This window comes from Lynx rufus, unplaced genomic scaffold (assembly GCF_022079265.1).
Source record: "Lynx rufus isolate CCGP_SWC_20201006 ecotype Redwood Valley unplaced genomic scaffold, mLynRuf1.p SCAF_2, whole genome shotgun sequence".
NCBI classification, from domain to species: domain Eukaryota; kingdom Metazoa; phylum Chordata; class Mammalia; order Carnivora; family Felidae; genus Lynx; species Lynx rufus.
In genome coordinates, this window is record NW_025814834.1 from 118093509 (window position 1) to 118197221 (window position 103713).

At 45.8% G+C, this 103713-nt stretch overlaps 7 protein-coding genes and 1 long non-coding RNA gene across 13 annotated transcripts; 6 read left to right on the forward strand and 2 right to left on the reverse strand.

Moving 5' to 3' along the window:
• The first annotated feature begins 9468 nt into the window (after positions 1–9468).
• TXNIP (thioredoxin interacting protein) lies at positions 9469–13647 on the forward strand. Its single transcript, XM_047083840.1, has 8 exons — positions 9469–9998; positions 10497–10569; positions 10691–10838; positions 11047–11149; positions 11292–11548; positions 11645–11801; positions 11914–12065; positions 12217–13647. The coding sequence occupies exons 1-8, from the start codon at positions 9749–9751 to the stop codon at positions 12250–12252; spliced, it is 1176 nt and encodes a 391-aa protein (XP_046939796.1). The 5' UTR covers positions 9469–9748; the 3' UTR covers positions 12253–13647.
• Positions 13648–24290: 10643 nt separating this feature from the next.
• Positions 24291–34995, reverse strand: POLR3GL (RNA polymerase III subunit GL). Of its 2 annotated transcripts, none has more exons than XM_047084692.1 (9): positions 34098–34995; positions 33074–33198; positions 27278–27445; positions 26827–26956; positions 26051–26119; positions 25651–25707; positions 25340–25413; positions 25095–25208; positions 24291–24787 (listed from the first exon to the last, which is right to left on the reverse strand). In XM_047084692.1, the coding sequence occupies exons 3-9, from the start codon at positions 27401–27403 to the stop codon at positions 24701–24703; spliced, it is 657 nt and encodes a 218-aa protein (XP_046940648.1). In that variant the 5' UTR covers positions 27404–27445; positions 33074–33198; positions 34098–34995; the 3' UTR covers positions 24291–24700. The 2 variants fall into 2 exon arrangements, with proteins under 2 accessions (XP_046940648.1, XP_046940649.1); XM_047084693.1 differs by having other exon boundaries at positions 33074–33419.
• Positions 34996–35931: 936 nt separating this feature from the next.
• ANKRD34A (ankyrin repeat domain 34A) lies at positions 35932–37609 on the forward strand. The gene has a single exon (XM_047084691.1). The coding sequence runs from the start codon at positions 36059–36061 to the stop codon at positions 37607–37609; it is 1551 nt and encodes a 516-aa protein (XP_046940647.1). The 5' UTR covers positions 35932–36058.
• Positions 37610–39930: 2321 nt separating this feature from the next.
• On the forward strand, positions 39931–60673 carry LIX1L (limb and CNS expressed 1 like). The gene is made up of 6 exons (XM_047084926.1): positions 39931–40299; positions 49938–50101; positions 52815–52955; positions 57052–57147; positions 57693–57770; positions 58104–60673. Exons 1-6 carry the CDS (start codon positions 40008–40010, stop codon positions 58344–58346), a joined length of 1014 nt encoding a protein of 337 aa, XP_046940882.1. The 5' UTR covers positions 39931–40007; the 3' UTR covers positions 58347–60673.
• Positions 60674–63201: 2528 nt separating this feature from the next.
• RBM8A (RNA binding motif protein 8A) lies at positions 63202–64918 on the forward strand. 2 transcript variants are annotated; one of them, XM_047083526.1, is made up of 6 exons: positions 63202–63314; positions 63591–63650; positions 63779–63853; positions 64038–64174; positions 64461–64597; positions 64699–64918. In XM_047083526.1, the coding sequence occupies exons 1-6, from the start codon at positions 63248–63250 to the stop codon at positions 64742–64744; spliced, it is 522 nt and encodes a 173-aa protein (XP_046939482.1). In that variant the 5' UTR covers positions 63202–63247; the 3' UTR covers positions 64745–64918. The 2 variants fall into 2 exon arrangements, with proteins under 2 accessions (XP_046939482.1, XP_046939481.1); XM_047083525.1 differs by having other exon boundaries at positions 63203–63314; positions 63776–63853.
• A 1160-nt stretch (positions 64919–66078) lies between these two features.
• On the reverse strand, positions 66079–70884 carry LOC124515035 (uncharacterized). Its single transcript, XR_006962722.1, has 2 exons — positions 70033–70884; positions 66079–66336 (listed from the first exon to the last, which is right to left on the reverse strand). It is a non-coding gene; the product is annotated as an uncharacterized LOC124515035 (long non-coding RNA).
• A 353-nt stretch (positions 70885–71237) lies between these two features.
• On the forward strand, positions 71238–76632 carry PEX11B (peroxisomal biogenesis factor 11 beta). Of its 2 annotated transcripts, XM_047083524.1 has the most exons (4): positions 71238–71304; positions 72105–72220; positions 72620–72821; positions 75397–76632. In XM_047083524.1, the coding sequence occupies exons 1-4, from the start codon at positions 71249–71251 to the stop codon at positions 75800–75802; spliced, it is 780 nt and encodes a 259-aa protein (XP_046939480.1). In that variant the 5' UTR covers positions 71238–71248; the 3' UTR covers positions 75803–76632. The 2 variants fall into 2 exon arrangements, with proteins under 2 accessions (XP_046939480.1, XP_046939479.1); XM_047083523.1 differs by lacking the exon at positions 71238–71304 and having other exon boundaries at positions 71312–72220.
• Positions 76633–77388: 756 nt separating this feature from the next.
• Positions 77389–92228, forward strand: ITGA10 (integrin subunit alpha 10). 3 transcript variants are annotated; one of them, XM_047084499.1, is made up of 30 exons: positions 77389–77518; positions 79140–79251; positions 79433–79542; positions 79750–79841; positions 80066–80180; positions 81403–81530; positions 81697–81845; positions 82517–82667; positions 82872–83037; positions 83170–83243; positions 83472–83616; positions 83801–83949; positions 84177–84320; positions 84449–84652; positions 84950–85080; positions 85627–85793; positions 85886–86028; positions 87279–87392; positions 87593–87678; positions 87834–87975; positions 88145–88237; positions 88397–88473; positions 88619–88708; positions 89127–89205; positions 89372–89485; positions 89744–89824; positions 89977–90090; positions 91378–91473; positions 91753–91866; positions 92163–92228. In XM_047084499.1, exons 1-30 carry the CDS (start codon positions 77389–77391, stop codon positions 92226–92228), a joined length of 3576 nt encoding a protein of 1191 aa, XP_046940455.1. The 3 variants fall into 3 exon arrangements, with proteins under 3 accessions (XP_046940455.1, XP_046940457.1, XP_046940456.1); XM_047084501.1 differs by lacking the exons at positions 79140–79251; positions 79433–79542; positions 79750–79841; positions 80066–80180 and having other exon boundaries at positions 77467–77518; XM_047084500.1 differs by lacking the exons at positions 77389–77518; positions 79433–79542; positions 79750–79841; positions 80066–80180 and having other exon boundaries at positions 79164–79251.
• Positions 92229–103713: the final 11485 nt, after the last annotated feature.

A 103713-nucleotide genomic window follows, 5' to 3' on the forward strand; every position in this document is an offset into this window, starting at 1 on the left:
CCAGGCACCCCAAGCTGTAGTTTTTTTTAAAAACAGGTAGCCCATCTTCCCCTTTTCCTTTGTTGGATCAGACAAAGGCTCAGAATGATCACAGTATCAAAAGAAAGATTAGAAAACAGAACAACAAAAAAGAAAACCTAAGGAAGATTAGAACAGACTTTTCTTCTTCTAGGAAAGGAAAAGAGGAGGATAATGGATCAAGGAAAAGAGAATATTTCATGATTTCATTCCTTCCTCAGATGAAGTCATTCTAAAGGTCAGCTACCTTTAGAAAAGGCCATTTTCTGGCTTAAAAACATCAGCCCTGCCCCTCAGAGTTCCATCTTTCTCTTCCAACAACAGTCAGCAGGTGGCGGTGGTGACTAGAAAGAATTACTCGGTGGGGCGGGGGCAAGTCTCCCTGAGAAAGAAAAATGGATTTCTTAGATTATTAGGTATGTTGGTCATTTGAGAAAAAATTCTAATAAACATTTGACAGAATAGGCATTTCAGGAATCTCAGGAATAAACTGAAGATAGGTACACAGTTAAACCAATAAATTGTTTAAATAAATGATTATAACTTTTCAACAAACAAAGGGTTGTTCAAGACATGAAACAATGAAAATATACTACCTGGGTCCACAGAGGATATGATTTACACAGAGGCAATAATGTAAACACTGGCTGTTGATACAGCCAAAACTGTGATATACATATTAGGAGGATGAGGTGAAAGGAAAGAGAAGGCAGGTATACAACATGATGTGAAAGCTGACATTTCAATTACTGTAACAAAAAAGTCAACGCTATGTCTACCATTTCTAAATTAAGAATGGAAAGAAGAAGCATATCACCTAGAAATATAAAGTAAATACTAGATAAACAGGCTACAAGAATTGGAAGAGACTCTACTGAACGCCTCAGTGAGGCATGAGGACTGATGTTTTTTGGTAAGCCCTCAATAAGATAATTTCTGTGGTCCAGTAATTACAGTTCTCAAAAATCAGTGCCAGGAAACTGTACCAGCACTAGGGAAAGGAAAGAAGGCAAAGCCACTAGAAAATAAAAGGCCTTCCTCAATTTTTCTGCCTACTCCCAAACCAAATTATTCATCATCCTTCCCAATAGGAAGAAATAAGTTCCATATGTTTCCTGAGATAAAACTTGTGAATGGAGGGTGGGCTTGGAGAAAGTGAAAGAGAAATCCGGCAAGATAACTGGACTCTGCCTTCGCTACAGGGCTAATGATTTTGGAATCATTGTCTGCTATTGGTTCAAAGAACCAATATTTTGTATTTACATATATACATACACATATATGCATACACACACGTATAGTTGACACACAATATTGTCTTAGTTTCAGGTGTACAACATAGTGGTTCAGCAAGTTAATAAGTAAGTGCTATGCTCACCACAAGGGTAGTCACCACCTGTCACCAAAGAACACTATTACAGTATCATCGACTATATTCCCTAAGCTGTACTTTCATCCCCGTGACTTATTCATTCTATAACTGGAAGCCTGGACCTCCCACTCCTTCACCCATTTTGTCCGTCCCCCACCCCCTCCCCTTTTATAACCATCTGTATTTATGGGTCTGTTTCTCCTTGTTTGTTCATTCATTAGTTTTGTTTTTAGATTCCACATATAAGTGGCATCATATGGTATTTGTCTTTCTCTGACTTACTTCACTTAGCATAATACTCTGTAGGTCCATCTATGTTGTCACTGATGGTAAAATCTCTCTTTTTTTAAGTTTTATTTATTTTTTGAGACAGACAGAGAGAGAGAGAGAGAGAGAGAGCTCACACAAGTGGGGAAGGAACAGAGAGAGAATCCCAAGCAGGCTCCGCACTAGCAGCATAGAGCCAGACATGGGGCCTGATCTCGTGAACCGCAAGATCATGACCTGAGCCTGAATCAAGAGTCAGATGCTTGACAGACTGGGCCACCCAGGCGCCCAAGATCTCATTTTTTTTATGGCTGAGTAATATTCCACTGTATTTATATTCCATATCTTCATGTAATCAGTCTTTGATATAGCACTTTTCTTTAACTCCTCCAAGAAATGAGTTGTCAGATTAAAAAAAAAAATCTATCAGCTATTTCATTCTGCCCTCCCACCCCACCTCACTCCAGCCAAGAACTGAAGGGCCCTTTGGTAAAACTACAGCATCTGAAACAGAAAATATTCTGCTATGGTGTTATTTTCTCTACATGGAGGATACAGCCCTGCACCCACCACAGCCAAGGCTACAGCTTCAGGGGAACACCATCAGTGTTAGAGAACAAATGAGAACCAGAAAGACAAGGAATGGGTTGGGCTATTTATAGTACACATTAGCTGATCAAGCTAAAATAATCCTATTGATTGATTTTTAACCTTCCTTAGAATTGTTGAAGCACCTAAATTGTGCAGCCCATAAGACAACCTTTGGGGAACTTGGTTTAGAGGGAAAGAAACAGACAAACAGATAATTATAAGATAAATGATCAATATTCATAATATACAGAATCTTATGTCCAACATACTGTAGGGATACAAAGAAGGTAGAAATTAAATCTGCTTGTAGAAATCATAGAAATCTTTACAAAGGAGATGAATTTTCCTTTTTTTAAGTTTATTTATTTTGAAAGAGAGCACACGCGAGTGTGCAAGAGCATGGAAGGGGCAGAGAGAGAGAGAGAGAGAGAGAGAGAATCCCAAGCAGTGTGGAGCCCAACATGGGCCTGATCCCACAAACCTTGAGATTATGACCTGAGCTGAAATCAAGAGCCAGGTGCCCAACCGACTGAGCCACCCAGGTACCTCCTGAATTTTCTTTTCTTTTCTTTTTTTTTTAAGGATCAGAGATGCACTACTTGAGAAATCTTTCAGCCATATGTCATATGAATTTTATCCTCGCTGTGTGACTCTAGGCAATCACTTGAGCTCTCTGAATCATAATATTCTCTTCTGCAAAATATCTTCCTGCTTATTTAATGAATCAAATGTTTATGCAATTGCTTAATAATGCACATGTGTAAATAGCTCTATGTACACTCTTAAAGGCTGTTAACAAAGTATTGTTAAATGTCGGTCTGGATAAAAAAAAAAAGAAAACTGGTTTAATATACAGTTTCTTCCTCTCAGTCACGAATATCATATTCCTTCCTCTGCTCATTCTTCTCACAATCAAAGAATCATCTTTGTTACTCAGGGTTTCAGGTCTCAGAAAAGCTTCCGTGCATTCGAGACAATCCTTGGACTAAAGATCTGGACGGTACATTAGTTCACCCACTGGGTGGCAGAGCTGAGCCAAATGGATTACCAAATTGTGCAAGAAAAAATTTCTTAGAAAAGAGGAAGTTCGGCTAAGCACACAATGTCCCATCTCTTTCATGCTTATAAATATCAACATAGCCCGGTTTTCTCCCCAGAAAAACAAACCATCGCCTCTCACTTCCTTACCACCCTTGCCCTGACACATGATTGGGCCATAGGCTTTGAGGAGGGACTGGTTATATAAGTTACAGTATAGCAGAGAGAACTGAAGTTTAAAGTCTAACACTGATAAGAAACAATACTAGGTTCTGATTAGTGGTATACTGTATTCTAGAGGTACACTCCAGTCTATCAATTCAAATTTGTATTCAATAATATACTAACTCTATGAAATGTACTCTGCTAGATGCTATGAAGGATTCAAAGATAAAAGAGGACAGAGTTCCTGCTCTCTAGGAATTCATTATCTAGGACAGAAAAGGAAATTTACATGTAGGTTTTGTATGAGAAATATAAATAACATTTGTGTCATGGAGCATTCAAAAGAGAGCGAAATTCTGTGTGGTTGTAAGGTGAAAGATGAAGTGATTGGGAATCAAGACAGGTTTCAGAGAGGAAAAGTCATTTGGCTGTCTGTGGAAGAGTGGATAGGACTTCAAAATTCAGAGGTGGGGGAGGAAGATCAGGTATTCCAGGTAGAGACAAAAGCATAAGCAAAGGCACAGAGGCAGAGAAGGATGTATCAGGGGAACACTGAGTATTCAGGTTTGGCGGAGGTAGAGGGTACATTCATGAGGAAGTAGTGAGAAATGGACTGGAAAGCTGGGATGAGGTCAATTTGTGAAGGCCAGGTTGAAGCATTTGGATTTGATTCAGTAATCAATGAATCTTGGAGCATCACAGAAACAGACAGGAATAAAATTCTGTTACATTAATCTAGTCGTGGTCTACAGATTACAGCAGAAAGATCATTACAAGGTATTCAAACAATCGAGGCAAAAGTAACAAGAACACGAACCAGACTGCCGGTCAGTGAAATAATAAATAAGAAGTAAATTCTAGAAACACGGGGAAGATGGCCTCTACCTAATTTGGCAATTGATTGGATGTGGGGACTGTTATAGAGGTAGGAATCAAAAGCAATTCCTTGATTTGAAACCTTGTTCATTGGGGAATGAGTATATAATGGTTCCATTAAAAGTATTAAAGGGAAGACCTGAATTTGAGCACAGCGGGGCAAGATGATGAATTCTACACTGGACAAGGTGAATTTGAGATGCCAGCTGCAACTCTGGAGACAAGCTAAAGGCATAGTATAAATTTGACACAAGTGATATACAGATGGGCAAATTGAAGAGCAAAATGTAAAGGAAGAAAAGGAGAGGGCCAAGGACAAGTCCTCAAGAAAAGCTTTCAGGGGGCAGAGAAAAAAGAAATTGCCAGAGGGACGCCTGGGTAGCTCAGTCAGTTAAGGGTCTGACTTCGGCTCAGGTCACCATCTTACGGTTTGTGGGTTTGAGCCCCGTGTCGGGCTCTGTGCTGGCAGCTCAGAGCCTGGAGCCTGCTTCACATTCTGTGTCTTCCTCTATCTCTCTCTGCCCCATCCTTGCTCACACTCTGTCTCTGTCTCTCTCAAAAATAAATGAGCATTAAAAAGAAATTAAAAAAAAAAGTTGCCAGAAAAGGAGAAAGTCTAAAAGTCAAGATGAACTCTTAAAGTTTTAAAAGATGGCAGTTTTCAAATTATATAGCAGTCAAGGACAATAAGGCCAAAAAAAACCACTCTGGAAACCTTGAAGAAAACGTTTTGTATTTATTTTATTTTATTTTATTATTTTATTTTATTTTATTTTATTTTATTTTATTTTATTTTATTTTATTTTATTTTATTATTTTATTTTAATTTTATTGTGAGAGAGAAGGAGACAGCAAGCATGAACAAGGGACGGGCAGAGTGAGAGGGAGAGAGAGAGAATCCCAAGCAGGTTCCATACTGTCAGTGCCCAGCCCAGTATGGGGCTTGATCCCATGAACCATGAGATTATGACCTAAACCAAAATCAAGAGTTGGATGCTAGGGGTGCCTGGGTGGCGCAGTCGGTTAAGCGTCCGACTTCAGCCGGGTCACGATTTCGCGGTCTGTGAGTTCGAGCCCCGCGTCGGGCTCTGGGCTGATGGCTCAGAGCCTGGAGCCTGTTTCCGATTCTGTGTCTCCCTCTCTCTCTGCCCCTCCCCCGTTCATGCTCTGTCTCTCTGTCCCAAAAGTAAATAAACGTTGAAAAAAAAAATCTTAAAAAAAAAAAAAAAAAGAGTTGGATGCTTAACCGACTGGGCCACCCAGGTGCCCCCAGATCAGGGATTTTTAATAATTAAATCTAAACTAAAAAAAAACAAGAACCCTCACCAAGCGTCGTAGAGACAAGAGCTCTACGTTAAGTGTTTAGAATCCAGGGTTTGGAGAATGGCTGCACCAGTTATTAGCTTTATGTCCTCGGTCTTGTTTTTTGTTTTGTCACTGTTGTTTGTTTTTTAAAGACTGCTAGAGTCCCCTTTGACTCTAAAACGTTATGAGTCTTGCCCTGAATCCTTTACAGTAGGATTAAACAAGATACAAGATACAATGGGTTAAAGCACTGGGGAACTTGGGTGACTCAGTACCAAGCTTCTGACTCTTGGTTTCAGCTAGGGTCATGATCTCATGGCTCTTGAGTTTGAGCCCCGCACTGGGCTCTGCGCTGGCAGTGTGGAGCCTGCTTGGGATTCTCTCTCTCCCGCTCTCTCTGCCCCTCCTGCCCGCCCCCCCCCCCCGCTCTCTCTGTCTCTCAAAATAAATAAGCTTAAAAAACCAAAAGAAACTACAACCAATGTGTTAAGGTACTGAGAGGCAGGAAAACTGAAAGAGTTCAATACTTTAGACCAGACAAACTTGGGTTCAAGATGTGGCTCTATTTACAAAATTTGTGACCTCAAGGCAAGTTACTTAACCCTCTGAGCCTGACTTAATCAACCCTGAGTCACAGAGTTATTGTGAGAATTCAAAGAAATAATCTAACCTTAAGTCCTTTCTGGAACAAGATGACAGATGCACTTACAAATAAAATGTCATTGAAATAACTATGTTAAGGACTTGGTCCATGACAGGTGCTTGATAAATGACAAAAAAAAAGGCACTCTGAACTCAAGACGCTGTACAATTATTAATATATTCTTATTCCTGACCCAGAGGCATGCTCCACAGTTGAGCAGTCTGGAATCCCACACTTCCTTTGGGCCTTTATTTGCCTCTAAACTAACATTGCCGAGGGAGAAAAGTAGGAAAGCCTGATGGACACAGGTAAAGGCAAGTTCACAGAGTGGAGGTGACAAAGAAAGGGATTTGTCCTCCATTAGGAACTTTAGTGTTCTAAGTGTTTATCAGGCCAGAAGTTAAGGAAGAGAGCAATGCAGCCAGCACTTTGACCCTGGCTGGAACAGAGTAGGAAGGGCACTTGCCTCCCTGAGAGCTCTGGCTTTACTCAACTAACGCCAGTAAAACAAACAACAATCACCATTGGGCTTTTTATTGGCACAGAGATTAAGAGGGTGGGGAAGGTGCAGGTAAAGATGATCTAACTTGCAAAACTCCTGGACTTAGCCCTACTTTGCTGTTCCTCCTAGACTTGCCCTCCCCTCCCCCACTGCGCCACCGCACCCCACGACTGTATGTCCCCTGCTTTTGGGACAGGAACTTACAAGATTTTTCTTTCTTTGATGCAGGAACTGAGAAAGAAGACTCAGGGAGCAGATTTTAATCAGAATACCGGGTTATAAGGTGAAAGGTCGTAAACAACTCTGTCCAAGAGGGCTTCGTTTCAGAACACGCCTTGGCCAGGGGCCTGGCCAGCAGCTGCTTACTGCCAAGGCTAAATAGTTTTCTGGCCCGGAAGGGAACCCAAGCACAGCACAGCGCAAACAAGTGGTCTGTACTGAGTTCTGCAAACTGGGAAAGAAAGAAAAAAAACTGAGCCCAAGAGAGAAACTTAGAGCAAGAGAGAATTGCTTGAAGATTTTTAAAAGCTCAAAAAATTCAGCCCTTCATAGATGTGCCCAAATAAATACCAGCATTCCCTTTTCTCTAACACGCCCTGAATCAACAACATCCTGGTCTATTTCTACCCACCTCTCCTCCTTGCCCCTAAGAATTTATGTAGCTACATACCACGCACTTGGCTCATGTGTTTCTTCCTAAATATTTTGATGTTTCATATCTATGTACACTTTCATACCCATCAAACTAAAAGTTCTCCCAGAAGACACAGTTTTGAATTTTTAAAATTATTTTGGTGAGAGTCCTACCCTGCCTACTCCTGATAATTCAATCAATATTGTTGACAGCCTGGAAAACAAGTCGCTTGTTGATTAACTTTCTAAACCAGGGTGCCGCCTCAAACCCACACACCCCAAGGATCAACATGTTCCCTTTTTTGTTCCTGAGGGTTGATGGGGTGTGTGTGATTTCCAACAGAGTTTTGATGCCTGAGTGTTGAGCTTGCTTAATAGTGGTGCTGAGTTGTAACTTGTTAGCCTTAGGGTGTCAACCCAGTTATGGTGTATGAGGAAGGAAAGAAGGATCCTTAACAGCGATGAATAGCCTTCTTTTTGCTGACAATAGGATTTCTGTATATCCTAATGTTTCTCATTTACTTCCCCATCTCAGTCTTGGAAGCACTATCTTCCTCTTTCTAGCATTAAAAAAAAAAAAAAAAAAATGCGGTCATAATCTCCTGATACTTCAACACAGACATGAGGGAGGCCCAGGAATCGAAGCAAAGGTGTGGGGGGAAATCCCTGTATTGCTGCAAGTCTTTCTGATTGCATTTTCGAGTACTTTCTCAGGAGTCAGCTCCTAAGTCATCTCATGGCCCAGTGGTGGGGTGGGGGGAAACCTACGTGGCAGCCAAAGGACGACACAGAGTGAGGAGTCAGGGTCTCTTTTATCTTGAACATATAGTGTCCCGGTGACCCTTTTGTCTTGTTTCCTTACTGGGATTTCTGAAGGGCTTCGAAGAACATTTTTGAAAGATAGGAACACTCTGCCTTCAAGCAGGAAAATAGCCATCTCTCCACTGACGCTTTGGTTACAAACAAGAGAACTTTTAACTAGAAGGCTGTGAACAGTGTGAGCAACAGATCTAGGAACGTACCTTTGATTTAGTGAGTTTCAGAGGGGATGCAGACAAGAAGGAGCGCAAGGAATTCAGGAAGGCGAAGCAAGTGAAACGTCTTTTTTTTTCCCCCTTTCCTTTCCTGAGAAGTAGGGAGTGAGAGAGAATCAGAGCCCAGAGAGCACACCTTACTAAGGACTAATAGGTAACCGGGGGGAACATAAACAAAATGTTCCTCAACTTTGCAGGCAGAAACTGAAGAGACGAGGGGATAAAGCCAACAGGATGTGAACACGCCCTGTTTCTACGCTCCAGAGAACACAGAGAACAGAATAGAGGGTACAGGGAGTGAGAACAGCTCAGGCACGCAGTTCCGGGGCTCCGAGGGGCTAGAGAGGGAGGAAGAAGGCCGAGCATACCCTTTGTCCACTGAGGACTGAAAGGGGGGTTACAACTTGTGGCAAGTTCTCCTTTTCTTTCACAGTCTGTTGGGTGCTGACAGAGCCGCGGGGCAAGAGAAGGACAAAGGGTCTCTTCCTGAACTGTAACACCAGCGCTCCCTGGCCTCCGCCCCAAATCTGAAGTATTCTTGGAGTGAAGGGATTGTTTTTCACAGGACTTGCGACTTGTGAGCCGGGAATAAACAGTCGCCCCTAAATTAATTGCGCTGGCTAAGGCTAGGCATGAAATTCCCACCTAAGCACATTTTCCTTTTGCCGCAAACGCCGCTCCCAGCCCAGAAGCATTTGCACCCACCCTCCGATGGCCACCAGCCCGCGATAAATTCTAAGGTCAGACAGGCCCCGCTTCCTCTGGGCCGCAGGGCAGCCGCTCGCAGCCCCTCCGCCCCCTCCTCCCGGCGAGGCGGCGGCGCACAACAACCATTTTCCCCGCCAGGCGCACACCGTGTCCACGCGCCGCTGCGACCTCGCCGATTGGTTGGGCTCCCGGTAAACAAGGACCGGGCAGCCAATGGGAGGGCTGTGCACGAGGGCAGCACGAGCCTCCGGGCCAGCGCTCGCGTGGCCCTGCTGTGCCTGACTACTATATAAAACAGTTTCCGGCTCACGCTAGCAACTGTACACTGCTCTCTTTGGTCCAGGTTCGTGAGTGGCTTCGCCGAGCTCCGGAGCACTCCTCCAGCTGTTGGAGGAAAGGGGGGCAAAAAGCTGATTTTTCTCTGGAAATTCCTTGGCATAACCCGCAGCTTACGTTTTCCTGACATCTCCATCAGATTTTAGTGGAGAGTTGGAGAGTGAGATAACCTTAATTTTCTGTAATTTTTGGATTTGGGACTTTTGCTGTTGTTCTTTCTCTCCCCCGTTTTTTAACTGTTAAGCCAACCCAGTCCAATCATGGTGATGTTCAAGAAGATCAAATCTTTTGAGGTGGTCTTTAACGACCCTGAAAAGGTGTACGGCAGTGGGGAGAAGGTGGCTGGCCGGGTGGTAGTGGAGGTTTGTGAAGTCACTCGAGTCAAAGCTGTCAGGATCCTGGCTTGCGGAGTGGCGAAGGTCCTGTGGATGCAGGGATCCCAGCAGTGCAAACAAACCTCCGAGTACTTGCGCTACGAAGACACGCTTCTCTTGGAAGACGAGCCCACAGGTGAGTGGCCCCATTGTCTGCCGGGAGGGTGGAAGCTGATTCGGGAAGAGTTGAAACGGACAGTTGGAGCTTTTGCTAAATATTCCAAGTTGCTCGGGTTGAGCGGCTTGAATTTCGTGTTGCTTCCTTTTTTTTTTTTTTAAGTTTTGACTTGCAGACTCCTTAAAAAATGGTGATTTGTACAGTTTCCTACAGTGTTGTGATCTGAAGGTGATCCTGAGGGGTGTTGCCTTAGCTATTTAAGGATTTTTTTTTTTTTATGCATAAGTTGCTTATTCTTTGCTTGGTTCCTGTTTGAGATGATAATAGCCTGTCATCACTGCAGGGCTTTGTAACTTTTTGCCCAACAAAATGCGTCAGAATCTCATTTAAGAATATACCGGATAAAAGTGGGGGAACTACAGTAGGCTTGCTTGCTGCCCAGGAACTCCTTATCGCACAACTGCATTTTAAGTGTAACAAGAAACTTATGGGCTACTCGCTTTTCCTTCTTTTCAGGTGAGAATGAGATGGTGATCATGAGACCTGGAAACAAATACGAGTACAAGTTTGGCTTTGAGCTTCCTCAGGGGTAGGTGTCTGCTGAATGCATCTTTGGACTTTTTAATCTCTCACACTCTTCCCAGCCTTTGGTCACTTCCTGTTCTTGGAGAGCGTTTGTAGATTAACTGCTTCTTTTTTCCCCCCGACAGGCCTTTGGGAACATCCTTCAAAGGAAAGTATGGGTGTGTAGACTACTGGGTGAAGGCTTTTCTTGATCGCCCCAGCCAGCCCACTCAAGAGACCAAGAAAATTTTCGAAGTGATGGATCTAGTGGATGTCAATACTCCTGATTTAATGGTGAGGTTCATTTTAAAATCCTATTCTCTTGGGTTTCGGGGATGCTAAATTAAGTGTCTTAGGCATTAGATTGAAGCACTTCAGGGAATTCAGCCCTAAATTACCAAGGTGGGAAGGAAAGTTGCCTGTTCTAGGTAAGGAAGTGGAAAGGAAAAAAAAAGGATCTCTAGAAATTCTCAAAACCTCTTTTTACTCCTATTCAACATAGGCCCCTGTGTCTGCTAAAAAGGAGAAGAAAGTTTCCTGCATGTTCATTCCTGATGGGCGAGTGTCTGTCTCTGCCCGAATTGACAGAAAAGGATTCTGTGAAGGTAAAAACCTAGTACTTAAAATGGTAGACTGATAAAACAGGGACTGTGGTTTTGGGAGTGAGGGCAGGGGCTAGGGATAGGAGAAAAGTCACTAATTGCACCAAGCATCAGCTAATAAGTTTTCACCTTTCTCATTCTTTAGGTGATGAGATTTCTATCCATGCTGACTTTGAGAATACATGTTCCCGCATCGTGGTCCCCAAAGCTGCCATAGTAGCCCGCCACACTTACCTTGCCAATGGCCAAACCAAAGTGTTGACGCAGAAGCTGTCATCGGTCAGAGGCAATCATATCATCTCAGGAACCTGTGCATCGTGGCGTGGCAAGAGCCTTCGGGTGCAGAAGATTAGGCCTTCTATCCTGGGCTGCAACATCCTTCGAGTTGAATACTCCTTACTGGTGAGTGGGTGGAGTCAGAGAGAGATTATTCTTCTGTCAAAATAGCAGTGGTTTCTCCAGACCTGTAATCTAACAAACTGTCCTTTTCCTTTCTAGATCTATGTCAGCGTCCCCGGCTCCAAGAAAGTCATCCTTGATCTGCCCCTCGTAATTGGTAGCCGGTCAGGTCTGAGCAGCCGGACATCCAGCATGGCCAGCCGAACCAGCTCTGAGATGAGTTGGGTAGATCTAAACATCCCCGATACCCCAGAAGGTGAGTCAGACCTAATAATGTCCATCTTTCCTCTTTGGCCTGCTTGGGTTTGTGAAATTGTGATGGTCAGGTGTTTCACAGCCAGACTTCTTATGCCTATATTTTTTTCTAGCTCCTCCTTGCTACATGGATATCATTCCTGAAGATCACCGATTGGAGAGCCCCACCACTCCTCTGCTAGATGACACAGACAGTCCTCAAGACAGCCCTATTTTTATGTACGCTCCCGAATTCCAGTTCATGCCACCACCTACCTACACAGAGGTGAGAATTATCATTTTAGCACTACGTTTTGTCTTAAACCTTCCATAGGAAGTTGAGTTGGAGGTATTGCTAAACTGGGTGGTTCTGTCAGTTCTGACCCAAACTAAAATGGTCTTTTCTTTCTCTCCCTTCTTGCCTCCCCCACCCCCAGGTGGATCCCTGCATTCTCAACAACAATGTGCAGTGAACACGTGGAAGAAAAGAAGCAGCTGTACTTACTTGTTTCTTTCTGCCTCTCTTCCTGGACTCTTACTTTTTCAGAGACTCAACAGTCTCTCCATTGGGGTATGGGTCCACCCCAGCCTCTGACTCCCAGTGTAGGAGGTGATCAGCAGGCGACCTCCTGGGCCTTAAAATGGTGCACGCTCGTCCTCAGCCAGGGAGAGGTTGTGATAGGGAGTGTTTGCTGGATGGGTTTAAAAATACACTACAAAAATTCGGGCCCATCCTGTTTTCTCAGATCTTGAAAATTAAGGCATTTTTAGTAAGTTTGAATAAGGGGTAGAAATGGCCTCCTGACATGGTCTTCCCCAGGGTTTTTGAAGGGGATTCTGTATCTTGAACTCTTGTGCCATGTGGAGCAAAGCCACTTTAGCAAATTAGGAAAAGGAAAAAAAAAATCATGGCCAAAATTTTGGGACAAGAAGGTTCTTAAAATCAGTGTTGCCCTTTGTTTTACACTTACAGCAGAAAGAAAAGAAAAACCTTCCAGAACTTGATGTGGTTTGAACTTCTGGAGACGAGCTTCCCATGTGAATTAAAAAGAAGCTCTAAGGTTGTCTTTGCTTCGAATGTACTTTAATCTGGCTTAAAGCAGTTGTAACCATGCCCCACCAAAGGTCTTAAAAGCCATTTTTTGAGCCTATTGCACTGTATTCTCCTGTTGCAAACGTTTTCATATGGGAGAATGTGTTTTTCTTTTCATGTGACTCCTTGGACTTGCTTCTGAGGTGATAATTCTTGGCACTTTAGTTCCTTTCGAAAAAAATTTTTTTCCCTATCTCAAATGTAAGCTAAAACTGGTCTACTACGTCTCTAGGGCTAAGCACAATGGCAAAAAAAAAAAAGTGTTATTCCTCACTTTTGAGGCTTTGTCCCAGTGTACAGAATTCTGTAATTCTAACACTCTTAATTATGTGAAAAGGGTTGCTGCTATCAGCATCGCCCACTGTGACTTCTCCACACCCTCTGAGGAACTGTAGATCAAGATGCCGCCAACACTGTGATCAGAGCTTCCAGACATTGCCATGAGAACTGAGCAGGCCGCCTTCGCCACAGCCCCCAGGGGCTCCCTGCAGTGTTAGGAGACCCGGCATGTTGACAGTCCTCTCTAACTGCAGCCCTTGAGCACTTGGTCGGACCCCTCAGCCTTAGCACTTTGTTCACTGTCCTGTGTCAGAGCACTGAGCTCCACCTTCTGAGAAAGTAATATGGGCTGAAAGCGGTTTCATTTTTTTGTTTTGTAAATGTTTATCTTTTTGTATGATAAAAACTATATTTTGTACTTAACCAGATATATTTTCACCCCAAGTGGGGGATATTCTTTGTAAAAAATAAAAATAAAGTTTTTTAATGGCAAAAATGGTTTTCTTGTCTGTGAGGTGGTGTTTGAAGTTACTGGAAAGTGTGCCTGAGGGAGCTTTACCCCTACTTAGTGATTCCCATTTTTGGAAATCCTGTGGAGAAAAGCTTCCCTATTGACCCTAATGATTGTAGTCCAGGGGTGGGGTTTGGGGTGCAAAAGGAAGGAATTTTAGCTACATTTAGTCTTATTTCCAGTTAACTAAAAACTGTAGTGGGATATTCTGGTGGTCTAGGCTAGTTTTCTGCACCCGTAGATAACTCAGAATGAAATTCCTTGGATTTTGGAGTGCATGCACTTTTTTTTTTTTTAATGAGCTCTTCAGGGGCACCTGGGTGGCTCAGTTGGTGGAGGGTGATCTGGGATCATGAGCTCATGTCCCACGTTGGGACTTACTTGAAGATAAAGATTTTTTAAAAATGTTTTTTAATGAGCTTTTGGGGCACCTGGCTGGTTCAATTGGCAGAGTATGAGGCTCAGGGTTGTGAGTTTGAGTCCCACATTGGGTGTAGAAATTAACATCTTTTAAAAAATAAAATTAGCTCTCAAAATACACAGAAATAAGATCGGTGAGAGACCTGAAAGGAAAGGGTTATGGTTCCCTATTTTATAATTTGGTCTCATGCTGAAGTTTCTTCTCAGCTAAACCTGGTTCATATACAGTAAGTTATAAGATGATAATCATTCAGGACTTAAGGATCTAGACTTCTGAGTATTGGTTGAAGGCAGCTACCATCTTTTGTCTCTGCTGCTCCTAGCACAGTTCCTATAGAAGAAACACATAATCATAACTCAGATGTTTGCTGAGTATTTAACCCCTCCCTCATCCCTTAGGATATGCTTCTGCAGTTCCTACTTCTTACAGTAGATACCAGAAGTCCGCCTCTAATTGAAATGATTTTTATTCTTAAAGGGGTGACGGGTATGAGAACCCTGAAACCTCAGAAGTCAATGTACTTGCCTGGTTTCTGGCTTAAACCTTTGCAGACAGATCTGGTCCTTATCTAGGAATTTGGGGGGTGACTTTTCTGCGGACTTCCACATGCTAATTACAGACCTCAGACTCCTGGAAGTTAATGAAATCAGTGTGAATTGAAAAAGACTGAAAAGATTCCTTCCCACTTCAATCTTCCCTCATCAGTCTTTTATTTTCAGGAGCTCTTCTCTCTTCTGGCTGTTTCTCTTTCCCAAGGTGTCAGCCTCTGGCTCCCTGTTGCCATGGTGACTCTCTCCTTCACTCTTACCTGGGCTGCCTCCTTTTCTCACCTGTTCAAGAGTTTGGCGTCTCCTCCCTTATTCCATGAATTTGACCAGGAAACTAGGTCAAAGTTGATGGAAGTTTTTCGTGCAGCTTGTTTTCCAGGGACTGGTGGGGTGGAGCAAGGACAAGAGCCGGCCAGAGGGCAGGAGGGAGAGATGGAGAGAAAGCCTGGCTGTTTGTGTAAACAGCCTGGCTAATGGGACAAGAAATGAGAAGGGGAGAACCGGGAGAGGGTAGATAACTGACACCTGAGGTCTGTTAGAGATCTGATTCTCAAACAACCAGAACCTATGCATCTTCTCCTAATGCCTCAAATTCAAACTGCCCAATAGAACTTTTCTGTGATGATGGAAATGTTCTATATGCCCACTAAAATGGTAACCATTAGTCACGTATGGCAACTGAGCTCTGAAATGTGGTGGTGTGACTGATGAGCTGAATTTTTATTTTTGTTTAATTAATTTAAATGTAATTAGCTCCGTGTGACTAGTGACAACCGTATGGAACAGCGCAGCAAAAGATGAGGAAGGAAGGCAGCTAGCTGTTCACTCACAGGAAACTCATCCTTCCCTTAGAGCACAAAAGGCTGCACTCCGACTTTCTTTTGCCTTTTACACACATTTTCTACCTTACCTCAGGACATTTTCTGCATGTAGGCTCCTTTAAGTACACTTCCTTGGGTACTGGCTCAGCTGCTTCTCCACTTAACTGGGTAGATTTGGGGTCTTCCTTGCCCGTGCTCTTGTCATGTGCCTTTTAATTACACGTGCAGTCATTAGAGGAGATCCAGTTCTTAGTATCATTTCTTCATTAGGTCCAATCTGGTATATGAAGGTCTGAGAGAAGACAGCAAGAAAACGATCTAGAGGGAGAAAAGAGCTAGAAAAAGTAAAATTAACAAGGAAGGGGCAAGTATTCCATAACCATGGTCCTTGGCTAGCTTGATACCTCTCAACAGACCAGAAACACAAGGTTGTAACTTGGGTTGAGCCACTGGGAGGGAGAAGTTTAGACAGATCAGTCCGAGCACCTGGTCAACAATCACATAGGAACTGGAGGGTATGGAGTGGGGTGAAGGAGTGAGTGTCTTTTGCCCAGTTCTTTCAACAGCCTACAGACTCCTTGCATTCTTTCCTTGGACTATCTCTAGGCGATGGAATACAAAAGGTAGATAAGGAAAATCTTTTACTGACCCTCCAATGGTCACAACCCCTGTCCCAAGCACCCAGATCTCAACAGTCCTGGACTAGAAGAGCAGAAATTTGTGTCTCATTCTTTGTTCTTACCCTTCATCTACCACCATTTCCTGAGTTGAAAAACACTCTGCAGAGAGGCTGCAACTCCAGGGCTACAGGTCCTGGCCTAATATGCGAGTCTGGGGCCTAGAAAAAGTTCGGGGATCAGCCTTCCTGGAGAAATAATATAGAGTGGAGTTGAACTATCTCAATTCCAATCTTAATTCCACCATTTAACAAGCTGTACAAGATTGGGCAACTTGGTTGAGCTTTCTGAGCTACAGTTTGTTTACCTGTGAAGTGGGAAATAATAATACCTACCTCGGAAGATTATGGTGAGGATTTTAAAAATATACATGAAGTGGGGTGCCTGGGTGGCTCGGTCAGCTGAGCGGCTGCCTTCAGCCCAGATCACGATCTCGTGGTTTGTGAGTTCGAGCCCCGTGTCGGGCTCTATGCTGACAGCTTGGAGCCTGGAACCTGCTTCTGATTCTGTGTCTCCCTCTCTCTCTGCCCCTCCCCCGCTCACACTCTTGTCTCTCAAAGATGAATAAATGCTAAAAAAAAAATTTTTTTTTAAATATGTGAAGTGTTAGAACAGGCAAACAAGTGCTTGTTATCTAAAATAAAAGAGGAGCCACGTCCACCACAATTGATTAGTCTTTATTAGTTCACTCCCAGGCATGTCTCCAAAATCGTTCTTCCTCTGTGACCTAGCAGAAATAAGGCCCGTTCTCTCTTTGCTCCCCTTGATTCCTCCTTCCTGTATTAAGGGAACAAAACAGTCTGAGAAGTCTCTGTATAGAAGCTGACTCAGCCTAGAGTTAATTGTGGTAGGGGAGAGGTTGGGACTCCCACCTCCAGGCCAGACCAGGTCCTCTGCACACCCTGCATCTCATATAGCTCAGGGAGCACTAGAGTTTTCTCTCTCATACACCCAGAGTGCTTCACAGTCCTCTGGATTAACTCTGTCACCTTCTGGAAATTGAGCTTTCTTAACTTTTCACTACAAAACTTCAGGGGAAATCTTCCCACCGTTGAGAGACAGAAACCGAGGAACATACAATGGGCATAATGTGCGACACTGCAGAGAACTCTCAGACGCCTTATTCAAAGGTAATGCATCTCATTTGATTTTTTTTTTTCCCTGAGGTGGACCAGACCAAGTGGCACAAAGGCTAGTGGAGGTGAGCCCTCTGTTGAGGCCCAATTTAGCCTATTTGGGCTATTTCTGTCCTGTCTTGAGGTTTCCCTTGGCTTGACCCTGCTGTATTCTTTCCTGGGTCCATTCTGTAAGGAGAAAAGAAGGAACAGACTCTGAAGGCTGGGATTTTTCTGACGCCCAGTTGACTGGCCATCTCCAGGCAATGGGAGTGATGATGGGAGAAGAGACCAGACTGAGTATAGGTGCAGGATTGTGGGTCTCACATGCCTCGAGCGTTTGCATGCCAAGCAAGATCTATTCTCATTGTTGGGGCAATGGAGCTGCTACCTCTCCAAATCAATCAAATCGTCGGTAAACAGGTTCTCGGAAATGTCCTGGCTGGGCTGGGTGCCTAGCTTGGATATTTTTAACTTTCTGGACAGATAGACAGAGGAAGGATTTCAGTTGCTGGGAAGGGAGGTGGGGGGTTCAGGGGCGTGAGAACTGTGCTTCCCTTATATGATTCTGTGGCTGAAGACCCTCTCCACTTCACCTGTCTAAATTCTGACTTCCTCCTTCACCTGTCCACCTTTGTCTCCTCTTCTCCCATTTCACTCTACTCCTGCTTTTTCACCCTTCTCTTACCTTCCAACTCTGAGGAAACTTGGCTTTCTGTTCACGACCCCAAGATGTTTTTAGCTCCATATCCCTGTAGATCAAGGAAAGGATGCTCAGGCTGGGGCCAATGGTTCCTTTGCTTTTCTTAGAGAAAGGAGTAGCCTGCCAGGGACACCCAGAGGCTTCTCTTCAGTCCTACGTCTTCAAGCTCTCTTGCGGGACAGCTGCAAACTCCCTGCAGCCTCATACACCTCACTGCCCTGAACTCTTGGGAACAGAATCTGAGATCCTGGAAGCCCAGATGAGCCTTGTATATCTTTGGAAATTAGAAGAAATATTGGTTGAGGCCAGGAGCAGCAAACCAGGGGGCCTCTGGTGGAATCAGCCTGCAGCCATTTAGAAACCTATACAGTTTCATCCTAAAAATTTGAATTGGTGGTAAACAATTAATAACCAGATTTTACCAAAATCTGTTCTGGCTTCTCTTAAAAAGCATTATAAATGGATAAAGAAGATGTGGTATATATAGACAATGGAGTATTACTCGGCAATCAAAAAGAGTGAAATCTTGGGGCACCTGGGTGGCTCAATTGGTTGGGCATCCGACTTCAGCTCAGGTCATGATCTCACTGCTCGTGACTTCGAGCGCCGTGTTGGGCTCTGTGCTGACAGCTCGGAACCTGGAGCCTGCTTTGGATTCTGCCTCCATCTCTCTGCCCCTCTCCTGCTCATGCACTCTCTCTCAAATATAAAAAATAAAACATAAAAAAGAATGAAATTTTTCCATTTGCAACAACGTGGATGGAACTGGAGGGTATGCTAAACGAAATTAGTCAGAGAAAGACAAATATCATATGACTTCACTCATATAAGGACTTTAAGAGACAAAACAGATGAACATAAGGGAAGGGAAGCAAAAATAATGTAAGAGCAGGGAGGGGGACAAAGCATAAGAGACTCTTAAATATGGAGAACAAACAGAGGGTTCCTGGAGGGGTTTTGGGAGGGGGGATGGGCTGAATGGGTAGGGGGCATTAAGGAATCTACTCCTGAAATCACTGTGGCACTATATGCTAAGTAACTTGGATATAAATTAAAAAAATAAATTAAAAAAAAAAGCAATTATATTTGGTAACAACCAGTCCACATTCCTTCATGGTATCAACCTGTTAGAACTGAAGGGACCAGGCAGGCTCTCGTTTGCAGTTAGCATCACGCTCTATCTATTACACTCACCTGCTTCACTCCTTTGTCCCTGTCTGACTCCGGACTGGTGTTGGGGCTTAAAGTTGTTACCTCTACGTAGAGCTTCTCAAATATTTCCTCTGAGGGACCGCTAAAATTAGGGAGAATGAACCCTTTTCCCCAGGGCTTCTAGAACTCTCTAAAGGAGCCTGTCGGAAGCCAAAAATGTTGTTGGCCAAAAAAAGTACCTATTTTATGTTGAAAAAGTGCAAATTTTGATTTATAGTGCCCCATATATTTGTGTAGTTTTAGCATAACAATAATTTTACCTTCCTCTACCAAATCTTAAAAGTAATATGGACCCTCTGGAAGACGTACCGTGTGTATTCTGCAATTCCAATATTCCTCACTACATCACCCAGAAGTAACCCAAGTTGGTCATCACAATGCTAAAGACATGAGGCAAAGACAGACATGGAGAGAAGTCAACAAGAGGAAAAGAATATCAAAGACAATGAGTCTGAGTGATAAGCTCTTTCTGGCCCCAAGTCACACCTCCTGACCTGGCCCAGTCCAGCTCCTGGGAAGTTTGTAGACATCCCTGATATCTCTGGACAGGTGTTAGAGTGGTGGCTCAGGGTGAAGAGCAAGTCTCAAAACAGGAGCCAGGCCAAGTAAGGGAGAGGTGAGAGGCCAGGAGCAGCCAACTATGGTCAGACAGGAAAGACTGCAGGAAAGACTGTCTAGGGGTCAGGATTGATGCTTGGGGCCAGGAAGCGGAGGGCTAAGAAAAGGGCTGGTCAGCATTTGCCCTTTCTTCCACTGAGCCCATCTTTGTTTCACTTCCTCTTACCACTCATGCCTCAGAAAAATGAAGTAAAAGAGTTACCTTGACCTCTTTAGATGAAGGAATCTCCTTTCCAGAATAGCTGCATCTGCTGCCATAGCTGAGCAGAAGGAGGATGAGTACCAGGGCGTCTTTCAAACCCATCCAAATGGGATTCCATCTGTTCTCTCCCCATGATGGGAAATACCCCAGATCTGTGTCCCTGACTTAGGTGAGTTTGTTCCCCCCATCATTTTTTTAAAACCTTTTTTAATTTTTTAAACGTTTATTTAAAAAAAATTTTTTTAATGTTTATTTATTTTTGAGACAGAGAGAGACAGAGCATGAGCAGGGAAGGGGCAGAGAGAGAGGGAGACACAGAACGTGAAGCAGGCTCCAGGCTCTGAGCTGTCAGCACAGAGCCCGACGCGGGGCTCGAACTCACAGACTGTGAGATCATGACCTGAGCCGAAGTCGGACACTTAACCGACTGAGCCACCCAGGCGCCCCTAAGCATTTATTTATTTTTGAGAAAGAGAGTGTGAACAGGGGAGGGGCAGAGAGAGAGAGAGGCACCCACAGAATCTGAAGCAGGCTCCAGGCTCTGAGCTGTCAGCACAGAGCCTGAGGCGGGGCTCAAACTCACAAAGTGCGACATCATGACCTGAGTTGAAGTCGGATGCTCAACCAACTGAGCCACCCAGGCGGCCCTGTCCCGCCCCCATCTGTTTTAGCAAGGCAAAGACAGGTCTAACTAATCTCCCTCCTATTCTAGTACTGTCGATGCTGCCCTGAATGTAACAAAGAATGGCAAAGACAGAATTTGGATATTTTTCTATTGACCATTATACACCAAGGGAAATGGAGTCACAGGTTGGGGAAGATTCAGAGACAGGTAGGGTCCCAGTTTGGGGAAGCCCAGCTTAGAGCTGGGGATCCAGGGAGGAGGAGGTGTTTGAGAATGGAGAATAGTACCAGACTCAGAGGTCTTGGAGGCATAGTATCTCCCCGTGTTGGTCAGGCCTGGGTCTGAGGAATCCTTGGACCTTCAAAAGGTCTTAAAAGCCTTGGGCCTTACTTGGCCTTTCAGGTCCTGCAGTTAAAACTGGAGCTTTGTCTTTCCACTGAGTCCCATTATGGTGACCGGGGAAACATCCCTTCTCGTTAGGATACAAAATACCAAATTAAGTTCTGTTGGGGGTAAAGCAAAGATCTTTCTGAGGTGATACCAGGAAACTAGAACTTCTTATTTTTTGGCTTTCTGGTCCCAAATGACCTTGAGGAAATAGGCTCTGTAGGAGAAAGTTCAATGGAGAGGGGGTCACCACTGGTCTGGCCAGATTAGCTAACTGAGCTATTCCTGCCTAGCTCATTCCTCCTCTCTTTCCTCCAGCCAGACATAATGATATGATGGGAGATGAAGACCTGCTCAACCAGCCCCTTCCTTTGTCAGAAACTTCTCGGTTGAACAGCTTCATTTGAGTCCTGGCTTGCAGATTGTGACCTTGAACTCTGCTGTAGGGGTTGTCACCTCCCTCGATAGTTGATAGAATTGCTGATGCTTCTACCGCTGGGGCTGAGGCAGTTTCTTGGAAAGGACTGGCTGGATGCCTGAGGTATCTTTAGCTTGCCCAGGCTGAAAATAGGTGGGGGAATTCTGAGGATGGAATGAGTTCAGCAACAGCTGGACACGCCCTGACCTTTGTTCTCAAAACCATTTGGATTCGTGCAGGTGGGTCAACACCAGCTTGAAAGATTCCTGGCGGCTCTCTAATCCGAATTCTGTCTCATGCATGAGGAACCTGAGGTTTGCAGGCTTGTCATGACTTTCCCAAGGGCACAAGGCTGTGGAGTGGTGAAATTCCATAAACTGTAACTCCATAAACACATGACCATAACCAGTGCTTTGCTCAGTTGAGTCGGCAGCCTATCCCCTGGACTTAGTTCTCAGCCAGCCTACGCCTGCAGGCCACCCTTCCCTCCTTTCAAAGTCCAAACGGCAATAAAAATGAATTGAGGGAAGTCATTGTCTTTTCCTCGCCAAACCATGGGTGCCCTGTCCCCCTGACATCTGATCTTCCAATTCCCTTGGGTCTCCACCCCCATCTTCTAAACTACACATTGCATCCAGGTTTCCCAACCAGCCCTCCCTCAAACCACCTGAGTCCCTGTGAAGTTTGGAGACTCAACTCTTAAGCTTCCAGCCTAAGGTGGGAGGGGACCAGAAGCTAGGGATGGAACATAGGGTAGGGGAGGATAGGATTCTTGCCGGAGAACCCACTCTGCCTGGGGCCAGCACAGGCCTGGCTGTGTGGGGGGGAGCCATGTGTTCAACATAAGCAGGCCCTGGCAGGCAGGTAGCACAGCGCTGAGCAAGCACTGTGTGGGCCCTCTCTAAATGTTTGCAATCAGAGCCTCAATCTCTAGCTTCTCAGGTGGTCCTGCAGAGAAAGAGCAGTCCTGACTGGTGACTAGACCTCAGGCTTCAGCCTCAGCCTGCCCGTATGGAAAGTAGGGGAGAGGTCAATGGAAACAGTCAAATTCTGCCTGGAACGGCTCTGGAATCTGGGGAAGCTGCTAGATCCCGTGTCTCTGGCTTTGTTCATTTGTTCAGCAAGGTCACCTGCCAGGAGTGGCAGGATGCCAGCTAGGAAAGAATCCAAGAATGGTCTGATCTTTCTGACTTTGTTTGTGAGGCAGTACAACTGAGCCCAAGTGGTCACTCCAACCTTTGTCCTCCTTTCTCCCGGGAAATGGGAAAAAAATGTATTGTACATAGAGGTGGGGGCAGGAGTGCGCTCCAATCCTCCTCTACTGTCTTTTGTCTAGACTCTTTCAGGGTCCTAAGCTGGCATTAGGTGGGATTTGAGGGCATGGCTGTGCCCCCAACATAGACACAGATATAGCTGATCAGGTAGGACTGGTATATGTGGTGGGGCGGCTGCAGGGGCGGGAGAGTAAAGGAGATTTTTCAGTGTCTTTTATGTTTGTTTGTTGCTGATTTCTCCCCACCAACAATCACAGGCTAAAGTGTGACTATGGGAAACCCCAGTGACAGGTCCCCTGGCCCCTCCCCCCCACATTCCACTCACCCAGCACCTTGGAGAGCTAGAAAAAGAAACACAACAATCACCACAAATTGCTCAATAACTGTGGAATGTTCTCTTTCAATTCCTGTTTCCTTTTCTGTTCTCTTGGCTGCCTCTACCTTAACACCTATTACGGCACCCCAGCCTGACTTTCAAGGTGCTTTCCCTCAATAGATTCACAGTTCCTGCTTAGTTTTTACAATGGGGGTAAGAAATGCCTTACATGAGATTGCCAGTCTCTATCACTTGATGCTGTATGGAATTCAGTTGGCCTGATGGGATATGGTTGGACAATTTCTTGAAGGCTTTCCCACATCCCCTCTTTATGACTTTCAAATGTTTAGTAGGGTCGCTATGACAGCACCCCAGCTATCTGTGCCTGCCTCCTTATTCAGTTCCTATTCTGGACACGCAGCTCGCCCGTGACTGTTGCATGGACCAACTGGCTGGAACCAATCAGCTCACTGAGGGCTTCCTAAGAAGCCAATCAGAGCCTAGGGAAGTGACCTCACCCCAGGGAGAGCCGAGTGGGTGAGGAAGCATCTCTCAGAGCTGAGCTGTGAGTGTCCCTAAGTCACTCCCCTCCACCCCACCCTCCTTACTTCCTGTAAAGCAATACCGCCTACCCCCTCCACCCCAAGAAGGGAGTGAGAAAGACTAACTACCTTCCACAAAGGAAGAACCAAAAGAGATACTGCAACTCAGCCACAAAGCAGCTTCAGGAAGTGGAGAATAGTGGCTCCGTCTGCACAGACACATCTTTCAAAGTGGGATCCCTCCGGTCTGGAAGAAGGTGTGTGCTGGGGAGGAATCAGCACCTCCTCCCCACTCCCTCCCTGCACCTGGCTTTCTCCACTCTCTCTCACAAAAATAGCTGTAATCTTTCCTTGTAAACAAGGACGAGATCAAGGTCAAGTGTGGGAAAGAGAGGGCCTGTGTCCCTGTTGAACACACGTGACAAGAGACGATCATGTCCTGTGGCCTGAGGACCAGAGGTTCAGAAGCCGGCTGGTCTTACAGGGCGTGGGCCGTTCTTCTCTACTACTCACTCCGCACAGCCTCATAGATGAGTTCTTGAATGTTCCTTGGCAGGGCTAGATTGGGAGTATGTGTCCCGCCACAGGAGTGGGACGGAAGGGGTAAAGGACAGGAAGGCTGCAATGCCAGTGTGTCACACTGGACTCTGACAGGCAAGGGAAAAATGCCCCAACTAGGCCATTCCCTTCTTTTCGCCAGGCTTCTCCCATCAGGCCTCACCCTGGACAGACAGACAGACAGACAGACAGACAGCTAAAAACATTTTATTTAAAAATATAAAACTGGCCTTACTCCTCCTAACTGCATACACCCCCAATTATCTTCCACTACAAAAAAGTGCGGGGAGTGGCACGTGTACAGCTGTCTCAGCTCTAAAAGCCCAGTTCTTCTTTGACCCTTCCTTCTTTCGTACAATTAAGACATTGGTCCTTTGCCCTCTCCCCCCAAGCTATCAGAGGTGACACAAGGGTAGAAGGAGGGGAAGGGTGGAAAAGAGAACTATCTGTCATCATTCTCCATTCCTATCTCCAGGGCCAGTTTATCTGGACTCTAAGCAAATGATTCGCTTGTCCACAAAACCAAGTAATAGCGACAGTTACTTCTGTATCTTCAATCAAGAGCGATGTGAAGGTCTGAGATATTGTTCAGGGTCCTTCTTCAGTATATAGCCTCATCCATATTGTCATCACTGTCACCCCCAAAGTCCTCTCCATTGTCAAAATATGACATGATGTAATCAGTTTCCTGAAACAGAACAAAAAGAAATCAAAGTAGGCACGTTTTCAGCATTCTCCTTCCTCCCAGTGTATCAGCAGCCGCCCCCCCACCTCCCACCCTTAAACCATTCCATGCCTGGGAAGTCCCTTGGGGCTGCCACTTGCTCTTGAGAAGAGCCTGGGGGCACAGGAAGTGGAGGGCGCTCTCCTCCGGGGGGACATCTCCTTTGGCTCTCCAACCCTCTGGAGGAGAACAACCCTGGTGGATGGAATTGAGACTCCCAGAGCTTATGAGAAAGAGAGGGGAACTGAGGGTGGAAGGAGAGCCCTCTCACCTCTTCATGTTCTTCTTCGTCGTACTCCTCTTCTTCTTCCTCTTCCTTCTCTTCTTCTTCTTCTTTCTCTTCATCTTCCTCTGAAGTCACTTCCTCCTCCTTCTTCTCCAGGGTCTGATGTAAAGATGAACAGAAGGAGAAACTCGGACTCAGCTCAGAGAAGGGAAAGAATGAGGCACAGATGGGCCAAAGGACAGGGAATGGGGCTGGGACCCAGGTGGTCTCTATGCACATTTCCTCCTCACCTCCAGTTTCTGTATTGTTTCTTCCTTATCTTCTGTGTTCTTGGGGGGCCTCTTGGGGATTAGGATGGTGGTCCCTGGTCAGGGAATCAAAAGGTGAATCATCTGAGAGCAAACTTCCTTGTTAGCGGTCCACCCCACCCTCTTGCAGAGACCATGTCACTCTGCTGCCCTCATGTGGCCACATGGCACCCAGCTACCATACTGGGTGGAATGGGCAGGAACTGGGACGGCAGGCAAGACCACCAACAGCCTTGGCCCTCCAGCTGATGAAGGAAATCTCTCTTCTGCCTCCTTTCCCCAGATATACTCACGTTCCTTTTGTAGCTTCCGCACTCGGATCTTTAACTCACGGGGTAAACGTCGCCAATCTGGGAACAGTGGGAACATAAAAGCCAGTAAGACCCTGCCTGGGGTCTCCTGTGAATAACCAGTTTTAAAGGAGAAGTAAGAGTCAGGATAATGGTGAGGAAGGAAGGGATTGGGTCAAAGTTACTTGGGACAAAACTGTGGCTTGGGTGCCTCCAGGGAAACGGGGGCTATTTGATAGGTTTTCAGGTACAGTCTGAGAGTGTTTGGGAGGACATCTAGGGCTCCAGTGTGTAAATACTGTATAGAGGGGAGGAGGGGACACAGAAAGGTGGATGGGCTGGTGGCTTGTGGCATCTCAAGGATTTTAAGAAAGGGCAGGCAACGAAAGGGCCCATCACCTACCAGGGTTCCAATCGATGGCATTGTCAATCGGCCCTGACATCTGATATTTGTCTGAGTAACGCTCCACATCTGAGGGGTCAGAGGCCAAGGGTCAAAGTTTTATCCTTTCAGAGCCCTAGAACAGGGTTGTTTCTGAGGACCCAGCCCTCTCAATACTCAGGCACTGTCTGTTCCCCAAGCTCAGAGCCCAGGGGATCAGCTTTAACAAGGACCTTCAACACTCATCCATGTTGTCCCTTTGCCACCCCAAATTACAATGTTTTGTTATCTCCCTTAACCCAAAGACATGGCTATATTGAGAGGTAGTGTGATACGGTGGAAGTACACTAGAGAGCAAGGGACTAGGGTTTCAGTCTTCCCTTTACTCCTTGTTAATGGGGCTACCAGGCAGGCCTTTCATGCCTCTGAGCTTCAGCTCCTAAGGCTTTAATCAAAAAGCACTGTTTGTCAATATACTCCAACACTGCACTTCCACACCTGTTGGTAAATATCCACTATCCCAAGCCTCCCAGTGACTCCCCTTCTCCAGTCCCTCCTGGTCTCCCTGACCTCTTTGTAATCCTGTTAAGCTTAGGAGGGCTTCTCAGAGACCCGTGTGTGAGACTCAGAACAAACCATGGATAATGCATTTCAAATGCAGGGGTAATTGTTATGATCTCCCCAGTTAGACAGCGAGCTTCCTGTGCTGCTTCTGGCCTCTCTGGCCCGCAGAGTGCTGTGTACAGGGCACTGCTCATGAAAGGCACTCAGAACACGATGCTAGCATTCCAACTGACCTCTCTTGGGGACAGCTGGCCGGATGAAGTAGGGGAGCTGCCTCATGGCCCCTCGTAGCTCCTGCTTCAGTGCCAGAACGTATTCCCCTTCCTCTCCTGAGGGCAGAGGCACTGGACGGAACTCCAAGGGCTAAGGAAGCAGGGGCAGTGGTCAGTTCAGGGAAAAAACACTAGAGAACATATCTAGAAGGGTCTCTCTCCCCCCCCAGTTCAATCCAATGCTCCCACTGAACAGAGGGCCAAGAAAAATGTGGGGAACAATACAGTATTTTGAAAGCTGGGGAGCTGAGAGTATGAGAAACTACCTTGCCTGGGAAACATCCCATGTGAGTTGGAAGCATAGAGACAGAAAGGGGCAAGATGAGTTTTATGATGGCCCACAAGGAATCCTGGATCATATATAGTCAGCCAGGGGCACACGGGAGTCTCAGGAAGGGGGGCAGATACTCACAGGGAAGAGTGGAGAAGGCTGCAGGGTGGGTGGGGGAAGAGCATCCCCCTTCCCAATGCCCACAGCCTCCATGTTGAAGGTCAGTTGGCCCCGGCCACGACCCCGGCCCCCACCCCGACTGGCCATGGTGGAGGGGGCCTGGGTATTCAGAGATCCAGTGAGAAAAACCTGATAAAGACAAAAACAAAGAGAAAAGTATGGTAGAATGATAGGAAGCCAGGGAGGTGCAAGACACTCAGTCTTTTCCCCTAGGGCCCCCCAAAACCAGTGTAATTCAACAAATGTTGATAGGAAAGGCATTGTACCAGGCAGCGTGTTTCTGGAAATACAGACACGGATGAGACATAGTCCCAACAGGACAGATAACTGCAAAGTAGTGTAACTCCAGCACAAAAGGGAAAGTGATTAGACCTCTGGATAAAACTTCCCTCCATCCCTAAGGTAATTTGATATTTGTCACTGTCTGCATATCGCCATCTAATCTTTGAATTCTTTCTCTCCCTGGCTTTCCACACCCAACCAGGCCCCAATTCAATCCAATGCAGTGAATTTCAGCAAAACATGTATTAAGCATCTACTGTGGGGGATAAGGATAAGTCATCAGTCTCACGGTCAGTGGTGGGAGGTGGTGGTGGGGAGAGCCATTACAATCAATTTATTTTTTTGTAATACCACTTAGGAGCACTTAGAATCTTAGAGTTGGAAGGACCAGTAGAGGTATCTAGTCCAAAAGCCCTCCCAACCCAGTACTCCACTTTGTAAGTTGTTAATCATTTCACTTCCAGTGGCATTTTCTTTCTTTCTTTTTTTTTAATGTTTATTTATTTTTGAGAGCAAGACACAGAGTGCAAGTGGGGGAGGGACAGAGAGAGAGGGAGACACAGAATCTGAAGCAGGCTCCAGGTTCTGAGCCTGATGCAGGGCTCAAACTCACAAACCGGGAGATCATGACACCCGAACCGAAGTCAGATGCTTAACTGACTGAGCCACCCAGGCACCCACAGTGGCATTTTCTTAAAGAGAGGGTATCTGTTCTCCCCCAAGGCAGCCCACCCCACAGTGATAAACTCTGATGAATCGAAAGTTCCTTCTGTTACTAGAAGTAGCAGAACTCTGCCTGTTGTCATCAATCTTAAGAGACCAGTCAGAGGCAGGTAGGATGGGGGGTAAAGTTACCAAATGAAAATGAAACTTGTAAGAAATGATATCCCAGTGACAAAGAGCACACCTAGCACCCAGATCTTGGTTTCTAAGACCATTTTCCAACAAAAAAAGACCCAGGGCTTCTTGGAGAAATGGCTGATTCTAAGGGCTGGGGCAGGAAATACCCAAGGCGAGCCTGAAGCATCTTCTAGTGCCAGAAAGTAAAGAAGCACTCAAAACAACAGCATACAGACATTGGCAGGCTATGTCAAAGGGGCATAAGAGTCTACTGGAAGAGATCCCAATGGCCAAAGAAGAATTTGAGCAATAAAGTAGTATTAAGTTATAACCCCAAAGTATAAAATAAATATCATGAGTCCACACTGATAGAAATGATTAAATAAGTTAATACATGGGGGAGAAAAGACAAACCTCTTGTGTAGAATTCCAAATAAATTATGTAGATTCCACCCTGAAGAGGGGGAGTAGAACTTCCCACTCCTTAAGGGTGGACTATATATAGGGGATTTTGTCCAATTCAGCTTTGGAAAGGTGGGGAGCGGTATAACTCTACAGTGGAGAAAGTGGACAAACACTACTTCAGTCAGGTGACCAAGTTCAACATCAACAATATTGAATTACACTGCTAGTATGTGCCCTTAATATGATGGGATAGGGGAGAAATCTAGGGGGACTGGGATAATGAGGGGAGGCTTGATGAATCACAAGATCTCAAGTTAGGAAGAGCCCTCAGAAATCACGTATTCATTCATTCAACAAATTTTTATTGAGCATTTACTATATGCCAGACACAATGCTGGACAATGGGGATCATAGTGAATCTTCTACTCTAGACATGTATCCTTCCTCAGATAAACCATATTTAGTAAATTGTTATCTAGTTTCTATTTAAACATCTTTAGTAAGAGGAATCCCTGGCTCACTTTGCAAGTCTTCAATTAATAATATTTGTTCTTCAATTAATATCCAAAAAACACTCTAAACAAGAAATATATAGTTCAACAAAATGCACTCAACAAAAGATTAGCTGGTGAAAAAAAGATTTAGAAATGTGTATAAAGAAATCTATTTTGTCAAACACACATATACATACTTCATGTATGATAAAAAAGTTGTTTTTGAAGGTTATACACTGAAAATTAATATTGGTTAATTTGAGGTGATGGGTGTTTGCTTTTTGAGGGGTTATGTGTATTTTAACGTTTGTTTTCTATACTGAAAGGTATTTCTTTTGTAATAAGAGAAAAATAATCATTAAAAAAATTTTAAATATACCAACAGAGTAATAGGTGAGATTAACAATATGTAGCAGGAAGGAGAGGGTGAAAAAATGTGTGTATGAGGAATTTGGAAAGTTTTAGGTCCAACAAAAAAATGTGAGGAAAAAATAAGAAGTTAGCTAATAGGTTAAATTGTGATCTGATTGAAAGGACTTATTAGGAGAGAAAGGATGTCTCATGGACACTAGAGAAGAAGTCAGAATTTGTAAGCATGTCTTCAGGCCCTTTCAGGGGAAAGGACACTAACCAGCTGGTTTAGGTATAATTCCACTTGACAGACCCAGTTCTGGCAGTGGGGACAAGAGCTGTTTTGATTGCAAAGCAGTAAGGAGTCAAGAAAAAGCTGTGAGCTTTGAGGTTAGACACATTGAATTCCATTTCCACATATAACCAAGTGGTCTCCAAGGATGTGGGGTTAAAAAAAAAAAGGGAGAGAGAGAGGAAAAAAAGAAAAAAACCTTATTTAATTGAGGCAATAAACTGGTGGTTGGCTGGGAAACTGAACCATCCATCTCAGCCCCCTCAGGTCAGGAATCTACCATGAGTTTCTATTCTTTAAGATTGTGATTGAATCTAAATTCTTGAGGATATTTAGGGTCTTCCATAATCTGGTCCCAAATTGCTTTTTCTTATCGTCAACCCTCCCTAGAGTTCACCTGTGCACTCTCCTTCCCCCAAACAACAACATCTCATATACATGACACTCATTCCCATTTATGCCTAACTGTATTGTGGTAGAAGTTAACTAAGAAGCAGATTTCAACAAAATACAGAAAAACCATGACATCAAATTTAAGAAAGGCAGTACGTGTAGTGGTTAAGAACATGGATTTGAATTCTAGTTCTGCCATTTCCTAGTTATACAACCTACAGCAATTTATTTAATATCTCTAAACCTGTTTCCTCATCTGTAAAATGGGAATAATAATAATAATAATAATAATACCATCTTAATTCATTCAAAAAATATCTACTGAGTGCTTGTTATATGCCAAGCACTGTTCCAAGTGCTAGGGACATAGCAGTGAGCAAAACAAACAAAAACTGCTATACCAATGGAGTTTAAATTGGTGGAGTTGTCAGTATACAAATATTTCAAGCCATGAGACTGGGTGGGATCCCTAAAGGAGTGGATGTGAACAGAGAAAAGAAGAGATCCAGAGATTGAGGACTAGAGCACTCTAATATTTAGGGTTTCCCATATTTCTGATAAATAAAACAAGGAGTTAATACTCTTATTATATAAGAACTCATGGACATGCAAATGAAAAGAATCATACCAATAGAATAAATGTGCAAAGGACATGAATAGGCAATTGATAAAATAGTGATCGACAAAATCATTCTTCACCTACCAAATTGACAAACACTTAAAGAATAATCAGGTTGCCACAGTTTTTTTGAGATGGGACACTCTCATACCTCATTGGAAGGATTGTCTTTATACACAGTATTTCAGGGGAGCAACAGCCTTTTAAATGTTCATATCCTTAATCCAGTAATCCTACTTTAAAAAATGTATCCTTAAAGATGTCATCATATATATAGTCAGACATGTAAACATGTCTGGTCATCAAAGAGCTATCCATGGTAGCAAAACTTCTGAAATAACCTAAATGGCTCAACAAAAAAATGAATGGTTAAAAAAAAAATCAAATATCCATTTTAGGCTATCATGTAGAAAGAAAAATGACTTCAAATAATACTTAAAGGCAAAAAAAAAATGTTCACTATGTACAGTGGAGGGAAACGGGATAAAAATTATATTTGTGGTATAGCCTGATTTATGTAACACACACATGTATACGTGCAGAAAAGAAATTGATAATAATAATAATAATATAATAATAACGGTTATCCCTAGATCATGGTCATGAAATAATAGACATTTTTATCTACACCTTTATGTGTTTCCAATTTTTTTAGAATAAATGTATATTACTTTTTAAATCAGAAACCAAAGGGAAGGTACCTGGGTGGCTCAGTCAGTTAAGGGACTGACTTTGGCTCAGGTCATGATCTCACAGTCGGTCAGGCTCTGTGCTGACAGGTCAGAGCCTGGAGCCAGCTTCAGATTCTGTGTCTCCTGCTCTCTCTGTCCCTCTCTGCTCATACTCTGTCTTTCTCTCTGTCTCTCTCAAAAATAAATAAACATTAAAAAAAAGAAAGAAAGAAACCAAAGGGGATGGTTTTTCTTTATTTTTAAGAATGCTACCACCAGGACAGTGCTCCTTCTTTTACAATGGAGGTGAGGAAGGCATTTTTTTTGAGCTACATATTTGTTTAGAATATTTGTTGGATATTAACTGAAGAACAAATATCCAAAAATGGGATGACCTGCAAAGTGAGCTAGGGAGTCTTCTTACGAGTGATGTTTAAGTAGAAGATGGGTAACAATTTACTAAATATGGTTTATCAGAGGAAGGACGCATGTCTAAAGTAGAGGATTCACTATGATCCCCATTGTCTAGCATTGTGTCTGGCATATAGTAGATGCTCAATAAATATTTTTTGAATGAATGAATGAATGGATAGATGGATGAATACATGATTTCTGAGGGCTCTTCCAAACTTGAGACCTGGTGATTCATCAAGCCTCCCTTCACCATCCCAGTCCTCCTAGCTTTCTCCTTTCTCTGGACTGTGGGAGCAATTGCATTACAAACCACTAATTTAAGAGATCTTAATTAGATACTGTATTGTATTTTATTTCATCTTTTATTAATTGTTCCCTAATTATGCTAGGAGTTTAAAGTCGGCCTTCGCAATCAATTCCATTCAAGTAACCTTTATTGGGCACTTTGTATTGAGTACAAGAACCTGCCTACAAAACAATATATTCTCAGAAGAACAGAGAAATATTAGAGACCACACACCAAGTGCTCTAATAGAGGTACGCATAAAACGTTACCTTCAGACTGGGGAACAATTAATTACGAAGGAAAAAAAAAAAGGAAGAAGAGGTGGTCCAAGAAAGCTACAGGTAGGAGACAATATTTCAGCTGATTCTTAATAACAGGAGTTTGTCAGACTCTTAGACAAGGGAATAATGATAAAATATTCGGGGGAAGCTGATGCCGTAACAAAAAGTCAGAGATACAAGAGTGAATCTTTCTCACTTTGTGCTTTAATCTGTCTCCCCTATCCACGAAAGAAAACTGCAGTTCTCTGTATAATCGGTACAGCAATGGGAGCCCTGAAGAGAAAGGGAAAGAAGAGTAGGAAACCAGAGGGGGCTGATCCAACAGGCTGCCGGAATGCGTTGTCTATCTATCTCGCAGCGTGGCCCTGGCGAACTAGTTCGGGAGGTGTGGGACAGAACCAGGTCAGCGCTACCGGGACGGAGCCTTACCTGCTGCCCCTCCCCCACGCGGAGCCCACGTCGCAGCCAACTTGAAATTTGCAGGTCTTCCTTTAGCTTCTGGCGTCCTAGCTCCGCCTCCCAGGGCTTCCCATTGGTCAATTCTCCCGGCCAATCTAGGAGAAGACCAGGAGGGAGATCCGCCCACTTGAAGCCGAGGAGAAGGAAGGAGGGGGAGAGTCAGCCAGAACCCAGGCTTGGGAAGCCCGCCGTGGCGCGGAGAGAGGGTTGCAGAATCAACCAGGGCTTGATTATTTCCGACCTCATCTCAGATGGCGGAGCTCCTGGCTAGCGAGAGTTCACGCTTAGAACTCACCGAGGGACACTGTTGAGAAAGCTCCCACAGAGAAATGAAAGGGTTGTTCCTTAGGGATCGCTCTTTTTGTGACTGGGGCTTCACAGCTCGGCCTCCCCTCCATCACTCTTGCCTTCCCTCCAGTCCTACAGGGCTTCCCTCCAGCACCACAACTGAATATTTATTTTCTATTATTTTTTCCCCCTGTGGGTTGCTGCCATGTCTGTGAGAAGATGAGCGGAAAGTTTGGGGAAGGAAGGATTAGGAATTAGAGAACCAGAGTTGGGGAGGCAGGGAAGGAGCCCAGTGTTTCCTACATTTTCTATTGCCTTCCAGCTCCTCCTAGCCCTTGCTGAAGAGGGGCATGGTTGGTGGGAGGGAGGCGGAGAGGAGCCCTATTTTCATTCACACACACACACACACACACACACACACACACAGGGAAGGAATTCAGAGTGGACATAAAATCTAGGAGTTAGTCAAGAAGACTATCCCAGATGTCAGAGAAAATGGGCCTGGGAGTGAAGCCTCTTGACTTGGGAGGCTGTAGATCCAGTGGGAAGTGCCCCGTCTTTGGAATAGGACAGAAACAGAGCTGTGAGGTTTTGAAGAACTTGCTTAACTTAGGTATCAGTTTCTTCACCTATAACAAGGAGATAAAAAGGAGATTCCTACCTTATAGCATTGTTGTGAAGATTGGAAATAATATATGTGAAGTACCTGGCACATAGTTGGCGTCCCGTAAATGGTGGCTAATAAAAATGGGTAGCTTCCCAGCAATATTTCTCTTCCTCCTTCTCCAGGAACATTATTTTTAGTATCTTGTGTCTGGTGGCCGCCAGTATGAATGATCCCAGGTGAGTTTTCCAAATCCTTGGGATTTTTTTTTCCCTCATCTTCCACTTCCCTGATGCCTTCCAGCTGGACACAAACTCATTCCTAAAATATGCAGATGGAAGCTATGGTAACCATGGAGACAGGGCAGGTGGCAAGGAGAGGCAGAGACAGACAGCAGAGAGAGACGGGTTACAATTGTGACAGATAGGCAGAGAGAAGACATCAGGAGCCATCGGACAGAGACCTTCAGGCAAGATGGGAAAATAATGACAGTCTAAGAAAGATTGATTATAAAGAGATGCAGTGAGAAAGGATGTGTTACAAGGGTCGCTCTTCTCTCTTCCCCTTTTCTCTTTCCCTCTCCCTCTCCAAGAATGTGGGGAGGAAGGCATCTGGGAATGCCCCCTGGTGTACCTAAAAATGACCCCGTATATCCATCCACTCTCCTCACACTTATCTGAGGTCTGTACCAGGGAACTGAGGTTCAAGTTTATCTGTGCTGTGTGTTCCGTTTAGGAGGAGGTGGAGTGAGGATGTACCTCTGTCTGGCTCCAGCTCCCCCTCACATGTAAACTACAAGGAGGCAACCAGATCTCTTGCTTCTCTCTGTGCAGTATGGACTCCGGCTGTGGATTCCAATCGCCTCTCTCCACCTCTCTGCACAATGTGCCATGTGCTGTGGGTAGCAGGTCAGATCGGGCGTACAGGCGCGCATAAACACATCAAACGCGGAAAATGGGGCTCTGCTCAAGGAAGAATTGGGATGGTCCCAGTCTGGATCGCGGAGGAGTCTCCTGAGGAACATTTAGGTTTGTTGGGGCTGAGGGGAGGTCGGCTCAGCAAGAGAAGTCAGGATTGGAGCCTCTAGGTTTTGAGGATTTTTGTGTGCATGGGTGGGGGAACGGTTTGGTGCCCGACGCCCCCACCCGCAGAGACCAGGCTATAAATAGCAAGGCAGAGCTCCGCCCCCCCCCCCCCAGCTTCTCTCCTCCCGAGCCGGCGCCGTGCCCGGGGCGCACCGGGAGGAGGGACCAGGATCCGGTGCCGGGGCGCAGATACTGACACCAGGGAATCCAGGTGCCCCTCCCCACGCCATGTGGGCCCCCGGGAACCCGGTTCCGCCACCCCGGCTGCCCCAGGGCCCTGGCCTCAGTCCTGGCCTCTTGGAGATCCTGCGGACATTCAGGTATCTATTTGGGCGCACAGCCTGGGAGGGAAAGAGCAAGGAGTGATGGGGAACATAGCAGGGGCAAAAGAAACCCCCAATTCTCCCCCCACCCGTTTTAGGTCCCAAATGCAAGCTGCTTCCCTCCCCCCACTCAATTTTTGGGGCTGTGGCAACCTAAAAGAGGTTAGGAATGGGAATTATGTGTGTGAATGTATGGGTGCATGTGTGTGGGTGGGCGGCGTTCAGCATCCTAGGAAGGGGTATTCCAAGTGCGGATAAGAAAAGGGGGATGCTGGAAAGGTCTGATAAGCCGTGGGGTGAGGGTGGGGGTGCGGTATCCCTGCGCGTGCACGTACGCATTTGCACGCGCGCTCGTCCTTCAATGCGGGTGCACCCTTCCCACCTCCTCAGGCATGCGCTGGGGGGAGGGGGCGGCTCAAAGGCATGAGTTAGAGGAAGGACTGTGTGCCGTGCCGTAGAGATCTCCCCACGCCGTATCTTTCCACCGGTGCCTCAGTTTCCCTGCCTGAATCCGTCAATAAGATCTCTCTTTCTCGCAGGGATTGGCTTCGCCACTGAGCCCTCAGGCTTCCGCCAGCCACCACCCCCACGCCCCTAGACACCCTCGGCGGGCCCCCGTCCCGGCTTCATTGGTGCTTTCGCCCCAGCCGCAGCTATGCTGCACACCGAGGGCCACGCTCTTCTTCGGGCCGTGGGTCAGGGTAAGCTACGCTTGGCCCGTTTGCTTCTGGAGGGAGGCGCCTACGTGAATGAGGGTGATGCCCAGGGTGAGACTGCGCTAATGGCGGCCTGTCGGGCCCGTTACGACGACCCCCAGAACAAGGCACGCATGGTACGCTACCTCCTGGAGCAAGGCGCTGACCCCAACATCGCAGACCGCCTGGGGCGCACCGCGCTCATGCACGCTTGCGCCGGGGGTGGGGGCGCCGCCGTGGCTTCGCTGCTCCTTGCCCACGGTGCAGACCCCTCAGTGCGAGATCACGCGGGCGCCTCGGCGCTTGTTCACGCCCTGGACCGCGGGGACCGTGAGACCCTTGCCACGCTGCTGGACGCCTGTAAGGCCAAGGGCACGGAGGTCATCATCATCACCACCGACACCTCTCCCTCGGGAACCAAGAAGACACGGCAGTATCTCAATTCCCCACCGTCCCCGGGGGTGGAGGACCCGGCTCCCGCTCCTCCTAGCCCGGGGGTCTGCACTTCGCCTTCGGAAATCCAACTGCAGGCTGCAGGAGGAGGAGGAGGAGGAGGAGGAGGTGGAGGAGGAGGAGGAGGAGGAGGAGGAGGAGGAGGAGGAGGAGGACGGGGGTTGCTGTCCCCTCGCGCTCAGGAAGAAGAGGAGAAGCGGGACGTATTCGAATTCCCTCTTCCTAAACCCCCCGATGACCCCTCCCCTTCTGAGCCGCTCCCCAAACCACCCCGTCACCCTCCAAAACCACTCAAAAGGCTCAACTCCGAGCCCTGGGGCCTAGTGGCCCCTCCTCAACCTGTCCCGCCCGCGGAAGGGAGGCCGGGGATCGAGCGCCTGACCGCCGAATTCAACGGCCTGACCCTGACCGGTCGACCCCGTCTTTCCAGACGTCACAGCACTGAAGGCCCGGAGGACCCGCCTCCGTGGGCGGAGAAAGTGACGGGTGGGGGTCCTCTCTCTCGCCGAAACACTGCGCCAGAAGCTCAGGAGTCCGGTCCCCCTGCGGGGCTGAGGCAGAAACTGAGCCGCATGGAGCCGGTGGAGCTCGATACTCCCGGGAATATTTGCCCCGACTCGCCGGAGTGCAGCCGCTTGTCCCTGGAGCGCCGCCGATACAGCGCCTCCCCGCTGACCCTCCCTCCAGCCGGCTCGGCGCCCTCGCCGCGCCAGTCCCAGGAGAGTCTGCCTGGGGCCGTCTCTCCCCTGAGCGGACGGAGGCGGAGTCCCGGGCTGCTGGAGCGGAGGGGCTCGGGGACGTTGCTCCTGGACCACATCGCGCAAACGCGGCCTGGTTTCCTGCCTCCGCTCAACGTCAGCCCCCACCCTCCCATCCCCGACATTCGCCCCCAACCCGGAGGTCGGGCGCCTTCGCTGCCCGCCCCTCCCCAGGCGGGGGCGCCAGGCTCTCCTAGGACCAAGCGCAAGTTGGTGAGGCGCCACTCGATGCAGACTGAGCAGATCCGCCTGCTAGGGGGCTTCCAGAGTCTAGGCGGGCCAGGGGAGCCAGGGCGCTGAGACGAGTGAGAGGAGTCAAGGAGGGTGGGGATCAGGACCTTGATGGGACAGGTGGGAGAACCAGCTCACACACACACCACGGACATGGGGGTCTCTTGCATGTGCTCACGGGCACGGTGCACGCACACATGGGTAAGAAAGTTTCCACAAGCACAGTACTCTTATTCACAGAGAAGGGTAAGTACTCTATTTACTGGGCATATAGACACATGCATTCATGTGCTGGTCACTTCACATGCATATGGGAATTACTTGTGTACCCATCCATAGGAATGGCACACACAGGGCCACTTGTGCTAGGGCCCCAAGTGGGTCCCAAACTCACCTGCATTTGTTCAGAAGCAGTAGGGAACCCCTACTTATGGGTAGTATCCAATCTGTTTGCCCTCCTGCAGAAGCAGTCCCCTGCTTTCCATGTATGCCCTGCAACACAGCTTGTTCATGACTTTGCACACTCTGCCCTCTTCCTGAATATCCCACTCCCTTGTGTAGGTCTTGCTTCTCTCTCCAGGCCTGGCTCCTTTCACACCCTGCTTCCAGCCCTAACCACTTTTCAGGATATCTTCTTCACTTTCCTTAGGGGTTTCCTGCAGCAATCCCCAGCCTCAGTTCTGCTGCTGCCCTTCTTGCTCTCAGCTTTACTTCTCAACTTCCTGCCTTTTATTCCCATCTAGCTCCCCTAACCAATCAACAGGTTGTCTCATTTTCCCAGGGAGTGGGCCATGGGCTCTACGATGCAATCTGTCCGTCTGAGCTTATGAACACCCCCACAGGTAGAAGTGGGGAGTAGCCCTAAATCACTCCTCTCTCCACTTGACATATCAAATAAATGTGTTCAGAAGTCTCTGTTTTGTCACTTCTGCCTGAGGGTGTGGGATGTGGGGAATGAAGAACAGGGATGGAGGGTGATGCTAAGCATATCTATAATGATCTAGGGGATACTTAGAGGTTACAGCCACCTTCTTTGCAGGAGACCAACAGACCAACTGTGGTTGCAGAAGAAATAGTGTCCCATGTCCTGAAGGTTTTAAGGCGTTTGGCAGACTTTCACTTGCCCAGTCTCCCCTATGTCCATCTTCAAATTCTTTAACTTAAGATTTCTGAAAAAGTATATCCTACAAAAAGTACTTCCCTCCACCATCAACACATACATCCCAGTAGATTAACTGCCCCTCTTTCAAGCTTCTTATTTTGTGACTATTCCCAGTTATTCCTTGGGGGTCTAATTTTCATCTCACTGGTGCATTTCATCCATTTTTTTTTCTACTTCTGACTTTCATTTCCCCATCCTGAGCCACTGCAGGGGGGTGGATGGAGATAAGTATAGCTTCACCTAGGTAAAAATGGCATGATGGTCTACTGACAAAGGATGTGTAGTGTGTGTGTGTGTGTGTGTGTGTGTGTGTGTGTGTGTGTGTGTAAGAGTAATCAGAGGAACCCAGCCTGACAGGTCATGAACAAGGGTAATTGTCTTAATCTGTCCCCTTAGACTTCTCGGTTTTCTGATTTCTGCATATCTTCCAGTTCTTCCTCGCTCTAATGGAAGGTTAAGGGAGCGGCCCATTCCACTCTTCCTTACTGTTTCTCCCAACTTAGAATAGGTGAAGTCAGAAAATTACCTAACAATGTGTGGTATAACTAAAAGATCAAAGTATTGGGAATCAGAAGACCGATGTTTGAATCCCTCTTTGCCATCTCCTAGCTTTAATTTTGGGCAATGTATCTAACCTTTCTGAGTGTCCGTTGCCTTATCTGTAAAATAATAAACTCTAGTTAGTCATTGTGATTAAGTAAGACACTGCACTTAAAGTACATTGCATGGTGTCTGACGTAGAGTAAGTGTATGCTCATTAAATGTCCTTCCTTGTTTTAGCTCCCCAACCCGTTGCATGTGATCTTGGAAAGGTAGAAGTGGGGAGTAACTCCTGAGTCTTGTTTCCTCATCTACATCTATGAAATGAAATCGTTGGACAAATGATCCCTAAGAATCCTCTCACTCTGTCTACATACAATTCTCCTCAGCCTGGCATCCGGGCCTTCCCCGCACCCAAGCCTCGCCCCCGGGGTCTGATTTGCTTTCCAGGACTCCCCACAGGACTCCCAACGAAGCGCCCAGGATAAGCTTCTCCCTTAAAAAGAGTATCGCTTTGTCTCTTTGCAATTGGTTGCTCAGAACCTCCGCCCTCCTCCCTAATTTGCCTATGGCGGAGTGGAGCCCTCCAGCTCCCGCCCAGTCTCTGCTGATTCGTAGAGGACCTGGCTCGTCCCCGCCCCCGCTTGACTGACGGCGAGGCTGCGGCACCGCCTCAGTCCCTGGGCTCTCGCTGGCGGGGGGTGGCTGGGACCTTCAGCTCGCCAGGCTGGCAGGGTCGGGGCCGCTGCTCCACCGGCGGACGGGATGGAGACGATGCGAGCACAGCGGCTGCAGCCCGGAGTGGGCACCAGCGGGAGGGGCACTCTGCGAGCGCTTCGGCCCGGAGTGACTGGGGCCGCGGCTGCCACCGCCACACCCCCGGCAGGCCCCCCGCCCGCACCGCCGCCCCCCGCGCCGCCCCCGCCGCCCCTGCTCCTGTCCGGGACCCCGGGGCTGCCGCTGCCCCCGGGCTCCGCCGGCAGCCCCGCGGTGCTGCGGGAGGCCGTGGAGGCCGTGGTGAGGAGCTTCGCCAAGCACACGCAGGGCTATGGCCGAGGTGAGTCTGCGGCTCTGGCCTCCTGCGGGACACCCTCTGTAGAGGAGCCTTGCTCCCATAGTCCTCTGGATCGCTTTTCCTGGCGCAGAGCCCTCACATGCATTTCCTTTTGGGGAGTTTCCTTCTGGGCTACACACACACACACACACACACACACTCTCTCTCTCTCTCTCTCTCTCTCTCTCTCTCTCTCTCTCTCTCACTTATACACACCTCTCCCCGCCTCCTCTTTATTGAGGTACTACTATATTCTCCAGGAACCCCTTTTTACAAATAACAACCCTCTTTTCTTCCCAACCTTTTCTCCTTCAGAAATGGAATTCTTCCTGTAGCTTAATACCTTAACATCTTTTTGCCTTTGAGGACCCGTCCCCATTGTGTAGGATCCTATCTTTTATCTCAGATCCAAGGCATTTCTCACCCTCTCAACCTTTCTTCTGTGATCTCAGCAATTCCTGCCCCCCCCTATTAATTTATCCCACCTACTTAATCTTTCTTTTTAAAGATTTTTATTTTTTAAGTCATCTCTATACCCAGCATGGAGCTGGAACTCACAACCCCCAGATCAAGAGTCACATGCTCCAATGACTGAACCAGCCAGGTGCCCCTCCATCTATCTCCTTAACCTTGACTTTTGAATTCTTTTCTTACTTACCCCTCACCCTGAAATTTCCAGTGCAGCTTCAGAATTGCTGGGGGAATTAGGTAGTGCCTTCACAAGTCACTTAAAATTGTGCTTTTAAATCTGGAACCATACCATTGAGCCCATACCAGCGTCCTGTGACTTAGTACCTCACTTTGGTGTCTTTTTAAGTATGGAGCCTCACAACTCTGGCCTCTCTGTCTGTCTGGCTCTGTTTTCCTGGCCCTTTCCCAGAAACTGAGGATAAATCCCAGGCTTTGGCTCTCTCAATGTTAAATTCTGTGGAAATGAGCCAGGCAGAAACCCTATTTCCATTAGAAATCTTCATCTTACAGATGCCTAATTTCTAGGGTTTCTGAGAAAGGGACTGTGAGGATTTTCTTTGTTGTTTTTGTTTAATCAGTGCAGAATTTCCTGAGTTTGAGCTCCAGATTTATAGTGTAACAAGTAACACAATATAGTGAAGGGTGTGGGATACAGAATTTAGGTCTGGAGTTTCTGAGACATCACTTTTTTCTGCTTGGTTAAATCCTGCCTCAGCTGAAAGTGACTATATCTCTAACCTTCTAGTTGAACAATAATGCAAAGAAAGGTTGCAGGGCTTTCTTTGTAGACTGTAATGCATTTTTTCCACTTCCCTATGAAAGTGTAGTGAAAAGAGCTTACGCGGGTTTCAGAGGCAGACAAGTGTGGGTTAAATCCCAAACTAAATCTCTGTTACTTGCCAGTTATGTTTGGGGGGAAGTGACTTAACCTCACCAAGCTGCAGTTTCCTCAAGGGTTATTAGGGGGTTAAATGAGATATTGCACCTGACACATGATGGGTACCTTAAAATGATGAGTATTACCTCAAATTTATTGGTTCATATATCCTTGAAAGAACATGTCTCATTTTCTCCCATTCTTAGATTCTGTCAGTGTAGATCCAAAGATTCCTATGAAATCAGATTTTTAGATCCATTTTGCTCTATGTGCCTAGTGATACGTTTACCATCAGTTTCCTTTGGTTCTTCAACATTTTGAACTCCTACCCTGGGGCTGGCACTCTGCTAGGTGCTGGGAATATAAATGCATGTGCTTCTGAAATTCATCATGATGGGATATAGTTGTTTGTCTAGTTTAATTCCGAGATTTAACAGGGCCTTGTGATGGAACTGCCATCAGCTATTGTCCTGCTGCTGCTTCCAGTCTATTTGAGACCAAGGGAAGGTCTTTGCCTCTGGGCATAGGGGCAATCACCCTAAAATGAACCCTTCCTCTTGGAAACCTACAGGCATTTATTAGAATTGTAGAGGAGTGTGCCCTCTTTCTTGTTGGTGTTACCTGGAAAGCCTCTGGTTTGGCATCTAAACTGAGAGTACTGTAAAAACTTTTTCATTTCCTTAGACAGGATGAAGAAGCAAGGGGATTTTACTGACAAAGAGCAATCAGTCAGGCTTCAGACTCCTTCTTCCAACCTCCCTACCTCCCACCACACTCCTCATTATTCCCGAGTTTCTCATTTCCAGTCTGGGTGTCCAGCCAGTACTTTGGGAGAGTTTGGCAGATAATTCAGCTTCAGGCAAGCCAACTCTCTGCCGATTTGGCTCAGAAGTCCTTCACCACATGGAATCACTTATTCTGCTTCGATTAATAGGCAAAAAAAAAAAAAAAAATAGGGTATGTACCCACATACCCTTGTGACTGATGGCCCGGTATTTTGGGTTGGCCCTATTCCCCTGAATATAATTCACCTTGATCTTTGCCCAGGCCATTATCTGATCCAGGAATGCTTTACTGTATCATCTTCAATTCATATCCTTCACCTTCTTCTTGACTGCTCCCAGATCACCTTTTCTAGTCACAGTCTTTAGATTTACCAGCATGCGTGTGGGACCTCAGCATTTGTTTTAAAAACACAAAAACCAAAACAAAACTCTTCTGTTATTTCACCCATCTGTCCTATACCTCTCCCCCCGCCTCCACCCTCAATCTCCACCCAAGATACACACATAACTCAGTATGCTGTAGGATTTTAATCAGCTTGTGGTGCACAGGGTTTGGAATCAGAGAACCTGGCCCTGTCAAACAGTGGCTGTGTGATCTTGGATAAATTGCTTAATCTCTCTAGGCCTCATCTGTTCCATTCATTGGACAAATATTTATTGACCACCAGATGCTGTGGTGAACAGCACAGATACTGAGTCCCTATCTTCATGGAGCTCACAGTCCACTTCACAGAGTATGTGTGAAGGTTAATGGTACAATAAGGCAGGATAGTGCACCAGAAAGAGGGTTAGCTGTGAGGCAAACATTGGTTCTAAATCCTGGTTCTGCCACTGTGGCCTGTTCCTTAACGTGTTCACTTTTTTTTTTTTTTAATGTTTTTCTTTTATCAAAGTTTATTTATTTTGAGAGAGAGCACAAGCGGGGGAGGGGCAGAGAGAGAGAGAGAGAGAGAGAGAGAATCCCAAGCAGGCTTCCCACTGTCAGTGCAGAGCTGGAAGGATGCGGGACACAAACCCACTAACTGAGAGAGCAGATCGTGACCTGAGCCAAAATCAAGCGTCAGACGTTCAACAGACTGAGCCACCCAGGCGCTCCTCAAGATCTGATTTTTTAAATAAACTCTACACCCAATGTGGGGCTCAAACTAACAACCCCAAGATCAAGAATTGCTTGCCCTTCTGACTGAGCCAGCCAGGTGCCCCAGCTTGTTCACTGTTTGAAAAATGGGTATTATAACACTTACCTTGATAGTTTTGTGCGTATTAAATGAGGTAATGAGCATAAACCACACAGCACGCAGTTAGGATTCAATGGTGGTTGCTATTATTATGCATTTGGAAACCCTTTGAAAACTGCAGATGATGGGTATTGGTAGCATTACCATTGCCTTTGCCCCTTTTTATGCATGGCATGTACTCCCCTTCTGATGTGGACAGCTGGCAGTCTCTAAAACTGGCATGATTGACTGAATGACGAAGTCACTTTCCTTGCTCTGTAACTTCTGGATTGCCCTCTTCAAACCTGTATCTTTGAAATTGTTGTTCTTCCTTGATATCACAGTATGGTTACGTGATTGGATGTTCTGTCCAGCTACTTACTCCACTACGTTGAACGAATGAATCTTGTGTGGTATTTTCTGTTTGGTCGTCATTCCTTTTCCTCAGAACCACAGCTTCTTCGCTGATAAGTGACTATGGAGTTAAAAGCCTGGATATTTCCAATTTGGGGGATGTTGGATTAGACCTGTGTTGATTTCCTGTAGCTGTTCTAACAAATTATTTCACATCTGGGGGATTAACACAACAGGAATGTATTCTCTCACAGTTCTGGAGGTGAGAAGTCCAAAATCGGTGTCAGTGGACCAAAATCAAGGTGTCAGCAGGTCTGTGCTCCCCTACCCCCACCAAAGGCTCTAGGGAAGAAACTGTGACCTTGCCTCTTCCAGCTTCCGGGGGCTGCCAGCATCCTTGGCTTGTGACAGCATCACTCTGATGTCTGCCTCTGTGTTCACACTGCCCTCTCTTCTTCTGTGCTTCATCAGTTCTCCTTCCCGAAGGACCCTTGTCATTGCATTTAGGGTCCACCCAGATAATCTGGGTTAATCATCCCATCTCAAGATCCTTAATCACATCTATAAAGTTTTTGCCACCTGAGGTGACATTCACAGGTTCTAAGGATCACAGCACGGACATCTTAGCAGGGGGCATTTTTCAGCCTACCATAGCCCTCTCCTAAAGTCACTGTCATCTTGCAATCCCTTCCTTCCAAGGAGTTTATGCACTATCAGCTATTCAGGGGCATGTTCTACAAGTTGAAAATAGGAAGCATCAGATGGGATATTGTTAACCAGCTTCCCTATCTTCAAAATAATGTGAATTAAGCTGGGCCAGCCTATTCTCGCCATCCTGTATGATCAGGGAGAATCTTCTCATTCATCTCTCAATTGTACTAGCTATTTAAAAAATGTTTATTTATTTTTGAGAGAGAGAGAGAGAGAGACAGAGAGAGAGAGAGAGAATGTGTCCATGCACATGCAGGAGGGGCAAAAAGAGAGGGAGACAGATGATCCAAAGTGGGCTTGGCACCGACAGCAGAGAGCCGGATGTGGGCTCAAACTCACTAACCTTGAGATCATGACTGAGCCGAAGTTGATCGCTTAACCAAATGAGCCACCCAGGCACCCCTGCATTAGCTATTTATTCGTGCTCTCTCACCACAACATTGTATTTATTTTTATGATATAAATTTTTTTAATGTAATTTCATGTGTTGTTTTAATGGTTTCACTCTGGTTTAATGATTTCACTGTATGACAGTTGTACAATCTGTACCTCTCATCCCATTTCAACATTAATATTTTATCTCCTAAGGACCAAAACCAAAATTATTCTTTTTGTTATTGTTCAACATCATGGTACAAACACTTAAATATACCTCACTATTGGGGTGCCTGGGTGGCTCAGTCGGTTGAGCGTCCGACTTCAGCTCAGGTCATGATCTCATGGGTTTGTGAGTTCGAGCCCCATGTCACGCTCTGTGCTGACAGCTCAGAGCCTGGAGCCTGCTTCGGATTCTGTATCTCCCTCTCTCTGCCCCTCCCCCACTCATGCTCGCTCGCTCTCTCTCTCTCTCTCTCTGTCTCAAAAAATGAATAAATATTAAAAAAAATTTTTTTTAATGTACCTATCTTGGTCTTTCTTGTCTCTTTTAGTCCAGCATCCTCCAGTGACTCCTAAAAAGCAATTGTAGGTGTCAGATGTGTACGTCTTGGTCATTGCTAACCCTCGCACATCACAGTTCTTTAAGCATCCTCATGTAAACCATTAGATGCATGGTTCCTCACTGGAAATCTGATAAAACCTATGGGTGCCCTCTCCCCCACCACATACTCTACACACACACAGGTGACTTCATTGTGGGTTTTAGGGGGCTTGTGAATTCCCATGAGCCTAAACCATGGACCGGGTCTTGGACCAAATTGGCATCAGGATGTCTTACACATTCAGTCTCTAGCTCTGTCACAGCTGTGTGACCTCCAGCAGGTCATTTCCCCTTCTGTGGCCTGAATTGGACTAGATGATCTCTGAAGTCCCTGTCAGCTCTAAAAATCAAAGAGCCTGTGAGGTGTTTCAAATGCAGATCACAGTTCATTGCTTTTCTCCCGACCATTTAATTCTGCCCAATTTCCCATTTCATCCATTTCTGACATAAGACTCCCTATCTCCTTTGGCTTTGAATAATCGTTAAAAACTAGTCCTGCACTGTGTACCAAGAGAGATTTAACTGGATATCAGAATGGACATATGCTTTTTCATAGGATCTTCCCATTTATAATGGTTTCCTCCCCTTTCTCTTTATTTAAATATTCTCCCTGTTGTTTGCATGTCAGGAGAGCTGTCACCCAACGCATTGTGCTAAATTGTCTCAAAGAGGGAACTGGGGCTGAAAAGATCTCAATGGAAAGAACAAAGATGGCTAAGCTTTCTGGGCAGCAGTGACCTCTGAAGAGCCCCTGCCAAAACTAAGGGTGGGAAAGACAGAGTTTCCTTTTAATGCTGCCTTTTAATGGAAGAATGAACATTCTAAAAAGTCAGTTAAATATAGGGTGTTAGGAAAGAGCTTGCGCGGCTTTCAAGCTCTGGCTGGTGCAGGGAGTGCTTGCTTCAGTTGCAGAGCAGGGAAATACCAGTTATTACTGGCCACTAGGTTTGGGACACCTCGCTGGCTGGGGATTTGTATTATTCACCTTTGCATCCCTAATGCTTAGAATAGAGAGCTATGTACATATTAAGTGCTCACACTTTCTGCCTAATGTGTGTGTGGCAGCCATGAAAATGTGCTATTCATATCTCCTGCTGCAGGGGCATAACTGACTGGCAGCCTTAAGCTGCTGTCCCCTCTGTGTCCATCACCCCATGTGCACCGAGGCCACACATCCTGCAGGCTGCCCTCAGTCAGCGACCGAGCCCAGCAGGGGCACTAACTCAGGCACATGTTGGTACAATGTGGGATTTCTCTGGCTTGGGGACTTCCCACTGGCCTGGCCAAACCTTTCTTGGAAATGCACTGCCAGCTGCGACTCTCATATCCAGACCTTCTTTCCCACCCCCCTTCCATAGGTGTCAGACCTTCAATCTGGGTCTGAAGCCTCTCCCTTCTCCTACTTCCTTTCCAATAAATCTCTTGCATGTTTATCCCATCTTGGTGTCTTCTCCTTGGCAGACCTAAACTAACACAATATAAAAGAATGAATGAGTTGTTGTAACTGAGAGTAGAGAGTGGTCATGTTGGAAGATATTGAAGAAGGCATTTGATCATTTATTATTATGAGGCTTTTGTTAAAGCCACTTGAAATGTCTGGAACCCTGAAGTCAAAGTGATTCTTTCCAAAGGAAAACTGATCTCATCCTTCCTTCTGTCTTAAGCCCTTCAGTGGCTTCCCACTGCTGTTAAGATAAAGCCGTTACTCTAGTGTGGCCTGCAAGGTCCACTTTGGTCTGGTTCCTGCTTCCTTTTGCAATCTTATCTTGCACGAACCTTTCCCTTGCTCTCACTTTTTGAGCCACACTGGTCCCTTTATTTGCTGTCTTCTCTGCTGCTACAGACCCTTTGTGTGTGTTATTCCTTCTGTTCAGAACTCTTTCTCTTACCTTTTTGCCTAGTGAATTCATACTCATATCTGCACTTAAATATCACCTTGGCTGGGTAGCTTTCTTTGGCCTTCTCCATGAGGTCAGAAGTCCCTATGACCTTTCCCATCTACCAGACTCCTTTATAGCACTGATCACAGTTGCGATTTTTCATTTGCTTGAGATATCTGGTTAATCTCTTTCTCTCCCTCTTTTTTTTTTTTAACGTTTATTTATTATTGAGACACAGAGAGAGACAGAGCATGAGCATGGGAGGGGCAGAGAGAGGAGGAGACACGGAATACGAAGCAGGCTCCAGGCCTCTGAGCTGTCAGCACAGAACCCGACACGGGGCTTGAACTCACAAACCACGAGATCATGACCTGAGCCGAAGTCAGACACTTAACTGACTGAGCCACCCAGGCACCCCTCTCCCTCTTTGTTTTATTATTATTTTTAATGGACGGGGTTTTTAATTTTTTTTAAGTTTACTTATTTATTTTAAGAGAGAGAGCATGCGCATGTGCAAGCGAGCACACAAGCAGGGGAGGTAGGGAGGGGCAGAGAGAGGATCCCAGTCAGGCTCCACACTGTCAGGAGCCTGATGTGGGGCTGGATCCCATGAATCATGAGACCGTGACCTGAGCCGAAATCAAGAGTTGGATGCTTAACTGACTGAGCGACCCAGGCACCCCTCTCACTTCTTCTTTAGGTTGTAAACTGCATAAGGAAGAGGAACAGGTATGGTTTTGTTCACTGTTGTAGCCTAGCATCCAGCACATAGTCTAACACAGAGTAGGTACTCCATACATATTTGTGCAATGATTTTGCCCAATTATGGGGGGATGAGGGGAACTATCCTGGAACACAGTCTTGAGTCTGGGGTTTGATTTTACCCTAATACATTAGCTGGCTACTGTTTGCTAGAAGTGGCAGAAGTCAAGAGACTTCTGGGTCAGAGACAAAGGACTTTATTGCTCATAATACAACAGGTAGCATAAGCATCAGATTTGTTTGCATCAGTTCCCCTTGCCTCCCAAGTCTGACGTGAAGGGCTCAGGTGGATGCTTGCACAGGCCATAGGTCACATTACAGAAGAAGAATGCTGAGCTGCGGGAACCTGCCATGTCATTGTAGGCAGTAAGCAGGCTTGTTCTTTGTCCCAGAGGGAGACGTTACCTCATCCCTTGGGTTTCTTGCTGCAAACACAATCCTGAGAAATGGACCAAGTAAAGAGCAGCCAAGTCCTTGAAATCTTGGCATACCCAGCAAGCTGGAAAGGACCACAAGAGACCTGTGAAGGAGAGTCTCCCAATATACAGTTCCTCCAAAAACCACTTAAACCTAGGGAAATCCTCAGAAGAGAAATTCATGCTCAAACACACACACACACACGTGTGTGTGTGTGTGTGTGTGTGTGTGTGTGTATATATATATAACATATAAAATTCCAAGATGGGGGGCGCCTGGGTGGCGCAGTCGGTTAAGCGTCCGACTTCAGCCAGGTCACGATCTCGCGGTCCGTGAGTTCGAGCCCCGCGTCAGGCTCTGGGCTGATGGCTCGGAGCCTGGAGCCTGTTTCCGATTCTGTGTCTCCCTCTCTCTCTGCCCCTCCCCCGTTCATGCTCTGTCTCTCTCTGTCCCAAAAATAAATAAACGTTGGAAAAAAAAAAAAAATTCCAAGATGGAAAAGGAATCTGGGTATGGGTTTGCTCACCAGAAGCACAGGTTTGAGAATGGCTAGAAGGACCACATTTCCTTGAGTGGCAGTATCACATGAGGTTTAGGAACATTGACTCTGGAACCAAGACAGCATGGGTTTGAATTCTTGCTCTGCTACTTTCTCGCTATTATACCCTTGGGCAAGTCATTTAACTTCTCTATGTCTCATTTCACTCATCTGTAAAATGGGGATAATAAAAGTACCTGCCTCATAAGGTTTTTGTGATTAAATAGGTAAAGCACTTAAGGCAGTGCATGACACACAGGAAGCGTTCAGTGAACGCACTTCTCGTGCTGGTGTTTATTACTCTAGGCCACCTGACCAATTGTGGAATGATTACTTGCACTTCATCAGGTGGGGATAATGGTCTGCTGACCTGGAAACTCTGCCTCCAATATTTAAGTTATTCTGCTTTGGTGTTAGGACTAACCAAAATGTGAATTAGAGAGGTGGTGTAGGAGGCCAGGCATCCTCTGGTCTTCCTGTGCAAATGCCTTAATCAGAGTCTAGGTTTATAAGTTTAAATGCTTTTAAGCGGTAAGGAGCTAGGGCAGGTCAGACCCTTCATGTCAGTATAGGATACAGATACTGTATGGAAGCACAGAACTACTTTCGAGGTGTTCTCATTGCTGAACTTAACTGCTTCTCTTTTGCAGTGAATGTGGTGGAGGCACTTCAGGAATTCTGGCAGATGAAGCAGTCCCGTGGGGCAGACTTGAAGAACGGGGCTCTGGTGGTTTATGAAATGGTTCCCTCCAACAGCCCTCCTTATGTCTGCTACGTCACTCTGCCCGGGGGAAGTTGCTTTGGGAGCTTCCAGGTAAGAGTTCCAAGGTGGCAGTAGCAAGGAGAAATGCTTAGGTGCTAGCGGTGGTTTTCTCCATCACTTTGGCCATTAAATCTCTGTCAGAAATCACATATTTGAGGACCTGAAACCAATTCTGGGCAGATCAGTCTGGTCAGCATCTGAGGCTCATTTAACCACAAAAGAACCTCAGTGGCTTTTCTTTCAGCCTATGAAAACTCACACCCACTTTGAATTTGAGCAGTTATGAATACGCCCTTAGTATATCCAGACTACCAGCACCTGCCCCATGTTCTAATCTGTCCAACTTCCTGCCATCTCTTTTTGAGAACACAGAGTAATATTCCTTATCCCCAGTACTTTTTCATAGGCAAATTACTCAAGAAAGCAATGTTTGTGTTCTTTAAGAGGCCAAAGTGGAGGGATTATGTATGGTGGAAATAGTATTCATCTAAGAATTAGAAGATCCAAATTCTCATCCCCCCTGCCCGCCACCCCCCCCTTCCCGCCGCCAGCAGGGCAAGTCAGGTAAATTCTCTGGGCCTCAGTTTCCCCATCTATAAGATGAAGGAAATAGGTTAGATTATTTCTAAAGTCTTTCTAGTGCTAGCATTCTACAATTATATGAAAGAGCTGTGATATATGATGATGGAGACTGGTTGTTATTATAGGGTAAGAAGAAATTTGACTAGTGTGAATGTTATCATCAAAGATGGATTTTTTACATCGACCATAGGAAGGTAGCCTTCTGAGATGTCAATATAGAGTCTGAATAGGAATTTAGAGAATAGACATTTTGTTCTGTTCATAACCCTTAGACAAAGCTATAACCCCTGCTATGTGCCACCTTGAACTTCCCTTATCATGTTACTTATCATGACATATCATAATTATTTCACCTAGTGGATTATGCTCCATGGAGGTAGAGATTATGTCTGTCTTCTTTCTCAGTTTTAGATCTTTACCACCCACTCAGCACACAGCAAAGAGTAGACATTTAATAAATCTGTGGCATGAAACAGGGCCATTGCAGTTCAGTTCCTGCCTCAAACAGAAAAGTCCTGAAGAGGCTTCATTTCAAATAAGGTGACTAATTTTTTTCCCCTCAGAACCCCAACAATTTCAGAGAAATAAATATATGCTCAGGACGACTAATGTTTCTTCTTTCTCTCCTAGAGAATAAGATCTCCCCTTCCTTCTCTCACCTCATCTTATTGTTGAATAAAGATTTGATAATTTTATGGTGATGCCCATAATTGGATCATTACAGTCATTTGATTTCTGTTATTTCCCCCCAAAGAACAGTACTATCTATCTTGGCCTGTTTTAGCTTGTGTCTTCTATACCCACTTTGGCAGGTGAAATTTCTCCTGGTGGTTTTCTTCATGGATGGATGATCTTTCAGGAACAATACCATACTATAGAATGAGCAGCAGCCTAGTGAACAGAGAAGTAGGAATGGAGAAATTGCAGAAGACAACTTAGGGTTAATGTACCAAGCTCCATATTCTGTCTCAGAGACACCTGTCAGCTAAAGAAAATCGGGAGTTATTGATATTAAGGTGGTTAAGTAGTGAACATATCCTGGTCTACTTTTAAAAGCCATAACAGGGGCGCCTGGGTGGCGCAGTCGGTTAAGCCTCCGACTTCAGCCAGGTCACGATCTCACGGTCCGTGGGTTTGAGCCCCGCGTTGGGCTCTGGGCTGATGGCTCAGAGCCAGGAGCCTGTTTCCGATTCTGTGTCTCCCTCTCTCTCTGCCCCTCCCCCGTTCATGCTCTGTCTCTCTCTGTCCCAAAAATAAATAAAAAAAATAAATAAATAAAAAAAATAAAAAAAGCCATAACATTACTTTCTTCCTTTCCTCTGACCCTAATCATAAATGACAGGAGACACAGGCCTTTGAGGCAGCCAGTGATGATGAATTATATAAACAAATACTATGGGGATTTGAGGTTGAGTGATTTAAGACTTCTGAAAATCAGCCGTGGGCTATGATACCTATGTTGGAGACAATGTAAAAAACATGAATTAACTTTTAATATTTTCTTGCTTTGTTCAGGTCAGCTTTTCTTCTCCTTGCTACCCCTCTCCTCCTTGCTTCCCCTGGGGGGAAAAAGACTACATATTCCTTCTTCAGACCTTGGGCTCTGCTCAGGGATAGCTCATTGACTCACTGCGTTAGTGGGGGAACTGCCTGCTCACAGCCAAAAGTGAAGTCCAAGAATCCTGGATGGGCGCTTCTGGTAGAGACTAGAGGCCTCCTGTGCAGAAGCAACCTAGAGAAGACCTATTCTATGCCTAGCTTATCTAGAGGGATGAAAAGAAATCTTGCCTGTGCATGGAACAGGAGAGCAAGATACAAATTTCTAACAGGCTGGCCAGATTCTGGCTTTTGAGTAATTAATTCTGTTGACAGTTGAAACGGGCGTATTTTTTATATCCAGTGGTTATATGCTGACTTCAGCAGCCTTCCTCATTCTGCATTCAATTTGGTATGAGCTATAGCCGTCTCCAGTTCCTTAATGACTTCAGGATGTTGAATCAAAATTATGTTTCCAAATGCCTCAACCATTTTACAAAACAAACTTTGGAGGGTGTACTGCACAAACTGATTTTTCCAAAGACTACCCAAGTGTCTTCTATCCTAATGTTTCCCTCCCACTGTTCCTTCCTTTCTCTCTCAGACACACATATATACATATTTTCTCTCTCTCTGTCCTGCCTAGTTTTGCCCCACAAAAGCTGAGGCCCGGCGGAGTGCTGCAAAGATTGCACTGATGAATTCTGTGTTTAATGAACACCCTTCCCGAAGAATCACTGATGAGTTCATTGAGAAGAGTGTCTCTGAGGCCCTGGCATCTTTCAATGTAAGTTACAGGGAGTTCAAAGAAAAGAAAGTGGGGGATGGGAGAACTGGCTGGCTGGGAAGTCTTGTAAATCACTGGGAATCAGAGCGGGATTTCTTTTCTTTCCTGTATAGACAGGAATTTATTTTCTGTCGATCTTGCATATTACATGCTCCCTATGTCTCAATCACTGATTCTATGTGTATGTTTATGTTTTTGTTGGTATTTTGCCTCTTTCATTGTATCTCTTTGGTATCTAGAAACCTTTAATTCAAGATTTGTGGAATTTTAGAGATATTTCAAAATAAAACCTGAGCTTCAATTTTGCTTTTCCCAATTTTGGTTTAAGACCTTACTCCCTTCTTACTTCACTGTTCTTTTTTTTTTTTTTTTTAATTTTTATGACTTTTCTTATTGCCATTCATCTCCGTGACCTCTCCTATTAATAAAGAACACTTTATAATACAGTGTCTTAGTTTTTATTTTTTTCCTTTCCACGAATGGGGTGGGTAATTTTTTTACTCTCTTTCAAAAGTATGTTCCTTCAAATGATGATGATGATGATGATGATGATGATGATAATAACAGCTAATCCTGATTGAGTATTTACTTTGTGTCAGGGACTGTTCCAGGGGATTTATGTGTATTTTATGTCATTTGATCATCACCATAATGCTCTGAGATATAAGAACTATTAGTACCCCTGTTTTACAGATAAGGAGACTAAAAACATAGAAGTGAAATTTTGCCTGAAGGGATGTAGATAGAAAGTGGTAGAGCCAAGACTGGAACCCAAGTTGACTCAGAATTTTCTAGCTTAGGGGTGCATCCTGGAAATGAACACTGCCTTCTCTCTTCCTTCCCGCAAGTTCACTGATAGGGTGATAGGGTGAAAGTCTGACCAATTTTCTGTTTCTGTTCTCTTTGAAGTTAAGATGTAATTACATATACTAAACCACTTCAGTTATCTGTTTGTGTATTTATTAGTGTTGAACACTTTAGATAATAAGTTGGCTTCCCTCTGTTACCCATCTGATTTCCTCCCATTTCTCTTTGCCCTGGTCAGAAGTATCTACAAGGAATAAAAACAATTTTTTATATTGATCAAAGCCAATTAAATTAAGAAAGTACATTTATCACTCTTAAGTCACCTAATATATTATAAAGTGAAACACTGGTTTGGATTATAGAAAGCAATGCTTATAAGCATGGACTCTGAATTCATCATTTTGAAATTATGGTTCTACTAGCTATGTGGCTTTGAGCAAGTTACTTAATCGAAGTCTCAATTTCCTCATCTGTAACAATTATACCTGTAGGATTACTGGATAGAAGAGAATATATTTAAGCACTTAGCACGTGTTATCTGTTTTGATGCCTTTGGATGCAAGTAATAGAAAAATCTTACTTCAAACTGACTTAAGGGAATACACCAAGAAAGGAAATTTACTCTCTAACATGACAGGAAGTCCAGAAGTAGAGAAGATTTCAAGGCTGGTTGATTCCATGGATCAAGAATGTCATCATCTACTAGCCAAATTCTTTCCATCTCTCCATTCAGCCATCCTCTAGATACTGTCTTTGTCCTTGAGCTGGCTCCCTTCAGATGCAAGGGTGCAAGATGACTACAGAATTTCAGATATTAAATACAGATGTAACCATATTCAAAGACAGAAAGACACCATCTTTCTTTCTCTCTTTCTTTCTTAAGTAGGTAGGCTCCACACCCAATGTGGGGCTTGAACTCAAGACCCTGAGATTGAGTTGCATGCTCTACCAACTGAGCCAGTCAGGTGCCCTGAGACCTTCTTTTAGTACCTCTTTAGTAGTAAGGAATCTTCTCCCAGAAACGCGCCAGTAGACCTCCCTTCTACTTCCTAATGGCCAGAATTCCCACCTTAAAACCAATTACAAGCAAAATGGGTTAGGATTTACCCACTGAAATTAGAGGATAAAATCACTCTTCCCTGAGGGAGACACATGGGAGATGGTAGGTAGTAGAACAAGATTAAGGTTCTATAGTTAAGGAAGAAGGAAACAGATGTCGGCTAAGTCACCAGCAGTGTCTACCGCAAAGTGTTTAGGAAACAAATTGTTTTTATTCTCTGCCAATATTTCTATTTGCCTAACCCCTCAAAACTGAGAATTTAATAGATTGCTCATTAATTTCCCAGTGGAATCGCCATACTCCAAATCACATTGATTTCAGGGCACCTGGGTGGCTCAGTCAGTTGGGGGTCTGACTTTGGTTCAGGTCATGATCTCATGGCTTGTGAGTTCGAGCCCCGCCTCGGGCTCTGTGCTGACAGTTCAGAGCCTGGAGCCTGCTTCAGATTCTGTGTCTCCCTCTCTTTCTCTGCCCCTCCGCTGCTCATGCTCTGTCCAAGAGCAAGGCCTGGGATAGATGGGCTCCTCTGCCCGCAGCTTCTTCTGTATACCCCAGTTGGCTGTACAGAGATAATCATTACTTTCTATGTACTATATCATGGAAAACTCTGGAGGTACTGAATAAGGTACCATATTGAATGATTATAGGCAACCATGAAACAGGTTAATTGCTTCAGGGCCCTAAATGCTAATAGTGAAGGTTACCTTTTTCCTTCCTCTCTGTAGCTTTTCTTTTTTAAATCCAAATTTTGTGTTCTTTGCTTCACCATGAAGATTAACTACTGGTTGGCATGTTGCTTCTCATAAGCCACAAAATAATATGGGTTGATCTTGTGTGACTTCTTGTTGATTCTAGCAGAGTGAAAACAAATAAGCCAGCACATATGGTATACTTACTAAGCACATGGAATTATTATAATACATATACAGTACAGCCCCATGGAGAAGTGCCCCATAATAAACTGAATTTGGATATAACTTGATTGGCTCCTCACTTCTACCTAGTCCCCTTTCTCAAAGAGAGCAGAATCTTGGGAGGCGTGGAGCAGGGACGGTGGTGCAGAATGGGCTAGAAAGATCAGGCAACTTGTCAGGAAGTAGAAGGAGAAAGTTGGGTCCCTGTGTTCCCAGAAGTCTCCTGGTTTTATTTTCCTAGATCAGGCTGACAAAAAGGTCACCAAAAAAAAATAGCAGCTGCCCTTATTTTGGAAGTCCCAGCCAGCCCCAGGGTCTGGAATTATCCCCAGTAATACTAAACCACCATCAAGTACCACTAAACCAAAGCCAGTACCAGAATGGATTTGGATTGTGTAACTGGATACCAAGTCTAGTATAATAATATACCACATTTTATATAATTGGAGTTTTAAAACCACATTTATCCCTTTTTAAATAATTTCTTATTTAATTCTCAAAACAATCTTAGGAGATAGATCTGTGATTATTCCCATTTTACAGATGAGGAAACAGGAACAGAGAGGTTAAATGACTTCCCCAAGGCCTCAAGATTAGTAGGAGATCCAGTCTATACCGTATTGTTTGTTTGCACAGGCAATGAATCTTAGTTCTATCCCCACAGGGTCATGTAACCACTAGAACACACAAGCCAAATGTCTAAGAGGCCAAACTGCTACCCAGAATTTACTATGCTTTATGGCTCCTACTGTTTCCCTTGAAAATGCATTTGCCCAATTATCCTCTAGGCTAGTCCAATCCTGTGTGTTGGACTCACTCTGTTATTTTGGCTAAATCGGGGTTCTTCTCTATGTTTCAATGTTCCCTCTTTGTAAGATAGGGAAAATCAGATTAACCTCTGTCACTTGAGTTAATATGTGTGATGACTTTGGAGTCTTCTAGGTCTATGCTGACCAGCAGAATAGCCACCAGCCACATGTAGCTGTTAAACACCTGATATGTGGCTAGTATGAATCGAGATGTGCTGTAAATGTGGAAGAGACTTCAGATTTTGAAACCCTGGTATAAGAAAAAGAATGTAAAAATTTCATGAAAAATTTTTATGCTAAGTATAGCTAAATTATATTTTTAATATATTAGCTTAAATAAAACATGCTATTTACATTAATTTTACCTGTTTATTTTTACTTTAACGTGGCAACTAGAAAATGTTACATTAGATTGGGGGCTTGCGTTATATTTCTACAGGACAGTGCTGCTTGAGGTGATAATCCTGATTGAAAATCTATTTGTCTTTTCCTTTCCTCTGTTACAGGGCAACAGGGAGGAAGCTGACAACCCAAATACAGGGATTGGTGCCTTCCGATTCATGCTGGAATCCAACAAGGGCAAGTCAATGTTGGAGTTCCAGGTACTATGGCTCTCATAACATGGATCAACCTGCATTTATATTATATTATATTATATTATATTATATTATATTATATTAATTATATTTCCTTCTAATCCCTAACTCATTGATCATCAGTTGGAAGGGAAGGGAGAGAAGATTAGAATATTTTTCAATATATAAATACCTTCCTTCCCTGAAGGGCACATCAGAGTTGGTATAAGAGATGCTTATAGGGGCGCCTGGGTGGCGCAGTCGGTTAAGCGTCCGACTTCAGCCAGGTCACGATCTCGCGGTCTGTGAGTTCGAGCCCCGCGTCGGGCTCTGGGCTGATGGCTCAGAGCCTGGAGCCTGTTTCCGATTCTGTGTCTCCTTCTCTCTCTGCCCCTCCCCCGTTCATGCTCTGTCTCTCTCTGTCCCAAAAATAAACATTGAAAAAAAAAATTAAAAAAAAAAAAAAAAGAGATGCTTACGTAAATACATTCTGTAAAAGGTCCCCCATGTAATTGTGATGCAAACCCTCAATATAAATCACTGTTCTGGCACTTCATGTCTTCTTCCTCCAGGAACTAATGACAGTTTTTCAGCTGCTGCACTGGAATGGCAGCCTTAAGGCCATGAGGGAGAGACAGTGCTCTCGGCAGGTAAGAGACCCTGTCTGTGAGAGGAGTCTTGCAGGACTATTTCGAGGTGGCTGTTATGTTAGACATAAGCAGGCCTATAGTTACCAGGTTGTGAATCCTGAAAGCCTCAAAGTACCCTCTTCATTCCTAACATCTTTCCTATTTAGATCTTAACTGTAGCTCTTTTGCCTGCCTTGCTTCCCCCACGGGGAAGTTTCCCTTAAGAATCTCCTTAAAGGACTTACGTGCTGACTTCAGTTAGGACTCCAAGGCTAAGAGTTCCTCATCCCATTGGGTCCATTTGGTATGAACCTTGACTTTGTCAGTAACCTTCATTTTCCTTTCCCCTTGCAGGAAGTGTTGGCTCATTATTCACACCGGGCCCTGGATGATGATATTCGCCATCAAATGGCATTGGACTGGGTGAGCCGGGAGCAGAGTGTGCCAGGGGCACTGTCTAGAGAGCTGGCCTCTACTGAGCGGGAGCTGGACGAAGCTCGGCTGGCAGGCAAGGAGCTGCGCTTCCACAAGGAGAAGAAAGATATTCTCCTGCTGGCCGCTGGGCAGTTGGGCAATATGCATTCCTCCAACTGCTAGGCGTCCATGCACATACTCCCCATCCTCTCCAGGCTCTTTTTGATAATGTCTTTTCTAAGACTTAGTATGATTTCTGTACATACTTTCTCAATTTTATACTTTAAAATATAGATATATATATGTATATGTATAAATTCTACACTCAGATCCCAATTTGCTGAGAGATCCCTTTTCTTCTAGTTTTTGGATGTAGTTTCCTTTGAAACATCCTCATTCCACTTTGTAAAAAGAGCAGGCTGTCTTCAGAGCTTTGTTGGTGCTTATACTCCTAGCTCTGTGTAGTCATTTCAATAGCACAAAATGATTGACAAAGTGTTCTTATAATCTAACAGGGAGTTTGAATAAGGTCTGTGTGCCCCACCCTCACCCTCAACCTCATTCCTGCTTTCTCTTGGACTCCAAACAGGGTACGAGTATGAAGGCTTTGGCTTAAGTTTATCTTGAGTTGGGCCTACTTAGTACTGAGCTGTTCCTCCAGTGACTAGACATTTCCTTGCCTAGACTCCCCACCAACCGCTTCCCGCCACTCCCTTACTCCTCCTCTGCCTCCAAGCGGTACTTCATTTTGAGACTTCCTTTATTAATTTGGAAGGAAGTAGACAGCTGCTTGTTCAAATTATTCCTGAGAAACTTCCCAGGAAGAAGAGAGGAATTATAAACACAAAACTAGGTGTTTATCACCTAAGTTGCTTCTGGGGCATAGATACCATACCAGCTTCCCGGGTGTGTTCTTGCTCCAGAAGGGATCAGCATTGAAGCCTCTTCCAATATTCCCTCTTCACTCCTCTCTGCTCACCCAGCTTCACTGAGCCCTGTGTTTAAACCTTCCTGTCTGCAGAAATGGGTAGGAGGTAAACATATTTCCCAACTCTGTCTCTTCCCTTCATGTTGCTCTTTGGAAACATTATTTGTCCTCTTTGGTGAGGGCCGTGTTCCTCTCTCTCTCACAAAGTTGCTGCTGTTTGCTACCTTTGATGTCCATAGATTCACAGTTGTTTTCTCTCTTTTCTTTCCTCTTCTTCCACGTTGGTTATTAGAGCAGGAGTTGATCAAGAAAATTAGTTGCGACTGGCATTATGGCACTTCCTAACTGGAACCCTGGGGAGACTGCAGGAGGGAAAAGAGACTACATGATCAACTGTGTTTTTAAGACTCTCCGCCTCCCACCCCCAATCTCTCTCCTGGGTGAAATAGGGGAGAAATATCTGGAGTACAGCTAAAGCATTCCTCTTTGGGAGAATTTTTTATAGGTCTCTCAAAGATGTGTTTTCCCTTTGTTTCTATAAACTCCTTTATACTATATTATAGTTCGGTGCACTTTCTAAAATGTGCTTGGGACGTTTCCTGTTTCTGCAAAATTGGACTTTCCATTCTATGATTAAACACTTTGTTTTTAGAAATAGGTTAGGAAATAGGCCACAATTTGCTCTTTTGGATCAGACAGGGATAAGATGAAAATCAGCTTTTTTGCTTTTGAAATCATCTTGGTGATCAGTACATATGGGATCAGTGGTAAGGAATCTAGCAACTGTTTTAGTGCTTGAAAGGGACCTCCTGGAATTCTCCAAGTCCCATCTCTGTATACCACGAAGCACATGTAGGGTAGGAGTAGAGGCTCCTATGTTAAATAACAGGTATGTCTACCCAGTTTTTATTGATATTTATAATCCAGACATCATAAACCCTCATTTCCCCTATGCTCCTTTCTCTGAGAAGTGTGAAGGGGTGTGAGTTGTGGGAAGAACTTCTCCTTTGCACCTCCTGGATTATTTTTCTCAAGTAACAACCAGTTAAGATCCCAAAGCACTGGAGAAAAATTGTTCCCTGATCTGTCCACTTTCATTGTTAAAGATTTTGCTTATCTTTTTACTACTTTCTATGTATTTTATATGTATAATTTTATACAATTAAAAATAGATTTTTGTCTAGTGAGCCAGATTGACTCTTTCTTAAGACATATGTATCAGAGGAACTCTAAAACGACCCTTTCTTTTATAAACAGACTAAAAGATAATTTTGATTAGTATTTTTTGGGTGGCAGAAATAAGATTGTACTGTTGGGGGAAGGCATTCTGCTTCCCCTTCAGACATTTGAGGAACCTGGATTTTGTCACTGACCCTTTCTTTTCAAGCTCTACCCATTTCCACTAGCGAACTCACTCACCATGGTGACTTCAACTCTATCTTATACACCATTCTCAATCTCTTTCACCCTTTTGAGCTTTTACATCTATATTTCCATGACATCACCAACTGAATTTATCTTATTTTTAAAAATTTTTAAATGTTTATTTATTTTTGAAAGAGAGAGAGAGAGCAAGCAGGGGAGGGGCAGAGAGGGAGGGAGACACAGAATCCGAAGCAGGTTCCAGGCTCTGAGCTGTCAGCACAGAGCTGCATGTGGAGCTTGAACTCACAAGCAGTGAGATCATGACCTGAGCTGAAGTTGGTCGCTCAACCGACTGAGCCACCGAGGTGCCCCTCACCACCTGAATTTATGACACAAGCTCTCTGAAGTCACATATTCAAAATAAAAGCCATTTCATACATGCTCTTCTTTGACTCCCCAAATCTGTTATTAGGATTATTATCTACCCAGTTACTTAAATTAGAACCTTAGGTCCATTCCTTACCATGATCTAATCAGTCACTTGCTGTTGAGTTTACCTCCTATATAAACTTCCTAATCTGTCTTGTCCATATCCACTGCCTTAGTTCAGTCCTTTATCATCTCTGGGCTGGACCACTGTAATAGCTTCCTTACCAGCCTCTGCCTTCATTCTTAACATCCTCTCAACTACTGTCAGATTTCTTTCTAAAATACTTAGGAGTGCACCACTACCTTGCTTAAACCATCACTTAGCTATCCTTGTCCTTAACAGCATTCCCCGAAGTTTTATATGGGAACCCTTGGTATTACCTGAGATGATTTTAGGTGGTAGAGGGGCAAACATTTTTCATTTTTACTTATTTTATATTTTAATCGGAAACTGTAGTAGAAAAAAATACAGATTTTACATTTATGGCAGTGATATTTAAATTTAGTGAAAATTTGTTTAATTAAAAAGTCAGTCTACATAAGGAGAAACACTAATCAAGAAACAGCATGGGGACTATTTACAGTTGTGAAAAATCATAAATACTTGAAGTACAGAAATTCTTGCCTACGGGATAAAATTTCAATATCCTTAGCATGGCATACATTTTGGCCCTAACCTGTACTTCTAGCTTTATTTCCTAGCCACACAGCATCAGGCAAACAATTTCTTGCCATTCTGATATTTGTTCATTCAATAAGCATGTATCAAATGTCTACTGTGAGCTAGACACTGGTCTAAACTTTGGGGATATTGTTGTAATTAAGGGTCTCTGCCATAAGGATTACACTCTAATGGGAATTCAGACAATAAACGAGTCAGAAAGTAAACAAGGTAGTAAGCTAGTTCTGTGAAGGACATAAACAAGAGTGAAGGACAGGAAAGTAGAGAAAGTAGTATTTTAGGGAGACCTAAAGGATGAAGTTGAATGAGCCATGTGAAGAGCTGGAATAAGAGCATCAGGAACAGAAAGTTGCAAAAGTCCTGAGGTGGGAAAGAGACAGCACAGTTGAGGGAAAATGTAGGGAGAGCTTAATAAGAAGGCAGAATGGTAATGGAGGTCGTTGTAAATAGGCAGAGTAGGCAGTTCAAATTTTATGAAAAAGTGAAAAAGTCAAGGAAGGGTTTTGTTAGGGATATGACCAGCTGATTTTTTTTCAAGGATCACACTACTTACTGTGGAGAATGGATTAGTGTCTCCTATTCTCAGTACAGCTGCGTGGCCTGGAAAACTACCCAGCCTTAAAGGCCCAGTTCAAATGGAAGCCCTTCTTACTCCCAGTCCTATTAGAAACTTTCTTTGTACTGCCATTACACTTTGTCGTAGCAATTATCACTTTCATAATGTAGTTATAAAGTGATTGTTGATAATGAGATTATTTTGCCTTGTATTGCCCACACTTTCTCTAATATTAAAGTCACATAACGGCTTGATTAAAAAATTAATAAATAAATGAATCTGCAGTCCACTATTGTTAAAGGTTTACTTACATCAGGATTCCAGAATTTGGGGGCAATATGGGTTTTGCCTCAACTCCTAGGTTTGTTTGTTTTTTCAACGCCTAGGTTTTTAAACATGAAATACACGCACCATTCCCAAAGAGGTTAAAGCCCCCATTTTGTTCAAAGCCATGATTTTGTTTTGTTTTTTAATCCCCAGAGGTGGTGGGAAGAGTTTGAGAGTTTATCTTAAAAAAATTATAACAACAAAAAAAATTTTAAGAAGTTGACACCCGTGTCACCAATGCTAGTTCCCGGACAACCAGGTCTGTTAGTGTTAAGAGATATTCGGTGCTGCAGTACGAGCCAGAAACAGCTTCAGTACCCAGCATTACGGACTGAACTATTTTTAAAATGTTTCCATCACAGATCCAGCTGCTCTTCAGAGCAGGATACAGGTCTAGAAGTTTTGAGAGAAAAAACGTTCTTCAAACTTCCATTTGGTACGGAGTCCAAGGAGACGGTACACAATCCTCTAATAAAGAAATTCGGCTGTGCTCCGCTGGCAGTAGTATTTCTCCTCGGCTGCCCTACTTAATAGGGCACTGCCTGCAGCCACCCGTTACCTTGTCCCTAACAGTGCCACTCTGTTCAGCTGACCACTTGCTCAAGATGGCTACAGGAACACTTCCGGCATCTTCCCGAACAAGGCCCGCCTCCATTGCGTATTTTCGCTGCGCCGGGGGCGGGACTTAGACTTAGCTTTTGATTGGTCAACTTGACTAGCGACCTTTCCCCTCCGCGACAGTTTCCCGAGGTGCCTAGTGCCTGAGCGGCACGGACGAGAGTAAGAAGGGAGGCAAGATGGCGGACGTGCTGGATCTTCATGAGGCCGGGGGCGAGGATTTTGCCATGGATGAGGATGGGGACGGTGAGGACAGTGGAGGCTGCTGCGGGAAGCGGGGAAGGTGCGAGAGAAGGATGTAATAGGAAAACAATTCCTGCCCGGCAGGGAGGATGGGAGTCGGGGAACCAGGTTTCGGTTGGATTAGAGACTGCGCCCCCTTCGGGAGGAATGGGGGAGGGACCGGGAAGGGAATGGGACTGGAGGTGGTGGGACTGCCTTCAGATGATGTTTTCGGAGACAGACTATTGTTATAAGTAACTGTTATCTTTGTTATTCGTTCTTTCACTTCTGGGGCTCCAGAGAGCATCCACAAACTGAAAGAAAAGGCGAAGAAACGGAAGGGCCGCGGCTTTGGCTCCGGTGAGTGTTGTGCCGGGAAAATGGGTTTAGAGTGGCGACAGCTACGAGTTTCGGGGTCCCCATTCGGGCTCATGGGGAACAGTGGGAGAAGAGATTTCCGGTGATCTCCTGTATGTTCTTTATAGAAGAAGGGTCTCGAGCGCGGATGCGTGAGGATTATGACAGCGTGGAGCAGGATGGTGATGAACCCGGACCACAGCGCTGTAAGTGAAATGTAGCCAGTAGGGCTCTGTGTTTGTAGTGAATTATGGACCAGTGAAATAAAACCAAGTAGGAATGGAGTCAGAGATAGCTTAACCAATCTCTGAAACCCGCACTCACTCCACTGTTGTGATCTTGCTTGAAGTTTTTCTCTGGTGTGCTCATTCTCCCTCCCTTCCCCAACAGCTGTTGAAGGCTGGATTCTGTTTGTCACTGGAGTACACGAGGAAGCCACTGAAGAAGACATCCATGACAAATTTGCAGAGTATGGGGAAATAAAAAACATCCACCTCAACTTGGACCGGCGTACAGGATACCTGAAGGTATCCCAAATAACAATCTGTTGTTCTCTTCCCCCATAACCTTTGACAGCATTGGTAGTTGTCCATTGTGATTGGCCAAGAAATAAAATGAGGTTGGCAATTGATTTTGTTAGACACAGAAAAGAGACAGAAACAGACATTTTGTACAGTACAGGTATATGGTGTACATTCATTGTTTAAAGTTTACATATTTTTCTATTTGAGTATGAGCCTAGATTTGAGGAATAAAATAGTGGTATTTGGTGGAATATGAAGGTTTTGATCTCTGTTTTTTCACTTGTCCTAGGGGTATACTCTAGTTGAGTATGAAACATACAAGGAGGCCCAGGCTGCTATGGAGGGACTCAATGGCCAGGATCTGATGGGACAGCCGATCAGTGTGGACTGGTGTTTTGTTCGGGGTCCACCCAAGGGCAAGAGGAGGTAAAGTGGAGAGGGCAAACTATCTTGGTGAAGGGAACATGAGCAAAACAGAATAAGGACATAGAATTATGTTCCTCTGATGGACTCTTCCTTTTCCCTAGAGGTGGCCGAAGACGCAGCAGGAGTCCAGACCGGAGGCGGCGCTGACTGGTCCTCTCTTGTCCAGATGTTCTCTCCAGAGATTCCTTGTGACCATACAGCCTTGGAGAAGTAGGGTTGGGGTGGAACTCCCCGTGTTTATATTTAACTCTCACTCTACTTGCTTAGTGGGTTGTGGGTTTTTTTTTGAGTTATGAATAAATATCCCATTTTTGTTTTGTACATTTAAAATTACTTTTCTGTTCTAACATTGCAAGCTCTGAAGAACTATTTACGGTAAGGCAGTATGGGTCACTGTGGAGATACTTCTAGGGACTCGATTCTGTGTGATTTTTTACATTAGATATAGTCTTCAAGTTTCATCTAGGGTCAAAGTAGAGAACAGTGCTTGGTATTTCTTTTTCTTGGAAGCTACGAGAGCACGGGCAGAAGTGAGGTGTTCCTGTGATATTAAAGAATAATTGTTCTGTTTCTGTATACTCTGTCCTGGGCAGATGGATGTTACAGGAATGTCTCTTTTGTTTCTTCTGTCCTTGCTGCCGCATTTGTTTGTACTTCCAGCTGTCTAAGGGCTTGAATCTCCTGTTGGGGCATTCTCTCAGAGCCTTTTTCCCTGGAGGAGTCTCTACTGTGTTCTTGGTGCCTTCAGCAGCCAAGGGTAAAGGCTCCATAGAGGAGAGGATCCAGAGGAACACTGAAGAGGCCAAAAAGGAAAAGGATGTGGCTGAGGCTGGGAGGGACTTCAGTTAGCATGATGGGGAGAACCAGTACCACAGTTCTAGCAGGTAATAAGGTGTCCCAACAGAGGACAAACATCAGCAAGACAACTAGGGCCAGTCCCAGGGCCCGCAGACGAACATGGGAACAATTGTCTAAGGAGCAGCAGAGGGCAAATTCACCGGCAGGGGTTGGGAATTTAGAAAATATATGCAATTTCAGAACCCCTCAGCTTCTGAGTTGAGTGTAGTGTGAATGGATGAGTGGCAGAGATCGTGAGCTGGAGCTCTCCCAATACAAGGAAGAAAATATGGCAAATAGGTAATGCTGTAAACCCTCTTCCCTTCCCAAACTGGGACTATATGCTTCCCTCCTGTCCCCCCACCCCAAGGATTATGACAGACATGCTGGAGAAAAGGTTTTGACTGAGGTGCTGTGTTACATGAAGCTACTAAGTCTTCTTGAAGACTTGATGGTATCCAAGACTAAGGGAGAATACTGATCATCTTTCTCCTTACTCCGTACCCAGCTAACTCAACCCCAGAGGATAGCTAGAAGGTTGTTAGAGTTGAAGGCATTTGGCAAATACTTGCAGCATCAGGTGCTAGAGATATGGTTATGAAGTTTTGGTGGTCACAGCTATCAGATCAGTAAGTAAGGCTAGAGGCCATAGTTTTAAGGTATGGATTAGGGCCCGGGGATTGGAGTCTCACCGTAGTCCCCCTTCCTCATCGGGAACTGGACCCACTGAAGACGGTGCAGGTATAGCAGACGTTCATGGCAGTCCATGGCAGCAGAAAGAGGCAACAGAAGGTGAAGAGGTTATTGGTGGTCTCTTGCCATCGAGCCTTGAAACTGCCTTTGGTGACACACTGGATGAAGGAGACTGGGCCAGCTTGGTGGACGGTGTGGAACAGGAACAGCTGGAGTGGAGTTTGAGGACTATTAGAACTGGTCCTCCTTCCCCCTTCCCACCACCAGTCACACTGTCTTCCCAGCATCCTTCGTTCTATGCAGAGCTGTGCAGTGCTGAGTACTGGTTCATCCGTAGTGCCATATTTAAAAGGTTTGAATCTTGAAAATATCATTCCTTTCAGCTGTGGAGCTCATCAGTCAGTTCGTTAAATCCTGGGACTTAAAGAATCTTGCCTTCTCGAGTACTATCCTAATGTTGCACTTTGTAAAAGGGTATTTCTACCACATCAACATTTTTAGCTGAAATGATTTTTCTGATGTGTCTAATCAATTCTGTGGAAAAAGAAATTTTGTATAAAATGGGTGCTGCTAAAATTTCAGGCCATTTTGCAGCCACTAGGTGAAATGACCTTCAGTAATAGTGTTATGTACAATAACTATTAACAGTGAAACAATGCTAAGTAATAAAATGTAACATTCTTCCAAATGCTATTGGCTGCCCTTCCCCCTTTTTGATAAATTGCTGAGGTTTTTATTTTAATCCATAAAGAGTATTTTTCAGTTTAGAGCTTCAGGATTAGTACCTTGGTTCAGGTAAGGCAGATTGAGTCACTGTTTGATAAAGCAAGCTCAGTGGGTGTCAGATTCCTGGGTCTAAGGCATTTGGGAAAGTGATTTCAGCAGGCATGAGGGACTTTTAGGAAAGATGAATAGTATCAGCCATAGACAATTTTATGAATGGCTTTGGGTTTTGATCAGCTCCTCCGAGCTAGTTAGGGGAGTGGTCTTTCCTCTTTCCCTGTCTTGAGTCCATATATTTCTGGGGTTTTTTTGTTTGCTTGGTTTGTTTTGTACCATGCCTAGCAAATTGTGAAAAGGGGTTTAAAAATAGGCAAGCCTCATGTACGAAGTTTGGTCCATAGTCCTAGGTCTGTTTTTCCTTTCCCGTATTTTATTTTTATTTATTTTTTTTTTTTCTCAACGTTTTTATTTATTTTTGGGACAGAGAGAGAGCATGAACGGGGAGGGGCAGAGAGAGAGGGAGACACAGAATCGGAAACAGGCTCCAGGCTCCGAGCCATCAGCCCAGAGCCTGACGCGGGGCTCGAACTCACGGACTGCGAGATCGTGACCTGGCTGAAGTCGGACGCTTAACCGACTGCGCCACCCAGGCGCCCCTCCTTTCCCGTATTTTATATGCAATTTACCACCTACTATAGAAACCTTCCTTTCAACTTGTGGAAACTTGAGCCTACAAAGATAATTTCTAACTACTCCAGTACTCCCTTGACCCACTTTTTTTTTTTTTTTTTTTTTACAGACATATTAGTCCTTGAAGGCAGGACTGATATTTTAAATACAACATATGGGGGGGGGGCACCTCGGTGGCTCAGTCGGTTGAGCGTCCGATTTCGGCTCAGGTCATGATCTCACGGTTCGTGGGTTTGAGCCCCATGTTAGGCTCCATCCTGACAGCTCAGAGCCTGGAGCCTGCTTCAGATTCTGTTTTTCTGCTCTCTGCCCCTCCCCCACTCATACTCTGTCTCTTTCTCTCTCAAAACTAAATAAACATTAAAAAAAAACCCTACTTTTAAATAAATACATAAATAAATACAACATGTGGGCAATGCAGAATTTATACAAGAGGATACTAACTTGGAACCAAAAATACCACCTTTTGCACATGTATCATAATGTTAATCAGTTTGCCGTTGAACCAAATGGGGACTGCCAAATGGGGACTGTGGTTGTCAGGATGTCTGTTACAAAGGATGAAACTCCTATTTAATATCTTGTGGCCCATTGGTTTCAAGTGACTTAGACAAAGTGATATAGCTAGTAGTAGAGCCTAGACTCAGAAGAAACAAAACAATGCAATTAAAAAAAAAAAAAACAGGCTTCTAACTCCCAGTCCACATCTAAAATTTGTTTCATATAAAAAACTAACAACTTTTACACTGAGGCAACAATGCTGCTTTTTAAAGCTCTGGGTAGCAGAGGTCCTGTTGCAACATATTGTTGGAAGCAATATTTTTTATCTTAGAACTATAGTCAGACTAACTTTTGGTAGTTACATTTCTAATATTTGAGGATTTAGGGATCAGATTTTAAATCTGATTCTATAATACATTATCATTCCACAGCCCTTCCACATATAATCCTAATCCTGGTCTCCGAAATGCTGCTCTACTCCTTCCCCTCAGAGGGGGGTCTTAAAGGTTTTGGTCTTAAAGGAATTGCTTCATATTTCATTTTTTTCCCCTAGATTTCTAGTTCATTGTCAATATTTGAGATTTGATAACTGTATCCAAGTTCACATGCTCTGTTTTCTTTCTAGCGTTCTTTGCAGTTTTCACAATAAAGCTAGAATAAAAAATATAAATCTGATTATTTCACTCTCCACATTTTACCTTAGTGCCTCTCCACTCAGGATAAAGTACAAGCTTAGTATTTGTAATCGAGCTTTCCTTCCCATCCAGGCTCATTACTCACCCATTTTCTAGCCCTCAACTTTAGCAGCAACCACTTTGAATTCCTTTGTCTTCCACCTCCCCACCATTCCCTGCTTTATTTAACTTGTTTAACATCTCTCTTAACAAGTCAAAAACAATCAGTTTTAATGTCTTTGAGAAGCTTTCCCTGACTGTCCAAAAGTGGTTTCGGACACCCTCATTGTTCTTTAGCTTCTCCGTATGCTTACCTTTAGCATGATGCTTGACTGCATACTGTACTACAATTGCATACTAATTTGTTTTCTGCACTAGTCTAAGTTTCTTGAAGGCAGGACTCTGCTGCTCAATCCTTGATAGAGCATTTGAGTGTACCTAGGAGTAATGCACATAATTTTTTAAATGGATGAGTAAATGTACTACAGAGTTTTACCCAAAGCCCCTGGCTTCACTGTCTTCTTTTTTTAATTTTTTTTTTGTTAATGTTTGTTTATTTTTGAGAGAGAGAGTGAGAGAGTACAAACGGGTAATGGCGGAGAGAGAGTGAGACCCAGAATCTGAAACAGGCTCCAGGCTCTGAGCTGTCAGCACAGAACCCAATGTAGGGCTCTATCCCATGGACTGAGAGAGCATGACCTAAGCCATAGTCGGATGCCCAACCAACTGAGCCACCCAGGCGCCCCCACTGTCTTCTTTATAGATCCCCATATGTGTTTCAATCCCTAGAGTTTTCTGCAATTATCTCCTGAAGAAGGTGAAGCTGGAGAGATGCAAAAAGGTGGGAGCCAAGCATAGCAAAACAAAGCTGAAGAAGGAGTCATAGATACAGGTACTGCTTTTAAGAAGTAGGCTCTTAACAGAGATACAGATTAGCATGCAATGATCGGGTTTTTTTAAATGTTCATTTATTTTTGAGAAAGAGTTGAGCAGGGGAGAGACAGAGAGACGGAGACACAGAGTCCAAAGCAGGCTCCAGTCTCTGAGCTGTCAGCACAGAGCCTGATGCTGGGCTTGAATTCATGAACCACAAGATCATGACCTGAGCCAAACCGCAAGATCGTGACCTGAGCCAAAGTTGGGCACTTAACCGAGTGAGCCACCCAGGCTCATGCAATTATCTTAATTGGCAAAACAGCAGACTCCACTCTAAGGATTATTGGGTGACCACTGGCCAAGCACACCTCTTGACTCCAAAGGTTTATGTTGCATACCCAAATTCTTGTTCAGTCTAGCCTTGAGTCCCAAGTCACTCACCTGGGGCAAGGCAAGCAGGAAGCTAAGTCCTCAGGCTGTCTCCAGAAGTTTCCTTCCAGCTGAGCGGGGTCCATGCGAGTGGAGTACTGCTTCCTGGCGGTGGAGTCCAGTGACCACAGGCAGGAAGGCTGCAGCATACATGGCCATTAGTTTCAGGAACATGAGTGTCCGACACGCAATGTCCCTCGCCAGCCATTGAACAGTGATATTCCAAGTGGCATCTAGGGGCCACAAAGGTGACAAGTCAGCAGCTGCTAATTGGGCAAAGAGTTGCACAGGGGAAGGATGGAGTTGGCTGGGTCGTGGCCGAGTCACTGACCACAGCATGGTCAGGTTCCCTCCAGCCAAAGAAACAGTACAATGGTCAGTCCCACTCAGACCTTGGCTGCAGCTGAGAAGGTGAGGAGCTCTGATCCCACCACCTCTACTGATCCCGCCCAGACCTCCTCCTCCGCAGCTAACCCCCGACGGGTGCCTTGCCTATAGACATGGTGATCTGGAAGGGAAAGGGGTGAGGGGATGGAGGGTGAGTATGAAGAGGTTAGCTTCGTCCACTGAGTCTTCGCCCTTCTTATTAGGAAGGGTTAGCTGGTTAGTGCGAATTTCGTCCACTAAAGCCTCTGTCCCTGGAGACTCTCCATCTGTATTCTGGAGGTCACCGGCCAACCGTCAGGGTCCTGCGGGGAGCAGGGATCTGGTGCTAGCTTCTACTCCCATAGACTTCTTCAGCCTCTAGAGCCCTGGATTTGGCCGCAGCGTGTGTGTGTGTGTGTGTGTGTGTGTGTGTGTGTGTGTGTGTGTGTGCGCGCGCGCGTGTGTGCTGGGGGTGTTTTGGAAGCATCCCCGGGGAGGGGCAACCCTATCCCAGCCGCCGAGGCGACCTGGCATCTGCGCCTTCTCGCCCCCCCCCTACTCCTGCAAGCCCCGCCCCCAGTCCAGATTATTTAAAGAAGAATGTGCCGCCTGAGACGTGCTTAGGAAACAGAGGCCATCTGGTAAAAGTACGCTCTGACGGAGACACACACAAAAACACGGCAGGTGTTGGCCCAGGACAAACGCTTCCCGTTCTGAAATTCCGCTTCCGAGGCCGGCCCCACTCACTTTCTTTTCGGAGGATGTTTGTCCCTCGCGAGCGACCGTTGGCTCGTCCAGGAGGCGTGACTAGGGGCGGGAAGTGGGGCGGGCGCGGGGCTGCGGAGCCGGGACTGCCGCTGTCATGGACGCCTGGGTTCGCTTCAGTGCTCAGAGCCAGGCCCGGGAACGGCTGTGTAGGTGCGGCCCGAATAGGAATGGGGGTGGGGGCAGAAGAAGATCCTCGTGAGGCGAGGTCCGTTCACACTACGGGGGTCACAAAAGGTCAGCTCGGGCTACGGGGGCCCGGACGGACAGCCAGGAGCAGATCTGAGCGGGCCGTGAGATGATTCGTTTCTGCTCACCGGAAGGATGGGGAAACTGAGGCACGAGTGGGCCAGCGGGGAGGCCGCGAAGGGTTGCCATGTCCACATAAGACCAACACTTTACTCACTGGGCGGTGGTGGCGTGAGGAGCATTCGCCCCGCGACGGAGAGCCAGACTCTGCCCCCAGAGCTGAGTGGCTCTCGTTCCCTTGTCCCCTCACCCTGCTGTTATCCGGGAACTCCTCTGCCTCCGCCCTGTCTTCCGGTCTCGATTCAGCTAGAGGGCCTTGAAATCTACCAGTTCACCTATTCTGAAGAATAATCTGCTCTCCGTCTGCCCCCCACTCCCTTACGTATCACATACATTCTCACACGGATGTGCTTGTGGTGGATCCCCTGCTGCCTTCAGAGTCCCTTTCAGACTTCATCATGGTCAAACCTCTTATTTTCTCAACTCCAAGTGGTGTCCCTCAGCCCTTTCTAGTCTCCTTTTTATCCTTAAGCTTTTCCCTTCCCCTGCCCTGGAGGAGAAATGGTAAGATACGGGCGTATACAGGAGGACAGGGAATGGTCTCAAACTGGGAGTAGGGAAGTCATTACTTGCCTCTTGGAAGACTTTTTGAGGGGTAGGTTAGGGAGGTCTCTCTACCTTACGTTGCCTGGCCTCTCCTCCAGGGCGGCTCAGTATGCCTGCTCCCTTCTTGGCCATGCACTACAAAAACATGGGGCCAGTCCTGAGTTACAGAAACAAATTCGAGAACTGGAGAGTCATCTGAGCCTAGGAAGAAAGCGTAAGTAACTGTGCTTTTGCTTTTATTACTCCAACACTCTCTCCATCCCCAGCTATTCTCCCTCAGTCCCTCTTTCCTGTTTTTGACCTCCTCTGCCCATTCTTGCCCCTCCTTTGGCTCTGCAGTTATCCTCTGCAGGCCTCCTGATTGAGATCAGAGAACAGGGGTAAGAGGCTAATGAAGGATTGGAGAGAATGGGGCAGGTCTGAGAACACCAAACTGGGACACGAGTTGATGAAAATTTGAAGAAAAAAGTTTTTTGAACTGATTTTCCTCTTTAAAAAAAAAAAATGTTCCTATCACTTCCTCCATTTTCACCTTCTTTTCTCTTTCTCTGTGCCTCACTCTCTCTTTGCCTCTACTTCCAAATCCTTGCTTTTCCTTGCTAATCCCCACAAGTTCTACGACTGGGTAACTCAGCAGATGCCCTTGAGTCAGCCAAACGAGCTGTGCACTTATCAGATGTTGTCCTGAGATTCTGCATCACTGTTAGTCACCTCAATCGAGCTTTGTACTTCGCCTGTGACAATGTCCTGTGGGCTGGAAAATCTGGACTAGCTCCCCGTGTGGATCAGGAGAAGTGGGCCCAGCGTTCATTCAGGTTTGATATCCTTTTATCCTACAAGACCTTTTGTATTCCCTGTACTGCCTGCCTTGCCTTTTGTGAAAGATCTTTCAGGGCCTTCCTAGAATATACACGTCTTAATCACTTGGCATCCGGTCTTCATTTAGATTTTAAACTATCAGAGGATAGTGAATGGAGGCAGATGGAAGGCAGATTTTTCCTCCATGATGATGCCTAAGATACTATATTGATTTCATTGTGCTTCTGTCTATACCACAGATTATGTCTTTCAGTGCCTGCTCATTCATTCATTCTAAAAATATTTAGGAGGTGCTTCCTATGGGCTAAGGAATAAAGCAAAGAGGCGAATACATATGGTTCCCACTCTCTTTATGCTCCTAGTCTAGTGGGGGGAGCCATATTAAGACAAATACCAAACCCAATATTTGTGGAAGTGTACAGAGTGTTATGAGATATATAACAAGGGGGGCCGATTTCAATTGAAAGGCTAAGGAAGAACTCTTTGAGAAAGTAATGTTTTAGTTTAGACTTGAAGTCTGAGTACAAGTTAGACAAAGCCAACAGTGGCAGAGAAGACCTTCTCAAACAGAAAATAGCACATTCTAAGGCCTTAAACCAGGGCATATTTTGTGGAATTAGAGAAATAGAAAGGAAGCCAGCATGATGAACAGTATCGAGTGACGGGCATACGTTTCAGCTGGAGATGTATGCAGGGGCCAGATCATTCGTGCAAGGCCTCTTAGGCAAGGGTAGGATTCTTTGGTTTCGTTTTGTTTAAATTTTATCCCAAGTACGATGGGTTCCGAACAGGGATGTGACATGATTCAAATTGTGTTTAAAGAAGATCTGTCTTGCTGCAGTGTGGAAGGTGGATTGCGGTAGGGCAGAAGAGATGTCCTAATATGGCCAAGAGATGATGTTGGCTTGGACTAAGGAGCTGGCGGGTAATGAAGGTGGAGAGAAATATGATTTGGGATTAAAATTATCTGTATACACATCATTTGTATTTGTTTTTATTTTTGTTTCCTGTGATTCTGTTTGTTGTGTTATATAATGTTAGCATCTTTCCATCTCCATTTACGTCTTGCTTTTCTCCTCATGTGTATCAGTGATTTACAGCTATTACATGGCTTATAGTGTATGAAGGATGGGAGTGAAGGCATGGCTGGACTGTTATGGAAAAGCAACTCCCTAGAAGAGTTTATATGCCATGTTTATGCATTTCATTCAACAAATATTTATGGAGCTCTTACTGTGTGCCAGGCACTAGTCTAGACAAGGGTACAAGGGTAAAGATAAAAGGAGTCCCTGCTCCAGTGGAGCTTACATGGTAATGGGAGGAGACAAACATAAAGAGACAGTAAATAAAAATATGAGTAGCTAAGTGCTGTGCAGGAAATTAAATTATGGTCGTGTGATAGAGAGTAAAAGGCTCGCTACCTTAGAATGAGGAACTCTTTGAAAAGGTGCCATTTAAGCTCAGGCCTGAAGAGCAAGGAAGCACTAGCCATGTGAAGATTTTGGAGGGAGAGTATTCCGGGTGGATGGATGAGGCAGTATAAGGGTCCTAAAACAGGAACAAGCTTGATGAGATCAAAAGATAGAAAGAAACTAATATGGTTGGAGCATAGTGATTGAGGGCAAGAAACATTCAAGATGTTGTTCAAGAGGCAGGGTCAGACGTTGAGTTCTGAAAGCTTGCCTAAGGTGTCTAGAGTTCATCTTAAATGGGGCAGGAAGGAAACCATGGAAAGTTTTAAGAAGGGGAGTGATGAAATTAGATTGTTGGGGGCAGGGGGCAAGAGTGGCCATGGAGAGACCAGTTAAATGAGTAAAGTAGTAGTTCAAGCAAGAGGTGCCGATGGTTGAGACTGTGCTGGTGGCGTGTAAGGGAGAAAGATGGGGTTGGATTCAGGATGTGTTTTAGAGGTAGGGCAATTATATTGAGCATAGACCAGTGTTGTCATAGTGGATTAAAAATCAAAAACAGACTGTTCGGTGTTTGTTTTCTAAGTAATCTCTATGCCCAACATAGGGCTGAAACTCACGACCCCAAGATCAAGAGTTGTATGCTCTACTGACTGAGCCAGCCAGGTGCCCCAGACATAGACTGTTCTTAAGGAATTGATAATCTAACACATTTAGCAAGTTGCTGAACACCTCTGGGCCTCCGTTTTTGTTTTTGTTTTGTTTGTTTTTTTAACAAAAGGATGGGATTTAAAAGATCTATAATGTGTCTGAGTTTCTGAAACAACTGAAGCTCATTCTCTCAAAACGTTTGCATTATTATAGTTCATGTCAAATGTGTGTGTGCTAATGGCTTGCCAAGTGGACAAGTGAGATTTGAGGTTGAACTTGGATGGTTTGATGATGCTCATGATGTTAAGCCAGGATCTTAAGGTACGCATAAACGCTGATTAGTTACAGAAAGCTGGGAAGACATTCTTAATAGTGGCTAATAGCACTTACTGCTGGTGTCCCAATGTATATCCCTTTGCATTACGGGGGAAAAAAATGTTTACGTGTTCTATTTGTTGGGCTTAGTGGCTACTGTCTGCCCTTACTGACTCTTCTTGCCTGTGTATCCCAGGTACTATCTGTTTTCCCTCATCATGAACTTGAGCCGTGATGCCTATGAGATTCGCCTACTGATGGAACAAGAGTCTTCAGCTTGTAGCCGGCGACTGAAGGGGTCTGGAGGAGGAGCCCCAGGAGGAATTGAAAATGCAGGACCTGGGGGTCCAGGGACTCCAGGAGGAGTCTTGCCTCATCTGGCTCTCAAGCTCCAGCTCCGAGTCCTACTCTTGGCTCGGATCCTTCGAGGTCATCCCCCACTTCTGCTGGATGTGGTCAGAAATGCCTGTGATCTCTTCATTCCACTGGACAAACTAGGCCTCTGGCGCTGTGGCCCTGGGATTGTGGGGCTTTGTGGCCTTGTGTCCTCCATTTTGTCTATTCTTACCCTAATCTGCCCTTGGCTAAGACTCAAGCCCTGATATTCTGGTACAAGATAAGGAGGGGATCTGAATTGGTAAGATGCAATCTTAGATCATCCCCAGTATACCAGTCTCATTCTAATTCTCCTCCTCGGTTAAAGTGAAAATCCCAGGATTCAGGGGTAAGAGAGAGGAGCTTTGGGAAAGGTGAGGTGAGGAGAGGTGACTTATGAAGTCAACGGGGTGATTCTGATGTTCAGATCTTCTGGAGTTTTTGTTTTTTCCTCCTCTGGTGCAATGTCTGTGTCTCTCTTGACCCCTTTTACTTTGTCTCTTCTGAGTCTATTTAAGATTCCGTCTCTACATCTTTTTCTTTTCTTTTCTTTTTTTTTTTTTTTACCTTCTCCGTTTGCTGTCCTGGGCATTTTAAGCAGCAGCAGAATTACTCTTTTTTGGTAAGGGGAGGTAGAAGGTGTGGTCTGTGAGGTTCTAACTGCCTTCATCTTTTTCCTCACAAAAGTGACTTGTAGCAGATTTTATCCCTTTCAAATGCCACCAGATCATAATTTTAAAGACTTTTGTCCCAGTGGACTCTCTCCTTACGCACCAGAGATGGTGCAATGGTTCTTCCTTCATGTCTACCTCACCGGCCTCCCTCATGACTTGGCCCTTCCCTCTGCTCACACCTGCAGATTTCCACTTACACTTTTATTTCAGGGCTTTGTTCTCTAGCCTGTTCCCACCCCTTCTTTGCCTATCCAGAATGATGCTGTGTCTGGCATCTTGCTGTAAATACTGTACAGTGATTCTGTGTAAATAGCTGTGGCCTGTGCCCACAATGGAGAGCAGGCCTTTCAGGTCAGCACATTAAAGATCAGTTTGCTCATCGATGTTTGGTCTGGTCCTGTGTGTTCTGTCGTCTGAGGCCTCTAATTCCTGTTCCTGTGGTTTGGGTTTTCCGTGGGATTAGCCACTGGCATCCTCACCTAGACTTTCACTGAACACCTACACGATGCGGGGCATAATACTAAGGGATAGAGCTCCAAAAAGCTCGGAAACTTCACGGTCCCAGCTTTAGAAGTTTATAGCCTCGTTGAGAAGAGGGGGTCTAATATTAAAGTAATTGTGCCAGTTCCACAAAGCACACCCCGTACCGGTTCATAGTTCCTGGTCCCTCCAAAAGCTGTGATGCCACAAGGCAACATAGGCTGAGTCACAAACAGTGAGACTGGCAAGGTTTGGTTTGTGGGCTGGCTGTGTTCACATGTTGGGACTGCTGGGTGGGAGGGGAAACGATATCGCTGTTACCAGTTCTCTCATTTTCCATTTCCCGGGGTGAGATAAATAAGGTTAAGAAGTAAAAAGTATCTGCCTCCCATGCCTACTGTCTATTCCAAACCTGAGGGAAGCATTACTGCCTGGCAACCACAAAGGATAGAAGAGAAAGGAAGAAAAATAAAGGGCAGAAAGTCCAGAATTGTGTTCTTTGGATAGTGACACGATGCCTCCAGGGGGCAGCACCAGGGCAGAAAAATAGGCTGAGATGGCTCGGTCCTTTCCTTGGTCTGGGGCTCCCCGGAGTTCCCCACCATCACTCCTCCCATTCCTTCCAATTTTATTTTTAGCTGCCAGTGGGAGGGGGCAGGATGGGAGGGAAAGTAAAGAAAACAGAAAAGGAGAGGGACAGAGGCACAGAGGACTTCTCACACGGAGAACAACCAGGCATGGGACTCCCCGACATCCTTCACCTGCTCTTGCCCGTGATGTTCCTGACAGGTGAGGGAGGTTAACTTCTTGGTTTCCGGTGGAAGTGGAAGGTGTATGGGTTGTTTGGCATTGGGACCTTTGGAGCTGACATCTTTGGGGGTTAGGGTGAGAGGTTAACACATTCTGCATTTCGTGTGTGTATGTGTATGTGGTGGCAGGGGGCGGGGGCATTCCTTCTTAGGCCCACACATTATGAGTGCTTCGGTATTGAGACTGGCAGGGCCTTGTGTCAGCTCTGGGTCCAGTTGGCTAAAATATTTAAGCCCTGCAAGAGTAAGTGGTCCCAAAAGAAATATGATGTGACCTTCCACGTGGCTAATCTGATTCCTATTATCCTCCTGCCAACCTCCTTCTACCCGTGGTGGTCTCTGGAGCCTGAGGCATAAATGTGTGGTCAGAACTCTTGGTTTATCTAACCAGTGAGTTAGTTGCTGGTCATATGGCTCTGCCAGTTTCCTGGATGCAAAAAAACAAAACAACAACAACAAAAAAAACCTCACATAGAAAACACCTTTCTGAAAAGGAGCATGGTTTGAGACAGAGCTTACAGCCATGGGTGGTGGGGGTGATAGGGGTGGCCAGAGGGGGTTGCTTGAAAGGAAAGAGCAAGACCTAGTCAGGGAAGGACCATGGGAGGGACTGTAGGCCTGGAATTTTTCCTCACCAGTGCCCTGTAATCTTTGTTTCCTAAAATACCACCTCTGATTTCTTTAAATTTATTTTATTTTATTTTTAAGTAAACTCTGAGCCCAATGGGAGGCTTGAACTCACGACCCTGGGATCAAGAGTAGCATGCTCTACTGACTGAGCCAGTCAGGCACCCCATTCTAGCTCTGATTTTAAAGGGATTGGGGTTGCAGGGAAGAATCAGCCAGGATATGAGTCAGGGGAGGGTCTTTAGAGTGGGCTGAAATTTAAGAAATACAGGTATGCAGGGGGCAGTTGGGGGGGGTGAGTTAGAAAAGAAGCGGGTTGTGGGAAACTTTGGGGTGACGGGTCTCTTGGTGAGGATGGATGGCAAACCATACGTGTGGGCAGTCGAGTAGCCCCACCCAGTTAATTACCACTGAGGTTTTCAGAACTGGAATCAAGCAGAGACCTAGACGCTGGAGAAAGAGAGTGAAAGTGTGGCAACGACACTGGGAGTCAGAAAGAGAAAGAGGAGAGACCTAGCCATGCAGTACTCCCTAGCCTCCTCTTGTCCTCCCTGAAGTCCTGGGTTTGGGGAGAATCTGGAAGGCGTAGTTGTTCTGGGCTTCAGAAAGGCCCTCTCCCTCTTTGACTCTTACAGCTTGTGGGGGAGGATGTGTAGGGGGAATGATGTGGAAAAGAGGAACTTGACCCTTCCAGACATGTCTGTGAATGAGATTTCAGAGGTGGGAATGGAAATACAGCTGTGCACCAGCATGGCAGAGGGCCACAGGTTAGACATCTGGACCCAAATACTGGAAGGAGACCATCCTTGCTTGGAGTTCTGAGTACATGATGTTGACAGAGGCCAGGACAACTTCTGAGTAAGAAACAGGGATATAGACTGAGATATAAGTATTCCCTTTGCACTTCTTTCTGGTTGTGCCTCTCTGGGCATTCATTAACCACTCTGACTGCTTCTGCCGCCCCCCCCCCCCAGGTCTATGCTCCCCCTTTAACCTGGATGTACACCGCCCACGCCTGTTCTCAGGGCCACCCGAGGCTGAATTTGGATACAGTGTCTTGCAACATGTTGGGGGTGGACGTCGATGGTGAGGAAGAAACCAGACGGTTTGGGACTGTGGTAGAGCTCTTAAAGGGGAGGCAAGGCGGATGGCAAGGCCACTGTTAGAAGTGCCTGGGGATCCAGGCTTGCTACACCCATGCATTTTCCCTCCAGCCTGTCTCAAAGGTCATGTTCACACAATGCTGATACTCGTGTCCTCTTCCCAGGATGCTGGTGGGTGCCCCCTGGGATGGGCCTTCAGGCGACAGAAGGGGGGACGTTTATCGCTGCCCCATAGGGGGCTCCCACAGTGCCCCGTGTGCCAAGGGCCACTTGGGTAAGAAGATGCCTCGCTCTTCTACTCCTACCCCCTAACCTGCTACACTAATAGCTTTGACCCCTTATACCTCACCCTACCCCCATATCCCACACACTCCCTATCTTTGACTTGATCCTGATCTCATCCTCTCTCCTAATCACCCTAAACCCAAGCACCCCATGTGTGACCCCATGGTCTCATTCTCTTCCACCCCCTTGCAACCAGGTGACTATCCACTGGGAAATTCATCTCATCCTGCTATGAATATGCACCTCGGAATGTCTCTATTAGAGACAGACAATGATGGGGGATTCATGGTGAGCTAACGAAAGGGTGGTGGTGGGGTCTCTGAAGGATGTGGCAGAGAAAAGAGCAGTATGGTAAGGGGACCTAGTCTATCTGGAGGGGTCAAGAGGTTTAAAACCCTAGAAAGCAAGGAGGGGAATCCCAGGGAGTGGTTTCAGCGCCTCCTTTGACTAGGAGTGTGTGCTGAGAGAGCACTCCCAAGCCTGGGAGTAATATTTCTCCCAACTCTCCCCAGGCTTGTGCCCCTCTCTGGTCTCGTGCTTGTGGCTCCTCTGTCTTCAGCTCTGGGATATGTGCCCATGTGGATGCTTCGTTCCGGCCCCAGGGAAGCCTGGCACCCACTGCACAACGTGAGCCAGAAGAAGGGCCTGAAGGACTCAGTCCCCAGAACTGGGTGCAGGGTGGGAAAAAGATGGGTCAACATGGTTTGATGCTGGACAGGGGGTCTGCATCGCTTTCCTCGTTGCTACCTAATGTGCCTAAAGCTCCATGTTTCCTAATAGATTAGAATTCAGGGGGCGTCTGGGTGGCTCAGTCGGTTGGGCGTCCAACTTCGGCTCAGGTCATGATCTCACAGCCAGTGGGTTCGAGCCCCGTGTGGGGCTCTGTGCTGACAGCCCACAGCCTGGAGCCTTGCTTCGGATTCTGTGTCTCCCTCTCTGTCTCCCCCTTCCCTGCTCACACTCTGTCTCTCTCTCTCTCTTAAAAAATACACATTGAGGGGCGCCTGGGTGGCGCAGTCGGTTAAGCGTCCGACTTCAGCCAGGTCACGATCTTGCGGTCCGGGAGTTCGAGCCCCGCGTCAGGCTCTGGGCTGATGGCTCAGAGCCTGGAGCCTGTTTCCGATTCTGTGTCTCCCTCTCTCTCTGCCCCTCCCCCGTTCATGCTCTGTCTCTCTCTGTCCCAAAAATAAATAAACGTTGAAAAAAAAAATTAAAAAAAAAAATACACATTGAAAAAAAAAAAAAAGAGTTCAGACTCTTTGCCAGGGCATCAAGACTCCATGAACTGATCTAACCAACGTCAAAAAAAAAACCTCTCACTATACCCTCCACACCCTATGCCTTTGCCAGAGCATTTCCCTCCTCATTCTATTTGTCATCTATTTTTATACCTCCGTGTCCTTTTAAAGTGTTCTCCAGGCAAATGCTCTCCTCTCCTCAAACATCTTTCTATTGCTTACGTCTTTGATTCCCCACAATCAGAACTGACCTCTTCTTCTCCCAAAGCATAGAGTGGTGCTCTGTTTCTACCTAGCACTTAATTCCCCTCCTTCTCTCCCTCCCCCTCTTTCTTCTCCTTCTCCTTCTCCCTTTCCTCTCCTCCTCCCCCCTCTCCCTCCTTCTTTTTCTACTTCTTCTTCTTCTTTTAGTAAGTTGTATGTATGCCCGTGTCCTCTTTTATTCATTTCTGCATTTACCCAGGGCCTGGTATACTACCTTCCTTGCATGTTCGGAAGCGCCAAATAATTGTTTGAATGGAACGTGCCCTCCTGTGACTTCTTCCCTTGTTGCCTGCGTGCCTGATATCCTTCTACCCCTCTGTTCCCCATCAGCATACCCCTCTTCCTAGGCTGTCCCACCTACATGGATGTTGTCATCGTCTTGGATGGCTCCAACAGTATCTACCCCTGGTCTGAAGTTCAGACTTTCCTACGAAGACTGGTAGGGAGACTGTTTATTGACCCGGAGCAGATACAGGTAAGAGAAGGCAATGTGGATGGGCTTGGACAGGGAGAGACGGGGAGAGAAGGAGGTAAATGTAGGTAGTGTCTTCAGTAGTATCCAAATGCCCATCTCCCTGCCCCCACATATTATCTTTTCCCTCAGCACACACATTCCATGTGAGTGCACGCTTTATTCTCAGGTGGGACTGGTACAGTATGGGGAGAGCCCTGTGCACGAGTGGTCCCTGGGAGATTTCCGAACCAAGGAGGAAGTGGTGAGGGCAGCCAGGAACCTGAGTCGGCGAGAGGGACGAGAAACAAAGACCGCCCAAGCAATCCTGGTGGCCTGGTGAGGCATTGGGAAGGGGAGCCTGGGAGGCCAAAGTGGGGAGGGCCTAGAAAGGTTAGGGGAGGGTTTGGAGTCCACTGTGTCCATCCCAAAATGTCTTGCATGCTTTTCTTTGTGTGCACTTTTGGGGAAGGCTAAGCTGACTGTCACTGCATACCCTTCTCGTCACTCTCTTCAAAGTGTACGTCTGTGTCTTTCCAAATCCCTGATTTATGTTATTTATCTCCGTAGACAGAACTCTCTCTATCCCTGCCCTCCCACTTTGATCTTGGCCCTCAGACTCTCCACCACTTATGTCCTTGCCCACTTGCCACACATGATTCAGAACTCATCTCTGGGAAGACTTCCCTGTCCTGACCACTCTCCTTTATTCCACATTCTCTGGATATTTGTCCTCTCCCAAATGTAACTTTTGCTGAATGAATCTATGAACAAATGGCATTCATACTTATTTGCATTGAGGATATGCTGCTGCCCATGCTCTATGACATTCAAACATTTTAGCCCTTCCTGTGTGCCAGTCTCCACTGTCAGGGAGGTGGACTAAAAGATGCCTGACCTCAGTGAACTGCTGACAGTGGTGTGTGTGTGTGTGTGTGTGTGTGTGTGTGTGTGTGTGTGTGTGTCTGCATACACGTGATCACACCTCACTCTTTTCTCTCTCTTCTCAGCACAGAAGGATTCAGTCCATCCCGCGGGGGCCGGCCAGAGGCGGCTAGGCTGCTGGTTGTTGTCACTGACGGAGAGTCACATGATGGAGAGGAACTTCCTGCAGCCCTAAAGGCTTGTGAAGCTGGGAGAGTGACCCGCTATGGGATTGCGGTGAGAATCTACTCCAGATCTGGAAGGATGGAGGGGGGATGGTGACACCGAGGACGGGGAGCTTCAAGAAGATAGGCATTAATGACTCCCCAAAGGCCAGCCTCTTCTTTTCCCTTCTTTCACTCTAGTCGGCTGTGTTGTGTACCAGCTGTAACACCTCACTCCCCACAGCTAACTGACCCCACCTTGCTCTCCTGACCCCAGGTCCTTGGCCACTACCTCCGGAGACAGCGAGACCCCAGCTCTTTCCTGCGGGAAATCAGAACTATTGCCAGTGATCCAGATGAGAGATTCTTCTTCAACGTCACAGATGAAGCTGTACTGACGGACATTGTGGACGCGCTGGGAGACAGGATTTTTGGGCTTGAGGGTAATGACTTCCCTGAAGAAATGGGGGACAGGGTAGGGAGGAGTTCTGGGTGTAGGCAGGGTTCTGGGGTGAGTTCAATGAGTCAAAGAAATGTCTTTCCTGATATTGCCTTGATATTTTCTCATGCTCAAGGGTCCCGTGGAGAAAACGAAAGCTCTTTTGGGCTGGAAATGTCTCAGATTGGTTTCTCTACTCATCGGTTGAAGGTTGGACAGACTCTGACCCCTCTCAACATCTGACTCCTCTCCACCTCAGACTCAGGCAACTTCAACCCAGAGCTCTTCTAGATTCTTCCTTTAACCAATGTCCATACCGACCTTCCCATGCCTTCCAACTGCCCCCAGCATAGTCTTAGTGACCCTCTCACTCCTGGAGTTTTTACTCTTTATTTCCTGTTGTCTTTTCAAGCGACCCCATCTGTTTCTGCCATACAGGATGGGATTCTCTTTGGAATGGTGGGGGCCTATGACTGGGGGGGCTCTGTGTTATGGCTTGAGGAAGGTCACCGCCTTTTCCCCCCACGGACGGCCCTGGAGGATGAGTTCCCCCCTGCTTTGCAGAACCATGCAGCCTACTTAGGTAAGTAGCAGAGGGTTGCAGGGAATTAGGGGGTGAGGATGAACTGTTTCCCCAGTGGGGGGTGTGAGAGCAGTTTCTCACCAATCTGCTACTTTCCTTGGGACCTCGTCCTGTGCCTTTAGGGACCCCTCCTACTCTGACCCCATCTTTTTTCCCTTTCACCCGATTCCCTGCCCACTTCTAGGTTACTCTGTTTCCTCCATGCTTTTGCGGGGTGGACGCCGCCTCTTTCTCTCAGGGGCTCCTCGGTTTAGACATAGAGGAAAGGTCATCGCCTTCCAGCTTAAGAGAGATGGGGCTGTGAGGGTTGCCCAGAGCCTCCAGGGGGAGCAGGTAGGGCATCCAAGAGAGGGTGGGACGCTTGGATCCTGAGGGGCCTTCAGGCTGTGGGGGAGGAATGGGAAGGACCAAGAGAGGATCCTGAAAAATCTTTGCTGAGTTCTGGTTGGCGGAGTCTGTCAGGGGTGTGAGAACCACGCTGGCAGGCTGGCCGATGCTTCTCACTTGTCCACAATCACCTTCCTTTTTCCCTGGGGTCACCGCTCCCCGCCACTCCCCAGATTGGCTCCTACTTTGGCAGTGAGCTCTGTCCATTGGATACGGACGGGGATGGAACAACCAATGTCTTACTTGTGGCTGCCCCCATGTTCCTGGGACCCCAGAACAAGGAGACGGGCCGTGTTTATGTGTATCTGGTGGGTCAGGTGAGACTTGCTGGGGTCTATGGTGGGGGCGGTGGAGGGAAGGAGGGAGGGAAGGCACGTATGTTCACGGGCTGGCTGAGAGGTTGGGGCCACCAGATCAGCGTCTTCTGTCTTCTCCCCTCCACCAGCAGTCCTTGCTGACACTCCAGGGAACACTTCAGCCAGAACCCCCCCAGGACGCTCGGTTTGGCTTTGCCATGGGTGCCCTTCCTGATCTGAACCAAGATGGTTTTGCTGATGTGGCTGTGGGGGCGCCCCTGGAGGACGGACACCATGGAGCACTGTACCTGTATCATGGCGCCCAGAGTGGGATCAGGCCCCGTCCCGCCCAGGTCAGGAGAGTGCAGAGAAAGCAGGGGCATGGGTGGGAGGAAGGAGAAGGGGGGTGTGCTCCTTGTTCGTCGTTGTTTCCCTGGCCTTGAGACCCAAACTGGACAAGTGCTTTTTTATCAGTAGTCAAAAAGGTGAGGTGGTAGGGTAGGGTACAGGTTGCTGTACTAGGGACTCCTAAGTACAGACTAGTGTCTCTTATTCTTTCTTATTCTCTTACCCCTGGTTGTGTGCCGGGTGGGCGGCCGGGGTCACCAGGCGTGAGAGTCCCTGCTCAGTCTCCCTTCTCTTCCTCTCAGAGGATTGCTGCTATCTCCATGCCACAGGCCCTCAGCTACTTTGGCCGGAGTGTGGATGGCCGGCTGGATCTGGATGGAGATGACCTGGTAGATGTGGCTGTGGGTGCCCAAGGGGCAGCCGTTTTGCTTAGGTGAGCAGTCCTAGCTCAGGAGGCTGTGGACAGCATAACCTAACTGATAAAAGCAAAAGCTTGTGGGGGCGCCTGGGTGGCTCGGTCGGTTAAGCAACCGACTTGGGCTCAGGTCGTGATCTCACGGTTCGTGAGTTTGAGCCCCGCATCGGGCTGTGTGCTGACAGCTCGGAGCCTGGAGCTGCTTCAGATTCTGTGTCTCCCTCTCTCTCTCTGCCGCTCCCCCACTCATGCTCTGTCTCTCTCTCTCTCAAAAATAAATAAACATTAAAAAAATTTTTTTAACGGGAATAATAACAGAATCTACCTCATAGGTTTGTTGTGAAAGTTAAATGCAATAATCATGAAAGATCTTAACACAGTGCCTAGCACATGGCAAGTGCTTATTCAGTGTTAGCTATTATCTTTCTGCCTGAAGGTTCCGGCGGGGAGGTGACACGTGTACATCTAGCCTCTCATTCTTTCCTTTGACCTCTGGGAGGCAAGCACTGGGGATCACCTTTCTCCAAGGGCTTTCCTCTTACTGCTAGAATTTCTTGATCCCAGCTCCCGGCCCATTGTCCACCTGGCCCCTTCCCTGGAGGTGACCCCTCCGGCCATCAGTGTGGTTCAGAGGGACTGCAGCCGGCGAGGCCAGGAGGCAGCCTGCCTGTCTGCAGCCCTTTGCTTCCGAGTGACCTCTCGCACCCCTGGCCACTGGGATCGCCGATTCTGTGAGTGACCGGAGCGTCCTAAGTAACCCTTAAGCCCACCTGCCTTGGTCCCTGGACCCCTCTCCACCCTCGCTCCTGCCTGCCCCATCCAGATTTGCGGTTCACAGCGTCACTGGATGAGTGGACCACAGGGGCTCGTGCTGTGTTTGACGGCTCAGGCCAGAGGCTGTCCCCTCGGAGGCTCCGGCTCAGTGTTGGGAACGTCACTTGTGAGCAGCTGCGCTTCCACGTGCTGGTGAGGACGGGCAGGAAGACAGGACAGACTGCAAATATTTTACCATGTTCTGGTATTAAAGTGGTTCGAACTCTTTGGAAAAAATGGCATAACATTAAGTACCAAGATTTCAAATTCCCAAATTAGAAACAAGATTTTTAAGTCAGGAGGAAATTTAGTAAAAATTCAAGGATAAAAGGAAAGGTTAATAGAAAGACAAAAATATTGTAAAAAATAGGATTTCCCCCGCTACCCCAAGGTAGGTTAAAAAAAAAAAATGCGACCAACCCCCTCCCCACTCCCAGTATTTCTCTTAGAAAAGTCACCCAACCCTGAATACAGGGTCTCACACACAAAGACAAATAGCTTGATTTGCAGATCAGCCTCTGGGATCTTATACTGGCCCCAGTTAGAGGAAGGAAGGAAGGAAGGGGAGAGAGAGAGAGAAAGAAAGAAAAAGAAGAAAGAAAGAAAGAAAGAAAGAAAGAAAGAAAGAAAGAAGAAAGAAAGAAAGAAAGAAGAGAGAAATTATGTAGAGATCCATAAATACTGGCATCCAAACGAATGAAAACATCCCGGCTTTGGTATGGCTACGGAAATCTGGAAACTGTTCAAGAGGACACTGGCTTTGGGAGAGAGGGAGTCAGGTGGTGGGGAAGGCAACACAAAGGCTCTAAGCAGAGGTAAAATAAATAATTGGGACGCATCCATAGCAAACACCGTGTATAATACTGAGGCAGGTGCCTCAAACAAAATACACATATAGGTTCTTGATCCGAATAACACAAGTGCAGGTTCTTGATCAGATTAACGCACATACAGGTTCTTGTTAAGAGTTGTCTAGTTGTCTAGTTGGCTCTGTGTCGGGGCCTGGGAGTGAGGGGCAGGCTGGCTGGAGAAGGAATTTCTGCCGGGTCTGGCAAGAAAGCCAGAGCTGAAGCTGGGGCAGTGAGGAAGTTCAGACTCTGGAGGCAGGCTGATCTGGGTTTGAAGCCTCACTCTGCCGGTCACCACTCGTGAACTCTGGCAGGTCACATAACCTGCACCCCACAGGTTCCCTGCTTACCCGAAAGGAGGAGATACTAATAATAACTACAGTGTGGGAGTTGTATTGGAATTAAAGGTAATAGTGCTGATAAAACCTCAGGACAGTACCCAGCACATAGAAGGTGTTTGGTAATTGATCACTGTAATAATCACGTTCTTATGGGGGCCTGGGCTGTACCCCTAACCCCTGGCTCCCCATAATGCTTGATTCTGATTTTCCTTAGGATACCTCAGATTACTTCCGGCCAGTGGCCTTGACTGTGACCTTTGCATTGGACAACACCACGAAGCCAGGACCTGTGCTGGATGAGGGCTCACCCACCTCTATACGAAAGCTGGTCAGCGATGCCAAGCCCTGCCCTGCCCCTGGGTCCCAGTACTGCCCTTCTCAGTGAATTCAAGAGACACGGAGGGCCGAGACCTAATTTCACAGCCAAATCTGACCCGGGCACCTGCTCTTTTCTTTTCCCTTTCCCCCTAATTCCATGCTTTTCTGCTTGCCTTCCTATCAGGCCTCAGCCCCTTCTCTCCCCTCTAGGTTCCCTTCTCTAAGGACTGTGGCCCTGACAATGAATGTGTCACAGACCTGGTGCTTCGTGCTGATATGGACATCAGAGGCTCCAGGTGGGATGGATGTGAACTGGCCAAACCAGGGTGACCTGAGACAGACCAGAAGGAGCTCGAAGGGAGCTGGAGAGTTGTTTCTTGCCCAGAAGAGTAGAAGTGATGCCTTTGGCAGCTTTTCAACTCCTGGGCTCTCCCTTATCCACCCCTCCTAGGAAGGACCCTTTCGTGGTTCGAGGAGGTCGGCAGAAAGTGCTAGTATCAGCAACTCTGGAGAACAGGAAGGAAAATGCCTACAACACTAGCCTGAACCTGAGCTTCTCTAGAAACCTCCACCTGGCCAGTTTCACACCTCAGGTACCTGGGGGAGGAGATTTGGGAGGAGTCAGGGAAGGAGGGGGAGGAAGATTGGGGTATTGGCCTAGGCTGCAAAAGGCTCTGGAGAAAGGCTCGGTGTTGAGAGGCTGTGGGCAGGAGACACTTGACGGCTTCAGCTCCAGCCCCCGCCACATTCCTCTGCCCTCAGAGGGACAGCCCCGTGAAGGTGGAATGCACAGCCCCTTCCCCTCATGTCCGGCTCTGCAGTGTGGGGCACCCTGTCTTTCAGGCTGGAGCCAAGGTGAGTAGGGGCCCAGGATGAGAAAGGGGTTCTGAGAGAACAGGGGTTGGAACTTGCGGGTCCTGGGAGTTTAGGGAAGGAGGCCCACGAGGCCTCCTGTTCTTCTGTGCTGGCCCCATCAAGAGGACCATGCCCTGACCCCAAACCACCTGCCTCCAGGTGACCTTTCTGCTGGAGTTCGAGTTTAGTTGCTCTTTCCTCCTGAGCCAGGTCCTCGTGAGGCTGACTGCCACCAGGTGGGAACAAGGGGAGCTTCCTCCCAGCCTCTCCTGTGGAGTCTTGCGGGGGGAGGGGGTTGGTGGAAACAGCGGTGACTCGTCTCCTCCAGAGTGGGGTGTCTTAGAGTGGGCTGGGACGTGAGCCTCTCCCCCAACCCTACAGCAATAGCCTGGAGAGAAACGGGACCCTTCAAGATAACACAGCCCAGACCTCAGCCTACATTCATTATGAGCCCCGCCTCCTATTCTCCAGGTATGGCTCAGCTCCCCACTAGGACCCCGTCCGTCCTGACCCCAGACCCCTACTCTGTGTTTTCTCCATTTCCTTCCATGTGTTTCAGTGTTTTCCCCAAATGCAAACCCTTGGGGCTGCTCCATCTTTTTGCCCTGAATCCCACTCAAGTCGAACCTTTTGAGCATCTTACTTTCCTAGGTATAGGGCGTGGCTCTAGGCCCTAGGGATTGGAGCTGGGGCGAAGGGTAGGGGGTGCAACCATAAAGTTTGTACCAGGTCTACGTCACATTCCATTTCTGTCTTCTTTATGTACCCCCATCCCTTTATCCACGTGCTGGCCCTGCCTTCCCTGAATCCATGTCTGTGTGCTGATCATGTGCCCCTGTGTCTGTGTCATGGCTGTGACCCTGTGCTTCCTGACTCGGTGTCCACGCAGTGAGTCCACTCTGCACCGCTATGAGGTTCACCCATATGGGCCCCTCCCAGTGGGTCCCGAATTCAAAACCACTCTTAGGGTGAGAAGCTGGAGGGGCCTTGGCATGAGCAGGGGGAGGGGGAGGAGTGCTGGGCAAAGGAGGGAAGAGTCTCTCTTCGATTTCCAGTGGCATCTAGGGTGAAGAGGAACAGATGAGGAAAGGTCTTCTGTGTCCCACCTCCTCCCACTTCCAATCCTCCTCTTAGGTTCAGAACCTTGGCTGCTATGTGGTCAGTGGCCTCATCATCTCAGCCCTCCTTCCAGCTGTGGCCCATGGGGGCAATTACTTCCTGTCATTGTCTCAGTTCATCACCAACAATGTGAGTCCAGGCTAAGGGTGCATGGAACCCTGCCACCTTGATCTGGTGAACTTACCCAGCTCCTTCTCTGTTGGGGTCACTGCCATCAGGGCTCCTCTCTCTGGGAGGCCTTTCTTTTACACATTGGCCTTCTTTGGGGGAGAAAGAGAGGGATTGCCCAGGGAAGAACCACGGAGCGTGGGTAGCATGCTCCTGGTCACCCTGGAGTGGCTGGCCTCTCACCATCAAGAGGGTGGCTCAAGTTGCATCTCCCTCTAGGCAAGTTGCACAGTACAGAACCTGACCGAGCCCCCAGGACCCCTTGTGCACCCCGAGGAGTTTCATCACACAAACAGACTGGTATGGCTCACAAGAAGGTGAAGAAGGTGTCCAGAATGGGAATGCAGTGGGGAGCGGTAGTGTTTGGAGCCTTGGGACGGGGGCGGAGCCTGGAGTGGGGAGCAAGGGATTTTTCCATCCCAAGATCCTGATCTGTCTCTCTCTTCTGGAAGAATGGGAGCAACACTCGGTGTCAAGTCGTGAGGTGCCATCTTGGGCGGCTGGCAAAGGGGACTGAGGTCTCTGTTGGACTACTGAGGCTGGTTCACAATGAGTTTTTCCGGAGGGTAAATCTTTTCTTCTATTTTCCTCTTCCGCTACGGCCTGGAGCGTCAGCATAGGTTTTGGAATTGACTCATGTTCAAGTTCCAACTTTGCCTCCTACTAGCTTGTTGGACCTTGAGCAAGTTATTTAATCTCCCTGATTCTTACTCTTTCTCTCTAAAATGGGGAAGATAATACCTACTTCATGAGGTTGTAAGGAGCAAATGAATAATGAGATGGACTCATTAAAGCTAGTTATTCTCCTTGTATTTTCCTGTTTATCATCCCTTAGTGCTCTATCAATAATCAACATTTATAGGATACCTAAATTCAATCAACTAATAATCCACCATGTGCCTACTATATAAAAGGACCTGTATTTGGCAGACACTGAGGAGAATATTCCCAACATTTGTCACCATGCCTTACTCATTATAGCGACTTAATACATTTCTGTTAAATGCATGAATAAACAGTTGATTATTACATGCCTGATATGTACTGGCGGGTAATGGAAGGCAAGATCATATAGCCGAAAGGGATCTAGGTTATGAAAGTTCTCTAAAGCTGGGGAGATGAAGTTGAACTTAATATGATAGACAGTCAGGAGTCAGTGTGAGTTTCTGAGCATGGAAATGGCACCTTAATTGTAACAGCTATGTGGTACTAAGGGCTATCTACTTTGAATAGCACACGGCATATTTTATAGGAAAGTTATGTTGGAGACACCATCCTTCCCTAAGTCTGATTCTCTCTTTATTGCTCTTTGGTATCCTTTTTTCATTCATTTACTTTTTTTTTTTCAATAAAGATTTATTGAGAAACCAGTATGTACTTAGCACGGTGCTAGGCACTAGGCACTGGAGACATCTAAATTTATAGGACACACACACAAAATAAATCAATAAATTTATAGGACACTGCTCTTGACCTTGAGGATCTTACAGTCCAGTGGTGAAAGAGAAGCAAAGAGAATATTATGACCTAATCCAGGCTGATAGGGGTTAGGAGGAAATACCTCCCTAATTCCAAGAGGGGTTGACATCTAAACTTCAACCTAAAGGAGGGCTAGGGGTTAGCCAAAGGAAGGGGAGTTAACTAATATTGGGTAGAGCCAACACCATATATGAAGGACCAGAGGCTTTCCATCTGTTACCCTTCCTCTCTCTCTCCATTGGTCTCCAACCTTTTCTTCTGGTCTGGAAGGCACTGGAAGTTGTACCTACTGGCCTCATCTTTGCCATTGGGGTTCCAAGAGCCACACCACCTGATGATGGCTCACTTTGTCTTCCCATCCACTTGCGCCACAGGCCAAATTCAAGTCCCTGACGGTGGTCAGCACCTTTGAGCTGGGAGCTAAGGAGGGCAGTGTCCTACAGCTGCCTGAAGCCTCTCGTTGGAGTGAGGTGGGACTGGAGCCCGAGCCCGAGAGCTGTGCAAAGAGTGCGGGTGGGGTTGGCAGAAGGGCGCGGGGGGAGGGGGGACTTTTTCATAACTGAGACCATCCTCATTAGGCAGCAGCTGAAGTGTCACAAGTGATCGATCAGGAGGCGGGGGTCCCACTGCCTTTATTCCTGCCTCAGTTTCTTTCTTTTTATTCTTTCATTTCGAGGCTTTGCTATCATGTGGGCGAGCCTAGCTGGGAGAAAGGGCACAAGTGTGAAACAAGTCTCCTTCCCCTACAGAGCCTGCTGGAGGTGATTCAGACCCGCCCTGTCCTCATCTCCCTGTGGCTTCTCATTGGCAGTGTCCTGGGAGGGCTGCTCTTGCTTGCTCTCCTTGTCTTCTGCCTTTGGAAGGTAGGCACTGCCTCAGTGGGAGTAGGGGGCGTGATGCCCACGAGTTGAGGGCTCCCTGATTATAGCAGGGAGAACCGGGTTTGTGATGGGCCGCTAAGCAGGCTGTGGGTGTCCTGCCGGGAGCTCTTTCACTATACTCCACAAATGTTGGTTGAATTAAGCTAAGCCAAATAAAATAAATCAGAATCTCATTTTTGGAAGCAAAACAAAAGTGAAGACTTCAGATATGTCTGAGGGCTGTTGGCAAGGTGTCCAGGCAGGACATTTGGCGATGACTCTTATCTCTTCCTCTACAGCTTGGCTTCTTTGCCCGTAAGAAAATCCCTGAGGAAGAAAAAAGAGAAGAGAAATTGGAGCAATGAATGTAGAATAAAGCCCTAGAAAGTCCTCCTTGGCGGCTTCTCCAAAAGACTTGCCTAAGAGCTGAGGTTTGGGGGCTCGGACAAGAAGCTTCTAGACTGTCTCCCCAGACCTGCAGCCTGACTTGACTTTTGAGTCATGAGGATGCTGCTGGCAAGAGATGAGGCCTTACCTCAGACCAGAGGGGCTGACACCAAAACCAGGAACACTCTCACCCTGTGCTTCCCTCACCATCCCGGTTCCACGGCCAACACCAGGGCCTTGGTTTGGGGCCCCATTTCCCTTATCCCAGGAATCAAGAATTTTTCGCCTATGGACCCTGACTCCTTTCAGATTCCCCCTATATCCTCCCTCAAAATTGGAGAAGATGGGGGCCATTTTCCTCCATTCCCCTGCCTCTCACCTTCCTGCCTGCTCCCCACTCCACAGGAGGGAGCCAATGTTGGCTTCAAAAAGTAAAGTCAACATCTGCTGCTTTCCTGTGGAGTCGGGTGATTCAGAGCGCCGGATGGGGAGAGTCAACAGGAAAAAAGGAGGGAGGAGGAAAAGCCACAAGAGACATTCTGTACAATTCCAAGGAACAGAGAAGCCTTTAGACGGGCAACTGCCATCCCCCTGAAACCTGAGACTTTGTGGTGCGCTGGCCCGCCCTCAGGTGCCTGGGAAACTGAGCTGCCCCAGTCCTGCTGGGCCAGCGTTTCCCAACTCGCAGCCTTCCCTGGGAGCAAAGCCAGGGCCGGGTGCCCCCAGGTGGCTAGTCCTGGAATAGCAGAAAATGGTCCTGTTGTCTCGGTCATGGCCAGTGGAGAGAGCTGGGTCCCTAAGCAGTGTTTTCTCCTCTCTCGGACCTCACACACTCTTGAGCCCTCGTTGGGGCCTCCTTATGGAAACCAGAGAGAAGGGAGAGGATTTCTTCTTGATGGTGGGAATCCCTTTCACCAGCTTTGGGATGCAGCCACTCCGTGGGGTCCAAACGAGTCAGGCCTGCATTAACCAAGAAGCCCAAGTGGGTGGCAGGAGGTCTCTGGGGAGCAAGCCCTTCCTTGCTCAGCACTGGTTATGTAGCACCAATAGCCACATGTTTCTGGGGCAACTGCAGTCATTCCTGTAGGGCTTCTCTGGTGGAATCAGTTTGCCAGCCCTTGCCTGATATCTACCGGAAATTCCCAATTTCCGTCTCTGGGCCACCCCACCATTTTTGTGGTCATGGCCAGTAGAGATAATTAGATTCTCACCAACTACTGGGTGACTTACATTTCTTTGTAATCAAAGAAATTGTTGCTGGTCTCCAAGGTGTGGCTCTGACAGCCATTTGAAGAATCAGCACCCATTGAGAGCGGAGAAGAGAGGAGACCTGATTGGGCAGTTGACAAGCAGCCACAGAACTTGTCCTCCAGGGCTGTTCTCGAGGCCTGGCCTCAATGTTTATTTTGGCATGTTTCCGGCCTTTTGCACAGGGCATTGTCTCTGTTTCCCAGCAGAGTGAACAGTATATCAGATGGTCAGAACAAATAAAGTTCAGTGTCAAATGACTTCTGGTTCTCTTTGAGTTCCCTAGGATATGGACTGCTCAGGAATGGTGAGAGGTAGATTCTTGGACCACCTGAGACCTTATACAGTTGAGTTCCTGGAAGGCAAAGTTATGACATACTTGAAATATTTTCTGTGACTCTCCCACTGGAGATGCGTTCTAGCCTCCTGCAATCCTTACCTTACATATGTGATTATAGAGTATAAAATGTGTAGGTTGGTAGGCACACAGGCCTAGATTGAAACCCTGGGTCTGCCATTATTAGCTGTGTGGCCTCAAGCCAGTCATAACTACTCTGAGGCTCAGATAACAGTAAGATAACAGTACAGTGGTCGAGAATGAAGACAGACTTGGCTTTAAATCTCAGCTATACCACTTAAAAGCTGTTTGACCTTGGACAGATTTAACTTTGCTAAGTCTTGGCTTTCTTGTCTCTAGACTTACTAGGGTTGTGAGGACCAAATGAGATAATCCAAGTAAAGTGAGCATATACTAAATACTCAATAAAGGTTAACTGTTCTAAAAATATTTTGTTATAAAATAATCTACCTTACTGTGTATTGTGAGGATTAAGTGAGAGGGTGTATTGAAGCACCAGCTGGTGTTCCTAATCTGGTGACCCACCTGCCTTTCACAGGCCCTGAAGATTTATTTCTTCTATGTGCTATTGTCTCCTACCACGGAATCTTATCCTATGCCTCATCCCCCTTGAAATAAGCCCTCATGCCCTTTAAGGCGATAATTAGCTAATTAACTTAAGGTTCTAATGGTAGAAATCAAATCTATTTGATTTTTTTAGAGATACAGTGGTCTAGTACCCTCAAGGAACATGTGCACTTAAGCAAAAGCCTTCTAGAGACCACACCTCTCCCTCTGTTGCCTAACTCTGAATATGGTAGACTGGCCAATAGGCAGGGACGAAAATTCTGTGGCAAGCTGGTGAACTATTTTGTGGCAGGAGCAGTCCATGGTGACCCCCAGTGCACTTCATACAGGCTATCACTTGATCAACCTTTATGGAGCATACTGTTTCTGAGGCTGGGACTGAGACCATGGTTATGTGGACAGATCTCCCTTCTTTACCCCTAGTGGGATTTCTTTGAGGACTGGTTCATCTAATTCTTTGTCCTTGTGATTAAGAGAGCATTTTAAATATTTTTCCCCACCTAGAGATCCCTGTCTTCTCTATCCTTCAGCTTTCGATTGGGACTTTCTCTAACCCCAACCTCTTCCTGTGGAGCAGAGCCAGCTTGAGAAGCCCCTGTAGAAAACAACAGACTCTCTTCAGACACAGGAGTGTTCCTTCCTTTCTTCTCATGGTTTCTTCTCTTTTTCTCTTTTAAAGTTTATTTACTTTTGAGAGAGAGACACACACACAGAGTGTGAGCGGGGATGGGGCAGAGAAAGGGAGACACAGAATCTGTAGCAGACTCCAGGCTCTGAGCTGTCAGCACAGAGGCTGTAGCGGGGCTCGAACTCACGAACACACCGCGAAATCATGACCTGAGCCACCCAGGAGACCCTCAGGGTTGCTTCTTTATTCCTTCCTTCATCTTTCATTTGTTCACTTGTCAGACATTAAGCACCTAATACGTGCCAGGCAATGAGAACTATATAAAACACAACTCTCACCATCAAAGGGCCCAGTCTACTAGGAGAAACGAACATGGAAACAATGGAAATACAGAGAGGCGGTTGCTATATAACATAGCAGTAAGTATTAGAAGTGTATCTCGCACAAGAGGCATATTTTTTGGGCAGGGGTGGCAGGGTTGTAAGGGAAATCTTTACAGAAAAAACATAATTGGCCTGAGGGGTCAGCAAGTGTAAGAGAAGGCATTCCAGAGAGGATTAATTACTAGTCTGGAAGGGAAACTTAGTGGATTAGAACAGCCTAAGCATTGGGCTATTTGTGAACCTAGTGAGTGATGAGACTGGAGAAGGGGAGTGGGCTTTAATCCGCATTTGAGTGGGTTGGCTCTGGCCACAGGGAAGAAAAAGTGTTGGGGAATCTTTGAGTGTGACAGTCAAGAAAGAAATCTTTTTTTAAAAAAAATAGGCTCCAGGCCCAACACGGTGGGGCTTGAACTCACAATCCTGATTCTGTTGCATGCTTTACTGACTGAGCTAGCCAGGTGTCCCAAGAAAGAATTTTTGAGATGTCATGGCACGGGGACAGGACCTGTGGGCAGAAGGAGCTGCACTTTTACTATCTGACACTGATGGTTGTATGTTTAGTGCTTAAGGGGGAGAGGATGTGCAGGGAGCATTTGATCATACATGTCTTCTTTGTCTCTGGTGCTTATCATTCAGTTCCATATTAACTATCAGTGAAATGTACACGCTGTCGTGAGACCCTTTAAGAATGTAGCAACAAGTATGCATTTGATCATTATCGAAACTATGCAGGCCATAGGTCAGCCTTCTGGGCTGAAAGTGAACATTTTTCTGCTTCTATCCCTCATCACTACCCCCCCCCCCCCCCCCCCGCCTTAAACCATTTTTCGGTCCTTAAATCTTTAAGGTGGTCGAAAGGCAAAGGGCTCATCTTCTGTAACTACTTTAAGCTGACAGCCTATCTGTGGGTTGGCATATTCAGGTAAAATTTTGATAGTTTGAGGATAAAAGAAAGGCTTCTGGAGAGTCCCATAGACCAGAAAGAAACATTTTTTTTTAGCAGTAGAAATATCCCTGTATGTGCTGGTATCGGGGTGACTTCATGTTGGGTTTGGTTAAAGGTGGCCACTGTATGCTTGACTAAAGCCTCTACTTGTAATCTTACATCCATAGAGGTGGCTTCCAGGATATATATGGCTAAGGGATAAAACCGTTAAGAAGCTTTGTTTTAGGTCTAGCCCTAACAATAGGAGTCACTAGCAAGTGGGAGAAGACTTGTCTGGTAATATGGGCATCCCCAAATGTATCATACAATCAGTCGTAAGAAAAGTGGGGCCATCCATTATCTCCATAAGTCCATAGTTAACTCCATGGAGTGGGATACACTTTGACTTTTAAGGAGTGATTTCGCTATCCTAGCCACATAGAATTGACCGACGTTAACTACTGAGTTACAAAATTGTTGGGGAGTCTATCCATTGTCCAGCGGTTTAATTTTTTTTTAATGTTTCTTTATTTTTGAGAGAGAGAGATAGAGAGACAGAGTGTGAGCACGGGAGGGGCAGAGAGAGGGAGACACAGAATCCAAAGCACGCTCCAGGCTCTGAGCTGTCAGCACAGAGCCCGACACAGGGCTCAAACTCATGAACCTTGAGATGATGACCTGAGCCAAAGTCGGATACCTAACCGACTGAGCCACCCAGGCGCCCCTGTCCAGCTGTTATGGGGTCTCTTTTATTATCCCCACAGAATAATAAGAAAGAGGATTGTCTATATATGAGCTATTATGGCAATTTCTCTGAAGTCTACCTCAAGTTGTCTAGCTTAAGTAAACAACAAACATTTAAAGACAATCAAAAAGAATCTAACATCCAAAAGGATGTGTTATTGAAACACAATTTTTCTCCCTAAATTCACCCTTATTTCCAGAGATAGCCGAATCAAGACTAATTTGTTTGTAAAACCAGTCCAATTTTAATAAACTTGGCCTAATTATTTACATAAGCTCAGCAAGAATAGTGATTGATCATGTAAGATTTTTTTTTTTAATTTGCTTTGCTGGAAATTTTTATAAGGAATTTTTAAATTGAAATTTTAATAGCCTCTTGAGGCCAGAGCCAAGCCAAAGAGTTGTCATCAGACTTGCCTGCAGTACCTGTAGATTTGGGTGTATTCCTCTTCCGGAGGTCCCCAAATATCCTGAAGTTTCCTGCATCTGCAAGGAAGTGACATCCTTTACTCCTGGGAACTCTGTAAGCAAGGTATCAGGGCAACATTTCCAAGGGGGCTTATTATTGGTTCCGTAAAGTCAACCTTAATTCCTTAAAGCTATCTATGCATGTTTCTCTCAAATATGACATTTTGTAACCATTGTTTCCAATGGTGTCTTGTTACAAGAACAGATTCTTACTGAATTTATGCAATAACTGCCATTGCCATGGAAAAAAGATTATTTATTATGAGTTTCTGAATTCTGGAGGGTTTAGGTAAGGAGAAAAAATGCTTCAATTTGTTCACAAAAGAATATCTTATATTACTGTAAGTCATGGATATTTTAAGAGAAAACTTCCTCAATCTAAAAGAGCAAATGTTAGAGAACCAGCAATGTTTCAAATAACAGTCAAAAACCTATAATTATCTTCCTCAGTTTATTCAGTCCTATGTTATTAATTTTGTTCTGTTTGAATGCAGCTTTCCCATTTCCCAATTTCCCATCTGGAAATTCTTATCCAGTTCAGTTTTACGATTTTAAAGATACCAAAAACCTATATTTGTTAAAAGTCCTTTTTCTGAATCTCCTTGAAGACAAGATTTATTCTGTAAGAGCCTGAGAACAATAACTATAAATGACAAAAGACTCAAACGTGGACATGGTTAAAGATCTGATTATGAGAGTTCATTACAATGCAACTGACAAGGAAATTCAGTTGTTCCTATGACACATAACACTTTAGTAATTAGAATGTCAAGTGATGACCTTATACCAGACAATATGAAACTTTAAGGAATTTCATATAATTTCCTAACATTTCTGTGGAAATGCTGGAGTTCGGAGCAAGTGGTCAAGAAACAATTCTTGAGGGGCAGCTGGGTGGCTCAGTTGGTTAAGGGTCCAACTCTTGATTTTGGCTCAGGTCATGATCTCACGGTTTGTGAGATCGAGCCCCACGTAGGGCTCTGCTCTGTCAGCACAGAGCCTGTTTGGGATTCTCTCTCTCCCTCTCTCCTCCCACCTCAACTTGCGCATGTGTGTGCTCTCTCTCTCTCAACATAAATAAACATTAAAAAAAAAAAAAGAAGAAAGATTTCCTCAGACATCTTCAGTGCAAATACGTGGTTTTATTAAAGCACAGGGACAGGACATGTGGGTACAAAGAGCAGCACTGGTGTTGTGAGGGGTGACTGATTATATCCTTATAAGTTGGGAGGGGGTTAGGGATAGCATAAGACTCTAAGGAATTTGGAAGCAAGGTTTCCAGGACCTTGAGGGGCTAGCTATTGTTAGGAAAATGTCATTTATCATTGTCTAATAGAACCTTAGTCATGAGACCCTTCAGATTTATATCAATGGGCCATATGCTTGGAGGATGACTGCTAACATATATTGTGTGTATGTGATGGGGGGTGGGGGTAGAGATAAAGGAAGTTTCCAAAGGAATTTTTATATGTGGCTCAGTCGGTTAAGCCTCCGACTTTGGCTCAGGTCATGATCTTGCAGTTTGCGAGTTTGAGTCCCACATTGGCCTCTGTGTTGACAGCTTGGAGCCGGCTTTGGATTCTGTGTCCCCCCCCCCCCACCCCTCTCTCTGTCCCTCTCTTTGCCCCTCCCCCACTCGTGCTCTGTCTGTCTCTCTCTCAAAAATAAATAAACATTTAAAAAAAAATTGAGGGGGACCTGCAGGATCCTGGAGGTTGGGATAATGTTAAGCTAAGATTGCCTTTTGCCTCTAGCAAAGTGTAGTCAAACCTAGTTTTGCGAGCATAATTCGTTCCGGAAAGAAGAACCATTGGCTCCGTTGTGATCATGTGACTTTCGGTGTCACGTACCACTCGTATTGCAAGACATTGCTCATTTACCGAGTTAAAATTTATTACAAATGTTTGCTCCTCTTGCAGAACACTCGCAGAACAAGTTCCCCACGATCCAAAATTTTGTTTGTATTGGTATCAGGGCAGTTGAGTTCCTAGAGGAAGGTCACTCTTCCTGTCTCAAGGACCTGTCAATGAGCTGTAAGTTGTAAGGAAATTTAATTTTTTCCTTCTGACTTTGTTTCCCACATCAGTTTCTAGAACAGTTATAGCGTTTACCCAAACAACAGAACCCAAGGCTTACCACTATCTGACACTGCTTCCAGAATACGTGACATACCAAGTAAACAAGCCTAATTAGTCAGAAAGACTTCATTTACCATTTAAATCTCAAGATGTTTGTTCAAAACCTTAGAAAGTTTTAAAGCACATATCTACATAGGATTACACATCATTATAAATTTAATATTTACATTGAACCAAGGTGGCAATAAGGCATTCTATAGGAAGCTATACAGTCATTAGCAAAACTTGGCTCCTTTAACATTGAGAAGTTTTAATTTTCTTAAGTAATCGAAGACCTGATAAAGACAAAACACAGAATTGTTGGTTTTCTGGGAAGAGAAAAGAGAAAAAAACCTTTGTTTACACTTTCTTATCAAGAGTAGACCAACAGTCCAAGAAAACTTGTCTTCTTACCAAAGAGAAAAGCAGAATTTCAATCTTGTACCAGTGTGCTTTTCAAACCCATTCATTTCAACCTTGGTCCTGACCATACATAAAATTCTTTCCTAAGGGAGCAAAGGTATTATATAACCTCCTTATATAAGAGGATTTCTGGATGAATGATGATGGTAAGCTTTCTGAGACCAGGAGCCATACCCTGTCCATCTTTGCCGTGATAGACATCATCTGTCAAGTACAGGTGGGAGATTAAAGGAGACCGTATGGCAGAAGGCTGTCAGGAATAGCTTCCTAGGAGAGGCTCCACACCTCCACAACATTCATCTACCCAACAACTGGGTTGGGAGAGTAGTAGTGTCTACATCGCGGAAGTGAACAACTGAGACACAGGCTAAGCAAACTGCCTGATGCCACACAACTACATGAGTGGTGAATGTGAGATTAAAACTTGGATTTGTCTGGCTCTGAAATGCCTTCCACAACACTAAAACTCAGAAGACAGAGACAAAGGGGGACCTTCACAGATCTGTACAAGTTGATCCAATCACCAGATTATGAGATTATTCAGAGGCCAACATATAACCCTTGGGGTTTTCTTTCTCATCTCATTCTTAACAGCTGCCTGCATTGATGTTTTTTGATAAACATATGGCTTCTTTTTTTTTTTAATTTTTTAACGTTTATTCATTTTTGAGAGATGGAGAGAGACACAGCATGAGTGGGGGAGAGGCAGAGAGAGAGAGAGGGAGACACACAATCTGAAGCAGGCTCCAGGCTCCGAGCTGTCAGTACAGAGCCTGATGCGGGGCTCGAACTCACGAACCTTGAGATCATGACCTGAGTGGAAGTCAGATGCCCAACTGACTGCGTCACCGGGAGCACCCCTATATGGCTTCCTTTTTTTTCTAGAAAACACAATTTCTCAATGACAAAAGTTGGATACTTATCCAAACTAAGGAATATATAGCGATCACTAAGTGCTCAGCCTGGAAAGACCGTTGTATTGCAACTAGTTCTGTCTGTAAAGACAGTAGGATTATAAAATCAAAAGACAAGATGGACTATTTTCTGCTGAACCAAGCATATCTAAAGCACATTAGAAGTTTGAAGCAATATTTTGTGCTATTTTAAGAAATGCTGGGGCACCTGGGTGGCTCAGTCTGTTGAACGTCTGACTTCAACTCAGGTCATGATCTTGCAGTTGGCAAGTTCAAGCCCCAGCCCCTCATCGGACTCTGCTGACAGCTCAGAGCCTGGAACCTGCTTTGGATTCTGTGTCTCCCTCTCTCTCTGCCCATCCCCCTCTCATGCTCTGTCTCTCTCTGTCTCAAAAACAAATGAATATTTAAAAAGATTAAAAAAGAAAGAAAGAAATGCTCATGGAGGGGCACCTGGGTGGCTCAGTTGGTTAAGTGTCTGACTCTTGATCTCAGCTCAGGTCTTGATCTCAAGGTCATAAGTTGGGAGCATACTTAAAAAAAAAAAAGAAAGAAAAATGAAATGCATGGAATTATTATCTGGTGGTAAGAAAACAACATGTAAAATGATAATAATAGAAATTTAAAAAGGGTATAGATAAAAGTAAAAAAGTATTTTCCAAAGATCTCCCTTCACAAACCTTCTTCAACTTTCTTCTTCATTCAGATAAGGAACCAGTCTTGTTTTAGGACAAAATTATCTTTTTTCCCCTCAACAAAATGTATTTCCATTCCTTATGTCTTTGTCATATATTTCCTATTTTCCACATACAGAATTTGTTATTTCCATCACTCTTAATTACATTTAGCAGAATATTAACTCTTAGAAACCTTAGTCTCCTAGTTTCACCTAGTGAAAATTAAGTAGTAACTAATTGTGAACTGTCTGTTACACCAAAATTCTTTAGATCTGAAATTCGTGAATACATTTCACGGTTTCTTTTTTAATGTTTATTTACTTTTGAGAGGGAGAGAGACAGAGTGCAAGTGGGGGAGGGGCAGAGAGAGAGGGAGACACAGAAACCGAAGCAGGCTCCAGGCTCTGAGCCATCAGCACAGAGCCCGACGCAGGGCTCGAACTCACGAACTGTGAGATCATGATCTGAGCTGTGAGATCATGATCTGAGCCAGAGTCAGACGCTTACCTGACTGAGCCACCCAGGCACCCCCGTTTCATGGTTTCTAAAAACGTGTGTTTCCAAAACACAATCTTTCAATAAAGCATAAAGTATGTTCACGAAGACATGGTATGTATGTATGTTATGAGTATACAAATTATCCTCAGTTTCTCTGTGATAAGAAGCCAAAGCATTTAAGCCTACATTCAGTAATCAAAGCATAAGTATTTTCTCAGTTTTGGAAAAGACTTAGATACCCAAATAATTCAATCCAATTTATCATTTAGCAACACTTTAAAGCTCTAGGTGGAAAGATTTCGAAAGCTATTTTAACAATTGCCCGTGAGAACTTTATGAGACAGACAAAATTAACTGCCATTGTAACCCACCTTGTGCTGACAGATTGCAACAGAAATAACACGAGCTTATTTGACCATTAGCAATCATTGGTAGAATAAAAGTTTTGTATTTAATGCTGATAGGTCTAAAGACATGTCTACCTTAATTAAACCAACAAACTTAACATAGCTTAAATACAGAATGTGTTGCGCCTGGATCAACCTAGAAGTCGGTTTGTTCCCCACTGTCAATTTTTAGTTGGGTCACCTGTGGCGAAATCTGAAGTGGGTGGTTTAAATCCGGAGAGGGGTGCTCTTTGCTCCTTGACAGCAAGGGTAGGAGGAGCAGGAGCCAATGGCAGGAGCCAGAGACAAAAAGGATGCTACAAGAGCCAATTATGCAAACCATGCCGATGGTGGTGCAGAAACAGGAGGAGGTGGAGGTGGAGGCAGAGGAAGTGAGGTAGCACCAGCAAGACTGGAGGCAGATAAAAGCCCAGAGGGCAGAGAAAGAGGACTCCCGGTCCTAAAGTTTATCAGCTTGGACAGACAAACAGACGCACCTTTTCTTTCCACCAACACAGACTGAAAACAGGTAGTCCGTGTCAGGCCAGAGAAGACAGGGAACTTTCTTGAAACAAAAGGAGTTTTGGCATCTCCTTGGGAATATTCCTTAAGGTCTCGAGGTAGACTAACCACAGATGACTGGCTCCAATTACCGCAGCCATTAACCCAGGAATGAACCCCCTCCCCCATACAACAAGACTCAGGCAACATTCATCCAGTTCTCTCAAGATATATTCCAGACCTGACCCAAAAAAGGAGAAGCAAACAGAGAGGAGATGAGTAACTCAGGAAAAAGAGGAAGACATGTGCGTGATCTTGGCAACAACCTGTTTTCAAGAGAGACCAAGGGGAGCACACAGAGAACATGACAGAACACATGCAAGTGATGGATAAACAGAAGTAGAAGGGCCTGAGGCAGCTGAGCCGATGGTGGATTGAGGGGTGCAGGGTGGGGAGAGGGGTGTCCTCGGGCCCTGCTAAATGAGTATGGACGGATCAGGATTTTAGTACAGGGCCATAAAGTCCTGACAATATGAGATTTTGGTCATTTTCCCTGACAAAAAAGGTCTAATTGATAAATAGTATTGAAGTTTAAGGGCCATCTTTGGTCCTTAAGTGGGCCATTT

Excerpts from the sequence above, each read along its gene's own strand:
- RBM8A (XM_047083525.1), top strand. The coding sequence starts at position 63,248 with ATGGCGGACGTGCTGGATCTTCATGAGGCCGGGGGCGAGGATTTTGCC. Across the intron at positions 63,651-63,775 it reads GGGCCGCGGCTTTGGCTCCG|AAGAAGGGTCTCGAGCGCGG; the intron begins GTGAGTGTTGTG and ends TGTTCTTTATAG. Across the intron at positions 64,175-64,460 it reads GGCGTACAGGATACCTGAAG|GGGTATACTCTAGTTGAGTA; the intron begins GTATCCCAAATA and ends CACTTGTCCTAG.
- POLR3GL (XM_047084692.1), bottom strand. The coding sequence starts at position 27,403 with ATGGCCAGTCGGGGTGGGGGCCGGGGTCGTGGCCGGGGCCAACTGACC. Across the intron at positions 25,209-25,339 it reads AAACAATACAGAAACTGGAG|ACCCTGGAGAAGAAGGAGGA; the intron begins GTGAGGAGGAAA and ends TCTTTACATCAG. Across the intron at positions 24,788-25,094 it reads ACGAAGAAGAACATGAAGAG|GAAACTGATTACATCATGTC; the intron begins GTGAGAGGGCTC and ends GTTCTGTTTCAG.
- LIX1L (XM_047084926.1), top strand. The coding sequence starts at position 40,008 with ATGGAGACGATGCGAGCACAGCGGCTGCAGCCCGGAGTGGGCACCAGC. Across the intron at positions 50,102-52,814 it reads GTTGCTTTGGGAGCTTCCAG|TTTTGCCCCACAAAAGCTGA; the intron begins GTAAGAGTTCCA and ends TGTCCTGCCTAG. Across the intron at positions 57,148-57,692 it reads AGTCAATGTTGGAGTTCCAG|GAACTAATGACAGTTTTTCA; the intron begins GTACTATGGCTC and ends TTCTTCCTCCAG.
- TXNIP (XM_047083840.1), top strand. The coding sequence starts at position 9,749 with ATGGTGATGTTCAAGAAGATCAAATCTTTTGAGGTGGTCTTTAACGAC. Across the intron at positions 11,150-11,291 it reads CAGAAAAGGATTCTGTGAAG|GTGATGAGATTTCTATCCAT; the intron begins GTAAAAACCTAG and ends CTCATTCTTTAG. Across the intron at positions 11,549-11,644 it reads GAGTTGAATACTCCTTACTG|ATCTATGTCAGCGTCCCCGG; the intron begins GTGAGTGGGTGG and ends TTTCCTTTCTAG.
- ANKRD34A (XM_047084691.1), top strand. The coding sequence starts at position 36,059 with ATGCTGCACACCGAGGGCCACGCTCTTCTTCGGGCCGTGGGTCAGGGT.
- ITGA10 (XM_047084499.1), top strand. The coding sequence starts at position 77,389 with ATGGGAGGGAAAGTAAAGAAAACAGAAAAGGAGAGGGACAGAGGCACA. Across the intron at positions 81,531-81,696 it reads TTGACCCGGAGCAGATACAG|GTGGGACTGGTACAGTATGG; the intron begins GTAAGAGAAGGC and ends CTTTATTCTCAG. Across the intron at positions 83,038-83,169 it reads CAGGATTTTTGGGCTTGAGG|GGTCCCGTGGAGAAAACGAA; the intron begins GTAATGACTTCC and ends CTCATGCTCAAG.
- PEX11B (XM_047083523.1), top strand. The coding sequence starts at position 71,962 with ATGGTAAGATACGGGCGTATACAGGAGGACAGGGAATGGTCTCAAACT. Across the intron at positions 72,221-72,619 it reads TCTGAGCCTAGGAAGAAAGC|TTCTACGACTGGGTAACTCA; the intron begins GTAAGTAACTGT and ends AATCCCCACAAG. Across the intron at positions 72,822-75,396 it reads TGGGCCCAGCGTTCATTCAG|GTACTATCTGTTTTCCCTCA; the intron begins GTTTGATATCCT and ends TGTGTATCCCAG.